The 121,896-nt window shown below is 38.8% G+C and overlaps 9 protein-coding genes across 11 annotated transcripts in view; 4 read left to right on the forward strand and 5 right to left on the reverse strand.

Moving 5' to 3' along the window:
- Positions 1 to 440, reverse strand: part of zyx (zyxin) — an 18,063-nt gene extending 17,623 nt beyond the window's left edge. The window contains exon 1 of one of the 2 annotated variants that reach the window (XM_079241442.1): positions 342 to 440. The gene's annotated coding sequence lies outside the window, so the exon portion shown is untranslated. Of the gene's footprint in view, positions 29 to 341 lie in introns of those variants that run through there. The other variant, XM_079241444.1, reaches the window with a different exon arrangement.
- A 7,712-nt stretch (positions 441 to 8,152) lies between these two features.
- fam131bb (family with sequence similarity 131 member Bb) lies at positions 8,153 to 25,316 on the forward strand (the record flags this gene model as incomplete). Its single annotated transcript, XM_079240779.1, has 8 exons — positions 8,153 to 8,180; positions 16,576 to 16,613; positions 20,423 to 20,458; positions 20,865 to 20,967; positions 22,488 to 22,712; positions 22,864 to 23,004; positions 24,295 to 24,614; positions 25,047 to 25,316. The coding sequence occupies 8 exons, from the start codon at positions 8,153 to 8,155 to the stop codon at positions 25,314 to 25,316; spliced, it is 1,161 nt and encodes a 386-aa protein (XP_079096905.1).
- A 6,690-nt stretch (positions 25,317 to 32,006) lies between these two features.
- Positions 32,007 to 63,360, reverse strand: clcn1b (chloride channel, voltage-sensitive 1b). The gene is made up of 23 exons (XM_079240643.1): positions 62,945 to 63,360; positions 50,975 to 51,191; positions 50,274 to 50,405; positions 49,968 to 50,096; positions 49,643 to 49,776; positions 49,225 to 49,302; positions 46,262 to 46,340; positions 44,313 to 44,438; positions 42,808 to 42,892; positions 42,589 to 42,690; positions 42,028 to 42,112; positions 41,317 to 41,472; positions 41,134 to 41,203; positions 40,933 to 41,043; positions 39,173 to 39,386; positions 38,948 to 39,081; positions 38,528 to 38,706; positions 38,359 to 38,443; positions 38,185 to 38,267; positions 37,842 to 37,886; positions 37,610 to 37,714; positions 34,798 to 34,884; positions 32,007 to 34,492 (listed from the first exon to the last, which is right to left on the reverse strand). Exons 1-23 carry the CDS (start codon positions 63,080 to 63,082, stop codon positions 34,028 to 34,030), a joined length of 3,039 nt encoding a protein of 1,012 aa, XP_079096769.1. The 5' UTR covers positions 63,083 to 63,360; the 3' UTR covers positions 32,007 to 34,027.
- Positions 63,361 to 65,945: 2,585 nt separating this feature from the next.
- Positions 65,946 to 74,626, reverse strand: casp2 (caspase 2, apoptosis-related cysteine peptidase; the record flags this gene model as incomplete). The annotated part of the gene is made up of 12 exons (XM_079240647.1): positions 74,494 to 74,626; positions 73,801 to 73,964; positions 72,355 to 72,525; positions 72,192 to 72,260; positions 71,536 to 71,605; positions 70,996 to 71,087; positions 70,598 to 70,780; positions 69,592 to 69,720; positions 69,397 to 69,487; positions 68,031 to 68,219; positions 66,180 to 66,289; positions 65,946 to 66,080 (listed from the first exon to the last, which is right to left on the reverse strand). Exons 2-12 carry the CDS (start codon positions 73,948 to 73,950, stop codon positions 65,946 to 65,948), a joined length of 1,389 nt encoding a protein of 462 aa, XP_079096773.1. The 5' UTR covers positions 73,951 to 73,964; positions 74,494 to 74,626.
- Positions 74,627 to 75,774: 1,148 nt separating this feature from the next.
- rap1gapl (RAP1 GTPase activating protein-like) lies at positions 75,775 to 83,806 on the forward strand (the record flags this gene model as incomplete). Its single annotated transcript, XM_079240651.1, has 19 exons — positions 75,775 to 75,854; positions 76,021 to 76,053; positions 76,172 to 76,262; positions 76,460 to 76,495; positions 76,589 to 76,636; positions 76,805 to 77,002; positions 77,086 to 77,183; positions 77,905 to 77,983; positions 78,760 to 78,813; positions 79,281 to 79,364; positions 79,437 to 79,537; positions 79,915 to 80,044; positions 80,161 to 80,325; positions 82,447 to 82,518; positions 83,034 to 83,120; positions 83,224 to 83,379; positions 83,469 to 83,552; positions 83,630 to 83,649; positions 83,725 to 83,806. The coding sequence occupies exons 1-19, from the start codon at positions 75,784 to 75,786 to the stop codon at positions 83,804 to 83,806; spliced, it is 1,689 nt and encodes a 562-aa protein (XP_079096777.1). The 5' UTR covers positions 75,775 to 75,783.
- A 1,571-nt stretch (positions 83,807 to 85,377) lies between these two features.
- Positions 85,378 to 89,829, forward strand: LOC306756033 (glutathione S-transferase kappa 1-like). The gene is made up of 7 exons (XM_079240653.1): positions 85,378 to 85,795; positions 85,897 to 85,978; positions 86,074 to 86,202; positions 88,511 to 88,656; positions 88,739 to 88,855; positions 88,959 to 89,052; positions 89,289 to 89,829. Exons 1-7 carry the CDS (start codon positions 85,727 to 85,729, stop codon positions 89,336 to 89,338), a joined length of 687 nt encoding a protein of 228 aa, XP_079096779.1. The 5' UTR covers positions 85,378 to 85,726; the 3' UTR covers positions 89,339 to 89,829.
- A 7,649-nt stretch (positions 89,830 to 97,478) lies between these two features.
- Positions 97,479 to 101,246, forward strand: styk1b (serine/threonine/tyrosine kinase 1b; the record flags this gene model as incomplete). Its single annotated transcript, XM_079240648.1, has 9 exons — positions 97,479 to 97,533; positions 97,618 to 97,788; positions 98,736 to 99,068; positions 99,149 to 99,330; positions 99,455 to 99,529; positions 99,823 to 100,031; positions 100,174 to 100,214; positions 100,871 to 100,967; positions 101,054 to 101,246. The coding sequence occupies 9 exons, from the start codon at positions 97,479 to 97,481 to the stop codon at positions 101,244 to 101,246; spliced, it is 1,356 nt and encodes a 451-aa protein (XP_079096774.1).
- Positions 101,247 to 101,943: 697 nt separating this feature from the next.
- Positions 101,944 to 110,004, reverse strand: phc1 (polyhomeotic homolog 1). Of its 2 annotated transcripts, none has more exons than XM_079240645.1 (14): positions 109,912 to 110,004; positions 108,966 to 109,087; positions 108,760 to 108,870; positions 108,583 to 108,648; positions 108,345 to 108,488; positions 107,858 to 108,025; positions 106,825 to 107,580; positions 106,579 to 106,711; positions 106,318 to 106,490; positions 106,135 to 106,198; positions 105,962 to 106,049; positions 104,573 to 104,744; positions 102,933 to 103,170; positions 101,944 to 102,845 (listed from the first exon to the last, which is right to left on the reverse strand). In XM_079240645.1, the coding sequence occupies exons 2-14, from the start codon at positions 109,080 to 109,082 to the stop codon at positions 102,694 to 102,696; spliced, it is 2,382 nt and encodes a 793-aa protein (XP_079096771.1). In that variant the 5' UTR covers positions 109,083 to 109,087; positions 109,912 to 110,004; the 3' UTR covers positions 101,944 to 102,693. The 2 variants fall into 2 exon arrangements, with proteins under 2 accessions (XP_079096771.1, XP_079096772.1); XM_079240646.1 differs by lacking the exon at positions 109,912 to 110,004 and adding an exon at positions 109,181 to 109,192.
- Positions 110,005 to 111,563: 1,559 nt separating this feature from the next.
- On the reverse strand, positions 111,564 to 115,956 carry m6pr (mannose-6-phosphate receptor (cation dependent)). Its single transcript, XM_079240649.1, has 7 exons — positions 115,666 to 115,956; positions 113,767 to 113,939; positions 113,376 to 113,545; positions 113,071 to 113,180; positions 112,635 to 112,765; positions 112,416 to 112,542; positions 111,564 to 112,334 (listed from the first exon to the last, which is right to left on the reverse strand). Exons 1-7 carry the CDS (start codon positions 115,669 to 115,671, stop codon positions 112,212 to 112,214), a joined length of 840 nt encoding a protein of 279 aa, XP_079096775.1. The 5' UTR covers positions 115,672 to 115,956; the 3' UTR covers positions 111,564 to 112,211.
- Positions 115,957 to 121,896: the final 5,940 nt, after the last annotated feature.

Below are 121,896 nucleotides of genomic sequence, written 5' to 3' on the forward strand. Positions count from 1 at the left end.
CTAGCCACCTAGCTTAGTCAACTTTTTAGTTGGACTTCCTGTCGGTGCTTCCGCGTAGCTGAGGACACATTCTCGTGGACACCACCCACTATGAACCAGTCGTCATATTTTAAATGCTTGTTTGTGATAGCCACACAGATTGTCAGGTCATAAAATAACATTCCTTTAAATGTCCACAGTAGTAAAAAAAAAAAAAAAAAAAAAAAAAAAGAAATCTGGACAATCATGATAACAGACAAAATATTAACTTACTATGTCATCTATGCTGGTTTGCTCCCAGTAGAAATGCCAGTTATTCAACTGATCTGATTTGCAGCATGAAAAACAAACACTTTACATACCTTGTCAGGAGCAGAATGTGCCTCCTTTTACTTCCCTCTGCTCTTCTTGTTCTTCTTGGCTTCTAGGTATGAACTATCTGTACAGCAAACTTCTCTTTCTCTCTTCCTCTCTGCAGATATTAAACCCTCCCCCTATCCTTTTCAGTCTGGAAAAGGAGTGACACCATCCTTCCAAACAAGTTCTTTCTCGTTTGACTTTGGTTCTGGACTTGTGTATTACTATGTAAACAGCAACTCACTCTCTCTCTCTCTCTCTCTCTCTCTCTCTCTCTTTCTCTCGGTTTCTGTATATTTGCTCATAAACTGCCCAAACCCCCCTCCTCCTCCTCCTCCTCCTCCTCCTCCTCCTGCTCTCTTTTCTCTCTGGATTCTTGCAGCATTCTTCATTCAATGACATCAACCCTGATGCCTCTCCATGTAAGGTCAGACTGGGGGAATGAGGGAGCCAGAGGGAGGGAGAGATAATGGGGCTGGAGGCTTGATTAGATGCAGACTCAGAAAGTGGTCTGGGGTTTAAACAAAAGGAGGTACATTGACTAAAGAAAGTATGCTCCACCATGGTTGGACTGTTGGAAAGTGTGCTTTTTATTTACTTTGAGCTTTTACTTTATAAAATGGCTCGACAGATGAGGAACAGATTCCGAAGAGATTTTTTTTCTCTGTTGCCAAGTGGGTGGCCTTGTGATTATTTGTTGTTTGCTAAGGAAGTAAACTTGCACAGAGTATTTGTCACTGAGCAAAGAGAAGAGATGGTTACAAATAGTTACTATGTTAAACCTCACCCACGCTCATCCTGATATAAAGGAAGTGGTCACCTTCTTGTTAATGTGGCACCTCCCATCCTGTCACTGGCAATCTGATATGACATTATTTTATGTCTTTCACACACACACACACACACACACACACACACACACACACACACACACACACACACAGATTGGGCTCACTCTAAAAAAGCAATAATCCTATCTATCTATCTATCTATCTATCTATCTATCTATCTATTACTGTAACAGCCAATCAACAAAGATAATGAAGAGTGACAAGAACTCTGGCTTTAGTAGCTGTATCAATCTCATTCTGAACATTTATCTTTTTTTTTTTTTTTTAAAGTGATGATGCGAGTGTTATCAATGGCGCTGCCAGACCAAACAAGCCATTTCAGAGTACAACTTAGGACATTATTCCTTATTGTTTTGTTTGTCATAGACCTAAATTTAGTTTATTGGTTGATTTCTTCACAGCCACTAACTAAATAATTAGAATATATTTGAGGCCCTGCTTGTGTTGTTTTGTGATATAAACAAAGTAAAATGTTGTGGAAACATTTACAGTTATCTGACTCTGAAAGAAAGAAATATATTTTTTTAAGGTTTTTCTTTGTTTAAAGATGGAAATGAGCTAAATAACTTATTTAAGGAAATAAGCCTCGAGCTGAGACCATTTCAGCGTTATAGTCTACCCTTTGACTCATACTTTTCTTATGAGTGCAGCAAACTATCAGATCATCATATGACAGTCATGTTGAGACACAGCAGAGTTGCACTTCTGTCAGGTTGTGAAACCATAGATTAATAAACCGTGTGTCGAGTTCTGACACATGCAAACCTCTGCAGCAGCTGTTGTGTAACCTGCCAGGGTCATGCCTAAAGGGAGTGGTCATTGGGGTCTTTGATAGCCCATTGTCCTAACAGGAGGAATGTTTCCAGTCTCTCCCCGTTTCCAGTGGTACAAAAATGTGTTGAATTTCCACTCTGAGGTTTCCACAGCAGTTCTGGGAAAAGAATAGGCACCCCTATCTTGGCTGCAATCTCTCAAGCCATTGACACAGACATTAAAATAGGTTTGTGTTTGTTTGTTTTTCTAAATTTCTTCCACTCCAAAAGCATGTTTTCTGCTTGACAGGGGGGGGAAGAAAGCACACATGTGCATCAGACTTCTGTTCCTTGTTTATCCAGCTGCAAATCTTGCGCAATTTTTTTTGGTGCCAGGATGACGGATGTTTGATCAGGCAAGGAGGAGGCAGTGCTAGTATTTAGTGAAGGTAAAGCAGAAAAAAAGAAAGAAAAAGAATTAGATCCAGACTGCCTGGAATGCAGCCAGAGCTTGGAATGAACACGCCCCCCCCCCAACACAAACCTCACTAGTGAGCCAGACTTCTCTCTCTGTAATGCTGCTTTTTCATCACTTCTTTCCATTGAATTCTTACTCTGTCTTGTGCTGCATTTTTACTCACCATCCTGTTTTCTGCTCCTCCTTCACTGTGCCTCTTCAGTTTCTTGTTTTTGTTTTTACCTCGATATGTTAATTTTCTCAGTTTTCTGAATGCAAGGCAGATGTTTTTAAATGCTCACATCAAACGCACGCATGCATTTTCACCACAAAAATCAGCATTTTTATTTCTGTTAATTCTGTTTGCGTTGTAAAATAAATGTTTTTTCCAGGCCCTTGTCACCTCAGCTTCCAGACAAACTCATCAAGTAAAGACTGAGAAACAGTTTCTTCATGAAACAACATATAAACATAAAGGAACAGAGATTCAGATCCCCATACAGTTACATTTCTTCATATTCATTTCATCCATGCTATTTATTTAACTTTAAACACTGAAATATGATTTACTTATTATTAACTGATGCAATTTTTTAAAACTTTGTGCAGCTTTATATGAAATAGTAAAAGTGTCCCATCATTACCAGCTGGAAAATTATTCAGATGTAGTAATTAATGCACTAGCACTGACAGTATGATCCAATGACACGGTGTGCACAACTGCCTGCTTTTTAACCACATCTGAAGCTGTGACCATCCCGAAAATCTGGGTGACATTTAATTTTCATGCAAAGGATTACAATGAAAAACTGCATTGTCATTTTTGCTTAATTTTATACCCCTGTTAGTTTTAGCCAAATGTTGTTAGTTATGTTATCAGTGCTGTTGTTAGCACGGTCAAATTACCTACTTCTAGTTATTGGGTTTGTCTGTCTCATTTGGCTTGAAACCAAAAATATGCCCACAGCATTGTTATGTTTTTGACTTTCTAATACAGATGTTTTAAGATTGATCAATGAAATGAAACTAGATGAATATTAGACATTACCACAGCAAGGTAAATAAAGGATTGCCAAGTGTTTTTGTACTGTTTGTTATCATTATACCATTTTAATATTATCTTTAAATAGCAGTAAGCTTTTTGATATTTCATTCTACTGGTTTTATAAAGTGAATGGAAATGGTTCTTGCAATGAATTAAAATGTGTGTAGCCAACATAGATAATTGCTATTAGGTGATTTTCTAGTAGTTGAGTCAATCTACCTTAACATGAGACGGTTTTTATTGTTTATTTTGTTCTTCCTGTTTGTATCTATAAGGAGAGATTAACCAGAATTTATGTAGCTTTTGTGGCATAAAACAAAGTTCATAAAGAATTTTGAAGCATTTCTCACAGATATAAATATTCACTGTGGCCTACAGTGGGGAGGCTAAACTGGCTACACACATGAATCTGCAAATAAGAAATTTCCGGTAAACCTTATGTTAGACACAAAACAGCGCATTTGTGAATCCAGAGGCTAAATTTCTTTGGGCCAAACTGGGTTTTACTAAAAGCCTTGCATTGGACTGCAGTTTCCTGGGCCCTCCTGCAGATGTCAGGCCAGTACACATTACAGATCTGCACACAACCAAACTAAAATGCCTTGAGGGTGTAAGATTCCCCCACGTTTTCTGACAGCAAGCAAATCAGCATCAGCTAGAGATGTGATAAAAGACAACAGGGGTTGAAATCAAACCCATTGATTCTGACATGACTAAAACAGACTGAAAGGTTTCTTGAGGAAAATGGACACATGAGGAACAGTGTGGGCGCAGATGCACCTCTGAAGGTAAATACTGCTGTATTGGCTGTGGTGGTCTAGACAAGGGCTGGAATGTGAGAGAATGTAGGGTAATTGAGGGAGAGGAGGAAAGAGAATTGTAAATAATAGACGACAGTTGGGAACTCCTCATATGCCAGGCTTTGCCTTGTGTGACTGTAGTGCATAAACACACACAGACATGTCATGACAGACACCGCATGCCATTTATACACTAATATAAAACATCCATGAAATATGTATGCTGCGCAATATAATCTGGAAACTGTAGGAAAGTCCATTAACAAATAATTCATATAAATTGTGTCTCCCTCTGGCGAAAAAGAAAAAAGCTAATCGCATAAACTCTGCCATTAGAGAGAGCTTTATCAGAGACGGCTTCTTTTCATAACAAAATTTATATCTCTCCTTTGTTTCCACCCACCTCTTAGACCTCTTCCATTCTCAAAAACAAACCTTGGAAGTAATTCCCTCCCATCTTTTGCCTCCCCGTCCATCATTTTCTCCTTTTTTTTCCTCCCTCTTCTATACAGCCTCTTCGCTTCCTTCATATCCTAAGTTCTTCTTCATAGGTGAAACCCAGTTGTTGGCCTTTTTTTCTTTCTTTACTCAAGAAACACACACTTTAACCTTCAAACTAATGCGACAGCTCCTTGAGGGCACACACGGTTCCAGTTAGTGCATATAATAACACACTCAAGCAGTGGTTAGGTTCAGAGCACAGAATGAAGGCAAAGAGGTATGAGAAGTGGTAAACATAATGCAAAACAGAATAAATAGCCGTTTTTAGAGCAGTCTGATCAGCCCGAGTAAGGTTTGTTTTTTTATATTACTCATCAAAACTTTTCATCCTTTTATCGCCCTGAATACCTTCTAACTGCCAGCAAGACAGTCTTAAAGATGTTATTCATTATCCTTAAGGTGCAGCCTCCATAGCAGCCAGCCAGGAGCTGATACACAGATAGTGACAGGTACATGAAAGACACTGATTACAAGAATTATATGTGTGGAGCCCTAGGATAATATGAAGCAGGAGTGGCTGCATCTTAATATGGTGCAGCTTCACCACTCTAGATAAGAAAACAAGAGACATACTGACAGGAACATGATAGAAGTCATCTGTACCATGTGTTGCAAGGCACTTTCATGTCACTGAACTTGCTTTATTAACATGTGTAAGAGTGTGTGAGTGTTTGAAAGAAAAGTAAAGATTACAAAGCTCTTTCTGAATGGCAAACATATCACGAGTGAGATCAGTTTAAGAGTTTATTTCTTTCTGCAGCTGACCTTGTCTTGCATTGACAGCTGACATCACAGATTGACATGTTGTTACATATGGATTATTTTTTATGTATAACTGTGTGTGACAAGACTCCAACTTCATTATAGCTCCACCAAGGATGAGAGCCTCTGTGAGTGTATATTTCTAGATTGTTTGGTCAATCACTGTGTTTTTGGCAGCAAAATTATGCAGAGACTACCAGGCTGAATTTCAATACATTGCAGAGATGGAGTAGGTTTAAATCAGAAAAAGTGTATTGCAGTCAGCTACACCTCCTAGACAGCAGAAAGTAACGAGTTGTTACTGCTCATGTGTTTGTTTTTTTGGTTCCTAAACAGAAATTATACAGTAAGGAGAACCTGAACAGTTTTTTGTTGGTTAAAATAGTCCTTTTCTAATGTACAAATATAGAAATCACATTAATTTTCTAAAAAAAATGAAAGCAACCTCATTAAAAATTCTTATTTATTTTATACAAAAATATACAATAAAATTTAAAAAAGCCCAGCATTTTAAAGACTCAAACTTTTAAAATGCTGTACTTCTTAACATTTTATTGCATGCTACAGTGTTTGTCCCTAATTGAAAACATGCCGTCAATGCTGAAGAAAAGGGAAACTTTCACTTTCTTTACCATAAAGGGGCGGGTTAAGTGGGATAAATACATTTAGATTAACTGGGAATGTCAGTTAAAAGCATTTAGTGTTACTCTTTGATGAAAAGAGTATGACTTCCTGATAGATCTGACAGATCTCTAGACTCTGACTAATTCAATATGATGGGCAGATGGAATGTAAACAGAGAGCCAGTGAAGGAGCCAGAGTTGAAAGCATGAGTCAGTCTGTTAGCAGGGATAACGCATACTGGTATGTTTTCTAAACTGGGACATGTGAGTAAAGCTGGACCCTATAGCAGCCATCTCCTCGGGCCCAGTGGAAAACCAACAGGGTGAACTATAACACATCTATATTTAAACCCAAAGTGCATGGACAGGCTAGATTATGTATGATTTGTCATGTCTGACAAGTCACACATCTACTTTAATCCCCTTATGGAAACATAAAATTGATGCCCCTTTATCTAATTTTCATATCTATCTCCCCTAAATGACTCACATTTGTCTCTCAGTTGTCTCCATCCATTCTGGAGTGCTAATTTGTGTCACACAGGCTTGTCTCCACACCTCTCCTGCACATGATTCCACTGTTCTCTGCTTTCCTTCCCATCAGTCACCCCATCTGCCCATTTTTGTCTTTGTTCTTCCACCCATCTGTCCTGCTCTTTTCCTCCCAGTCATCTTTGCCCAATGTAAAGTCAACAAAACATGACTGACCACACACGTACCCCCGCCCCCCTCTCAGCTGTCGTCTGCACACACAGCCTCCCAGTGTCCAGACTGTGCCTGCATCTTTTGGGCAAAAGCTCCCATCAATTTGTAAGAGTGAGGTTGACCAGGTAGAGACAGGATGGGAGTCGGAAGCAAAACAGGGAGGTGGGGAGAAAAAGCAAGTTTTGATATGTAAATGAAGTCAGAAAGGTTGATTGAGAAAGAGGGTGGGGGAATTTAGGTGGGAGTGGGTTGGAGATACATACACAGGTCAAATGAGTAAGAGTGTGCTGTGGATAAAATATTGGGGAAGGAGGCAATAGAAGAATAAGAAGCAGTGGAAGAAAGATAATGGATTCAGAGAGAACAGAACGAGAGAAATAGGTGCAGAGATGACTTGGGGCAGATCAGTTCAGGGAGATGACAGGGAGAGAGGTGGAAACCCAGTAGCAGCATGACTGAAGGAAAACCCTGGTTTTTTTTTTTCTTCTTCTTCTTCTTCTTCTCAGGACTCTTCAGTGCTGGTTGATATGCTTGCAAATGTTGAGCGATCATAAGGGGGAGGTGGAAGGGATGGAGGGAGGGAGGAGGCAGAGGGTGATTGAGGAGAGGGGGGTGGATTGGGGAAGAGAAAACTGCTGCAGCACATTGTCAGGCTGAGCGCACACAGGAGAGGGAGACAGAGAAAGAATCCCCCATTTTAGCTCAACAATATTACAGCAGTGCAGAGATATCTACAAGAATGGCATTCTGGCACTCGCCACTGTGCTATTGATCTACGTGATGGAAACCCAATACACACATCAGTCAGTCTAATTGTTTTAAACCCTGTTTAGGTTATTTCTTGTAGTTATTTTGATCTTTCTGATGTATGTATTATCTGATCAGATTGTTGCTGCAAGGCTTTATGGCTCACATTGTTTGGATAGTGGAAAAATGGTAGGAATATAAACAGAATGCTGCCCAGTTATTGTTCCAAGTAGCCCATCTGATGTCTGCATCTTTTATGCAACATGTATTTTGAATATTTTAACAATGCTTTACATCTTTGTTTAGTCCTAATCTATTCCCCTCAGGCATACTGACTTACTAACCGGATCTCTTCTAAGACACCGCACTGGAGAGGGAGAGTAGGAGTGAGGGAGGGTGAGGGAGCGAGTGATCGAGCAAGCGCAGGAGAGAGAGGGAAAAAAAGAGAGAGCACGGCAAGGGAAGAAAAAAAAAGAAGCAGAGAGAAAGAGAGAGTCGCAGGAGGAAGAAGGAGAATGCACGGTGTCTCGGTAACACTTCCACGCTTGTGTCCAGGGCCTTTGTGAATACACCATGGGATGCATCGGCTCCAGAAGACTGAGTAAGCACGGCTCCTCTTCCTTCTCTTACTGCGGGATAGAAGCTGGGAGGAGGTGGGGTGACAGGGAGGTGGAGTGGGGGAGAGGATGAGGGTCCTGCAGGAGCAACCAAAGGTTCTGTGTGGAGACTGGAAGCGGTCTTTTTATGTGTTGATGTGCGAGAGCTGTGTGTGTTGGCAAGCCGTGTGCATGTATGGTCACAGAAGCGGCGTACAGGCAAGATGTCAGTGACGATATGTGTTAAAATGTGCTACTGTGTGTGGTTGCATCCCCCACTTCACTTCCCTTCCCCCCCCCCCCCCCTTCCTCTATCCTCCCATCCCTTGATTTATGATGCTGTTTGGCAGTATGTATATGTGTGTGAGTAGGAGGCAGAGGGATGGAGAGCAGAGAAAGGCAAGAGAGGGAAACAGTGTGTGTGTGAGTGCTTATTTATAGAGAAGCATGGCTTGGAGGAAGAGAGGAAAAAGACAAACAGGATAATGCCATTGTCAGGGGCGTTCACACAGTTTGTTATTATTTGTATGAATAATAGGGAAGGGGTGGATAAAGAAAAAGAGCAGGAGAGGAAGAATTTCAGTGCAGGCGGGCGGGCAGAGAGGAGGGGAGACAGGCGGATCGCGATGGAGAGAGCAGGAGAGGGAGGGGCAAATACATGCAGGGGAGGGTGTGTAGCGTTGATGGGAGTTTTCAGGTGAGGACAGCCCTGGACAAACCCATAGTTGTCATGTTAAGTACTGTAAGACAACCCTGACTCTGCTGGGAGGAGTTGTAATAGTTTAGCTAAGTAATCAGTTGTTAGCGTGAATGTCATAAGCAGATGTTGCAGTGCACAATCAGGTCCTTCGAATGAATCACTCAAAGGTAAAAATAAACATCGACCTTCTTAGCTGTTAAATATTAATGTGCCACCTAGCACACGGAGCTGTCCAACCTATTTATGCCAAAATAACACTTTTGTAGAGTCCAGCGTTTGCACGGTTGTCAAGGCCAGCACAAAGATATTGTGCTCTTGGGTTGTTTTTTTTTTGTTTTTTTTTTTTGAACATGAGGTTAAAACAAAAAAAAAGTCAGAATAGGCAATTTTACAAAAGAAAAAAAAAAACACGCTACATGACACAGTTAGGAAGCCAGGTGTGAACTGAATACAGCAGAAACAGCATTACAGTGGCACGGGCCATCCAGATAACATTATGTGACTCACTGCACAGCAGGGGAAGAAACCGGGATCCTCTGTCAACACTTAGGTCAAGATGCAAAAAGCCATACACTCAGTGATTCCAGCTGCTGGAAATAATGTGATTGAAGGAGACAGAAAGCTTTGGACAGGTGCCACATTTATTTGATTGTGTGCCACCTGAATACTGATGCTCATTTCTATATCAGCGATCTCAGAGGCTTAAAAATTCAATAAGGGGGCTCTAGGAATGGGTAGTGATTAGGTGTTGTGATAAAGGAGAATGTGCATGACAGCACTGTGAACTGTCGGTCCCATGTAGTGGAGATAATGTATCCACTAAAGAGGATATTTCCCTTCAATTTGCAGTTGTTATTTAGGAGCACTGTCATCCTCTGCAATTTAAGACGAACATAAACAAATAGTATTTGAGAGAAGGGCAACCAGCCGTTTTCAAGCTGCTTTACATTGTGATTCTCTTGTAAGCAGAGAAAGCAGCAGCAGCTTTGTCAGTCTAGAGGCGTGGTTGTGTTTATCCTGAGTGAGAATGGCTTTAGTGTGTGCTATTGATCGGCCTTCTCAACTGCAGTCCAGGCTGCCAAGCAAAGATCAACAGGAGGAGCAGCAGGCAGCAGGACCACGTCTGTTTCCATGTGGGAGTAGCCCTGATGTATCTGTCCGTCCTCTGCTATCTCCCTGAGCTCCATCATATCGCTGAGTGGACTTTATGATTAGGGTCTGATATCAAATAAGAACTATGATAGTTCCCAGGAGTAGTTTTGATCAATCTTTAAGTTATTTATAATATGCAGTCTGAATGTTTTTAAATAGAAAACGCTGCAAAAAAAAAGCACAAAAAATTCTCCATGAAAGCAGCAAACGATAAACTGGTATAAACAGGGAATAACAGTATAAAAACATGTTATTAAGTAAAAACCTGTGTTTTTTTATGTAGAATTAAACAGCTCTTTATTTGTCAGCATTAGGTTCTGCTAACGCATAAAGATGATACAAGTTTGTTGTAAGAAACCTGATAGAGAATGTGGAACATAAGATTATACAAGTCTAAGTTATAAGAAACTTGATAAAAAAGAAAAGAGAAAGTGGAACATGGGACACTTTTCAGTGTGGTTTCAGATCCATGTCACTTAAAATTAGCAAGATAGGGCTTAGACCTTGGCAGAGGATGTACTCACCAGGTCCCTTTCTGTTATTGGGGAATTTTTTTACAAACTTTAGTGCACATTAATAGGTAGTACATGTAATGTTGGTGGCAATAAAAAATGTGCAGACTTCCTGATTTATCATCACCGTTACTAGGTCAGGAAAAAAGTAGTCAGTGGGGTACAGTGCAGGAATGCCTGCATCCATCCGTTCATCACCCCCCTTCAAAGAAGTGAAAGCGTTGAGATAGAAGATTGAATGTTTACATTATTCCTAACCCCATAAAATCAACCAAATGATTAATTACAATGTTTTTTCTTCATGAGTCAGCAAGTGTGCACTTCTTAAATGATACTTGGGTGTGTAAAATCCTCCAGGCAAACACCATCTCAGTATAATTCTGTTTTGGTTCCATTATGATGATCACATTTCTGATGTGTTGTTATTAATTCTCTTAGTGATCACTATACTAAAAGCTGCGCATCAGAGGCTTTTCCTGTAGCCACTTACCAGGCTGCGCTCCGCCCGTGACTCTTGAAACATTAATCACAGTTTAATTTAGGGCATTGTGAGCAGTGTGACTGTAACTCATGGTTCAAGCTGCAGCGATGAAATTATGGGTGGGAATGTGGGACAACATCACAGCCCTCACCCGTTCAAAGGGCCATCTAAATGGAGTCATTTTGTTCTTATTTGCTGTTGCAAAAACCCACCTAAGACACAAAATTTACAGGTTTAAAAGGCACCACAAGCCACTTCTGTTCAGTATGTGTGGATATTTCTAAACATATTTGTTGACATTACATTTTTCAAGCGCTATCATATTCATGTTCTCTTATTAGACATGAATGTTAACGAAGGGATTTAATTTAGTTTTCACAACCCTGCTTGAAATGAGAAAATATCTTATTTCTGTTCCTTTGTGTTCAGCTTCAAAGACATTCAGATACTCTCTTCTTAAAGCTGATAATACTCAACCTGAGTGTTTGGTGTTCATGTGTGCTCATGTTTATTATGTGCACATATGTATTCATGTGTGAACCTGTGAATAACCTTAGCACACATCCCTCATAGAACAGTCCACTTGCTCAAACATATTCATGTTACATGTGGGTGTGAATGTGGCAAAAGCATCACCGTTACATAAACAGTTACTGTGTCCTTCTGTTTTTACAGCTGCCCTAAAGAAAGGGATTCCCTACCATAAAATTAAAAAATCAAACCTTTACATTATGCCATTACACACCCTCAACAACTGATCACATTTCCCACATTTACCGTTTTCTTGTATGCCTCTCAAGTGGAAAATATGGAATGGCAAAGGGATGATTTATTGGCTCTTTTCCAGGTTGGAAAAGCCTTGTGTACAGCAGCATATTCAAGGTGAAGGACTCAGTGACGTAGTATCTCAGACACACAGTTGGACCTGATGACCCTTACCTTTAAGAGTATGTTGGCATATGTGCACGTGTCCTTACAGTCTCAAGGACTCCATTGTTGTACAAATGACAGAGTGTTAAGTCTTTCCCTGCAGAGTCATGTGCCTTTTTGTCATTCCTTTGATGCATACTGTCATTTCTTTTCTTTTTAGCAGATCATATGTGGGAGGAATGATCAAATTGTTTAATGCACATGTATATAGCGTGCGCACCTTTGCACGCATTATTTAGTGTATGTGACAGATCAAAAATTAAAGGCCGGTGTGTGGGCGCATGATGGCAAGCACTCTGTAAACACTGTGACTCAGCCTGAGAGTGAGCTACGAAACTGAAACATAATGCTGTGAAGAAGAAATTTCATCTCCACTATCTGTAGTAGAGTGGTTTGTGCGTGCACGTATATGCATTTCCTGATGCGTGCAGGCATTAGTGTGCGACCAGTAATGATTGTTTCAGCGTCGTCTGCTGCTACTTACTACTTCAGCACAGATAAATAAAAAACAAGGGCCATGTTCTCAGAGATGGAAGTCTTTCCTGGATGTCAAAGAGCAAAGAAATAAAGATTCCCTGCATCAAATGTATGTGGCACTTAAGCGTTGATTTTCCTTTTGCAAACATTCATCCTTTGTTGGAACTGATTTGGATGATAACATCTATTTTTCCCCTTATTTCAGGTCTCAATTATATATTTCACATTGCTGTAAGATGTTTATGGGAATCATGATGCTGGGCACATTTTTGGCTGTAGTTTTTCCATTATTACAGTCAACAGTCTGAGTGTATTGTGTCTGGAGACACTCTTAGCTTACTTTCCTCTTCCAAACTCTCCTAACCATCTGGGTTCTGGATCTCAGCTGTGTTTTCATTGAACTCTGGCTCACTAAGCCAGCATCTGCACATAGAGCACTGCAAGAGGGCTGATAGCCAAGTCGGTACCCCATCGCGGCAACCAGCCTTACCGCAGCTGTCACGGTAAACAAGCACCAAACTCCCTGGTTCCTTGCTGTTATTGCTGCAGGGTGCTTGGAGTAAAAAATACAGATGAAGCTCAATGCTTCCCACTTCAGTGAGGAGCTGTCAAGCCACTACAGCCACAGTCAGAGCTGACAGTACAGCCGCCACAAATCTTTGGCTGTTCGTTGCACACGGTCGCTTTGCTCCCTCATTTTCCCCCCCTTCAGTCGCTCAGTCCTCCCTCCCACAATGCCCCTCGTTCCCTCTCCTTGCCCGAGCTAAGCCCGGCTCCCCTATGACCGCAGGGGATATCCAGTGCTGCACTGCTGTGTGTGCGTGGGAGGAAGGATAGTGCCAGGGGAAGAGAAGCTGGCTCAGAGCTGTGCTCGTGCTCTGTTGTTTCCTAAAGAAGGAATCCTGCCTGCCTTCTCAGCAGCAGAATAACACATTCACTCACTGAGCTGCTGAGAGTCCAACAGCATCACCTATCCAAGGACAGGAATAAAAAGGATGATAGCTCAAGAAACAGTTTGAATACTGTGTAATTGCTACTGGCCCATCAACTTGAAAATATTCTGAGAAATATATGTAACTTTAGAGAACTGCTCAATATGGTCACACAAACCACTTTGCCTCACTTCACAAATATACTTTAATGTGATCCTATATGAGGAAGAATCTGATGCAGGTTCATATATTTAGGGTAACACACTGGGCTTAATGTTTCAGTTGCACTGCTGTGTAACCGCTGCAGGGCTTCTCAGTGGGAGTTGTCACTGCTGCAGTCCAGCAAACTCTTGAGCCATGTTGTGATTCATGTTTGGAGAGAGTGACTGCTAATCTGCTAATTGGCTGAATGAGGCTGAAGGATGGGGAAGAGAGGGGCAGGGAAAACTGGAAAGTAGAAAAGGGGAAGCAGTGTGAGTCTCTGTGCATTCCACTACATGTTGCCAGCAGCCAAATGCATGTGGACATGCATGTTCATGTATAGTTTGTGTTTGCAGGGCAGATTTTTAACCCAGATGAGAAAGAAATCTGGGACACTCGTCCCCTCCCCAGCAGAATATGATATATCTTTCTGTCTAACCGATTACAGCCAATAAGTAACCACCTCACACCGCAAGCCACAGAGCCAACATGCAAGCATGCCCGGCTTATTCTTTTGAGGTTGTATAAAGTTCATTCTTGAATGTGAAAGTAGAGCTTGAATATAAATGTAAAAAGGGAAGGTACTGATGCAAAGGCATGTCTTTATTTAGAGATTTTCACAGTTTTATTTTCAGGAACACAGATTTCTCATATTTACAGAAAAGGAAGCGCATTTGCAGCACTGAAGAGACAACTTGTGGATTTTAGCAACAGCATTTTCATCCTATATAATCTGAGAATTATCTTGACATTAAAGTGCATGAAGCAGTCAGAAAAAAAGGACTACATTTCATCAGATATGCAAATTGCAATCAGATTTGCTTGCTTCCTTACATCAACATGAAAAAACTAAAGTTTCTCTAAAAAAAGTCTTCATGGATATGACACATCAACACAAAATAAAATCACTTGGATTTCAAGTGGAGAGAAGTTTAATTAACAACCTGTTTATATCAACATAGAAATATTTTTAGAAAATATTTTGACATTAAAGTGATAATCCAGCTGTTTAAGCCTGTGAGCTGTGCTGCACACCCTGTGACTTTGACTCATAAGCTCACATTTTTTCAGGCAGAGTACAACCAAACAACTATTTTTACATGCAGTCCGGCTTCTGTGAAGATGCCCAGAACACAAATGCAGAACTGACAAAGTGGGTTGGAAAAACTGGGCTGAAAAAAAAAAGACAGAAGATGAATGAAGAAAAAAAGACAGCGGAAAATGATATACTCGCCTATAACTTCAGATCCATTAAGGAAGACGCTCTGCTGCTGTTAATATGCATGCAGTCTGCATACTCCAAAGGATTTCTGAAATGGGAAGATTCAGAGGTGAAGACTGTAATAGATATACAAATGAAACAAAGTGGTCTTATTTGTAGATGTAGTAGCAAAGGCAGGCATATTTCTGAAATAAAGCCTGTCACTTGTCTCCTGCCCTTGTAGAGATCTGATGTGACTGAGCAGGGTTCAGAGGGACGGGCAATATCTGAGTGCTTGATACAGACAGAGTGGAGTTGATGTTTCTGAATCACTGGGTCAGTGGGTCACAGACATCACTGGACATCCAGAGAGCAAATGACTGTCTGTGCTTCTCCCAGCTTCAGATGAGTCGCTTGTGGTTTTCAAATGCAGCTGTGTGAAATGAAACAAGGCTTGCTCAGCAACACACATGGAAACACAGATGCATGCACAGACCCAAACAGTGCTGATGGATGTGTGAACCCTCTGAGAGTTGCACACAAAGAGCGCAGACCCTCTGATACCGTGGAGCACCTGGAGACCAAGGCCATGTTTAAACTCTATTAGGAGCACAGACTCTCTAATTAAACCAATGTTTTAATTAGGATTTGGACAGCTAGGAGTGAGGGGGGATAATAATGTTCATTTAACCAACACTGTGCATGTATCTCATACGGGTTTCATTTAATATATACTGGATGAGCAGCCTTGTGTATGATCACCATTTAGTCACCTCACTTATTTGTAAGTAAAATGCAGCAATGGAAATCCATTTTGCAAATAAGGGTCTCAGGTTTTCTTAGTTCTTCGGTGCATTTGAAGTAAAATGATTGTTACAGTAGATGCAACCTGCAGGTGGCTGGTAGGAACTCTGCTGAATCTACTTGACTGTCCTGGGAGTAATGGTGATAAGTGGGAGGAGGTGGGCTGCACAACAGTAACTCTGAAACACAGGAAAATGGAATTTAAATGGCAGCTAAAAGGAGCGGGGGCAGAAAAATTCAATAATAACTAGTTTCTCATATTTATGCCAGTTTGAGTTTATGTAGATTCATTTACCATCAACAATTTAACAAAACAGAGTTAGGAGACCTTGATTTATACATTGACCAGTGTTGGAAAAGAGAATATATTACCAGTAAAAGTGAGTCATTTCAATGGGTTTGATTTGCTGAAGAGAAGATTTTTGATTTGTTTTATTTCTAGCATGTTGTGGAAACTGTGACTTTCAGGTTTAAATTTTTTTTTTGTTTTGTTTTGTTTATTTTAAAGGCAGTGGATGCTTCTATATATTTTAAATTGTATGTATAATAATATATTTACAAACCTGAGCAAGTAAGTTAGTGGGACTCTTATTTTGTGTCATTGCTTAAATGCATTTGATATTTTTTTTCTCCAGTAAGTATGTTTACTGCTCTTTTTTAATCATTATTATAGTCCAGATGGCCTTTGAAATGAGCTGGATTTCAGTTATTCTTAAAAGAAGCAATACTTCATTTTATGTACAAATGCCTGTTTGTTTGCCTCTCTTTTCTCTATTACCATTTGCTGAATAAAGAGAAAAATAATTGTGTTTGTAGGGACTTTGATAGCGCCAGAGATGACAGGAGTTGGGAAAAAACATTAGGATGTAGGAAAAGAGGCAGAACATTTTCCAGAGCTTTGTGAAGGGGAAATAAATTGTGTTAACCATTATTAGAAGTTATTTTACTGCAGAAAATTAATGCATTTTTCTCTTTTCTTCTTTTCTCCCTTTCCTTAATTCCCCCCCCAGCGGCAGATGGCGTGCCAGTCCAAAAGGATGGGGAGCAGGTAAGTCTAGCAGTCTCTCTTGCTGGCCTGCCTTGTTGACTTCCTCAGACAGCGGACTCCTGCCTTTCCCACCTGAGGAACCAACATGGCTGCTGACTTAAAGCAGATTCACAGGAAGCTACAGGATGGGCTCCAGCAGTTCACCTCCCTAGCTTTCTGTTAAGCCACCGTGCCAGTGCTTACGCCAGTAGGCTAGCAGAGTAGATCACTTTATGTTGCTCTACTTCCACTACATCATCCTGTCCACGATGGGCTGGTGTAGGTGAAGACTTAACGACTGCTGGCTTGGTTGGCTTTTTGCTGCAGTTAGGATATTTGTTGCTTGTTATCCATCCGACATAGTCGCTATGCAAAGCTGGTTCAAAGCAGAACTGCAGACACATTTTCTCTTTCTTTTTACACTTCATTTTATTATTGTGGACCTTTGTCTCTTCTCCTCCTCTCTCCTCTCCTCCAACACTGATTCTTTGCTCTCAAACCGATCCCTCTGAGATAAGTAAAGTGGAGAGACCTCTTCTCTACCACCAAATGCACCGTGGACTGATTGCATCATTTATTTATGCACCGTGTCCCAGAATGCCCTTCAGAAAGAAAAAGCAGCCACACACACATTCCATATATATATCAGCCATGTTGCATGGGGCGTGAGGGGTGGAGGGGTAAGGCTACTTTAAGGGGCCCAGCTAGACAACTCAAGTGTGTTAAATCTCTCATCTTATCCACTCATGCTGAGGGAGGGGAACAGAGAAAATCAGGGAGGGAGGCAGTCAGAAGAAAGAATAGAATTACAAGAAAGACAAGAAGTGTCTAATATTGATTAACAAGAACTACCTGGAGACATGTTTCATGTAGTTGATGGAGAGAAAAAACACTTCCCTGATAATTGCCCTCTTCGTCTTGTTATTGTCACTTGGCACCAGATTACCCATCTTTACATTTTAGTTTGTGCGGTTCATGGTGACGATTAATAAAGTACATTTACTTCTGTTGTAGCTCTCTTTTGGTTTAAAACATGACATGCACAAAAATCCACTTAAATCACCTTACAGTCTTACATAAAAAACCTACAAGAACTGTAAAAAAATATACTTATTTTTAAATTAAATCAATAAAGCGATACATTGTATTAAAAAGCTGCTTCTACATTATGACCACAAATAATCTAAGATAAATAATAATATAATATAATATAAAATTCTTGTTAATTCTCATACTAACTGAATTTAAATGAGATTTTCTGAAATGAAGGAAGGCTTTGCAAATTTTAAAAGTTTGGCTTTTTTGGTGAAGTTGTTGTCAATCTTATGTTTGTTAAATATAATGCAAAATACTCTAGCTAGTTAATTTGGTTAATCAGCTAATCAGATAGTTAATTTAAAATAACTAGCCTGATGCTGTTCAAACATAGTGAAATCCCTCACCTCTAAAATATACTAGCAATTTATTTAACCTTTAAAAAAAATGTTTTAAAGCTAAATACAGAAATATAGAGGAACAGAGTGTATCTATACCCATAAATTTTATATGCCCCAAAAAATTTTACATTCATTTTTCATTTTGACCTTGTCAGTAGGGGATCGGGGGGAAGACATGGTGCAGTACAACTTATTTATGTTAGCAGTCCATCACTTCCACCTGTAGTCAGTTACAAATCCATATTTAATGTAATGCTCTCTTAATAATGTTGCAAATGTTGGGACAACATACAAACTCCAGACAGAAACATTGCTGCTGATTTGAGCTCTTTCATATGAGGTTACAGTGCCAACCCTTAACACACATCTAAACTCCTGTAAACCGAACCACAGCGAGCAAACACCGTGTTGTGTCTGAAGTTTTTCAATTTTCTACTGTTTACATCTCAGAATAATATCATCTTGGGAACAAAGGATTTAGTCTGGTTAGGTCTCTGTGCTGGATTGTTGACTGCTGCAGAAACTTGCTGCAGTCTGTTTTTGGATGTACATCCTCTCCTCCATTGCCTTAATGTAGCCTCGGGTTGCTTGCAGTAGAAATGTAAGTTGTCTAGGAATAGATCCCCCCAAAGTCCCTAACCCAAGTTTAAAGAATTTTAAACTGTTTCTTACGTGCCATTAGGTCTGTCCAGTGATCACCTGAAATCTGAGTTTGATGTCAAGCTCTGCACAAGTCTGCTTGTTATGTCTGATTTATGCCACGTATGTTGCAGCAGGGAAGCTCCTAACACCTGCTGTACCTGCAGAGTGGCCCACCACTCTTCTAGGCACAGTTATGCTGAGCTCACCTGCATTTTTTGTCTTCAGCTGTCTCCTGAAAGAATCAGAAAAATATATGATTGTGAGCAGCTTTACTTGGAATTTGGCTGTATTATTGTCTGTTACTCCTTGGTGTTAGTAACCTCTTTTTCTGCGTCTGTGCACTGAATGGGAACTGTGGAGCAGATACAGACAACATAGGACAGTTGATCATACATGCACATATAATTAGACTCCAAATCACAGTTTCTGGAGTTAATCCAACGTTAAAGTTAAAAATGTAGGACTTCCCTCTGACTCACCTGTGTACACATTTTACAAGTTTTTTTCTTGCTGTGTAAACATGCTGAACAATTCCTACCTCTTTATTTATTAATCCTTTAGAAAATAGAGTAGCAATATGCAGCAATGCAATGTTTTATTCATTTTAAGAAGAAAACTTAAGCATGCAACATAAAATGATTTAAAAAAACAAAACAAAATGTAAAAAAAGTGTAATCTCAGTCAATTTACAGTCTTGCATAAGTGTATCGGCATCTTCCCATTAAAGAAAATGCTAAATTTACAATAGTCACTCAAACAACTAGAAACTGAAAAAGTAATAATAAAGTAAATAATAAAGTTTGAAGTTAAAAAGAGGCACTGCTTTTGCACACTAGTTGAAACCAAGTGTTGGCACCAAAGTAGCTACAAACTGGCCTCTTCCTGTCGCTTCAGATCAACTGTTGAGACAGCTGATCCGAAGTGACAGGCATTGATCTGAGAACAGCTGCAGTTCACATCTCACACATATCTATATAAAAAAAACGGAGGCTTGAGAATGACTATAATTAAACAAATAAACTCTGCACAAGAAACAACATTCTGATAGGAAATGTTCTTGTTATTTCTACCCAGCCCACGTTGTCTGTCTGTGCACATCAGCAGGAAGGTGAAAACATTTCAGCACAGCCACTTGTGCCCCCAGCCTAGTTAGTGTCATAGTGTCAGTGATAGAGGGAAATGGTGTAGCAGAAGCTTCTGCTTATCTACTTTGTCCTCATCATCTGACTACAGACACACACATACACACATAAACACACTCTCTTCCCCTCCTCCTGTTAGCCTCAGTCCCCTGTCTGTCTGCAGCATCAGATACAGTTCAACACAGCTTTGACATCTCTCTCAAACGCACACACACACACACAAACACACACATTTTCTCCGCTGGATTTCAGTGTTCTTGGCAGCACATGTAACCGAAGAGGAAACTCATTTAACCGTAGCGCATTCACTCTGCTAAACATAACTAAGCAAATATGAACTGATCCCTGTTTAATCCCCTCCCTCCTCCCTGTCATTCTGGTCCTTTACTCTTTGTTCCTGGAAATTCCTGTGTATCCGTCTCTCTTTTTTCACGCTTCCTTCTCTTAATTTCCTCCTCTTCATCTGCATGTGTGATGTGCAATCAACCCTATGCCCCCCCCACCCTTCCCTCCCCCATTGCATGACAATGTTCTGTCTTTCCTGTCTCTCTCTTACTCTTTCTTGCTCCTTCTTTCCCCATCCCTCCCTCCTCCTATTTCTCTTCCTCAGCATGGACGTTCAGAATTTTCATGGGAAGGAATCAATGTAAGTGTTGTAGCATCATTCCTCCATCTACTAAGTTTCTCTCCCTACCTGTTCTGATTTAAATCACCCTGTAGCTATCAGCTCTTCCTTTGTCACACCGCCCCCCACCCCCCACCCCTTCAGCTTTACAATCTATTTGCGGTTTATCGTACTGGTGCACGGTAGAAAGCACAGTCAGATTTCTTTTTTTTTAAAAAGCACAAAGTTACTTGGATTTTGGGTAATACAGCGTTTGTCTTTTGTATTAACCCAACATCTCCATCATTTCTTCTCTCCACTCACCCCTCTCTTTAACACACACTGTGTCGATGTCTTTGTGTGCCCCTGTCACACCATCCATGCTGTTCTTTTTTTCCACACTCCCCTTGCCCTCTCCTCCATTCCTTTCTCTTGTCCCCCCCCCCAGCTGTCTATGGAAGACACCACATCAATTCTTCCTCGGCTCAAGAGGAACTCAAACGCCTACGGCATCGGAGCTTTGGCTAAGTCTTCTCTGTCAGGTGTGTCAGGTGTGTGTCTGTACTGATTCTGGTAAAACGACCCCATGTGGGCTCCGTCCTCAGCGGGCGCTGGAGTCTACATGGTACCCTTAATGGGTTCCCCTGCATCACTTCCTCTCCACACTGAGACATCAGTTGTCAATGGCTCCTCGCGAGCCATTGATGGAATGAATTCAGCTTGAAAAACACAACAATCACACACACTGTACACGGTCATACAGCTTGTTGCTCTGAGGAAAGGTGAGTGGCGAGTGGGAAGTGGAGTTTCTTTATGTTAAGTGGTTGTGAAAGTGTGGTGTTCTAATTAAGTATGGATGTTTTAACTGTGTGAAGTGCTGTGTAAAAACACTTGAGTGCAGTGTAGTGAAGTGCTTTCTTTTAGTACAGTGTTTTTTTTTTTGGTTTTTTTTTTGTTTTTCTCCAGCTGTTTTGCAGTTTATGTGGATATTGCAGTACAGTGTAGTGAAGTGCAGCTGCTATACTGTGTGGTGTGGTACTAATTTGTCCAATAATTTATTCATAAATCTCATCCCCATGTGCCACCATCAGAGAGAATCAAACTAGGGAGGATTTAGACTCTGTATCATCATATGTTGCTGACATGAAATATGGAGCAAAGCAGATATGAGCTGGTGTGTTAGCATGACAGCAGGAAATTAATTTCTTTAAAAAAAAAAAAAAAGTATGTTCAGCAGCATTAGGTCGAGTTCTCAGACAAACACAGAGAAAGAGCCGTTTTCTGCTTAGCCAGCGCAGCGTAGCAGAGGTGTGAAAAAGCTATCATGTCAACAAGCCAACCGCTCATTACTCACAACACACAGCCGCCTCACCCCAATTAACCTGTTCCATCCCATGATGCACTGGTGTCAGACAAGACACATCCACTGCCTCCTGTCATCCATGTAGTGTGACCAGGTGATGACTCATTAAACACATAGATGTCACCCCCACGGCTTCCATCATTTAGCTAGTCTTATAATCCATGCTCATCGCCATACATTTGATTAGCAGGATTTGACTGGTAAGGTTTATGAAAACTGGTGGATATATATTTTTAATGCCCAAAAATTCCTAAATTTGTTGGACTATTTGTCATACTATCCTAGTTTTGAGCTCAGTGTTATCAATATATTAAACAAGAAAAACACAGCAGCATTATAGGATATCTGTTCTGTTTAATTACAGTCCATCAGTTGCAAACCATGCTATCAGTCCAACCTTGCTAGTGTCATATTTACATCGAGCATCACAGCTCCCATGATTCCACAGCAGTATACACACAATAATGACATATCTACTGTATGTCTGCTCTTCTCTCTGTCCATCTGCTCCTTCCACCTTTTGACCTCCATACCTGCTGCTTCTCCCTCGTCTCCTTCTGCTTCTCTCATGTCACATAATCCTCCCTTTATCAACCTCCAATCATCGACCTGTCCCTCTGCCATAATCTACCTCCCATCTTCTTTCATTTTACTGCCCTCCCTCCCTCTGCATCCTTCTCTTTCCCTGCATTTTTCCACTTCGCCCAGGAGTCACTCGCACGATGAAGGAAAGGGTGACAAAGCCAACAGCCATGGCCCAGGGACGCGTTGCACACATGATTGAATGGCAAAACTGGGGGATGCAGACAGTGGGTGCTGGAGGCATACCCCAGTCCCGCACCACCACCCAGGAACGGGAAAAAGAGCGGCGGCTGGAGAATGATGCCTACAGTGACCTCAGTGATGGAGAGAAGGAGGCTCGTTTCACTGCAGGTGAGCGTAAGAATGCCACATAGCCTGTTAACCATTCAGCAAAATGACTTTGCTTATTACCTCAAATTTTTTGTGATTTATTTAAAACATTCAGCCGATTCAACCGGATGTAGGTCTCAGCAGTGAGCAGGAGTTGTCCTTCTGATTTCAGGTATCCTGCAGCAATTTGCAATCTCAGAGGCAACTTTGCTGGCATGGTCATCGATGGACGGTGAGAGTCCGCGGTCAGGATCGAACCAGGGCAGCGTGGCTCACCTGAGCGAGGTTAACCAGGAGAGCATCACCAGTCGAGGTAAAGATCTGGAGATTCAAAAGACAGCAGCTTTTGCAAGAGCAATTATTACATAGAAGCAAGTGGAGAAGCCAATAAACCCAAGAATAGCTTTTGTTATATGTCCTCTCTTTGGATTACAAGGTTAGTTCAGGCACTTGATCTGTATAAAAACACTTTCTCCATGCAAACATTTCTCCTGAAGAAGTTTGAGACACCGAAAATTACAAGTGCTTTGCTGATTTAAGATAAACCTTATTAAGTGCTTCATTAACCTCATCTTCCACAGAGCGTTCTGCATTGGGTCTAGCTTTATTTGTTGTACAACAAAAGCAAATTTAGTCTTTTGTCAAACCTTTCCAAGCATGGCACATTTGCTGAAGAGGCTGTCTAACACCATAAAGACCAACATGAAAACAGCTTTTGTGGGTTAATTAATGTAACTTGTCATAAACTTGGGCAGAATCAATAACATCACTAATGCTGTCTTGTTATTATAGGCATTTCATTTAGTCTCTAATTTACAAATAAAAACTAAAGAATTTTCTGGAGTTCTTCAAATCTCACTCTATTGTGCTGATAAAGACAAGGAGTCCTCACTGTTTTGCAGACTTCTCCCGAGAGTCTATAGAGCTTAAATTCTTTTAAAAAGTTGACCCCACAGCCGCTGATGAGCTTGAGAATGAATCTGAATTTGAGATAAAGGGAGTCGGGAGGTGGACTGAAAGCTTAAGGGATTAATGCATTTGCCTCAGATCATCCAATCATTTATATGTAAAACAAACTTTTGGTGCAGGTTGAAAGTGTTAAGCGGTGTCAACCATTGGGCCTAATTTATACCCTTCAACTGATGAGGAAAGAGAAACTGCAAGAAATCAAGGCTGTGGTTGCTTTTATACTATAACAAGAGTGATGACTCAACAGTATAAGGTGTGCCAGTTTTCAGACTCCATTCACTGCATACTGAAGAGCTCCTGTTACAACACTTATTTAATCAGCAAGAAGACATTTCAGTCACTATTTTTTACCCAGTTCGTTATTAACTATAACCTCTACTTTGAGCACCAGTAGTAGCTAAAACAGTTGGTTTGAAAACATTTATATATACTTTAATAAATAATTCAGCTGATATAAATTACAGATGTATCACCAAACTAAAAAAAAATGGGGATCTGAAGCATGACATAGTGATTTCCCTCTAATAGTGATTTGGTTTGTTGTGCTTTTTGCATCAAAATCTCAACATGCAGCATTTCTGCCTCCATCTGTTCTCCTGTTCTGAAGAGCTGCTGCATCCCTCTTTCTTTTCAGATCAGATATTGCACCACTCTTCGGCAGAGGTGTGGCCACACACGTACGTCTCCCAGGGCCACTACTGCCTCTCATCTTCAGATGCCTGGGAGCCAACCAACAACGATCCCTCTGGCGTGGCATCTCCCCCTGGTGGCTCTTACCTTATGGGGACGGACGGCTACGACGGGCAGGCGGCAGCTCACTTCCTGTCTCAGCAGCAGCAGCAGCAGCAGCAGCAGTTCAACCTCCAGCAGCAGAGTCAACTACAGCAGCTGCAGCAGATCCAACAGATCCAGCACTACCAGCAGCAGCAGCTCCTGCAGTATCAGCAACAACAGGTGATAGATGGGATCCAGGTGGAATCTCCGTTTGTGCCTGTATCTTATAAATAAACCACAGGATGCAAGAAGAGCAAGCTCAGATTCTTTACATCTGATCTCAAAAGGGAAAGTAAAATCTATCAGTAACTACACTCAGCTAACAATGTAGCTCCAACTTATTTGACATATACCAAAAACAGCAGTTACCACCTTAAAATGATCTTTGTAAGTCAGAGAGCTACTTATCCCCTCCTGCACACGGATCAATAGCAGACATTGTAAGAGCTATCATGTTTACTGTGTACTGGATTGTTGATGGCAGCTTGCCATGGCAGATGCATTTAAAGTTGGCAGGCAGATTAAAAGTGAGTGGCATCTCAGTTGCCTCATCACTTCCCTGCTCACTCTTCCTGTTTTCTGACCAAAGTCTCATCTTTGTGCTTTTTTCAGGTTCTGGAGCACAGATTGCACAGTGCTAACCACTCTTTGCAAGCAACACCCAACAGCACCATCCACAGTCTAGTTCATCCTGTTCACCCTCCATTGGTTGATCTGTGGAACACGGGGCAGATGGAGGCCTATCAAGCAGAAGCTGGGGGCTACATGGGTGTGGCGGCGGTGGTGGAGCCAAGCTTGTGTGTTCCCCCTGGAGATGAGATGGTGGGAAATGAACACTCCCCGCTACTGGAGCAGCAGGAGGACGAGGTCAAGGTGAGGTGAACATGTGGTTATATTCCATAAATGATCTTTTCAGTGATAATTTATTATATCTGTATCTGGTATTTGAATCTGTCAGAGCAATCGTTGTGAGAGAGCATTTTATTTTATTCAATTAACTCCAACTTGTGTATTATTTATATTGATTGCACTGAAGAATAGATTAAAGATTTATTTCTAATTATATGCTGTTTTGTATGCAAGATTGCTCCATTTCAGCAGTAATTTTCAGGCTTTTTCCTTATTCAAATTTTATAGGATGAGATACTTTTAATCTTTTGTTTTTAACCTTTGTTATTGACCTGTTCACATGTCAATTTCATGTTGTGAAATCATCCAGGTAATTTCCTTTAGAGATTAAATTTTGTATGTGTATATATATATATATATATATATATATATATATATATATATATATATATATATATATATATATATATATATATATATATATATATATATGTAAATATGGTTGGGATTGAGATTGTTATTTTGAATTTTTTTTTAATCTGTTAATTTATATATTTTTTAAATCCTTTCTGACCTGGAGGTATTGGGAATGGCAGGTGTCAATAGCTTAAAAAAAAAAGAAAAAGAAAAGAAAAAAATCTTCAAATTTTTGTGACCTTAGAGTTATTTTAGACAACAACAGTCATGAGTTTTTGATTTAAGTGAATCCTAGATTATTTTCATCTTGAACATCTAACAATAAAAGTACAGGTGGATATTTGAAAGTACAGTAGATGGGATAAAACACATATTAGCTGCGTTTGTACAAAAATTTATTATCAAACAGCTTTTAATTTATAATCTTAGTGGCCTGATTCTTGTTTGTTTTGCTGACCTGATCAGGAAGAAGAGGTAACACTGTGCGTGGAACCAGAGTCGGCCACACTGACTCCACCTACGCAACAAGGGGATGCCTCTGGTGGCAGTAGTCCAGGGCAACCGCCAACAGAGCCAATCCCAGAGCGGAAGGCCTCCGATGTCAGTCCTGGCCTCATTCAGACACTTGAGGAAAATGAAGAGGAGGAGGAAGAAAGGCCTCCAGCCACCATGGCAACCAATTGAGTTCCTAACTGTTAAGTGACTCCTGATTATAAACTGACAAGGAAGTCAGAAAGGAATGAGCATAATAAGAAAATATATATCCATTAATCGGTTCTGTTTCAGGTATCAAAAACTCCCTGGTTGCAAGATGAATTCCACTAAGTGGTGAGCAACACATTTCGGGTGGACTCGCACTCGTGCAGCAAAGGACACCTGTTTCTTTGTAAGCCTTACATCCCAAAGGTATAAAAAGAGGAGTGAGAATGGCAAAGAGGAGGATAAAGACAAAGCATATTTCCATGGGGGAAATGAAACTACACTGACAAGAAGAGGAAGGGAATGGAAACATGCATGCTTTTTTTTGAAGACAACTCGACCCAGTCATCGTCTTATAATGATAATTAAAATCCAAAATAATTCAACATAATAAGAACATTTTTGTAATAAAACAAAAAATGAAAAAAAAAAAAAAGAACAAGAATCTATGTATAAGTGTGTGATAAGATACCAGCTTTCCTATGGGAGCGCTGCTCTGTTTACAGCTGTTACTCAACTCATTAGTGTTTAATCAAATTAATTTCCCTGTTGCATCAAATACGTACTGTTTACTCTAATAAAGGCAACCCAAGCAATTTCACAGATGATTAGAGTATTCCCAGAAAATTTCAGCATTTCAGTGAAATGCAGTTCAACCCCTTGTAAAATCAATTCTTCTATGATGTGGCACCAGGATGCCCAAGGCACAACCCAGGGATGGGCTTGCTCTGCTGACTGCACACACTAAACACTGCACAGATAAGGATTGTACTGTAAGATAGTGTGCTTCCTACTCTGTCTCTCTGTATGCATGTCTTTCAGAGTACTATGGAGTATCTGTACTATACAGCACTGTATAGACTTTGCACTGAACCCTAGTTTCCCAGGTGTGGCCACTGTGGGCCTGCAGTGGGCATAAAAGCAGTGGGTTTCAAGAAAGAGCTGCATTTTTTTTGTTTTTTTTTTTGCACTGATGCAATCCAACAGATCAGAGACTGCCTTTGGACTGTTGATAGTACCCAATTCCTACTCTGAAAGCTTTCAGCACCATCGACAACCAAAACCGAGCCACTTAACAACATGAACCCTCAGCTGCTTTTCTCCATGGGTGTAGGGTGGGTAGTATTGATGAGGATGATGACCACTACTTTGAATGTACTGGGAAACGGAGAGCAGTGCATGAGCGCTGCTTTTGATGTGTCCTCGTGGTCCACGTGAACAAATACTGGCATTTTTCAGATGTGCTGAAAATGGATTCTCTGCTGGCTCACTTTGACCGCAACACACATACATTCACATACACACAGAGAAATATCTAAATTGTAACCAGCAATAGCCAGGCAAACATTGGCCTCCCGACAGGCCGGTGTTCGCTCTGTCGCATTGATGTAAATAGGGGAAGAAGAAAATTGCCTCTCACTCACAGTCACAGCTGTTCTATTGCAGTATGATTTCTTTATTTTTGTACACCTCTTGGGTCCAACTTTATTTTTGGGATTGTGCTCAAGCTTACAATTTAGCCTGATTATTTTTGTGTTCCACCAAACAGAGACAAATAAAACAGAAGAGCCTTTGTGTCAGAAATAGAGCAATCGCTTAAATTGGGGGGTGTTTAAACCCGGCGAGTCCATCAGTTGGGGAAACAAAAAGTACAAAAGCAGCAGGCTGAGTGTGCCGCTCAATCAGCCAATCAGGGAACAGGACTGAAGCCTGGGACTGAACACTGAGGATAGATTGGTGTCTTCCTGCTCATCGTTATTACTGTGAAGCAGCTGCTTGGAGCGTGATAGGGCGTATAATGATGTTTGAGAAGCATGTTTTCATTTGGTTTTTCTTTCACCTGAGGAAGAGTCCATGTTTCCCAGCGAGGAGGGGCGTCAAGCAGCAGCAGTGAACTTTCTGTGCATGACTCACTGACCAACTTCACGACAACATCCAAGCACTGTTTGCATCTTTTCTCTCTTGGGGAGCACCTTCTCTCACTTTGATGATTGTGTGAGAAACTTTGAGGACGAACAATATGGTTTCTTGACTTGAATGAATTTATTTATCGATTGCTAATTTATGCAACATTGGGGACGATGTTTATTTTTCTACTGACATGTTGAATCCCTTCCAGTATAAGTGCGAATAAGCATCATGGTTGCAAGGCAGTCTTGTTTTGGTCTGGTTTTGAGCACTTCAGACACTGATAGTTTGGCAGCTCTCAATTTAGAAAAAAAATCAATTTTCTAATTATTTCACTTCAAAAATTCCCATAGTGACTGTGACAGGTGATAAATGCAACTTAAAAGGACTCAAAACCACAAGCAGACTGTCTTCACAGTGATGCATATTGATTTATTTATTGAACAATTACTTGGTGGGGAGAAATAATGTGACATCTTGTACAGTCTATAATTTTATGAAGGTTCCAGCCTTTTTGGGGAGCAGTATCTTTTTCTTTATTGCATTTGTTGATGCTAAAATATTACAGCTCATTCGGGCTTGACTGTTTGCTAGAAGGAGATAAATGCACAGAAAAAACACTGCTTCAGTCTTTTTTTCCCTTTTCTTTGGTTACATAAATCTTAATGAATGAATAAACAAATAACATGAAGCCAAATATATTTCCATGGATTTTAAGGTTTACTTATTATGTCTTTGTCAAACTGATCAGTTTGCAGTTGAGTTCTTCTTTTGCGCGCGCGCGTGTGTGTGTGTAATTCTACTGCCATCTTCTAAGAGTTTCCGTAACTAATCTGCAGGCATGATGCTCACTATCTGCCTTCAATCCATTGCCTTTCTCCTCTTCCTCCCCTTCTGTATGTTCTCTGTACTTGTGTCTGTCTGTTTGTCTGTCTCTGTACAGTGACTTGTTAACTTTCCTTCTGGAAGAATCACTGCCTAGAAAAAAAAAAACAAAAAAAAAAAACTTTTCACCAGTCAAAATGGGATTTGAAGCATTCACACATGTGAGATAAGTAGAATTTGGTAGAAGAAACGTAACTGCTGTATAAAACACTGTATAAAATAAGACGGCTTGTATACAGGTTTATAAAACTGGGTTTGTTTTAAAATGAGGCAGTGTGACTGACAACACTCACCTATGCATGCTTGTTGGACAGCTATCACAGGTCAGTCCTTCCACATGGTTTCCTTCCTCTCTTTTGTCAACAGGTTTCTGTTTCTTTCTCTTTCTTTCCCCTGTTTTTCCTGCACGACAGAGCCTCCTCTGCCCTTTCCACCTCCTTTACCTGTCTCCTCTTCTTTTTCTCTGGTGGAGAAAGAGGAAATAAACAAACCAACAAATGCTGTTTCTTGTGAATGTGTTGATCTCTTTCACAAGTTGTAAATAATTAGGTTCCAACATGTTCCCCTTTTGTTCTCTGGGGCCTTAATATATGTGATGCGTCCTTTTCTTTTGTGTGTTTGCTGGGAGCTGGTGGCTCTGGCCAGCTTATTTGCGCTTCACTGAAAAGAAAGAGGAATAAAAAAAATGGTGTCAATAAGGAACTGACAACAGTGAAAACCAGCCTGTTGTGTTTTTCCAAAAACCTTCCCCTATGGTCCTTATCTGGGACTTTATGCCAGGAGGATGTTACTGGTAAATGCTCACAGACAGGCATCCTCCATTGGGACTGGATGCTTATTTGTTTAAACTCACAGAGGAAGCTAAATCTGAGACACATTGCTGACCTTCACTACACAAAGATGTTTATATGTTTAAAGGAATTCTCATTTTCAAGCATGAATGCTGAAACCGACATGGTGGTCCTAGACTCGCATAGCAGCTTTTCTTTTTCTATGTTCTGATGAATTATTACTGAATTTTATATTAACCTGGCTGGTCAACAGCTTTAGCTGCACCATATAGTTCTTCCTGCTGCACCACAACATGGTAAATGCGCTGTCCGGCTGTGTCTCAACAAATAACAAACAGACATGGCTGATTGGCTTTATGCAAGACTCCAGTACATTTTCACCTCAAAGTTTAAAGAATAACTTTCCAGATGTTCATTTCATTTTCCCAAAATTTAAGATGATTTATTTCATAAACTGAGCACAAAAAGTAAGCAAATTTGAGTTGAATGAATCACTTTTTTCTCTTTTTAATTCCAGTGTGTGATTTATAATACATTGTTGGGAAGCCCGATAAGCTACTTTTACAATGAGATATAACTTGTAAGAATTGTGCTTTTTGTGGAAAGAGCAGTACAACTAAACATGTGGCCGGTGCCCCCTGAAAATGCGACAAAATCCCCTGGATTTTTCTCCTGTTTTAAGTTGCCTGGTGGATTGGGAGGTTGCACTCTCCCACAGTAATAAGGAAAAACAACATGTTAGCCACTTTCTACTCGTTGGGTCGTGTAGAAGATTCATATGCAGCCTCAACAGCTTGGGACCTCCTACTCATGCTGGTCACCAGTCTGGTCACATTTAGTTGTGTGGATGGATCCCATTCCACAACCAGGAGTTTTTAAAAATCCACCAACACTCTGATGTAGTTTTGTTGGTCACTCAGCAGCAGCTCAAGCTGATCCCACAAGTGTTCATTTAGGCAAAGGTCTGGACTCACCACAATCGTTTTTTTTCTCTCTCCACTCTCAAATTCTGGAGATACTGTGTGATGACCTTTGCTCCTTGCTCTGTGGGAGAGAGTGCTGTCATCCTGGTGGTTGGAGTCAGGTCCCACATTCTGGAGATTTAGGATCACCTCTGGCTCCAAAAAGTCATTTCAACATTACGTCTCTGTTAAATGTCAATCTGGTGTCACAAATCTGCAACTGGGACACTGGTAGCACTTCAGCTTCAAAACAAGAGTGAAGAACAGCAAGACAACATTGCAGGAGATTTTGGGGCATTTTTTTCTTTGACACTCATGTCATTTCACGGAAGCAATGATCCTTACAGGTTATGTCTCGTTGTACAGGTGACTGTTCAGGTACTGGTTTTCCAAACCACACACCATTGGATTTTTTTCTTCTAAAGTGGAGAAATACTTGCAAATAAATGCAGCTTTCTATATTTTTTTGTGTTAAGTTCATTTGTCTGATTTGAAGCCTCAGAATTACAAAGTTGCTGGGAAACTTGTATATTTTACATTTCATTGAAATCAAAAGAAATTAATCAAAAGGAGCCCAGTTAAATAAGACAAATGTGATATTTGCTTATGTATAAACTGAGTGAATCCCTCACCTGGCCACAGAATTGTTTTTTATCTAGAAATGAAATCAGATTATTTTTTTCAACACATTAAAGAGATTTACTCTTTTTTTTTTTTTTTAACCCATCTTTTACTTAAACAACATTACATTTTTTCCACTCAGCCTTTTTCCAGTCATGTTGATCACTGCTTTACACTACAAGACACATTCACACCAATTGGCAAATGAGGGGGCGACTTGGAGTTTAGTGTCTTGCCCAAGGACAATTTGACATGTAGTTAGGGGGAAGCCTGGTACCAGTCTCCAAACCTACTGGTTAAAAGATGACGCCTCTTTCTTTGGAGCTACAGGATTCTTGAGATGCTCAGCACATTCGAGGGTCATACACCTTCTTGACCTTCATACATGTGATAATGGACCATTATCCTTTGTAAATAAATGATTGAGTACAATTTCCATATTATTTGTCTAAATTGATCTCTTTATTTGTTTTTATTTGAAAATATGCTAAAAGCAGAAACAGAGAAAAAAAAATTAAAAGGCTTAGAAAAGTAAAGCTCCTCTAAATGATCTTGTTATCTTTATTACAACAGTGGAACAAGTATTAAAAGTACCAATAACCCTGTATAAAAATATTCAATGCCAAGCTACCATTAGACAAACATAATTAAAAGAAAACTTAATTAATAATGCAAAGTAGCACTTTCCTGACATAAAAAGCTGATTTTTATCATATAAACTGAGCACAAAGAGTAAGGACATTTTAATTTGATCAATTTCTTCTCTTCTTTAAAAATACCTATTAGTGTTAAATTATACATTGGAAAGCCTGATAAGTCCCCTTTCCATTGAGGTACAACTTGTAAGAACTGTGCTTCTCTGGAAAGATCAACACAGCTAAATGTGTTGGTAAAACCTCCGTGACAGTGCCATAACAACCCTGCTTTTTTTATTGTCCCCCGATATTTTTTTCCTCATGATGAGACTCAAGTGCTGCCAGGTATGTAGCACTCATAGGTTGTTAGTGGCAGCTGATTGACACCTAATTGATATTTTCAGATGGAATTTTGGATCCAGTGGTGATCCCATATTTCCAGCTTCCATCACCTGACTCCGTCTTCCAGGAGAACAATGTTCTCCCCCACAGCACCAGGATAACCACAGAGTTCCTCCTGATGTTGTGAGTGGACGTCAGCCTGGAAGAGAACTTTGGACTTGCTACTGAGCCCCCAACAGTGTAAAACCAATGAAGTGTAAAATGGGCAATGTTTGTTGTTGTTTTCCTTATTTCTGTGAGTGTGCAATCCTCCAATCCACCAAGCAACTCCAAACAAGAATGCTTGTTGACGAGAAAACACTGCAGGAGATTACAGCATATTTACGGGAGCACTACCCTCACATTCGTCCGTGTTGCTCATTTCACATAAGCACAATTTTTACAAGCTATACCTCGTTGAAAAGGTGAATAATTTGACTTTTCAGTAATATAAAATACCACACCTGTTGAAACTATCAAAATAGAGGAATAATAGAGCAAGCACAGTTTTCATACACGCTGTTTGAATTATGTTAACAAACACATTACATTAACTCTGTTTAAACTGTTGAGGTGACTAATTTGGACAGTTTTACATTCGGATGAGTGGTTTGTTCTGCATCAATACTTATTTTTAATATTACAGTTTATTTTATGGGAAAAAAATATTTGAAATGTACAGACAACTCCTTTAACATAAGAGAGAAAAGTGCAAGATTTGGCATTAAGAAGCATTGCTGTATAGTACGCAGTTCTTTCCAGCTGTAATAAAATACAGCACCCAAGAAAATAAGACTAAATTCTCAAAAAGGATAACGTGAGAATATTTGAAAGCTAATAAATTAAGATCGAAACTTTAAATAATTCAAGTACATGAGTAGACAATTTTAATTTTATTACGTTTAAAAATGACAAACTGCTGATAATGATGGCAAATTTTCCATACAGGAAATATGCATAAAATCTTATTTAAATTCAGCCTCAATCAGTAAACTTTAAATGAGTGATCTCTCTGACCTTCAGGCCAAATTAATTAAGGATAGTATTTAATTATGATACACTTCATTGCTGTCAGTTGACAATAACCCACATGTACTTAATAAAATGAATAAATATTGATACATACAGCGATCAGTGACATTCAACATTTCAAGATGGAGGTGGAACATCAGTCACATGTGGGACTGAATCTGGACAGTTCACAAAACACAGGAAGGCACCTGACATTTCAAAGAGTGAAAAAGTGAGACTGTTGTGAGAGTAGAAAAATCATCCTGTACTACAAGTTTCAAAAGCATCGTATGCACCGGCTTGTCCTGCTCGCTGAGAGCTGAATGTCCGAAGGCTGCAGGAGGCCCGGCTACTTCACTCACACTGAAGCTTCGTCTCTGGACAAAAGGAAATCAAGACCAGGTAAAAGTCTTTTTACTTCAGACCCAGTCCTCCTATATGGGCTCATCTGACGCCTCGCTCTCCCTGTCTTCCTGCAGGGAAGACAGCGTAAGGACAGGACTGGTGTGAGACACAGGGGAGGCAGGAAGTGAAGCAGATACAGGAGAAGAGGTGGAGGGGGAAGCTGCCTCCTGAGCTGCACCGTCAGTTCCGCTTGCTGTGGCGGAGCAGCTGGTGGTGCTCCTTATACTACTCGGGGAGGAGGGAGCTGTATCAGACCCAGCAACTCCTCTGAAAGATGGCATCTTCCCTCGGGAATCCTCCCTGGACTCCTTCCTTACCAGCTCCCCCTCCCTGCTGCTCCCCTCCCCCCACAGGTCCCTATCCCGTGTGGGCGAGGAAGCAGCGGATGATGGGGGCTGGTGCTTCTTTGTTTTCCTGCTGGCATCTCTGAAGCTTGCCAGGGGTGGACGAAGCCTCACCCCACTGCGAGTCGAGCCCTCTATAGCTTTCTGTAGCTGTTAGAGGAACAAAAACAAGCAAACAAACAAACAAAAAAAACAATATGGAAATGATTACAGAGGCCACTCAGGAAGAAAACAAATATGTAATATGTGATCAGAAAAGTGAACATCAAGGGAGATGAGTTGTGAGGGTGGTTGATGGGATGGCTGCATGAATCAGAGCGTAAAACATGAGGCACTATAACTGCCCACAAAAGTGAGATCATCACAGCTTGCTGACATACCGCATTACCAGATCAGAACCGAGAAAAAATGATAAAAATCATGCGTACAGAGACGACATGAGGAATGATTTTTACCTCTTTCAGTGCCACAACACCCACCAGCTTTCCAATGCTGGTGACATAGGCGTGACTGAGACCCAGCAGGGAGAACAGAGTGTGGGTCTGAGTAATGAGAGGGAGAAGGACATGATCCAGTCAGTGTTAAATGTGATGTACTGTGACAGCATTCTGCTTGCATGGCTGCACTGGTAAACAATTCTTCTGCAAATATGAGTGAAAACATACAGTATGACAGAGCTGCAGAGCTGCGGCATTAAAATGTGGGATTTAGTCTTTCTGATTGAACAGACAGAGAACAAACCGCAGTAAACTGTATCATGAAATTCTGAGCTGCCAGTCTTCAGTGACTGCCATTACTTTTCAAATAAATAAATAATGAAAGATATTTCTCTCCAAAAAGTTGGATAATAATGCATAATAACATAATGGAAAGATTTGTAAATCTTCTGAACCCATATTTCATTACCAATAAAACACAGACAACTTATCAGATATTAAAACTACGATTTCAGAGAAAATATTAACTCATTTTGAATTCAATTGTAGCAACACATCTCTAAGGGCTAGAAATTTGGCTGGAAAAGTAATTGGCACAAATCATAAACAGGAGGAAAATATGATGATCAGTTAGGCTAACTGGCAACTGATCGGTTATATGATTGCATATAAAAGGAGCATTTCTGAGAGGAAGGGCCTCTCAGATGTAAAAATGGAAAATGGTATATAATGCACAGCATGTGTCTGACAATTATTGAACAAATTAAGAAAAATATTCTTCAATGTAAAATTGTTAAGTCTTTGAAGATTCAACCATAAACAGTGCCCTCAATCAGAGAATATGGAGGAATCTCTGTGCGCATGGGACAAAGGACAAAGGACTAAACTAGATACTTGTGATCTTCAAGCCATCAGAATGGACTTTATTAAAACAGGCAAGATTCTGTGCTGGAAGTCACTGCATGGTCCCAGAAACACTTCCAGAAATTACTGTCAGTGAGTACTTCAGCATGCAATCCACAAATGCATGTTAAAGCTCTATCATGCAAAAGAGAAGCCAAATGTAAACACAATCCAGAAACACTGCCATCTGCTTAAGGCCAAAGCTCATTTAAAATGGTCTGAGGCTAAATGGAAAACTGTTCTTGGGTCAGATGAATCTGACGAAACAGATGAAAATATTTTCAGAGACCATAGATAAGGGATGGAACCATCCAGTTTCTGATAGTATGGGGTCGCATTGACATTTTGATTTCTTTTCTTTTATATTCCTTTCTTTTCTTTAAAGGCTGCACTATGAAAACGCAGCAAGAGAAACACGTTTAACATTTTTTAGTCTGAAAAAGGCTACTGGCAGGTCAGTAAGTTCAGCAGCTGTGACGTTATACACACACACTGACTCCAAATGTACGTTTCAACTGATGCTTTCCAGTTACATGTTAACTCCTCATTGCAGGAAAAGACCCTATTTGCCAAACAGAACATCTAACAAGGCAGTCAAAAGTGCAGATTGTTAACAATAGTGAGCTACATGATGTCACTCAAGCTTGCAGAACTGAGCAAGTTTTTTTTGGTGACAGTGAATATTTAATATCATAACATAGCTTGCTTACATAAGCCCATTTTTCAGTTCCATTGTGCAATGTGTGACCGTCTGGAAAACATGCCGCATATCCCTTATCTGGGTAGTCACAAAATAGAAGAAAATAAGAAGACTGCTCTTTTCTTGCTCTTTCCATCATTCAGACTGTTTCTGAGCAAGTCGTTTAGATTCCTGTTGTTACATCAAAAGGGGAAAAGCACTGCCCCCAGCAGGCGAACAGATCAGTTGTGAAGCACAGATTGAGTTTAGATCAAGATGCTATTTATCAAATTCAGAATGTGCAGCTGCCTCGTGAGACCCAATTCGTATTTCATCTCTGGAGCTGCTTCTTAGGACAAACACTAAATGTTTCTCTTCTTCAACCAAAACATCCTGAATAGGGCAGTTAATGACTCTCTAATCAAGAACATAGAGGATTCACTGAGAAAATGTTCCTGCTGAAAAGAATGTTAAAACTCTGCACAGACTGTTGTTTCTACAAATGACCTGCCCTCCATTTTGAGAGACATCCATCAATAACATGAAGTTTTTGGCTTCCTTTTATAGACTTTTCTAAGTAAAGAGGCTAAATAATCTGTCGAATTCATCCAAAATCCTATGACCAGCACATCAAAGCTCAAATAATAAAGTATATTCTGTTGTAACAGCCGATGACGTGGTGTGACATTTCCTGGTCAGGATCAGTCAAGCTTCTCTACCATCACTGCAAGATGGTTTTTACACAAGTCAGGTTAGTTGTATATACATATAAAAGCAGGTTTCTGCTTTCTCTAACCAACAGAAAAGAAAATCAACAACACTTATTATATTTAACCTTCAAAAAGCATGGTGTACTATATCTATATCTATCTATCTATCTATCTATATAAATATATATATATGTGTATATATATGTATATATATATATATATATATATATATATATATATATATATATATATATATATATATATATATATATATATATATATATATATATATATATATATACATATATATATATTTATATAGATAGATAGATAGATAGATAGATAGATAGATAGATAGATATAGTACACCATGCTTTTTGAAGGTTAAATATAATATGTGTTGTTGATTTTCTTTTCTGTTGGTTAGAGAAAGCAGAAACCTGCTCCTTGAAAATGAGAACTGTGACTGCACATAAATCAGGCTGGGTGTCCAGGATTTGCATGTGATGACACGTCACCCATGTGATGCGGCAGTCACCTTGTGCAGAGATGTTCTTTCAACCAGCTGAAATGGGGAGGGATCTATGCGTATCTGCTCCATATCGACTGGTTTCTCCAGCTCTGCCTCTTCCCAGGCTTTGATCTGTGTAAGCCAATCACAAGGCAGAAGGATGGACTCAGATTAGACAGATTTATAATTATTGATTAGAGGAATGATTTGTTCGAGTTTTTGTTGGCTGCGTGGATAGTGAATCAGTGTTGTACAGTACCTCCTCTGGGGACATGGTGTCAGTCAGTGGAGGTGTTGTGGCTTCCTGAAAGGGGGGAAAAAACAGTCAAGACGAATCAATTAGCAGAGGGTCAACATTAGCCTCCATATGCATAATAAGACACCCCCTAGTGGTTTCCAAGGCATCACCTTAAGGTGTCACCTCAATTACATGCATCATGTTATGCTCCTCCCATCACATTAGTGAGGTTGGCTCATGCTGCCATGTTGGACTGATGCCCCGTCTGAGCCGTCACTGCCAACTTGAAAGCAGATCACTGACACGCTGCTCCTTTGAGTGTTCAGCCTCAAAGTGATTTGTGTGTGAGGTTGAGCTTGAGTACCTGAGTTTCAGTCTGGCCTGTCGAAGATGTGGAGGAGAAGAGTCTCTGAAGAGTCCTCCTGACAGATGGCAACTTCCGTTTGTCTGAAAGGATGGTACGGTGATGCATGTCAGAGGCGACAGACGGACGTCTGATGGGTCAACCAGACGCAATGAGCAGTGAAAATACTGTTACCTGAGCTTGTGTGGTTGGTGGAGGGCTCCTCAGGCTTGGGGGATGGGATGGGCCCATTACATTCCTCTTGCACAGGAGCTGCAGTCTGAGGGGTGCAACGTGGTCGGTGAATGCATGGTAAATTTTAGAGGCAGAGGATCTACAATTACCTCTAATTTATTTCTTCCACCTTGTCTGTGCCCTCTTCTCCCTCCTCATCTACAAAGGTGAAAGACTCCCAGCTGACTTTGGAGACCTGGCCTGGTGAACTCTGACCCCTTTCAAAGACTCGCCTTTCTGGTGAGAGCCACCAGTCTAAGACAGCCTGGAGCTCTGTCCTCTCAATGGAGCCAAGGAGAATCATTGATTCTGCAGAAAACCAAAAGTATAGTTTAACATTTGGATCCACTTTTCCCCTCTTGGCTGTAATAAGGGAGGTAGTTTAGCTGAGCACAAAGCCTGGAAAGTGACTCAGGGTGAATTAGGCTGAGCTTTATTGGAGAAAGACACATTAAGGCTGTTCATAACCTGATCTAATCCTTTAACATTAAGCTTTTAAAAGGCCATGTAAAGGTATTAAGAACCAGTTTGGTGATATAAGTCATTCTACCTTTAGAGTCGACTAGTGGGATGGTTTTGAGGGTTGTCGTCTCTAGCAGGTGGTTTAATTCCCGAAAGGTGGATTGAGAAGACAAGAATTTCACTTTGCGCACCATGATGTCCTCCACAAAGATGTTATACTTACTGTGGAAGCAGGGACACTACAATAAAGGTCGTGTTTATCTCAGTAATTGTACGGCAATGCAGAAAAGCAAAGAAAGAGTTTTGCTTTTACCTGATGTGCCCGAGGGCCAGCTCAGGCAGGTAGGGCAACTTCTTCACCTGGATGATAGAGTCATACAGAGAAGGCTGCAGACCCTGGGCCACCATGTTGGCTAGAATGACCGCCACCATCATGGGTAAGATGTGGGAGATCTGACCGGTCAGTTCAAAGCAGATTACTGCGGTGGAAACTGTATGTGTGACAGCGCCTGTCATTGCTGCTGCACCTGGCAGGAAACAGACCATAAACAGAGCATATGTTGAGAAAAGAAGTATGGTTCCTCTGTATCATTATTCATCCAACAGAGTATTGTTTACATAACAAGAAACTTATTTGCCCTCAAAGATCTGGGTCTTTTCTGAAAATAAATCATCTTTAAAGCTCCTTATTAGAAATGTTTTAAAGTATGTAAAACATTACTGAGATGGTTTGGTAACCAGTCTGCTGATTATCATACTGGGAGTCCTGGTAAATGTTGGTTATTTCAGCTGCAGTTGGGTTTCAGCAGAAACGCATGCATGAAACAGCACATCTCTTTCTGAGTCGTGAGCTCTTGTTAGGCTCACATAAAGCTTTACATTTTATTCTCCCTGATGAGAAACTGAAAAAAACTATCTTTAAAGAACTGAAAACCCCCTTTGGGTCTTGCCACTGGCTTTACCCACTTGCAGTCTTCACCATATCTGTTCTTTTTTTAAAAAAATTTTTTTTTAGGAATTTTGGGTTGTAGTGGCTTTTATTTGACAATAGTTGTACAGGAAAAGGGTCAGAGAGACTAAAGAAAAACACACAGCAACTTAGGACCTGATGGCATATTTGAATCTTCCCTGCTGGAAAAGCAGCAAACCATATGATGAGAGACATCCTGACTTGTTCACAGGCATTGGACATAGGTAGGTTTATTGTTTTAAAAGTATCAGTTGTGGTTTTAAATAGGAAAATAGTGACCATCAAAATTCATGGCATCATCTCACTTTCTGTGAGGAGGAACAAACAATGACTCTACTGTTGTGCACATAGTAAGAATGTAAAAACACCTCTCCAGTGATGAATATTACACAGATATGAGTCAGTGCAGTCAAGTCCAGAAATTATAGAGGCATAAAAACAAGTTCAAATAATTTTAATTGGGAACATCGTTGACTAAGTTCACTGTGTGCTTTTTTTTCTTTTTGGCAAATCAGTTAGATCCCAAATAAGATGCAGATGTAGATTAACTGTACATAACCATAGCTGTAAAAGTGTAAAAACAACAACATTTAATGGATAATAGACCAAAAGAGCAAATATTATAAATGATCATAAATGCCAAAATCAGAAATACACCAAAACATGTTCAAGTAAATCTTTAACCAAAGACCAGTTTTTAAACTCGGTTAGAGTACTCAGCATAAACGAAGAAATACCAAAAATTTTTAAAAAAAGGTGGTGGGGGGGTTATATATATTATAATAAAAATATATGTAAAGTAACTTTAGTTAATAAATAAATGAAGACAGAAAAGAATAAAAACAATCATTTTCAACTTTCAAATTCTTCTTCTTCTTCTTCTCAATATTATTATTAATATCATTAGACTGAGGTCAAAATAGGGAAACTTTTTGAGGGTCAAAGCTTTATCACAGAATTATTATTATTTTTTTTTTAAAAGTGTGTAAGAATGTTTCATTCACTGAAAATGATTTTGTCCAGTCCAGACCATATCATGGACACCAATCATCATGTTATAGATTTTAAAACTTATAAGGACATTTCATGTTTAGGATACTGACCAATGACAGCGTAACCTCCCGGGAGTATGCGGTATACTATCCCATCAAACAGTATTCCATTGGGGAAAAGAGTGGCCATGATCTCCCCAACAAGGCGACCGAAAGCGGCTCCTTGAGGACAGAGATAAGGCATGCTGGTGAAGACAAATTGAACTGGAGCTCAGCAGGAGATACTGCTCTCGCATTACAAAATCCTCTTACCTAATATGAACACTGGCATAAAAGCACCCGAGGGGATGGGCATCGTGGTGGAAACTGCTGACATCCAGAACTGCAACACAAAAACAGGATCAAGGTAGCATCGAGCCCAGTCCCAGCAGGTTTTTTACGCTATATTTCACAAGGCAACACCCACTGTGCACAGGAAGAGGTAGTGGGAGATACCTTCATGATGAAGAAGAGGAGGAGGATGACAAAGACGCTGACATGAGGATGAAGCCACGCAGAGGACCGCCCAAGGCCAGGAGGAGCAGTGGACCCTGAGATTTTTGTCCAGGTGAAATTATCGAAAAGGGAGTTGATACACTCTCTGGGCATCAGCTGCCAGACGGAGCAGACACACACCGAAACTGGGTTTGAACATTTACACAACACCTTACATGACTGGATTCAGCAGAAAGACCATGGATTAAGTTCCCCAAACCTCTCTGAACCAAAACAACTGTGTGTGTGTGTGTGTCATCCTTACCAAACAGTGACAAACAGGCTGAGTGTTGGTGTAGAAAAAAAGTCAATCAAGTTAAAAACTGCCTGTTTCCAATAATCAGCCAATCACTCAGCACATCCCAACGGACAAAGTCAGAGACAGAAAAATGATCCTGCTCTTCTTGACTGCTGTTTATTTATTTATTTCTGTTGTTTTTCTACCATATTTGGTGAAACTGAGCTACCTCTGTAGACTTACAGATAAAGCTGGTTGCTGCTAGTCCCGAGCATGCCATTCATGCTACATTTTAAAATATCACACAGCTCCATTTTAAACCAAAAAAACACCTTCACTCTTTTTTCTCAACCTGTTTAAGACTAATAAAATTAACTAAATGTTTTCAAAACTACACAACATCAGAAAGAAATCGGTGTGAGATTGAGTCTCACCTCTCCAGCCATAAACTGCCCAAACCCAGGAGGAAATGTGAAGGTGGCGATGATCAGTGTCACTGCACCTGGATAGATCAAACGACTGGGAGTGCACACAAACACAGACACAAACACAAACACAGTCATTAACAGGAACAGTGTTTCCTAAGAAACCTACAACATTACCTGCCATATAAATAAGTGTCTGAGTGTGTAGCAGCTCTGATACTACGGCTCTCATGGTACCACAGCTCTTCTCTTTCTAATGGTAAAGACTAATGTTCCCTGACTGTTGAGTCTCAGAGGATAAGTGAATCTCTCCATACAGCAAATAAACTGGCTGAAAGGTTATTAAGGCTTTTCTGCTGTCCTGGCCACTATTGTGAGACTGATGAGTTTAGAAAGTGGAGTTGAAATACATTAAGAGGAACTGGATTTAAATGCACAAATGGTTTCGGTTTCAGGGAACAGCGTCTGCTACCAGAATCGCTGCAGTTTTAAGAAAGAACGCCACATTAATCCACAGCAGCAGGAAGGGCACTGCAGCATTTCTAATGTGCATGTGTTTTGGGATCTTACTGCTTGGTAAGAAAGCGTGTGAGAGCCGTTGGTCTTCTCATGAAGAGGACCACCTGTCTGTTCAGGTAAACAAAGAAAGCTCCAAGGAAGCCACATGAGATCCTAAAAGAAGGAGCGAAACTAGATGTTGAAACCTTACATATGAGGTAACCAAGAACAAATCTCAATTCATGAGGAAAATGAGCCAACAAGCACTCATGTATTCACAAATATCCTCACCCTATTATTGCAAACGCCGGTAGCTCCTGCAGGTCGAAAGGGAAATCCATCCGGAAGTTAGTTTTGAATAGAGCTGTGATTGTGACTGTGGGACAAAGAGATAAAGAATATTGCAAAGAAAAACATGCACATTCAATATATTGCTCTCAGTTTTTTCATTTTCTGTCCAATATCAGATTAAGATGTATTAATTTGCACAAGAAAAAAAAAGTTGATTCCTTAGATGTGTTAGTAAAAGCTTTATTACAAATCAGAACAATGAAAGCTCCTCACTGGTGACGTTTTCATGACCACCTGATGAATATATATTAAGTTTTTACTCTATTTTATTTTTAAACTTTCCTTTCTGAGAGAAAAATTGTTGTCTGATTTAGTTTTGTGAGCGTAAAATGCACAGTGAGTGCCTCAAAGTTCTGTTAAAACAGCAGTGTGATGTGTCTGACAGCAACATCATGTAAACAGTGATGCACTAACGCACATCCTAACAGACTTCTGAACTGCGTGCTGATAACAAGTCCAGCCTTAGTCTATGAGTTTTCCACTTTGACTCACTCCATTTTAAATGAGTTTAATCCCAGAAGAGGCTACACTGTTTCTGGATCATGTTCATATTTGTTCCTTTCTGAAATATTGCCCGAAAGCCTAAAACTCACAGACTTTCAACGCTAATATTCAGTTATGTCTTCACATTCACTATTTTGAATATTTTGAGATTATGTGCTTTAGATGATATAATATGTCTTCATAATTTTTACAATTTACAGCATTATTATAACATTTTAAACAACGTGTAAACACACATGGTTAAAGCCCTGCTCATCTAAGAGACTCTGCTTCTGTAAAACAGTGGTTGTCAAACTAGGGATTGTGACGCCCATGGGGGTTGCAGGATGATTTCAGTTGGTTGCCAGATAATTATAAAAAATATATAGCCTACGTGTATCAATAAAATGTGGGTTGTTAAATTCAGGGCTGTTAACATTCAAGCATTGTTGAAGATATTATTCTTTTAAATTAGCACCTTAATTTATTTTAAACTCATTAACCCATCAACAACTAAATTAGTGTATATGTATTTGGGATCCACCCCAAACCACTTCAGCCTCCTCCATGTAAGGGGTGGGCAACTCCAGTCCTTCATTGCATTTTCTTTTTATCCACAACATGCTAGCTGTTTTTAATCAGACATCAACATATGTGAAAATGGCAATGGAAAGAAATGTAGAATATTCTGTCTTCACTAAAACATACAGTTTTGTTATAACATTGATATCAAATGTGATGTTGGGATTTTTTTCAACAAAGGAAAAAGAGGATCATAAGGATGTTTCACTACAGCTGCTGAACTGCATTTAAACTGTAAGTGATGACTTGAAACATTTCTGGTTTATCTTAAGAGGCAAATATTACTTAGCAGTCATATTCAGCATTTTTTTAAAAAAAATAAAATGCAAGCTCAGCTGTCTTCTTGGGCGGCTCGAGCGTATGCTAAAAGGGCTTCTCACCAGCATCCTTGTTCCAGACAGAGAGCACCCTGAATATGAAAGCGCTGAATGTGGCTGCAAAGTATCCCCGCCAGTAATTCCTCACAGCAAAGTAGGTAGACGTGACCTCAATACTGAACAGCACCCCTGGTGATGGCGGAAAGAGAGAGGAGAGGAAAGACAGAAGGAGAGGAGGAATTACAGAGAAGAGGAAAAATGAGGATGGATAGAGAATGAAATGAGAGGTGAAAGAAAGAAAGAAAGGAAGGAAGGTGAGAGAAGACAGAGATTAGTTCAAAATACCGAATGAGTTCAAAAACCCTTGAAGCTGTGGGTGTAATTATACATAACAGGAGAACACCAGGGAGTAAACACACTCAAACACAAGTAAATAATGTTGTCCATCGTTCAAGCAAACACAAACACACAGACAGCAGAGTAATCAGAATATGAAGCAGTAAAATATTAAAATATTCTGAAATAACTCAAACAAGAGTATTGGAAGACTTCAGTATAAAACCATTTACATTACATCTGCCAGGTTTTTAGTATTTTGTGACTAAGATTTTGAATCCACCCTTTAAAGAGTTGTGTGATCAGTTTAACATTAATGCTGCAGTTTCACCAGCATCACGCTGCCACAGGACCCAATCTTCAGGAAGGGGAATGAGTCCTGCAACGGACCTCTGTACAGCATTTATTCATTAAAGATGTCTCTGTCTACCTTTGCACAAGATTACTTCTGGGAAGGAGTGAAACTAATGATTATTTGCATTACTTATTCAGCAACCTGCTTTTCTCTTGATTAACTCAGAGACTGCTGCTTTGTGAAGTATTGAGAAGTTTTCAGCACTTTGCCTCTTAAACGTTTTTGTTTAGTGTCCCACACAGCCTGAATATAAACATGTTTGTGAGTCAGAAAACCACATAATCTCAGCAAAATCTCATATTTAACCCTTTAAAGCTCAATCCATGAAAAATAGTGCGAAAAGTCACATTTTTTTAGTATTTGGCCCTAAAATGGACAAAATACATTGACAATTTTTGGATGGGGGTATGTCAAAATTCTGATAGTGTAATTTTATGCTTCCAGCAATCCATTAGGGGCCAGAAGGCAAGTATCAGATTGTGCTGAACAAGATTTTGATCAAAGTTTTTACCATGTAGTGATGCAAAAGGTCTCTGAAACGGTATGTATCAAATACGATACGTTTGGCTTTTACAGGGTTAAGTGAAGAGAACTAAACATCTATTAAATGACTAAAATCATTTAATCTGATGTAATTCTTCCACTTCTACCACAAAAGCTTGTTTGTTCTAGTTAGTCATAACCTAGCTGTTTCTGAAGCTGTGCAACATTTCCCATACGTGTGTGTAATAATCAGTGATATCAAGTTTACCATTTTGAGGCGTTAGCACTTAAATTTAGGGCTGATGGAGATGAAGAAGAGTCGCAGAGCAGGACTGTGATAAATAATTAAAAACTTAAGTTAGTAAGGCATGTTGGCACTGAGACTGTGAAGTCTTTAATGTGAAAGGGATTGCTGGTCATTTAAGTTTCCTTTTTCCAGTGCTGATACATTGGATCAATTTTCCATCTACATCCAAATCTGCAGCAATAGTGGAACACTTTTATTCTGGAGACATGTGTTCGAGTTCCTTGTAAGCAAAGTGCAGCTTTTAAACACTGAAAGGGGTTGAATATGAAATAAGTACTAAATCAATGGCTTCCTAAAGTAAAAAAAAAAAAAAAAAAAAACCCAACAAAATCACTTTGTACAAAAGATCTGGATCTAATCCCCAAATTTAGCAAAATTTTTAAAGAAAGTGCATGAACACAGTTTGCAGATTTCCTCTGCTGGTAACTTTGAAATTTTTCAGGTGGAACTTAAAGAGTGCAACTTAATTATAATATTGATCCACTACTGGAGGGTGTCTGGAAAACAAGCAGCATGCAAGTTGTACAGTACCTCCTAGAGGAGTGCCGAAACAGCATCCCACCCCCACGGCACAGCCAACAGTCAGTATATCTGTGTAACCATAAGGGTTCTACTGACACAGACAACAGAGAGGAAAAAGAAGAAAAAAAACAAGAGGGAGGTGGAGGGGTGAGAGAGAAGTTGAAAAGGAGAAAAGAGATGGTGATAGAGGGAAATGACACAGAATGGGACCATTGACAGTGAGACAAGAAAGTGAGTTGGAGAAAGAGGGAATAAAGATGAAGGTGTAAAGGGCAAGATGGGGAATTACGGGGGGAAATTGACAGTGAGGAAACAAAATAGAATAAAGTGAATAAATAGTGATAAAAAAACACTTCTTTATAACAGGATATAAAGATGAAGATGCCCATGCAAATAAATAAGACTATTAGGTCTCCAGAAAATGCAAACAAGCAACGAGGAAACAAACCGAGTGGTCACATCGTCCGTGGAGGCAGATCCCTGCAACGGACAGCAGACCACAAACTGAAGGTAGCAAACATCAAATGCTTCAGTTGATCAATACTGACCTTGAATTACATGATTTAACGGGAGCTTTGAAGCCAAGTTACAAAGTAACTAAAATGATGTGTTTTCTAATCTTTGACTTATTTCAAAGAAGCTGGAAGGCTTTAAAAAAAAAAAGAAAAAGAAAAAAGACATGAAAGTCATCTTTTAAGCAGAGGAAAAAAATTACTTTCTTTTATTGGTGGCTGCACAGCAAAGGGACTCCAAGATCATTGTGTTGTAACTCTTTTCCTATTCTGTTAGAGCCAATTCATCTATTTTGGGGCTCCGTGTCATTAAGGATCCATTATTTGTCAGTTGCTCATACACTATATATATATATATATATATATACATATATATATATATACATATATATATATATACATACATATATATATATATATATACATACATATATATATATATATATATATATATATATATATATATATATATATATATATATATATATATATATATATATATATATATATATATATATATATATATATATATATATACACACACACATATATATATATATATATATATATATATATATATATATATATATATATATATATATATATATATATATATATATAATTTCAATTATCTATATGTGTATATCATCAAATATATATATTTATATATATACACATATATATATATATACACACATATATATATATATATATATATATATATATATATATATATATATATATATATATAAAATTTCAATTATCTATATGTGTATATCATCAAATATAGCTGCACCATCTTAGTTTTAAATAATTTAAAATGATTAACTAATAATAATTGAGGCAAACCTGAGGCAAAGTTGGTCATTATAATGTATGTTTACTGTCGGTTTATATAAAAGTATTTACTCTTCAGTGGGTGGCACTGTGTTGGATAATTCACTAATGTCCACTGAAGTGGCTAATTTGCAAATATAGCACCCTCACTCATGCATATACTTGAAAGCAGTTTTTAATAGGTATGTGCTGTAATGATCCCAATGCATGAAAAGACAAGTGAGCACTTGGGGTTAGGCTCTAAGCCTTACTCTAGTGATAAAAGCACATGTTTTCTGTTTATATCTAAAATTTTAAGTCACCTCAGACACATGAAAATGGAAACCACAAAGTTGCTTTAACACATCTGCAGTAATTAGGTTTCAACAGAGAGAACATACAACCTAAAAGTACTTCTTAACTGACTCATTTAATAATCTTATAATTCAAGGTGCAGTCTTGTTATGAATTAGTAATGCCATAATACTTATCATGCTGCACACTAGTCTCAGGTCAGATTTAACCTCCACATTTGCATGACGGATCATATTTGAGGAGGGCAAAGCTGACCAGAGACATACGTCCGTTCCAGCAGAGCGAGACTTGCCTCCTATAGGGGCAGCAAAACAGGTGGCCACTCCCACGGCACACGCACACACCAACAGGTCCTGGTTATGGGTGTCATTCTGGAGTAAAGTGTAAAAGTTGGAAACAGATAGGGGAACACTCACAAGCAGGGATAAAGGGGTGTGGGGGGTGGGTCATGGAGGAGGGGCAGGGAAGGAGGGAGACAGGGACATGGGAGGTCAATGTTAATACACATGCCAGACATAATGACCACACCATTAACACAATGATATAAACACAGATGACGTATGATGGGATGATGAAAGCAGACAAGCTGGAGAAATAGGGAGGGAAGACTTTAAAAGCCAAGCAGGAAAAAGACAGACAGCGAGACGTCACAGGGTTCCCACTTCTCAATTCCTTCTCAATTAACATGAACGACATTTCTGTAAATCTCTGCCACCAAAAGCGTCTCATGAAAAATCTGCACTGCAGAAGTTTTTGTTTCTACTTTGACAAGTAAAAAGTACCCAACTATTTGTGTTATCTCAGTGTGAAGATGCAATTCCAGTGTTAATATTTACATTTAAGCTTAACTTTTAAGATCTATTTCCACCTTTATTTCAACCAGCTAAAATGACTATCTGACATAAACTATCTCTTCTGACCAAGTTGAAGATTTTTTCAGCTAGGGAAAATACATTAGGTGAGGAAACCATGATTGTGAAATAAGTACTGAAGCAGGATTTACATGTAAGCCTGCTAACAATTAAATTATGGGCATTGCTTCATTTTGTTAGCAGCACTACTGTAGGTGTTGCTAACAAAAGTTGAGAAAAAAAAATACAGGCAAGCACCAGTCGGTTAAATCGCATGACCAGTAGCCAGTCTGATTTTTGGACTGGATCAGGTGTGCCCACATCATGTATTTTAGCCACACTGAAAAATGAAGACTTTCAAAGCTAGTAGGAACACTGGAACCAAAACAAAGACAACAAGAAAGCATGTTTTATTAGAAAAGCTACATTCATGTCCAACTGCATTTCACAGTGCTCAGTGGTCAGGGCTTCGGCTTACCTCATAGACTCCAGAGAAGATGGACATGAACCGACTCAGCACTGCAGCACAGATGCTGGCAATGTGAACAAATGGACCCTGGAGGTGATGGGACGACATTAATGACACAGGTGAGCAGCATCTTATGCACACAGAACAGTGTCTGCAAAACTAAGAGTCTAAACTGGGCTATGTTGTATCAGAACAGATAAATCACAGAGTAATCACTAGACGGGACAGTTGACCTGCCACTGTAATATGGAAAATTAATGTCATCTTTTGCTGGACTTGAATAATTTTCCTCAGTCCCAGGTGAGGGAAAACATGACATGAGATGATTTATTACACCCCATGATTATATAAAAGAGCAGATAGAAAGCTAGTGGTGATGCGGGGTAGCAAGACAGTTAGCAGAGACATGAAATGTAGGTCTGCTTACCTCTTTGCCTACTGGCATCCCACTGCCCAGGCCAGCAGTCAGACCAATGACTTTCGCTATGAAGGCTTTGAGGGTCAGATACTCCTTTAGGACGACACCTCTCAGGATGGTTTTCAGCTCTGGGATACCAGAACCTGTCGCAGATACATAAACAAAACGGAGGAGAAGATGAGATATTGGAGGAAAAAAGCTGGTTGTGTTCAGTGAAAACAAGTTATAGAGCTGCTATTTCACATGTGAAAAAAACAGAATGCTGTAAAAGAACAGGAACAAGAACAAGAATAATGAGAGATGATAATATAGCTGACAAGCAATGAGAACTTACCAATGGCTTGTGGAGAAACTAGGTGACAGAAGAGTGATGCAAAGACCACAAGGATTATGGGATATGTTACCCAGGCCAGGTATTGGAGTGGTACATTGCCTTTAAGCTCCCCATGTATCCATTTGTAAGCTGAAATACAGGAAAACAGCAGAAACAGAGAAGAAGATATACCACCACTAATAATTTTATAGTTTACTTCCCAACTGCAATCATTAATCACATTAATATAATTAAATTATTATTACATTTGAGGAAAAAAACAACTTGTGTTATCAAAAATATTTTCAGATTAGATCAGTGTGTTACCTTGCAAACTCTTGGCGCTGGCATAGTCCATACTCCAGCTGACTAGCGCCATAGTCAGCCCCAGAAGAACTAAAAAGATCCAGTCCTCCCCCATCTTTGTCACAATGTACCGTCTCACACGAGCCAAACAATCTTTATCAGAAAGATGAAAACAAAATAATTTTGAGTCTATTTATTACCATATATTAATATTTATTACGTATACATACATACATACATACATATATATATATATGTATATATATATATATATATATATATATATATATATATATATATATATATATATATATATATATATATATATATATATATATATATATATAAACATATATATATATATATACATACATATATGTGTGTACACACTTCATGAATGATATGCACACACATGTATGATATGCACACACTTCATGAAGGTACTCTTGATCCTGGTGGTAATAAAACATTGTATCGTATTTTACGAGCTCATCATGTTGCAATGTAAAATCATAATGTGAGAGGTAACCAGAAACTCAAGACGTCATATAAATTGATCTGTCTGTGCAGAGTTGTCTAATACAACAATATAACAATGTTTAGCAAAGAAACGCTGATGTTGACATGCAGGTTACGCATAAAATCAGTGAATAACAGAATATTTTGTGTGAATTTCAGTATGAGACTGCAGATGTTCAGATGCTCATAATGACATTGTTCACCTTGGCATTTGGAGTAGGGAAGAGGCTTTCTTGTGGAAGAGACATGGCTTTGATGTGACTCCAGGGTCACAGGATGATGATGAAGATGCCGGCGGCTGTGGCCTCTGCGGCCTGGACTGCTTTCCCCTGCTCGTCTTTTCCATTGTCTTTCTGTCAGCAGACGGGCAGCCTCCCGTCGGGCAAAGTTTCCCAGTTGCTCTCTGTATTCTCCGTACAGCTGTAACCCAGAGGAAACACTGATAGTTACTAAATGACAAAGAGAAAAGTCAAGAAATCATGTTTCATGATCTGCAGTGAATCAAAACAACATGACAAATTGAAGAGGAGGGACAGATGGGAAGACAGATAGAGAAGACAGGGAGAAATAGTTTTGATAATCAAGATTGAGATCCAATGCGGACAGTCTTGGGCTAGAAAAAAAGAGATGAGTATGTACAGCATGTGTGTAAGGGATACACACCAAGCTGAATACCCTGACAGACAGAAATAGACAAAACGGGCATAGAGAACGGAAAAACCCCTCCCTACGTGGAGGAAGAGGTTGGAGAAGAGCCAGAGGAGGAGATCCTGGAGGAGAGGACATTCCACATCTTGCTCCTTCCGCCTACATGTGCGCTTTGCACCTACAACCACAGAAACACGCGCACACGCCGCCAAACACACAAATACTCGGTCAGCAAACACGACACCTCGTGATCAGTTTGCAGCACACTCTTTAAAAGCATAGAAGCTGTAAAACACTGCAGATCCCAGTGCAGCTACGAGGTGCAACTGAACCCTGCAGATCGCATGCATCCCAGCATACAAACTAAATCATAAGGAGAGCTGGCTGCCCTGCATTTCTGTCTCATGTTCACACAGGAAAGGAGAGCAGGCACATCCAAGCAGGAGGCCCTGCAGGATGAAAGATCAGCTACCAGCACATAATTATCCTCTGAACTCATGAAATAAAGGTGCAGCAACAATCTGCAACCTCATCTACTAATGAATGCTTCGATATTTGGATGCCGAGAGGGGAGGATGAGCCAGAGTCAATTATATTTCCAAAAGATATTCTTCAGTTTAACTGCACAAAAACAAGCTGTCTGCTGTTATACATGACTCAATATAACCACATGATAAAGTGACTAATATAGAAGTTTATAATTAATACATGAATGCACCACATAGCAGGTGGCAATGCAGTTACTGCTGGAGGCTTTTGAAAACCTTTAATGCCTCTAAATCATCTAGTGTGTTATTTTAAATCTTACGAAACACTACGAACCACAAACTGTTAATGAGTACAATGCCGCACTGCTGGCAGCTTATTGCACTTATACTCACCAACTTCAATTCAGTTCAGCTTTATTTGTATAGCACCACTTCACTTCAATGTCATCTCAGGGCACTTTACAGACACATCAACTTGATCCGATTCATAATAAATAGCCTAGCAAAGGGAAACCAACAGATGGCAGCGAATTTTGACTTTAATTCTCACATCCTGAGAATGCATGAGGCGACAGTGGAAAGGAAAACACCATTTTAACAGGAAGGCAGAACCTGGCTCAGGGAGGGCAGCCATCTGCCTCGACTGGTTGGGGGGAGAGGACAGGAAGGAATCCTAACACAAAAATATGACTTATATAAAGAAATGCAAACAGCTGTTCTGAGGTTTTTTTCATTTTCTTCCTCGTATTATCCTAAAAAAAAAATTTTGTTTTAATTTAGTTAGTAAATTGTAGATTTTTTTTTTTTTTTTGTAGAGAATTCATTTTGAGTTATCCATATCTTGACACTTTCTTGCAAGTTAAAGTTCAGTAAATAATTTGCACAATGTTTGACAGACGTTAGTTGTATTGTCTTGTTTTTTCATGTGCATATGTACGTAGAACAGCTGGGGCAGCATACAGTCAGTCACAGTGAAGGTTGTTTTTTCCAAGTTAATGTTTATTTCACATCAGCTTCCAGACATTTAGTTTACGTCCGAGTTTAAATGGTTTGCAGAAAAGATTACAAAAATTATATTAAAAAAAAGAAGTGCAGCATATTGCTTCAGGTCAAGCAGGTAAATCAAAAGTAAGACCGAAATCAACACTTTGGAGTTTTTCCACAAAAAAATAAACCCCTTGATTTCTTTTGGTCCAAAAGACACCTCCAAATGAACACTGTGACCTTTTCAAGCAAAGACAATAAGATTTCTAATCATGTTATGGAACAATAATCTTATTAATCTTCCTCCATCTTCATCTAACCCACTGAGAAGGAAATTCATTGTTTGTTCTGGAATACCAAAATAACAAACATACAAAGTCAGTTTAAAAACAAAACAAAACAAAACACTCAGATTTTGCTACTTTTATGGTCAACAAAGGTGACCCTATGTCATCGTTTTATTCCCTACTTACTGTAACTACCTCTTGTACATAAATAAGTCACCATGGAGAGCCAAAATTCAAAGTTCATGCATAGAAAAAAAACATTGGAATAACGTCTGAATACTGGAGAAGAAAAGACAGAGGAGGAAGTGGTTAAATCGTATTCAGAATATATTAGAATAGAAAATAAATAAATAATTTGCCATCTGACCAGAAGGAGCCTGTGGTCCTTATGTTTTTACCTGTTCTTCATCAGTTGTCTTTAGCATGATATGCCAGCAGCTCTGTCTCTGTTCTGTCTCCTGTCCTGCACTCCAGACAACTTTGCCGCCACCAACACCGCTGCAGTACACATTAACACGAAAGCACCAATCCATCAACATCATCAAACAGCCATTGGCACCAGGCGCCATAAAACCAGGGACAGATGCAACAAGAACTGTTCCCAGACAAGTAAATGTTATCTTAATATATTGTTTCCCATCTTTTCTCAGATAAGAGAAATCCAGATGATTCGGTCAAATAAAAATTTTTCAGTCACCCTCTGTGACTTATTTGTTTGGTGGATTACTTGTTCTTTTGTCTTTATAATACTTCACTTTCTCCTGCAGTGACAAACACCTCTGTGTGAACCTGCTCAAGAACAGGAGAATGATGCTTCATGATCCACCGTAACCCCTTCAGTCCAAACACATGAACTTTAACCACTGTTTTATAATAGTGTGTGCCTTGTTATCCGTGTCTTGGGTCTCTTTTTCACCAATTCAATGATGGGAACCTAATCTGGTACCGAAAGACGAGCTCCACACCATTTCAGGTCCAACACTGAAACCACTGACGTCAATACCAAATGATGGGATTCCTAAAAGGCATCATAGCAGATCAGCCTCTACACTGCTGATATCTTCATAAGAAGAGGCGCCATAATTTTAGCCTCAGGCAAGACTGAAAGATGCTTTAGAATGTTTAAAATATTTTATCTAGTGTCAACTAACTAAACCCCTGTCCAAGTGACCCTTCCAGGCATTAAGAGTGAAAAGATAATGGATCAATGGTTTCTTTTTAAATTACCTCGGTTGACCAGCTAGCTAGAAGAGGACCTGACTATTCTTTTAAATGGGAGTATGACCATGAGCCATTACAAAAGTGTGAATTCAATTTAGTATATACTATAAGAAGACAGAGGCCTTATGATGTTCTCTGTTTCTTATCAGGTGAAGCAGCTGTGCTGTTTTTTTCTGTTTGAGGTTGTTTTCTATCTGTTGCGTCTCCTCTTTACACTTTTTCCTTTCCTTTCTTTCATTCCCCCTCTCATGTCCAACACTGATACGTAAATGGAAAAAAAAAAATAAATAAATATATATATATATATATATATATATATATATATATATATATATATATATATATATATATATATATATATATATATATATATATATTTTAAAAATTACATAAGCCTCAACAGGGTCCGCAGATCTACGAAGCTTCTCATGGCAAAGCAAATTTGTTCGTCACAAGACGTCAGTCAGACAAAAATTTTCCTGTTATGATGCTGGACATAAGTTACAAAAAACATAAATATGGTATTTAATGATTAAACATGTCCTTCTTCTCAAAATCTTTGTCAGACATGATCAAAATGTAACTGGACCACCAAATACTGTATGATGGAGCAGGTAATGTAGCTTTTATAAATGTTTATGCATGCAGAACTTATCAATTCATTCTATCATTCTGTATGAATTTACATCTTGAAAATGACAGTGCAAAGAAAAAACCTTGATTCTTGAATTATTGACAGGTTGACGGTAATGTGGACTTGTTGCATTTGTGTGATAACTTAAACAAGCTGAAACTGCATCTTTAAATAAGCTCAGTGTGTGTTACAACACAGCAGAAAGGGGCCGACAGCGTGAGAAGGCCACTGCTGCTGCAATTTATTTGTGTCAGGTGAATTTGCTTCTTTCATCTGTCAACCTTGTGTATACATTGTGTCATCATGCAACCCTGCATATCCGCACACACTCAGATGTACAAGAATCTACACTGACAAGCATTTCCTCAACTTTCTCACACTCTTCAACATAGTTGCTGTTGTTTGGTTCCCTGAATCCAGAATGACCTTCACACTCTCCGACCACAACAAAAATATCTAAAAAGCTCTTGTCTCACTCCTCTTCCTCCCCTTCTCGCACTCCTTTACCTCCAGTCTGATTCCCCCTTGCTCTCCTCATGGCTCCTATTACTTCCTTGCACTTTTTTTCCTCTTTCTCTAATCTCTCCATGGGCACATGAAAGTAGCCAGGCGTTACCGCGCGGCTCAGACACTTGCACCTCTCATTAATAGCATCTACAGAGAACTCGTGTAAGAGCGCAAGCTGCTTTAGTTGTGCTTATTGCGAGTCTCACAGGAGGAGGAAAAATGGAAAATTGCAAACCATTCCTCCCTTGGCTTTGTTAGAAATAAAAAGCCTGTGGTTAAATTATGCTGGTGAGCATTTAGGAGCTGTGAACACATATGCAGATCTGACCTTTTCTGAGCCAGATTTAACAAGCTGATATGTACAACGAAACACAAGAAATTCAAGCAAACGCACAAATAAACAAGTTCAGAAACAGGTTCACAGAGTGAAAGAAACGGCAGAGCTTCAGCCACAACGAACACTGCTAATAGATGCAGAGGTTTAAGGGCAGGATGACATTGAGAGTTAATTAAAAAAATAATAGCGCATTCCTGAATCCCTCATGAGGGGAGAGCTGCATATTCATAGATGGATGAGTGTGCTTGTGTGGGTTGTTCAGCAGGCAAAGTTTGTGTTTATGTTTTCATGTGTGTGCTGAATGAAATGTGTGTGCAGTGGAGCTTTACAACAATATAGCCCTGTCCTGTAGCACAAGGGTTACTCACTGATGGACAGATCAGGAGATTAACCCCCCCCCCACTGCACCACCACCACCACTACCCCCCTTACACACACATAGATATTCCATCCTCACACACAAATACCACAAGAGCATGTCTCCATATGCATACACTAATTAACAGGCACAATAACTGTTCCATGCCTCATCTAAACATTGCTCAAGCTGTCACGTTCTAATTAAGGCAAGACGACACGGCTAAAAGAGGAAAACAAACAAAATCCTGTTTTACTTAAGTCTGCAGTTCAACGTTCTGCCAAGTTTTCAGGAACATTTAAACTGTGCTGGGTGTCTTCTGTCCTCCAAAGATGGTTTACATGTTATAAACAAAAGTGCAAATCAAGAACATAAAACACCATCAGTACAGTACAATACAGATTAGCTCTTCCAGCTTCACTTAGCTTAGCTCTTTACTATTTTTTAAGAGAAAAATAGTAAACGTACAACCAAACTCAAGACTGGATGATTTTGTCTGCTCATGAAAGCCGTAGGCGTGCAAGCACAAACATGCCAGTATAAAAATAAAAAAAAAATTTAAAAAAAGGTTTTCAGGTGATACATAGTAAGTATGACCAAGAAATAAAACAAATCAACTTTTATTCTTCCTTCTATAACAAAAAAGAAAAAAAAAGTTAAAGAAAATAAATAAATAGAATAACAAAGTAAAGAGAAAAATGTAGATTTGGTCTAACTTAGAAAATGTTTTTTCTACATTGTCTTTTCTTTGTTTTGTTGTTTTTTCCCACTTCCACACATGAGCACAACACATGGTAAAACTTTTACAGTATAACATTACAATATATCACATAGTGACACTTACCAGAAACTGATCTATATTCAGAACTGTCTCGAAAGTGTTGATGCGCTCCCTCATCTTTTCAGCTGTGCCTCCTGTGAGTCTCTGTTCACTTTCTTGCCTGACTCCAGCATGCAGTAATTTGCTTTCTGGATACCTGTGTCTTACATCTGTCCTTTCCTGTCATGTCAGTGTGACAGACACAGACCCTACCTGCTTCCATACAGTACAGACTCCAGTAACTGACAGGTATGGTCAAAGCTGTGCACACTAACACACACACACACACACACACACACACAAAGGGAAAAGCAGCAGAGGTTAATACAGGCACTTGAGGGTTGACAATAAATTGTCAGCAGCTCTTAATTCAGTCAGGCGGTCGATCCAGCAGAATCCGGCAGTGGGATCATAAACGATACGAGACAGGCAGGACACAAGCTTCAGGTATGGAAATAATACCTGCTGACTAAAAGGGGACCATAACCATATTAACACTGCATGGGACGGGCTGGACAGTACTGTTTTGTAGTTTAAGAGCTTTCAACATTGGCAGCATGCTTTGCTAAATCCTGACTGGGCTCTGATACAGTTCATCTGATATTACTCTCTGGGATCATCTGTTTTAGTCCACACGCTTTTTATTTTGTTTGTTTCAATATGCACAAAATACTAAACAAGGCAGAGGAATCCCTGAGAGCGTTATAATACATCCCACAAACACAAGAGAAGAAAAAAAACTTCTAAACATAATGATGTTGAGTAAATACATCAGGAAACATTAAGTAAAACCACGCTGTTCACAATCAGATTGATTGATCGAGGTCTTCCACTCAGAAAGGTGCTTACCCCTTGTAAACAGATTTTACAAATTTTCCGGCAGGTTATGTAGAAATTTTGTAAAAAAAAAAACAAAACAAAAAAAAACCTTTAGAAAGAATCCAAGTTTTTCTTTCAAACCTGATTCTTAAAATGTATTTAAAACCACGTATCACAGAATACCCAGAGATAATGTGTTTATTTTCATTGTATAAATCACTGTAGTGTAGGATAAGCTGATTATTCCAGCTCGCTGTTGGATCACTTGGGCTCTTTACTTTGCTCTTATTTAGTTAATCAGCTGCCCAACTGTGGGATTGAAAATGGATCGCTATATGTTGCAAGGGGTTTTAAGTGGTCTTTTGGGAATGAGAGAGATACTGATTTGCAATTTCCATCAAAATGTTGCTAAGCATGTTTTTAAAAGATCTTGTTCAAACCAACAAGTCTCAGTCAGTTTGCTGGACAGAAGCATTTTACCTGACTTTGAGTGTGTTGGCAATGGATACTTTATTTTGCAGTGACTACTGCTGGGACTGAATTATGGAGCGATATTGTCAACATGTCATCAATATTCATAAGGAGCATTTTGGTGCCTTTCACTTCATGCATGCTGGGGAAAAGATGCAGACCCCCCTCTATGTATGGACAGATGGAAGCAGCTCTGGGCTTCTAACACATTAAATCTTAGAAAGCTCATTTTTAAAACATTTCTCCTTCCTGCAGACTGCCTCACTGTATGATATGACCTTCTTATACCCTGTCTGCATGTACCTTTAAGTGTTCAATATTGCATGTCCATTATATGCCTTTATTAAAGGGGAAATTATATAGGAGAATGGTGAGTGACATGCAACAAAGGTCCTCATTCTGGCTTGAAGTAGTGCGTTGTATTCTCTTACATCATTAAACCTTTTCAATTAAACAGAATTATTTACATGTCCTACAATTTAGTCAAATGATTCGTTTTTATAAAATTCAGCTTTTGGAAATGACAGTTTACAGATACACTCACTCACTCACACTTTTTTATATTAAAAATGTCCCTAAAGTTATAGTTTTCTTCTAACTTTAAATCAACTCTAGAGCAGTTTTTATGATACCCTTTGGCTATAAACTTGCCTAAAAATTAGAATATCGTATAATACATGATTTATTAAATAATATAATACATCATATGATTTATCCCAAAGTAACATAGTTTTTTCCCCAACACATAGTTTCTTGGGCTTTCTTTTGGAGCTGTTTCACCTGCATCTGAACTCTCCTGGCAGTCTTTCACCTATCTCCCTTACTCAAACTTTCCCTCTCACCACCCCTTGTCCCCATCCATCCAACTATCCCCCCCCCCACCCAACCCATGAGGTGAAACCTTACTCGTTGATAATTTTAGCAACAGTGTGACCCAATGTTCACTGACACATTTCTCTGAGCTTCTCCCTCTCTCACACAGTTTGTACCTTTTTCAGCCCGTTTCTCCCAGGAGGTTCGCCGTACAGATGGAGCATTTTAACCTTTTGCACCAAAACAATGACAAGTTATTGGCACCATTTTACAAGGTGGCCTTTCATCTGGAAGCTATTGCTGTAATGGCTGATGGATTATGATGTTATAACTACGCCTATAATTGAAAAACACAGCCAGCGTTGGTGATATCATATGAAGTTTAATGGCTTGATCGTCTACATCCTTGTCATTCCAGAACACGAGACATTTGGCAGGTGAACGTTATCCCCTTTAGTAGCCTGTAATATTAGAGACTTATGAGATCTCTTTCACTGCTCATCTCCTCACACAACCTTGTTTTTAACTGCATCCCTCATATAAACTATGAAACACAACCAGCCCTATCAAAACAGGTACAAACATACAGTGTGTGTGAGTGTGTCTCGAGCCCATACACACACACACACACGAGCAGCCTTCTTTTCTCACCACGCTGCTGGAGTGTATCTGTCAGTGTCACATGAGTCCACAGAGGGAGCTTCCTCTTTGTTAAGGTTAAGGGTCAACAACAGCTGTGCCACTCGGAGGATAACACAACTGTACAAGCTCAGCACGTATTAATTTGGTGATTTGCAGGTCAAAGGGCATCTAAACGGACCTGAAACCGGCTGAAAAGGGACTTTTTTTAGTGTTTAAATTAGTATGATGCTCAGTTTCACAAGTCAGTCATTTTAGGGATAAATTCCTGCTCTTTTATTAAATAATCTGAGAAAAAAAACAGGAATACCAAATAAAACTTTCACACACTGTCAACAAATCTACAAAAAAAAACCAAGAAATCTGTTATATTTGTCTGCCAGCTAAATCTGCTATAATCTGTTCAAGAGATTTACGTCAAATGAGTCAAATACAAATTTATTCTAAAGTTATTCTATAATAAACCATTTATGGACTGCAGCCCAGCTTTAGCAAACCATAATTTAAAACTTGAAAAAAAATAAAAATAAAATAAAATAAAATATATACATATATATATATATATATATATATATATATATATATATATATATATATATATATATATATATATATATATGTGTGTGTGTGTGTGTGTGTGTGTGTGTGTGTGTGTGTGTGTGTGTTAAATATTAAATTTATAAAAACCTGTCTTGAAAATGATCTAAATATTTAATATCAATTATTTGAAAAATAATTTAAAAAACAAAAATAGTTACACATCATTATTGGTTGGATAACCTTCATAGCTAAATCTGTTATAATCTGTTCAAGAGATTTACATCAAATGAGTCAAATACAAATTTATTCTAAAGTTATTCTATAATAAACCATTTATGGACTGCAGCCCAGCTTTAGCAAACCATAATTTCAAACTTGGAAAAAATAAAAAAAAAATAAAAAAATACATATATATATGTATATATATATACATATATGTATATATATATACATATATGTATATATATATATATATATATATATATATATATATATATATATATATATATATATATATATATATATATATATATGTATATATATATATATATATATACATACATATGTGTGTGTGTTAAATATTAAATTTATAAAAACCTGTCTTGAAAATGATCTAAATATTTAATATCAATTATTTAAAAAATAATTAAAAAAACAAAAATAGTTACACGTCATTATTGGTTGGATAACCTTCATTGCTGACTGTGACATACATTTATTGTGGCATTCTTTCAATAAGCTTATCCAACGTCATAATACACATTTCTGTCCACAGTTGCATTTATATTCCACCAAAATTTTAAAATGATCCTCAGCGTCTGTGGTGCAGTCTGTTCTCCAACACATCCCAGAAATTCTCAGTAGGGTTCAGATCTGGACTCTGTTGTGGCCAATCCATGTGTGAAAACGATGCCTCATGCTCCATGAACCACTCTTTCACAATTTCAAACCGATAAAGCCTGACATTGTCACGTTGGAAAATGCCTGTGCCATCAGGGAGAAAAAAAATCGATTCATTCAAAAAACTTTTTATAGTATAGTCATTCAGCCAGCTGACCTCATGTTTTGGGGACAAGATGTTGCTACCCCCTCAGCCGAGGCAAGATAGGATCATTTCTTGTCCAGACAATATAGAACGCGATCTAAATAAGTAAAGTAAAGAAGTATTACCAGTTATTTCTTGTTAAATTCTCAGATCCAAATGCATCAATGTGCAGCAGCTCTTTCCAAAAGATTAAATATAGCTGAAGAGTCTGTAAACAGTCTCTAAAGCATTTTTAAAAATGTAATTCAGCCAAGTTTTGACAACCTACTGGGAGCTTTGAAAGCAGATGTTTACCATCCGCTTGCAGCAGTGTGAAGCTGTGAGCCAACTTGAAAACACACACGGCCACATTATCAATACATGATATTAGGGCAACAGACCTATTAACAGCTCTATAGATAAACTCCTGAAATCCTCAGAGGCTCTTATTTCCTGTTTCACAAGCAGACGCCAGCTTTCACACCTGAGAAATGTGTGACTTGACAGAGACATTAAGCCTGTAAACAGTTTGATTAATTGAGATTTTGTATTTATATCTGACATGTGGAGCCTCAAGAGACTTTTGAGGAGGGGCAGCGTTAGGAATAAGGGATTTGTTTTGGGCATCGGTCCAATCTTCTCAAAGTAGAGGATAGAAAAGGAGGAGAGAGTACTGACAAGCTGCCGTTGCACTGCCTTGCTTTGTAATTTATAATTATTTACATCCCCTGAGCTACTCTCGCTCTGATTTCTCATTGTCTCATTTTTATAACACACAACCAACTCTGCAGAGGGCAGTTTGATGCTCCCAGTAAAATCTTTCATTTTAATAGAACCAGACGTGTCAAGACACTTCTGGGAATCTTTTTCTTGATGAGCATTTTAGCAGATGACATAGTGACATGACTTAATCTCAGCATGTACATCTAACCTGTCTGCTCAGGTTTCCTGTATTTAAGTATTTATAACCACCAACACATGAAAAAAAAAAAGGCTTTACAAGGTTGCAGCTTGAGTAGGCGTAAAGCAGCCACAAAGAAGAAACATACCTCCAAATATAATTCAGCCAACACAGTCAGAGGATAAGCAATTAAGACAGGCCTTGATGTTTATAAGGCGAATAGTGTGATTTCTGGTTGTCGCAGAGGGAACTTTTCCTTTCACTCAACATTTTGTGATGCGGGCGAAAGACTGTGCTGACTGAAAGTGTGTTTAAGGGCTGAACTTGACATTAAGTTGCAGTAATCTTTCTCAAGAGGGAAAAGCAGAGGAGGAGGAGGAGCAGGAAGAGAATCGAGATGAAGAATATTGATTTGAAGGCTGGCGATGAGAAGCAGATGATGTGATGTGAGGGTGAAACACTAACAACAAAGAGAAAGGATGTGGTGGGCAAAAACCAAACAAACTGAAACTAACCAGAGAGATAAAAGCCAAAGCGACAGTGGAAGGATGAGAACAGTGAAAAACTCTGTGGTAGCCAAGCAGGAAGGATGAAGAAGCACAAGGTGGAGCTGCTGAACATGAGAACCAAGTGAAGAAAAGAAGCAGGTGGGCAGGTAAAGGTGGGTTAGGGAAAGACTTACCAGGGTCTGCTGATATCTCAGAGCCTTCCTTTGCGACGCATCTGCAGCCATTGACACGCTGTCACTGATCCAAAAATAACCTTGCTGGACACCCCAGCATTTCCAATGTTGTTGGCAACTCCACACACACACACACATACACACACAATCTGTCTTATAAATGTCAATTTCACTCTTTATATTGGCTCAAATAAACATGCAAACATCTTGTAAAGTTCCACCAGCCTCCTGGAAACTTAATCTCAAACACACTGGTTGAAAAGAGAAAAATCAGAAAAAGCCCAGATGAGATCTTTCCAGATCTGGTTCTTCTTCAGATGATCCAGAGGCTGCGACACATCCAGCTCCACCGCACGACTGGCAGACACACAGACAGAAATCAGACAGGCAGACAAAGCAGAGCAAAGCCATCTGATGAGGCAGAGAAGGACACAGCGCTTTCCTTTATTAGAACTGCAGACACCTAATAACGCACACACACACACACAAACAGAACTTGTTGCTCTTGCAGCGCCCTCCCTGCCAGCCAGCCGTCAGATGTGTGTATATATGTGTGTGTGTGTGTTTTTGGATGGCCTGTTCTTGTTTGTACAGTGGTGGTGGGGGGTGGGGGTTGGAAGGGCACCCCTCATAGGGCTGCCCCTGCAACGTGAGCAGGAAGGTGCACACGACACCCCTATGACAGCTCACACCTTATCAGCCAATGCAGCAAGGCAATCCCCATAACACTCACATGCTGTGGCACTTCTCTCATCCCCAAATGTGCCCTCCCACAGAAAAACACACACCCCAAAATGCCCCAACAGTAAAGCGATCTCCATATTGCTCGAACCTACAGCAGATTCAGATATCCAGAGGAGGGAGTTCAGAGAATCTCTGCTGTTGAGGCTGAAAAGCTCATCGGCTGTTGGTGTGCTCTCCACAAGAAAACCAACATCCCTCACACACACACACGCGAGTTAATCTAAGTGTTTGTAGCTCATTCACAGGTTTCTCCTCTCCTTCCTTTCAGCCCAATGAGTTGGGCAGCCATTATAACCACCACAAACACACACACAGATCCCCTTTAACCCCACCCGGCTTTGTGGCCCACACGCTAGCACATAACATCCTAATCTCAGAGCTCCATCTGAGGCCAGCGAGAAATGTGTTACTCTGACCGCTGGCGTGTGTTTATGTGTGTGTGTGTCAAGGGAGAATGACTATGGACAGCTGGCTGGGGCTCTATCTGATACACTAAGAACATTATCAGTGGGTGTCGGCAGGCAGTGTGAGAGATACATACATCCCGGTCGCAGCATGGAGAGACCTGAGCACAGCGCAATAGTGGGGAGCCAGTTATACTATACCTGAGAACGGAGGGGACAAGCTGTACGCCGGCAACAACACACACAAACACAGCAACAAGGAGGATCAAATACAGTGAAGCACGCACAGGAGCAGCAGCAGCAGCGTACATTCATCCAAAGGCTCCACATTCAAGAGGCAGGATGCAGCTTCGACACAGCATCGCAGGAAAACACAACTGTATTAAAGAAAGAAAAAACAAACAACAAAGTCATCTTTCTTTATTTAAAGTCATAGTGTTTTTATTGTATGGAATAATTGGCAGTCATTGGTGGCAGAACAGAATGTCTTTAGCATCCTCCACAAACAACTAAGCAGAGTTTGGCAACAAAGAACCTTTAAAACTTTTCATCCTGTGGGAAAGCCGAGCTTTCACAACACTCCAGCATTTCCCTCCTTAAATGATGCTGTTTTACCAGAAAAAATTAACCATAAAAGGACAGAGCGCTTCACAGAAGAAGAAATGTAACCACCTCATGCACAGCATCTTTAAGAGTCTTTTTGTTTTACAGATGGTTAACAGCCAATACTGAATCAACTGCTTTCCCCCAAAACAACAGTTTTAACTGAACACACAGCCTTCAGAAATATATATGTTTATATGAAAGCACTGCCGTGGTCATAAATGTATCTAATGAGTCATCCTCACATGGCACAGGCTGCTGTAGAAAACTGCATATTGTTTGTGGAAGACATCTTCTATCTTTACTATATCAGATACAGTAGAGTACAACAAGGACACTGAATATGCAAATCCCAAACAGGGAAAAAATACAGAAATAAAAATCAGTTTATCATGTAGGTAATGACCCCAAAAGTAGCACCACATTCCAGCCCACCACCGTAACATGGACAGAATTTACAATCAGTGGGTTTAGCCATGAAATTTATACTCTGAAGTGTTTTTCCAGTTGAACTGCAAAAAGACTGGAGGACTTCCTTCTGAAGCTGCCATGTAATTGTTCCTTCTCATAAGGCAATTTGAAGGGAAACAAACGTTTCATGTAGTGTTTTCAACCCTGTTCCATAATAAACACACCTGCCTGTAACAAATGCCATAGCTGTCTGCAATCATGACAATATGGATGATTTTTGATTAGATGAGCAATATAAATGATGGAGAGATGATGAAATGCACTTCTCTATGTTGCTGCCCCCTGCCTGTCGCTATACTAAAAACAATGATCACAATTACAACCGTGTACAAACAAGAGCATGGGTTAAAAACTCTTATAAAAACAATTTCATACAAAAATCAAGCCACAAAAATAGATCTGTGTAAAAAATAAAAATTTCAAAAAGAGAGATTTGTGAAACCTCTAAGTAGCTGTGCAGTTTGACTGAAAAGGATTAACATACAAATCCTCGAACTGGCATGGACACAGACACACAGATACACGAGTTTGTTGTATGCAAATATATTAGCCATTTCCAAATACATGCAGATTAACATAAGCTGGTTTCTTCCTCCTTTTCAAGATTTATCTGAGTGTGTTCTCATGTGCATATCTGTGGTTTAAATGGGGAAAAAAAGTTGTAACAGGGAGGGAATGTGTGAGTCTGTGGTAGTAAATGTGCAACGAGCAGTTGTCTGAGAAAGGCTTCAATGCAAGGAATGATCTGTGTGTGCTGCTTTAAAGTGCACTTTTACATGTCAATACTGGGGCTGGTACTTGGGGAAAAGGTAGAGGTCTTTGCAGAGTGAGCTGGTGAACTCTGACATCTCTTTGCAACGATGGTGGGCGGTGCCTGGAGCATAACCTTCCCTCTCCTTGATACGTCTGTTTACCTGGAGTCAGAGAGACACACAACAGGAAGATTAGAAATGCTTTTGAAAACAAGTTGAATCCTGATTGGAGTGCTTGAAAGTGGGAGATGGAGCGTGCACCTGCACCAGGATGTCTGCAAGGTGTGTATCCCTGGCATTAAGGCGGAGTGCTGTGTTAAGTTCCTGGATGAACCAGGACCCCCTTTTGGTATTTCGCATGGCTGCTGTGCCTTAACAAGGAAGAGACAGAAAACAAATACTTAACATATCATGTAAAATTGGACATAAAATTAATCAGTTGTAACCATGCAATAGTTATTAAATGCTCAATAAACGCTTTGCCCTGGTTTTTGGCAAAGCGTTTTATTGTTCTGGCTCTCTCACACCAAGGAGTCGCATACAACAAGCTAAAAGTCGGCCATTAGATGTCTGGAATGTGGATATGACTTTTTCTCTTTTGTATTTCTGGTGTGCACACCTTCTCACCATTGTTATTGCACTGTCAGTGTAATTTTTCAGGTGGCAGAATCTGTGTTGTGACCTTTAGTGTTTACACTGACTGGCTGCTCAACACAGTGAATGAGTACACAAGAAGGTAGCTGCTAATGTCGACCGGAAGCTAACAGCTAATTTAGCCTGCCACACACAATCTTTTATTATAGGCCATTTTTATTTGTCCAAATCAACAACAGAGGCAAGTGTAGTTAGAAAGTAAAAAGCAACTACTGAAGTTTTCATGATCATGGTCATCTCTGCAGACTCTGCCCCTTCTGAATCAGAAAACAATGTTTTCTTGTGGTAGCGTGAATGGTGTCCTGGCCAGTAGCTGGAAGTCATCTTTGCTGTCCAGTCATATTCCACTGACCTTGTTCAGATGCTGGCAATGCAGGGACAACCAGCAGGGGGCCTCTCATGTCCAGTAGTTTACTAAATTAACCCTTTGATGTATCATGTCCACTACAGCGGACACCCACTTCCAGGCTGTCTTCTAGTATGTTCATAAGTGAAGATGGAATATTTGCAATTTTACCACTTCAGTGGATGTCTGGAGGGACACCTAACACACTACCGCTCACTGACTCACTATATATATATATATATATATATATATATATATATATATATATATATATATATATATACATATATACATATATATATATATATATATATATATATATATATATACATATACATATATACATATATATACATATATGTATACATACATATATATATATATATATACACATACATATTATATACATATATATATATATACATACATATATATATATATATACATATACATATATACATATACATATACACACATATATATACATATACATATATACATATACATATACACACACACACATATACATATACACACACACACACACACACATATACACACACACACACACATATATATATATACATATATATATATATATATATATATATATATATATATATATATATATATATACATATATATATATATATATATATATGTATATATATAGTCCATTTTTATAGAATATTTCATTACATAAATAAGACAATATATTATTTTTTTTAATATTTCCACAGAATATTTCAAATAAATAAATTAAATAGGTTCTGCTTAGTTCATGAGTCGAGAACAAGCCGAGAGAACTCCAAACTAAGGAGTACAAAAGGACATTCTTTTCAAAACATATTTATATGACACTTTTCATACTAAAAAAAACACTCACTAAAAACTCTCACACAGAATGTGTCTGTGGAGTATGCAACAGGCTTCAGCCAGATCAAGCTGCTGTTAGCTGAAATAATGGACTCCAATAGTGTCCATTTCTTTTTCCTTATTTTAATGACCTCGTATGACTTTAGACATTTTATATCACGATTGATAAAACTGGCTTCACATTTCATTGACTCAACCCAGAATAACAAATGAGAGAAACTTACAGATTTTCTGACCTTTGAGAGATGCGAAGCCGCAGATCATGTCTGATCGCTGCGGCAGTTTAATCCTTGGCCTTTCCGTGTCCACTCTCTGTCTGGAGTCTACATCCCCCTGGCCTTCTCTCCCAGCATCCCTCTGTTCACAGCTCGGTGAGAGAGTCCTTACTGGGCCGTCTATCTGCTCCACTCCACAGTCCATCTCATCTAACAGAAAAAGAAGTGAAAATTTGGCTTCCCACATCAAAACCTCATTTTTAACATTTGAAGCAAAACAAAACTTGAAGTTCCTCTGTAAATATATTTATATGGCCAGAATTAATACAACATAAAGCAGTTCAGTTATCATCAAAGTTTGGTTTTACTGCGATCAAAGTTCTTTTTTAAAGACACTTTTGCTAAATAAATCAACATCCAGTAAATGTTTGAATTATATCTAGTTTCTACAGTTAATAAAATCAACTAAAGTGATAAACTTCCAAAAATTCTGACACACAACTTTGCACTGCACCTGAACACCTGTTGCAATGACAAAGATGGAGCACTGAAGCTACAGCTCGAGTGACTCACCGCTCTCACTTTGCTGACTTAGTATTCCTTGACCAAGTTAAGCTGAAGTCTAATCTGTCTTAAACTCACCTTATACCTGGAAGTTTAGACCCATCTCAGACCTAAATTTTGCAGCCTTGACTTAAAATACCATATCTCTTGTTAATAAAAAAAAAAAAAGTTCTGTAACATTTTTTGAATACATATCAGATGGCAAAAGTTGGAATTGTAAAAACACAAAAACTGGCATTTCAGCCTGGAGATTTTTTTTTGTATTTTTTAAAGTAGATTTAACCAGGAAACCCTGTATACTGAAACTTATTACTAGTATATTATATGTGTATATGAGAGGTAGTAGCTAAAAAAAAGTCAAATGGTCTTCAGCGGCAACCTGGGACTGTGTGAAGTAATTATATTTGCTCCAGAGGGGTCTGAGGAGCATCATCAGGTGTGTAATCAGGCCTTTACCTCAATCACAAACAATAATTTACTGGGAACCTATTAAGTGACCGATTTATTGCAGGGTTATTGTAGTGCTTTTTCATTATGTTTTCTCCAAGCTTGCAGAACTTGGATGTGTGACAAACTTCCATAGTCTATATATCCGAAACAGTGTAGCAGATAGATGGCTGATTAAATGCCTCCCTCAATGACTTATGCATCAGCCTGGAAAGTAGCAGCAGACCTCATTGGGGGTTGTGGGGATGTAAAGTATTGCATCTGTCAGGTCTCTGGCTCTTGAGTTGTTCCAGAATGAGTCAAAAATCCAAGAGATTTAAACAAGCTCAGAGTTGTGCCATCATTAAAATATGTTTTCTGTGTCATCATGTCTTACCTCCTCTGCAGGCCTGAATGAAAAACATCTTCGGCTTGTTTTGAAGCAGTGGACAGTGAGCGTTGTCGAAAGCCTCAAACACCCAGTCGAGCTAAAAGCGATCAAGTCATGTATGTTAGAACAAAACATACAAGGACTCTACCTTTCTCCTATAATAACACAAGATAAATCAATACAAGTATCAGACAAGGTCACCTGCAGGAGCTGTCCATCTGTGCCATAAACTGCTCCTTCCACTCCGTGGGAGAGCAGACACACCACACAGCTGTCCACTGTTCGGTGTTCCGGCCGTCTGCAGAAGTTCTCAATGCAAGACCTCATGCCCTACACAAAATAAAGAGACATGTAATTTACACACATGTGCAACAAGGCAAGGCAAGTTTATTTGTAAAGCATAATGATTCAAAGTCCTTTAAGGACACTGAAATACCAGAACATAAGAAGCGTACTTTAAAACTAAAAGCAAAACAGAAAAAAAAAAAAAAACATTTAAAAACATGATCAAGTTTAAAAATTCAAACTTAAAATAATGAATTAGGTTCAGACTTTTAAATCAAAACTATTGAAATGCAGCTGAGAACTGCATTTCAATAGTTCTGTAACTAGATCTGTAACCTGGATTTAAATAAACTGTGTTTCAGCTGATCTGAGGCTTTCTGGGAGTTTGTTCCGGACATGTGGAACATAAAAGATGAACGCAGCTTCAGCATGTCTGGTTCGAGTTTTGGGAATGTATAAAAGACCAGATCCAAATGACTTGAGGGCTCCGATAGGTTCATACTGGGTCAAGAGGTCACTGTTGTATTTTGGTCTGAAACCATTCAGAGCCTTATAGACCAGCAACAGAACTTTAAAGTCTATCCTCTGACAGAGTGGCTGCCAGCGTAAAGACCTCAGAGCCAGACTGATGTGGTCTGCCTTTGTGGTCTTAGAAAGGACTCAAGCAGCAGAGTTCTGAATAAGATGCGGTTGCCTCATTTCATTATTAGGTAGAAATGTAAAGACATTGTTACAGTAATCACCCAAACTAAAGATGGAAGCATAGACTAGTTTTCCATACTTTCATTAAGTGGCTTTCACAAATCTATTTCAGGTTAAAAGGTTACTGTTACTACATAATTAACTATGTCTAACCCCCTTCTAAGTTTATTATCTAAAATGGATTCATATAAAACATAGTCAGGCAGTGACTGAGTCTTACCTGAGCAGTGAGGTCTCTGTGGACACTGACAAGATAGTCTAGCTCTGTGAAGACTTTTCTCATGACTTCGTCATCCACCTCGCCGCCCTTCCTTGGATCAAGATCGGGAGCAGAACAGGAGTCAAAGCTCACATTACTGATCACTAAGGCATAGCCACGAGGAGATGAATTCATGCTGTAAGACTGGAATGGAAAACATATTAGAAAAACGTTAATAGGCAAGTGAAAATGAAGAGTTGAAAATATTTTACACTATTTTTTTTTCACTTTTACAGACTTGTGCACTTATCAAATAATATACTTTATTAATTCCATATTTTAGTTTCCAAAGCTAAACCAAAACCAAGTTAAGCTGCTGGAGGCCTGCTGTGCTGGCCTGTTAAAAAGAAGTCATGTACCTGCGGGCAGTGAGAGCGGTAAAACTCTGGAGTGCACGGGAGAACGGGAGTGTTGATGGGGCTGTCGGCGTCAAGACTGAACTCCATAGACTCTGAAGTAGACACAGACGGACGTGTGATAAAATAAAAGCGATCTCTTCTCGTTAGAAGTTGAATTACTTATTGAAAGCTCTGATATCAACTAATGTTGCTGGATGGACCTGAAAAGCAACAACCTTTATATGACACTGTTATTAATAGGTCACTGTTTGGGTGTGGAGTCTGCAGGTCATTGTTTAAGAAATAAACAAAACTAACTTTCTGACAATGATAAGGTTAAAAGGCTAATAAACAAATAAATGTATCAATAGGCTGCTGGCCTATAAACATTTCAGTGTTAACATGTTAAATCATCTGTCTTTAAACCAGAAAAACTGATCCTCCCCTTTGTCCAGACAACACCTTGTGTCTCTATGGAAACATACAGTCAACAACATCGAACAACAGAGAAAAACCCATTTTAACTTGAGTGCAGACAGGTTTCAACACATTAACACTCACCATGTGTTCTTGCTCTCTTGGCAGCAAACTCCTCCTGAGTTGGAAGTGGAAGAGAAGACCTCACTATTGTCTGAAATTCAAAATCATGCACCAGTGATTAAAGACACTATATCAGACTGCACCAGAAAGATAAAGAGGGATCTGGCTATTTATTGTGGCAGCAACAACAGCAGTTGTTTGGTGTGGGAAAATGACCTCTGTAATCCTAAACCAATTACTGGGGAATCTCCTGTTGGCTGTTCGACTAACTCAGCAGGCCCTCTGGATGAGTAATAGAAGATGCATCTGTTTTGTATTTCTCACATCTGTCTGCTTATCGCTTCCTCTTGCCTTTGTCCTTCGTCCCTCCGTGTTCCTGTCCTCCTCACTGAATGATGACTCTGAGTAGCAGCATCTATCTGAGGCCTGGACTGGGACTGATGAGGTGCTGCTCACCTCACTCTTTTCCTCTCGGTCTAATAAGGATGTCTGTAAAAGACCATGTTACTGAATCCTAACATCATCTAACTTTTTCTTTGAGCTGTAAATCAATGCAATCGACCGGACAAACATTCATGACATTCAGTGACCCTAAGTTCTTCTGACAAGGTTTCGTCAAACAAAAAGCAACACTGTCTGCTGTCATCATGAATGAGGATTTTAAGCACTCAGCTTACCTCTCTCTTCTTTTTTGCTTCCTCTCGTCGCCCTGCCTGTCCTTCTGGCTCTTTGTCAGTGTAAATACTCTGTGAGCAGAAAACAGTCTGAGGAATCTATCAAGGCATGACAATAGTCAGTTCTGTGGTGTGTGTGGTGATGTGCAGTCGGGTACACACTCACATCTACACACGTCTCTCTGCCATCTTGTACTGGTGATTGTGTGAGCAGGTCACACAGGTGCTGCTGCTCAGTTTCTTGAAGTGCTGAGCAGAAACTTCTGAAGGCTTTGGGCCCTCGCTTTGGTAGGAGAAGTAACAAGCGCCAGCTGCGTTTCTGAGATGTCTGCTCGGCCTGGAAGGTGGGAGATAAAATGAAAACATAATAGAACATTGGGGTAGTGTATTTGATTAACTTTTTACTATTATGACAATGAGGTAAAGTAGTAATCCCACCATTTTGCCAGGGAACAGCTTTGGACATTTACATGGACTTGTTTAGAAGAGAGGCTCTGTTTTAAGCAAATTTTTTTCGTCTAGCTTTTTCAGAAGCTTTCCCTCTGTGTCAATTTTAAAGCCAGCTCAAGTCAAAATCGAGCCTTCACAGATGTGAGATACCCACTCCACGGGAACTAAAGCAACCCATCAGAGATGTACGCTTCTGGCAAGTCCACTGATAACAAGCTAGACAATAAAATGATCCTCCTGTTGTTTCTAGTTTGTGTAAATTACTTTTCCAGTCTGATCTCGCCCCTGTTCCAGTTCTTTTGAGATGCATTTCTGCCATCAAATTCAAGTTGAGTGAATAATTTCCATAAAATGGTAAAATGTCAGTTTCCACATCTCCATCAGCATGCAGTGGGTTCAGCTGAGCTGATGCTGGAGAAATGTGCTATTGCACTCGAGCATAAGGATATGGTGTTGTGTTGCTGTTTCTCTTCTGCAGTTACCACACAAATTCAGCCAGAAACGCCAGAAGTCCCAAATCGCATAATCATAAATTGACCAATCCCAAGGGAGTATTTCCCCATCACCATGCTGCAAGCAGGGATGCACGTGAGGTCTGGGAGATGTGAGCGTCAAGGCTGTGCTGGCCTATTAGAAACATACGGAATCTTGCACAGACATCGTGCTAGTATAAATCCAGCTTGACATGTTATTTACGCCCTCTTGGGAATACAAAATGGGTTTATAAGATTTGCAAACCTCTGCATTCTGTTTTTAGTTATATTTTAAAAGGAGCCCTGACTTTTTGAAATTGGGGTTTTGCATGTACATATATCAAACTTGTCATAACATAGAACTCTGCAATTTCTATTGTGTTTACATGTTTCTGTTCACAAAAAGTGCAACAACCTTTCCGCCTACATTGTGCTTGAATAAACAGAATGCTGTTAACAAATTGCTTACCATCTTCACTTATTATTTTAGTTGTGTCACATTAACTAACTATCAGCTGAAATCCCACAGTGTAACAACCCCGAGTCATTGCAATATTGACACTGTAACATTGATCAAAAATATGGATCTGGAGCCACATACTTCACACAAGAAGCTACTGGCAATGTTGTTAATTGTTTGTTAGTTATGTTTGTTTATTGGAAGTTGCATAAAGTCTGTATTCACATACCATGATGCTCTCTGCCATGCTCTCAGTCAAGATGTCATCCGCCTGCATTAACTGAATGAGAAGCTCATCGACGACCAGTTGTTTGCAGAGGACAGCAGATTGCCTCCGAATAGCCAGTCGGTCCCGCTCCAGCATGCCACACTCCAACATATTGCAGCAACAAACTGTTTATATGACAGGTACAAATATAAATAAACATACACAGGACTAAAATAACAAGAAATAACAACAGACATATCCAGACTGCGACCTATACATGTCCTACAAACTCAACGTATTGAAGACAGTGACATAATCTTTTGTTAAGCTCCGACACTGGAGATCATGTTAAGTTATTGCATTGATTGTTTTGGCGATACATTACGCTTTTAATCGCTTTTCTCCGACACGTGAAAAGCGCTATGGTATCATATATATCTTGACTATTATAGAACCACACACAACCACAAGTGCACAAAGCAAATGTTAAGTTACACAATGCGATAAATAACAAATGAGGTTGTGAAGAAAACAAATCAGTTTATAATACAAGGTTGAACCAAAACAGCAGGACCTGTATTACAAGACGCTGCTTATAGTTAACACTTATCACAATGTTGGTGGCTAAGCACCGATGCTAGCTAACTAGCTAACTTTGACTTTTTCTTGAATTTAAGTGCCTGAAATGGGATTGCCCCAAAATGAAAAGCTTACCTTTGTTTCTGCTCCTGCAAAAACAGTATCAAAGCGTTGGGAAAATACTGTATTAATATCACGCTTTTAACACCACTTCATGTAAATTAACCACGCAAATTAACATCTCTTCACACCACAAATCAACTTCCGCGGGGTCCCTACTGCTGCAACGACGGAAGGAGGAGCTACAAAAGTCACTTATGAATTTTGTCCAATGAGAGCTAAATAAAAATTGAGTGACGTTCCTTGTCGCCAATCAACATACTTTATTTAAACACATGCCTCAGTACACACTGTACACACTGAGAAAAAAATGAGGATAAGGGCATTTTGAATTTGAATCGTAAACAAGTGGCCAATTGATAAGGGGACCTTTTAAGACAGACACAAGCATGTGTCTAATAGAGAGCCACTGAATGAAAAGAGGATGGACTATTACTGAAAAGGTGTGGATTCAAAATAAAATATCATTTACATAAATGATTTCAGGCATTCATGACTCTAAATCACCCAAAAGGTCCAATTAAGGTATTCACTTCACAGTTAGTGAAATGGGAAGAATTATCAGACTTTAAAGTCAACATTTTGTCAGACTTGTCTACTTTATTACATTGTTACAGATAAAAGAGCCAATAGTATAAAGTAAAATTGGTGAAATCCTACTTTCAGTTAATGTATCATAGAATATAGGCAGCATGTGAACTTTTTCCAACATATTTAATTTGACAGGTATAAACAAGTAATTGCTTTTTATTCATTTGCATAAGTTGACACTAGTAAGACACACACCTTCCATATCTGTGCCTCTTTACCTTCAGCTTTTCCCTTTCTTACTTCATTTTCTCCCCTTCTCCTGCTCTCTCCACTCCCCCCTGCTGACTACCTCCTCACCCTCACTGTGTGTGCTGTCAATAATTGATGATAGTCACTGACTCAAAGGGTAACAGGTCCGGGAGAAAATGTCTCACTGATTTCTTTATTTATTTACAAGTCTATCTTTAAGCTGGGCCCGTCTGTAATAAAAGCCACAATAATGTTTATTTGGGATCGATGGCAGCATGAGGGAGCCTACCCGTGTTCATTTAGTAGTTTATGTGGGCTGCACCTGACCATGAGCGGGTTAATGCTGCCTGTCTGGTTGACAACAGGACACAGGGAAGGGAAGGAAGGTTTAAATGAGTGAGTGGCAGGGGGCAGAGAGGAGGAGGAGTGACAGAATGATAGAGTGAATTAATTCAACCTTAACCAGCCCTGATTGACTCCGATACCAAACTGGCATGTGGAAGCATTCGCAGTGACACCAAAGCCATGGAGAGAGAAAAGAGGAATGACATATCCTTCTCTAGAAAAAGAAGTTTCACTTTTGGGGCATATGGCGGGTAAGTAAAGCCACTGTTAGTATCAAATTAGAACTTGACATTCTCACCAAAACTTAACAGAGTAGCTGTAACTTATGAATAAATACAAAAGTGCTTTTAGATTAAGGTAATCCTGCCCTTTTAAGAACAGTAGTTCCCTGAGTAGTTCTCACTTCCTTGTTTACAGTGTGGACAGATTCACATGTGGGGATGACATGAGGTGAAGCTTTATTTTTCTTTTTATTGCAGATTTGAGTCAGCATTGAGAACAAACAAACTAACAGAAAGGGTGTCTAATTGTGCCATTTTGTTTTATGTAAATCAACCTCGTGCTGCAGACCTGAAGCTGCAGAAGACAAAATACTGGATATCCTGGATTCTCCAACCAGTGACAGCAAGCCTTTCCTTTCTTCCAGCAGCAACCAAAGAGTAATGCCATAAAATCCAGCATGTACCCTGTGCCTTTAATTCAAAATAAATGTAACATTTAGCTTGCATGCATTTATGAGAATTTGTGTTTTCTTTTGAAGCATTTGTCATGTTCCTCTTCCTCTCTGTGTTTGTTCTTCCCTTTCTCTTTAATCGCATGCCTGTCTGACGCCTGCTGCCCGTCTTTTCTACGTCAGGACACAGAGCTGTTTGAAATCATTGAGAAGCTGCAGGTGAGTTTCAGTGAGATCGATCTTGGGAAGTGTGTGTATCCGTTGATGTCTGAGCAGTAGAGCTTTGTTATCGCCAATGCTCTTGTCCATCAGGGCAGCAGGATCGATGAGCAGCGGTGTGAATTCCCACTGCCTCTGAAGGTTAGTCTTCAATATAAAAGAAAATCATAAAAACATAATCTGACTCCTCATACAGGTCCTACATATGAGCCTGTGTGTTGATACTGACCTTTTCATAACTATCATCATGTGTTTCCCAAAACATTCATCATCCATCTTATCAGATGTTGCATTGTGTGTGTTTTATAGTCTCCACTTTTGACTGTAAGTTCAGATCTGCCTCTCATCCTGCCCTCAAAATTGGGGGGGTACTGGATTGACCCCCCTTTGGAAAGGCTTGTAGATGTGAGCCCCACCTCTTCCCACCATGGCCTTGATCCAGAGAGCTATGATATTATGGAGAGAGATGGCGAAGCCAAAATCTACAGCGAGTTTTTCCGATCACGAGTAAGTAAGCCTAATCTGAACACTGAAGGAATGCGTGTCAGCCTTCATGGGATGATATTCCTGTTTTATCTTTTTCTTTCTAGTATCACCACTCATTCACTGCAATGGATCCATCATTAGGACCACTGGTTCTCTCTGTGTGTTTGGAGGAAGAAGAGAATAAGATGCGGGTCATACTCAGGTGGAGTTAACTTATTATTCTATTCTATGAAATGTACACATACATACATTATATAATCTCTCTCTCTCTCTCTCTCTCTCTCTCTCTCTCTCTCTCTCTCTCTCTCTCTCTCTCTCTCTCTCTCTCTCTCTCTCTCTCTCTCTCTCTCTCTCTCTCTCTCTCTCTCTCTCTCTCTCTCTCTATATATATATATATATATATATATATATATATATATATATATATATATATATATATATATATATATATATGTATACATATATGTGTGTGTGTGTGTGTGTATCCTAAGCTGATGTAGCCTAAACAATGTGAAAGATTAAGGGGTTTTTCCTTAAAGCACCGCTCTAGGGTTTTGCTAGTGTTGGATGTGTATGCAGTTGTCTTGTTTATCTGTGGAAAATGGAAAGTTTTCTTATACGTTACGACTATATTTAAAGCAAGTGAACAACATTACATGAAAGAGTCAGATGTGGCATAAAATGCACTTTTGCAAAAAGCATTCTTAGGGAAACTGAATCCTCCAGCGGGTTTTATCGACAATGACTTGTTTATCATTACAGCTTTTAAATGAAAATCTTTAACATACCAGTGGATAATCTTAAAGGGATCTTGATATTCTTTTGACATTTTCTTGACATATCTCAGTATAAACTATTAAATATAAACAATATCAGGGAAAAATTTGACCATATAACTACTTTTGTATTTTTTCATTCCACAGGATGAAGGAGTGCTCTCTGCATGGAGTTTTCTCTGTGTCACTTTTTTCAAACATCCCCTCTGCTGTAGAATTAGCAAAGGTATCATGCAACCAATCTATTCAAACAGAGACATTTATTTCTAAATGATGGCAACTTTATTTCAGTTTATGTACACTCGGTTACAACTAAGTCAGGGATATCAAACTTTTGTCTTTAAAAGTCACTGTCCTGCGGGTTTTTAGATATTTTCCAGCTTCAACATCCCTGCATCAATTCATGGCTGGTGCAGACCTTAAAAACAAGCTGTCATAGATAATTTAAAACAGGTGTGTTGCAGCAAGGAAACATCTAAAATTCACAGGACAGTGGCCTTATTGGACCAGAGTTTAAGTTTACTGATCTCACAAAAGCTATATCTTCAGATAGTGTTACAAGCTTAAGATGCTTTATCATTGTAGTCATTTTATTTATGTATTTGCAAATATGTAAAAGTGCCTTTGCATGACTGTACAACTGGAGTTGTACAAAAGAAGTTGAATTGGTTTCAACCGATTTGAATGTGGACCAAAAAAAAGCATATTATATACTGCTGCAATGCAAAATGTTAATCAAAGCTTTAGAAGTGAACATTATAAAGTGAATTTCCTCCCCTGACAAGGCAGTGGGATTGAAATTTCAAACCGTTCAAAGAAAAAAAAAAAAAAAAAAAAAATAAAAAATATATATATATATATATATATATATATATATATATATATATATATATATATATATATATATATATATATATATATATAAACCATCCTTAAATGCATGTAAATCTTGTATTGGAAAAGTAAGTGAGATCTATTCATGATGTCATTCATTTTTTCCAGATGCTTTGTGACAAAGTGACGATCTCAAAGTTTGATGTGGTCAGCTACCTGAAGGTAATATCCTCAAGTACTGGCTTGTATTTTGTCACACAGTTGATTCACAGGAACAGCAAATAACAATAATAATAACTAGTAAAGCACTCGGAGAGCACAAACCTCCACCAAGACCTTTAAAAAGTTTCTGGATCCAAACAGTAATATGGATCACCACCAAAATTAAATCAGTTCTTCATTTTCACATTTCCAACAGTTCCTGAAAAGTTCATGAAAACCTGTCTTTTTTGAGTTATCTCAAACACAAACAGACAAAAACGGTTAATGCCGGATAAAACATAATCTCTTTGGCAAAAGTAATAATTAAATAAAATAAAACAAACCAACATGCTCAACACGCCCTGAAATTTATGCATGAAAACAAAATTCAGAAGTTTTTCATTTTGGATATTTCCTGGTTTTGCATAACAACATACTTGTTTGTGAAAAAAGACTTTTTTCACTTTGAACTCTCCTTCGTCCCTCAGGCTCCAGAACATATAACAACATTTGATGAACACAGAGTTTCTCCTAATTTCAAGTTTGGTGTATTGTACCAGAAGGCTGGCCAGGTGAGACTACATGTTTTTAACAGCTTAAATGTCTGACTCCCTCCCTCTGAGGCATCATCTGTCTCTCTGTAGTTCACTGAAGAGGAAATACTGAGCAATAACATGGAAAGTGAAGAGTTTAAAGAGTTCCTGTCGATTTTGGGAGACACGATTCAGCTGCAAGGGTTCACAGGGTAACGATGCTTACAAAATTCTGTCAACAAAATAACACAGCAAGCCCAAAAACTTCAGTAAATACATGTGTTTAGTGGTGTAAACAGTTTTTTTTTTTTATTTATTGACTTAATTAAATTTCTCACTTTTAGTTGATCTCAGTAATGCTGGGTATGTTCGATCCAGTGTGTGTGTGTAAAGTTGAAAAGTTGTTTGTGTAAAGTTGTTCTCCTCAGCAAAAAATATAGCTTGTGGAATTATTGCCACTTTGTAGCACTGGTGCCCATCATGAACCAGTTACAGAGAATCATAGATATTTAATTCATAACAAGAAAAGTGACTCCATGGATATTTTTGTACATACTATTGCTTTGTTTTTTGTTTTTACTTTTCTTAGCTTCAGAGGGGGACTGGATGTGTGTCATGGTCAGACAGGAAGTGAAGCCATCTTTACTTCCTTTCATGGAAGACAAATAATGTTCCATGTCGCAACTAAACTGCCTTACACAGAAAGCGATCCGCAGCAGGTTAGTTAACTGTATTACTGTCAGCCTGACTCACTCTGATGAAACTTTACATGACAGTGTGGTTGAATTGCGGCTTTAGATGGCTCATGAGAATATCTCTCTCTTTCTCTCACCAGTTACAAAGAAAAAGACATATTGGTAATGACATTGTAGCTCTGGTTTACCAGGAGGGCCAAACCCCTTTTCTATGTGATATTATAAAGTCACACTTCCTGCACTGTTTTCTGGTGGTGAGGAGGGTTCAGAGAGAGGAAGAAGAGGCAGGTGGAGCTGCCTACCAGGTGAGAGAAAGCTGTCCCAGTTCTTCAACCCCATTAATAATTATAATCACTAGATTTGTGGGGCTGTTAATGCAAACAATTCCCATCCAAATGTAGATTAAATGATTAAGTGTTTCAACTGCTGAACAAAGAAAACCTGACACTGAATTCAGTTCTCTTTTTTGGTGCATACAGGCTGTAAATAGACAATCTTCTTTGAATATCCAACGTTTACTGAAATATGAGAAGAGAGGAGGCAAATTAAGTCAATTTTAGGCAAAGGAGAAGTGGTGATGAACACACACATGTGCTACAAATCATGATGTCACTGGCTGTATGTGCAAATAGCATGACATTCAGACTTATTGTGTGTCATCTGCTCTCATTTTAATTTAGCACGTCATCTAATACCATAATACAATAACAATAAAAATAGCATCATGTAATGTGTCACATAAATGTTCATATTAATGGTAATGATGTAAGACTTTGTTATATCAGCTGTCTTTTTCACTAATTTTCATCAATTATTTTAGTTCAGGTTGATATTTTCAATAATGATTTTTCTTTCTTTATTGATTGGCTATCTGAGTGTTATTTGTTTTTCTCATATTAATTTGCATCCTGTTCATCAGAAGCTAGGAGCTACAAGCACCCTCCAGAAAAACCTGATCTGCTCTGATTGTTCATCCCAGCTCAAAATTTTGACATTTCACTGCAGAAAAAATTACCATATGCCTAAAGTGAAAATGCAATCAGTATTGAATTACAGTTTTTCCAGAAAAGGCTGACTAAATCATTAAAAACACTAACAAAATAATATTGTCTTACTCAAAGACTGAAACTAATGAATAACTTATGTAAACTAGGAGACATATGACACCTAAACATTCAGTTCATGAGAACTTTAGTTTATATAGAAAATAATTTAAGTTAAATTCTGTTTGGCTGCAAAAATATCAATGGCTGACCTTAGAAAAGTCCCTCAACATCTGCAAGTCAGAAATCTATTTTCTGGTTGAGATGTCAAATAAATCTTGTCTGTAGCTGTCTGAAGTAAGACTACTGCTCCCACCGCTTGATTCCCCACAATGCTTGTCATGGCTTATGTTGTATGTGGCTCCAGAGAAAGTAGAGTAAGGACTGTTCTTATGTTAAACTGGCTCTGTGTTATCACTATACACGGTCCACCTGCAAATGATAGAAAATGTGCTGCAGGTAATAAAGAAAAGTCCACTTGAAATCCAGTTGTTTTAGAGTTACAGAGCTCAGGTTTTACAGAAAAAACAACATTATGATGCCTCATTATAAGACATAACATACAATTTGGTCCCGTCTTTCAGAAAATCTCTAAACAGACATAAAACATAAATCATTACCTCTTTTCTGATGGGCATGAATAATTCTTTGTGAATGAAACCCAGCACAGCTGTCAAAGCATCCTGTTTCAGGTTTTCTTCGATGGGCACTATGGGCATTATGTGTATTTTAATGAGAAGCTGGATTAGTAACCTTTTTATAAAGTAACCATCATATATGTAGACATTATGTAAGTCTGTTTTCAAAGCAGAACAGGATATTTTACTTAACCTGAACAGCTATCTTTTAATATATTCACCAAACCTCTTTGTAGGACTCACCAGTCCAACCAAACAGAACAAAAAAGAGAAATACAGTTTGAAACAAATCTGAGCAGAGATTCTCGGTTTGACATAAACTCAGTGCTTCTGTCCAGCTCTTGGGGCTTCATTTAGACATAAATCTGTAAATACCAACAATGGCTTTTACTGGCAAATACACAAAACACTGAGGTTGTATTTTTGTAAAATGCTACTGTGTCATATTTAACAATACGTTCCGGCTGAATAAAAGCCAAACATTCGCTCTGTTCTTTTCGCATTGTTATGTTTTGATCTCAAATTCAAAAGCCCTGCAGCTGATGTATGAACCTGTCAGTGCACTCTGGTGGACGGAAAATACAATGGCGGCTTTGTTTCTGAATGACCTCAAACACACCTTGGGAATTATGTGCTGCAATTTTGTGTTCCTCATAATGCAAACATCTGCATGAAAACATCATATCAGCAACTACATCAGCCAAGCTCTAATATTTTCTGTTTATTTTTTCTCTCCACTTCACAGGTGTCTGTCACAGCCAGAGAGGATGTTCCTCCCTTTGGTCCAGTCCTCCCAGATCCTCCCATCTTCACAGATGTTAGAAACAATGGGTTTTCACTCATTTTTATTACGTATATATCTTTAACAGCTGCAGTCATCTTTACAATCTTTTCTCTGTCTTTTAGTCAGTATAGAAAATTTAACAGCTTCTTTGCCAGCATTTTGCACACTGAGACTTCATTTTTTTAGCCTCGTTCATAAGAATTATCCATTGTGATGCATACCAGAAAAAGCCCTGGGAGAAATGGAGCAGTTAGATATGCGTGAGTTGCACTTTGCTGCACTCTGCCATGACTTAATGGCATATTTCAACAGATCTCATGTTTCTTGTTACACCTGAGTTTTTCTAATAAAGACCAGTAAAACCGCTGTGAGAAAGCTTTCTGTATAATATGGCTGACAGTGTATTCTTGTCACATGGCCCTGTCCTTGCTCTTGTGGCTGCCTCTACGGTTAAAACAACCTGCTCTGATAAATGACACAGTAAATCCTTTTTCTTGCTCTACATGCATTTGAATCCCCACAAATAAAATGTTTTGCTCTTTTTTTAGCGTTTACAGCTGAGAGAATTCCTTCTGACTAAGCTCATCAATGCAGAAATTTCCTGCTATAAGGCCGAGCAGTTCAGCAGACTGGAGGTAGAGGAAGGAACGCTTTAATCACATTATATTATAGAAGACCCAAATCTTTAATTTATTCCCCTCTGAATTTTTATTTTGCTTCCACTTTTTCCTTGTGAAGCTGCGCACTCGCTCATCTCTCCTGGAGAGTTTGCAGACTGAACTCTTTACCCGTTCCCAGTGCATGATGGGAGATCCATCACTGGCTGCTGTGCCCACATCAGAGGGTGGGCGGGGAGCATCTGAGGGAAGCGGGGGTTTTATTGAAAATTTTAAGGTGAATTTTGCCTGAGCTCATGCAATCCATCTTATGTTTGACTGGAGTATTTCCACCTTGTAATTTTTCTACTGAATCTCTGACAACAGAGAGCCATCCGAGTGAGAAGCCATTCATTTGAGACACTGGGGGTACCCAGGAAGAACGCTGGCAGTACATCACAGAAGCCCAAGGTAAAAATATGCAGGACATAAAACTCTTAACTGGATTATTGTTCACTGAAGTGAGTTTTTTTTTTCTTCCTTTACAGATAGAGAAAGATGGAGACAGGTGAGTCTCATAAAAACAGCTAAAAATTATAATAAAAACAGATAAAAACTGATTTCTTTTCTTCTTATTTTTCAGTGACAAATTGTCAGGATTTCTGTCCGACAGTTTGGGGGCGTCAGAACTTAAGGATCAAGCAAGTCCTCAAGAAGAGACTTAGAGGAAAATGGAAACTTAGATTTTAGACATACAAACAATAATAGACATTACCACTCTACATTTCTATCTGTATTATCCTGGTGGATAACTTATATGTAAATAGAGTTTAATTTTTTCAGAATATAACTATTTCAAAAATTTATTATAGAGAAACTGTAAGATTCGTAAAATTGTGTTTGAATGACAACTTTGACATAAAAACTGACGGAAAATGTTAGAATATTTCAAGAGTTTTACTTAGTTTTTCTGCAGTGGGAGATTAGATTGAGTTCATTGGGGTCAGCTAATTAAATTCAAATGAGTTTATTATGTAAAAAAAGAAGAATTTTGAATGTTTTAGAGATGATTAAAAATTAACACAGATCAGTAACCTGGGAAATCAGTTCTTGCATTTGAGATGCCTACAATATAAAACCTATTTTAAAACCTATTTTAAAAACACCCACATTTGACACTCAGTTGCAAAATAAGAACATTTATATTATAAACAAATGAAAAAAAGTAACTACAAATCTGTTTGTATTTGAACAAATGAATATGAAATAGAAATATGAAATGTCGTTGCATGTTAAGGATTTGGCTGCACGGTGGCGTAGTTGTTAGCACTGTGGCCTGTGTATTTGCATGTTCTGCCTGTGTATGTGTGGGTTCTTGCTGGGTACTCCGGCTTCATCCCATCATCTATAGACATGCATGTTAGGTTGATTGGTTACTATAAATTTGTCCCTCGGAGTGAGTGTGGATGGTTGTCTCTCTGTGTGGCCCTATGATAGACTGGTGACCTGTCCATGGTGTACCTTGCCTCTTACCCACTGATTGTTGGGATTGGCTCCAGCTTCATGTGACCCTTAATTTGAACACGCTATTAGGACAATAGATAGTTTAAGCATTCCTCAAATTATGGCAACATACATAAAGATACATAAATCAAAAACCTGTAGGCATTGTTGCCATTATGTTCCTTTAAGAGTAATTTGATTTGGCAGAAATAAATATGCGCTGAAAATGTTAAAAGTGAGTCCCCCTTATTATTTTTGTTTGTTAATTGCCTATATCTGATTTAATTTACTAATAGTAACCATCTGATACCTTTGGTTTGAGAACAGCAAACCTACCACACGGAAAAGTAGCATATAATAAAAACAGAACAATGTTGAAGGTTTTTTTTTTCTCTCCTGCATAGTTTAAAACTTTTTGCAGGCTGTTTAACTAAAAAAAAGTGTGTTTATTTCATAGTGTTGGTTTTACATTTTCTAAAATGTGATTTTTCTTGCTGGCACATATGCATTTTATATAGTTTCTCTTTTTATGGATCCCATGTCTTCTAAAATTTTGAGGTATTTTAGGTTTTTCACATAGGGACTATAAAAATAAATAAAATACAACAACACAATTTCCTTTCCACTCGTCAACATTATGTAGGCTGCTTCTGAAAGCCTTATGTAGGCTACTTCTGAAATCATCTTCATGAGTGAAATTATAGTTATGCCCACTAAAATCCAGTAGGTGGCAGTAATGCACTACACGCTATAGTGTCAGCCGCCAAAAATAACAGAAGAAGAAGGAGTTAGAAAGGTGGCTGCAGGTTTTCGATGGAAAAGCGTACATGCAGCTGCACATTGACTTGATATTTGTTGCTTGTACCTGGTGTTAATTGGACCTACCAATTAACTCAACTGGTTAACACAACTGTGACAAAAGCTCTAGCTAAATGGGTCGTACGTCACTTTAAAAAAAAAAAATTAAAAAATCGTATTTTACGCATTTGTCTGCGAACAAAGCGTAAGGTCGCTCTGCGTCAGAAAAGTTCAACTTTGACCCACTAACAAGTCCACAGGGGTCTCTTGAGGAAAAAGACTACACTTGCTCTGAATTGCACTTCAGTCGTTTTAAGTGAACCTGAACGTGCAGCGGACACAAGATGACGTCCAGGAAAATGGTCGAGTTGTTCTACGACGTGGTGTCACCATACTCCTGGCTCGCCTTTGAGGTCTGTGTTTTTTTTTGTTTGTTTTTTTTTGTCCCTGACAGTCTCAGCAGCAGAAGATGCACTTGGTTGAGCAGCTTCCCAACTATGACTTGTGTTTACAGATCATGTGTCGCTACAGAAACGTGTGGAACATAGACCTCAAACTGCGACCTGCATTTCTGGGTGGCGTCATGCAAGCAGCGGGTCAGTCCACGCCAGAAACATGCCAACCCTTCGCAGGGTTTCCTCCATGCATGGGAAATAACACTTCACGCTCTCATATTTATCTTTCATGACAGGTAACAAGCCTCCTGGTTTGGTTCCCAACAAATTTATGTACATGACCAATGACCTCCATCGTTTGGGAGACTATTTTGATGTCCCCTTGAAGCCACCAGCTGATCCATTTGAAGCAATGTTTGAAAAAGGTAAATGCACATACTAGGTGAGCTAAGAAAAGGAGGACATATTGATGACTAAATTACAAGCAATCCTATACCGCAGGCCAGATCCTGGGGGCTAAAAGATCCAATAATAGGGAACCAGCCCTCTTTTCATTTCTCACTTAGCAAATAATGCCTTTAAAAACTGCAGTTACCAACTATTGTTTGATATGTTCAGCATTGACTTTAAATTAATAAGAAATCGCAATAATGAACACATCAAAGCCGCAACCTCAACCTCTAACCACTAATTCAAAATGTTCAATGCCAAACTCTCATATAGAAGCAGAAGATGCACTTGGTTACAAGTGGTATACATAGAAGCATTTTACTTATAAATAGTTGGGCTAACAAACTGTTTCTTTTTCATAATTACATATTACACTTTATTCATTGCCCTCAGTAATGCCAGATTTAAGATAAAGTCATTCTGAAGTGGTGTTTATTATTATCAGTTTCTGATTGACTCAAGCTTTTGGGAGGACGGGAACACACTTTGTACAGTATCTGAACTTCTCAACCGCATCACAACATTTGAAATATTATGTTGATAACTACTCATATTCCCTTTCTTCCACTCACTGACTGAGCTGCATCAAGTCCCATCTTTTCTTGACTATATTGCTTTATTTCGGTACTGGGTTTATTTGATTAAACACAAATGTGTTAAGAAATATCGGCTTGCATAATAATTGTCAATATGTGTAAATATTGACAATTTGGCACTGGGATTAAATAGCCTGTCCATTAGGAGAAAATGAGCTAGTTGCCATAGTGACCTCCCCAGGTTGTATCCTCACTCCTGATAGTAAGCTGAATATATTTCAACCTTTAACAACCTTCAGTGGTGCCCAATTCCAGTCCTTGAGAGGTACTATCCTGTAACTTTTTTTTTAAAAAAATTTTTAATTTTTAGATTAGTCCCTTTTGCAACACACCTGAATCAAATGACTGAATTCCCTCTTTTCCATGTCCTTCAGCTGTGCAAAGGTCTGGTAAGAAGCCACTCATTTGATTCAGGTGTGTTGGAAAAAGGTTGCATCTAAAAACTGCATGATAGTAGAAGTTAGAGGACCTGACTCAGGCATCCATATCCTACAGTGTTTGCAAAGCTAATGGATGGATGAGGTATTGCAGGTTGAATAAGACATTACAGTGGGCAGAAGTGGGCATCAACGGGTCGGTGTTAGAAGTTTCTATGGTGAGCAGCAGCTGTAGTCACAGCAGGATAGAAATTTGTGAACTGAAGATTTGAGAATAGATGGATAAAGACTGAAGAAAGTGTTGCAATTTTTATGGGTCCATAAAAGCCTAACTTTTTATGACACCTGGAAATTCCTGATTCATTCTGATGACTGTTTAGGGTTAACATGAGGAAAAAGTCAGATTTTCTCTTGGAACTTAAACTTTCTTTGCTCCAACTTCTGCATTTATGGTTATTCATCACTGAATCAAAATAATAAGAAATTATAATAACATATCATTCAGGGAAACAATCCAGAGTGTCTTTTGTTATTTATTGGTTTAATTATTAAATAACAAACTTCATTTATCTGTTTGTTTTTTTTTAATTTATAAAATGAACTGCATGTCTGACATGTTTGTTTTTTGTAGACAAAGCTTTTCACACAAAAGTGGAAATGAGTGTAATTTTGACTTTTAATATTTCAGGAGATACAGTGAAAGTAGCTTCAGTTGCCATACTTGTAATTTCTTGTTACAGCAGCTTCACTTATCATATTCTACTGTGCTTCATTGTCTAACTTTGCCAAAAGCTGTCAATGTTTTATAGCTGTAGTTTTTATCAAGTGTTTTTTTTGTGTTTTTTTTCTGAATGCACCTCATTTTTACTCTGGGGGGCAATGATAGAAACTCTTCATGAGGGATTTAAGATAAGAGCAACTTTATTGAACCCCAAAGGGGAAATTGATATGTATGGATGTTATGGATAAATATTATGGATATAAATCATTCCAAAAATTAACACCAGTTGATGCTAATTAATGAAACAGATGCTCAATCAGATGCAACATTGTGTTTTTGTTTCTTCATGTTATTATAAACAAAATTGTTGTCAAGTCATGAAATTTAGTGCAGCTTTGTATCTTGAAAGACTTCAAAGCGTCCTTTGAATTACATCTCATATATTACATATTATTTAAGCTACACATGTGACTGCAAGGCTGTTAAGATGTTATTACTGAATATTGTAATATTCTCAAGCTCAGCTGGTAATGCTGTGGCTTCTTTATGTGACTAAATCTTATTAGACATCATTTCCTTCCTTTCCCAGGCTCCCTGACAGCAATGAGATTTGTGACAGCAGTGCAAGAGAGGGAGAAAGGTGGAGACGGGCAGGTGGAGAAGGTTTCCCGTGAGCTGTGGAGACGCATCTGGAGTGAAGACAAAGACATCACACTGCCTGCATCACTGTCTGAGGTAGCTGCACTTTTTTTGGGTGAATTTGAAAAGATTTTAAGTCAACTTTTATCCTCCTCACATTTCTTTATTTATTTTGCAGGCAGCAATGAAAGCAGGAATTTCTGCCAGCGACATCGAGGAAGCGATGAAGCTGTCCACCTCAAAGGAAATCAAAGACAAGCTTAAAAACTCAACACAGGATGCAATTGATTACGGGGTTTGTTCTCCAGCTCTCCTTGCATATTTACTGACAGAGCAAAAAAGATTTTGCAATAAAGTTAACAAAATCTGCCTCTCACTGCTCTTCCTTGCTGTTTCAGGCATTTGGCTTCCCCATGGTGGTGTGTCATGTTCACGGAAAGCCACTCATGTTTTTCGGATCTGACAGGTTTGAAGTCATGGCTCACTGCATCGGTGAGAAATGAATATTGACTCATTTTAGTTTCTAACAAAGAAAAACTTACTTTTATTCTGTTTTCTCTCATAGCTTTGTTTTAATTTCATTGAAAGATTCTTTGCTGAACACATCTAATCAGTTAAAGCTTTTTCTGTCAGAATAAACAGCACTGAGAGTTTTTCTCTCTGTGATTTGCACGTCATATCATGAGAGGAGATTATTATTCAGATTGATTTTTATTCTCTCTTTTCAGGGGAGAAGTGGCTGGGGCCAAAACCTGATAATGCAGCTGCCAAGCTGTGAGATGAGAGCTGCCTTCATGCTCCGTTGATTTGCTCGGAGACAGGAATGCTCTTATTGATTTTCTGTAACACTTAAAAATCCATATTTTTCTAAGCTGTGCCTTCTTGAAAACAAGCTTTTCATTTTCAATCCGCTCACAAGAACTAATAGCTGGAGCGAATAATGTAACAACTGTACTGCCATGACAATTTGCAAGGAAGGAAAAAAGAAAAAATCAGTTTTTTTTCTTTCTGTGTAACACACAGGGTGTGATGGTTTTTAAACTACTGTATATGTTCTGTACACAAAATTAAAAGGTGCATTATGTTAATCCAATATTTGCAGTCTTATGATATTCCTCAATAATCTGTGAAACCATCAATGAAATATATATGTCCAGGCAGATGATATTCATGGTTTCAAGATGGTCGTATTGTTTTTATACTGACTGGAAAACTAAGAAGTACAAGGAAATCCTGATTAAACATATAATGGGACAAACTTAGACTTTTTCCATGACCTGCTGTGGAGAGTGCATCTGACATTACAAATCTCAGATTAGCTGTTGCTATTGAGATGAAAGTGAGGTGTTTTTAATCAGCGGGAAGGCGGTAAAGCAGGGCTGTTTATTGGCTATTTAATTTGAGTCAGGTGTGTTATTGAAAACCTGTGGGACCAAGTTGAGGCATTTATTGGTTTGTTTTCTATGAAGAGCAGAGCTTTATGAAAGTCTGAGCTTCAAAGTCCTTGTTCTGTAATGATCAGAGAACCTTGGATTAAAATAACCCAAAATATTTTTTGACAATGGTGAGCAGTTATTACTGATATAAATTATGCACTTACCCAGAGCTGCAGTCGAAGAGGATGAGGTGTGCCTGACGCGGTAAACAAGTGGTTTGATGGTTTAAAGGTGTGGTCACTAACTGGTCTTACATCTACCATCCTGCAGGTTTTAGTGTTTTCCTGGTACATCACATCTGATTCATACAAAAAGGTTCTCCAACAACTTTTCAGTTCTGCATCAGCCAGTTAATGAGCCACTGGTTTGAGTCAGGTGTGTTGCAGCAGGGAAGCACTAAACTGTCAGATCCTGACAGTTTCCTCATCAATTGTGCAATCATGAATTTTGAACAATTCATTTTCTGTATGACTGATTTCAAGCCCCATTCCTACAGATGGCAAAGAATGGAAGTGTTCAGTAGACTTTTGGGGCTGAACGCAGACACGTGTAGCCAACAGGAAATGGTTCATTGATAACTTCAGTATGTTTTGGAACCATAAGGAACGTTTCAGACCTGGTGGGGTGCATCCATCCAAATCTAATCTGCACGCTTGCATCATTCTATTCTATTCTATTCTACAGTCATTTAGCACAGTGTTTCCTAATCCCGGTCCTCAGGGACCTAGACTGTGCGCATGTGATAGGTAACCCTACTTTAACACACCTGACTTAAATCAACAGCTCATTTTCAGGTTTTCATTGAACTTGGCAAGCAGGTAAATTAATCTGCATCAGGTGTGCAGGAGTTGGTAGGAACTAAGACATGCAGGGCAGGGGGTCCCAAAGACCAGGATTAAGAAACACTGATTTAGCAGATGCTTTTATCCAAAGTGACTTACATATGAGAGGGAGAACAACACAAGCAAGCAACACATGCTGGATCGTTTACAGAATTCCCAGACAGTGTGCAAGTTTTGTTGAATTTCTGAGTTATTGTCAGTTTTCACTACTGATTTTAACTATTTTATATTAACTGGGGATTTTAACATTTACATAGATTGTATGGCAGATGGTAATGCAAAGAAATTTTCTTCTATATTGGTTATAACCGACCGACATTTGAGGTCACATTGTAGATTTGGTTCATTCTGAAGGTTTATATATTTCCTCTTGCAGTGTCTGACTCATCCTTGTCGGACCATTTTTCTATCTTGTTTGATATTCTGATTACTCATAATGTCCTAACATCCCTGTCTCGGTTAGGGAAATTTACATTAATGCAAAAACAGGTGCAGAGTTTATCAAGGCCATAGCTATGTTACCAACAGCGACTGCAGTCCGTTGAAGGACTCCTGTACCAGTCTGAAAATCTGTAATGTAATGGATGCTGTTGCACCACAAGAATCAAGAGCACCTTAAATAAACACAAAACACCTTGGCGAAATACCAATCTGGTCACAGGCCTAAAGAAAGAATGGAAGAAAGCTGAATGTAAGTGGAGAGGGAGAAAGAGCTTTATTGTTATTTTTTGTGGAAAACTGAAAAAGTCAAAGGATGAAGAAGTTGGATTGAAGTGAAAAAGATTAAAGTTTAATAAAAAATAGAATAAACAGAAGTATTACAAATTGCAATTTGGAGAAACTGTTCAGAAGTATGATCAGGAGGGGTTCTTATCTGAGAGCAGACTAGAACCTCTTTCAAACCTTAGGAAGAGAAACGTCAGATGGTCATCATAAATCTGTTTCCATGACAATAGATCCAGGATAGATGATTTCATCCAAGGCTGACCTGGCACCTCTCATTTTACAGATGGCCCTCTTCAGATGATTAAGAGATTAGACTCCTCCTCCATAAACAATCTCTTCGCTATAGTTTACGGCTAGTTACTCATAATCTGAAGACAACTATACATGCTTTACGTCTGGGAGGAGGATCACACAGATCATTCGTAGATAACTGCTAGAAAGCACTGAGGTCCACCTGACCTCATGCTTAGGAGTATACCATGACAGAGGCCTTCTAACATGAGCAATAGAATTATGTATAAGGTTTGGTACCACCATATAAAGTAAAACATGAGAGTAACGAATAGCATGAAATACCATATTAAGTAAGGTATGATATGAAATTTCTACTACACACTCTAGCAGAGCAACAAGACTGAAGGTGCAACTCCACTTGGCGTGCAAAAATAAAAGTGCAACAATAACATAATGATTGACAACACTAAGTGCAGGAAATTATTAACACGAATTAAAATATGAATCTAGAAAAAAAATTCAAAAGAGTGCTGAGTATAGGTAAAACAAAAAAACATATATAAGCCTATGCTTTAGCTGTATAAAAGAGCTGGTGTCTTATCATGTAGGCTATGTGCAGGAGCTGATATTGTGTGTGGTGGATGTATAAGTATTAGGTTTGAGTATGTGTGTATGTGAGTATGTATGAAATTCAATATGCTGATAGCCTGAGGGAAGAAACTGTCTCTGAGTCTGGAAGTGCAATCCTTGACAGACCTGTAGCGCCTGCCAGAGGCCAGCAGTTGAAATATGTGTTGGGTGGGGTATGAGGAGTCCTTGATGATTTTCCTGCCTTTGCAGGTGTGGCGAGAGGTGGCAATGCACTCCAAGTAGGGTAGAGGGCTGCTTCTGGTCTCTGCAGAGCTTTCTTATCAGTTGCCGAGCAGCCAGCATACCATACAGGGATGTTGTAGGTCAAGATGCTCTCAATGGCTGCCCGGTAAAAGGCCATGAGCAGCTTTCTCTCTAGGTTATTTCTCCTGAGTCCCCTCAGGAAGCAGAGTCTCTTTTATTGTCGCTGATGTGTTGGCGCTCTGACAGGAAAATAATACTTCAAATTTACCATAAGCTGCACAAACAAAGCCTGAGAAACGATAACAATGAGCTGTACAAAGCGAGAGAGGGGGTTTAATCTCAGATGTCTGGCAAGAATGTCAACAATTCTCGCACTCTGTTTGCAATAATTGAAAAACTTACAAATCCTCCCAAACAGTTCAGTCCAGCGCTGAACTGTTTTCACTGAGAAATGTAATAAACTTGCCTATGTTTTTTTTGTGGATAAGTTAAAACTATTGGACAAAATATTAATGCCACACACTCAAACAAGAAAACTAATCAATGTCCAAAACTTAGAAATAGCTTTAATATTCCGTCTTAAATCAATATGGTTGATATAAAAATGCTATAAGAAACAGTTTGGCATGCGAAATCAACAACATGCACTCTGGACAAGATACTGACTTTATAAAATCAATTTTTACTCCAGTAGAAAGTGATCTCCTGCTTATAGTTAACAGCTCACTGGCATGAGGTATTTTTTCCCATCATGCCACTCATAAAGACACTATGCCTGACGAACTTCTCTTTTATAGCCAAGATTATTGAGTAAGTTGTGTTTAACCCTGTTATGCATGAATGAATTTAAAAAAAAAAAAACCAATACAATATTTTTCTAAATACAATATTTTACCTGTACAGACATATGCAATTATACTTCTTTTTGTTTATTAGTGATATTTAATATTTATAATGACTTATGATTTATTTTAAAGTATTCTATAAAATATTTATTAAGTAATATATAATCATAATTATATTGTTTAAGTCTTATTTAAAATATAGCTTTATTATTTTCTAATCCTATTTATCACAAAGGCAAACTTGTGTAATTACATTATATTTATTATGACATATATTTATTTATTCTCCAGTGAGAGAAAACATATTTGATACCTCGCTAACATCCACTGAAGTGGTTTATTTACAAAAATGCCATCGTCATTCATGAATATGCAAGAAAAAAGCTTTTAAAATGTGTCCACAAGAGGGCCACTATGCATGAAAGGGTTAACCAGCTTAATAACTTATTAAATAAAAGTGGACATATTGATATATTTTAGTCAGACTTCCAACTTTATCACAGCAGCAGCTCTGGTCAAAGTAAAAAAATGACATAAAGATGATAGACAATAAAGGTTATACACAACTTTATGTGTTTGCCACCAGATGACTGCACTCTAAAAGACTTACTGTGTCAGTGTTGGAGCAAATGAACGCCTGAATGAGAGAGAGTCTTCTGCAACTAAATGAGGGCAAAACCAAGATTTCTCTGTTTGGTAGTTAAGGAAAAAGTCAGTATTGAAAAAAACCTGGAGACTCTGGCTTTTAAAACTACTGAGTTTGTAACCTTGGAGTTTTTATAGATTCAGATGATCTGACTCTCAGCAGCCACATAAAAGCTATAATAAGGCAGATTTTTACCTACTCAGAAACATAAACAGCATTAATTGTTTAATTTCCCAGAAAGACCCAGAGAAACTCATGTGTTCATCTCCAGTAGACTGGATTAATGTTATATTCATTAAATCTGCACAGTAACTTTTAACATATCTTGGTTTAATTTCAATTTTAACTTTAACTTAATTTTTTGCGATGTTTGCTGTTAATTGCTGCTTTTCATGTTTTCTTTCCACCATCTGTAACACTTTTAATATTTTATGTGAAGAACATTGAATACAAATATAAAGATAAACTTGCCTTCCAAATCAGGGTTGCAGAAAAGTTGTGGCCTATCAGTGAGGGAGGGTACACCCTGCTGACCATCCCAGAGCCAATACACAGAAAACCAGTCACTCCTATGGAGAATTGAGAGTGACCCAACATACATGACTTTGCACACTGGAAGGAATCAAGAGAGAACACATATACTTCCATTGGGAGAACATGCTAATACTACAAAGAAAGGCCACTATTTGAAGCTCGCCCCAGCCGAGGCTTGAAGCAGGGACTTTATTGCTGTGAGACCACAGTGCTAACCACCACACACCTGTGCAGACCAAATTTTGGATTATTGCAGGAAAATATCATGAAATGTGACCATACAGACCTACATGTTACAAAAATATTTTATGAAGAAAGGTGATGTTGAGCTAACTTAACCAGATCTCTTCCATTTGACTCCCAGCTCTGCTCTCAAACTCCTAAAACAAACAGGAATGACAACATTATTTGCAGAGTTTTAAAAAAGGTTTATTGTAGATTAGTAGATCATGACAAACTATTTGCTCAACAGCAAACTACATTTAACATTATGCTACAGCAAGTTTGATATCTTTCCATATATATGAATCTTTATTCAGACTCTAGGTCCATTAAAAAAACACTTCTATTTAAAACTTTTATTTAAAAGTATGTTATATATAGATTATAATGTATATTATATACATGCAGTATATGTATATTATATATACATTATATATGCATTATATGTATATTATATATACAGTATACATGCATTATATATGTATTATATGTATATTATATAAACTTTATCAATAAAGTAATATGAAAATGAAGTTGAACATGTTTCTTCTACTGAGGCCAGTTTCCAACACTCCATGTATTTGGTTTAGCCGGTTGTGGCATTATGCAGACATGAGGGAGAATTATTTTGAGCTACTTTAATGATCCTGTACACAACTCTAAGGAGTGGTAAGAAGTCTTGTCAACTCAGTGGAGGAGTGAGCGCTGCTCTTTTTGTATCAATGCATTACTTTTGTTGTGGATGTTAAAGCCTAAGGATATGTGGGTGTGGGTGTTCTTTTAGTGTTTATAGATTGACAATTTGTTGAATATGTAAATCTAATTTTTCCCATCATGAGCTGGCTTCAGCTCAGCGTCATGCAGTGCCAAACAGGATATGCCAATGAATGATAATGGTTGCATACCAATTTCAGTGTCACAAGTATTTTAGCAAGTGAACAATAAATAACTCAGCTGCTAAAATTTCCCATAATTTGTCCATTTTGGACAAAGTCACATGCATCTCAATGGCATGCAGTGACTACTGACTTATATTCAACTTGAATAACCCCATTACTATATTCTCTTAATTATTGGAAATCTTTTTATGTCACAGTGGAGGCAGATATTATGGTAAAAGTGTGAAGGAAAATCTGTGACCATTTTCATTTGATAATGTAATGGTTTAGGCGGTTAAGTTTAAAAAGAAGACGTCAACATTACACAATGCTTATGATAAACTTTTCATGACTCATGCATCATGTATTTTCAAGCTTGTAATGTAATTATCTGTGTTTAATGTGAAGAGATAGCAGAGCCTGTCATACGAGTTCCAGGTGGAATGGCCAAAACACTCTCAACAAAAGACTGGAAACTGTAAAATGACGAGGGGCAGCAGGACCAGTTTTTCCGGACAAAGAGAGAAGTAGTCAGGCAAGCCATTCCTGACAGACATAAGTTTCCATTGAGAGACAACATACAGAATGTGGCAGGGCAAAGCCTTGAGAAGGACTCTGGATGCCACACACCAGGTATATGTCTGAGGTATTAACTAGTGAGACAGACAGGAGGTAAGAGGAGCGTGTAAATAGGTGAAAAGAAGGATGTGGTGCAGGTGAAGAGGGTGGAGTTAAGAAAGCAGAGAGGGTGGAAAATAGACAAACAGAGCAGCAAATTGATCCCCTGAGCCTGACGGATCACCTGAGAGAAACAACACAATGAGGATATGAACAGAAAAGCTCAACCCAGGATCAACGCTTAGCTGAGAGCATGTATGGAAAATGCCCAGTAGTGTGAAGCAGGGAAACATGAGCTTGTGATTAAAGGATCCAAATACTCATTTAATTTTCCTTTAAGTAGAGGACTTGGAAGAACTTGAGGTAAGACTTTCTTCTTTGCATCCAACTTCTATTACACCTTTCAGCTGTAAGAAAAAAACACCAGGAAGGGGCTACCAGTTGATTTATGCACTTTATGTTTATTTTATATCTCACAGTTGCTGCATTTTAATTATATTTTCTATCTGATTTTGTGCTGTTCATGTTTGACGATTGGGTGTGTAGAGCAACACAAGCATTAATGAGACAAAAAATGCAGATGAACAGGTTTAGGGATCTTGTATCTGATGCAAAAGGACAATCATGTCGGTAAAGAGTTTCTGTGTGTGGCTTCTTATGTAATATAATTAAAGCTGTGGTAAATGCACAGAATATGGATTTTACAGTTGTTCTATTTCAATTTTGTCTTAGAAACTTGTCCTCCACGACTAAAAGATCTTGTGTATTTTGTCACAAAAAGATAAGAATCAGCATAAACTAGTTATGTGAAGCAGTCGGAGAAATGTTGACCAAGAATGGCATGACAGAAGTTCCTGGTCTCAGTTACACATTTGTGCAAACACCTCCGTAACTGGTTACCTGTCAGAGTCATGTTACCATTAACAGATCCCTATCTCGGGTCATCATGGCAAACCATGATCACTTTATGTTTCTTGTAATCATGTTTATATGTTTCTGTTTATCCATCATATCCACTTCTGGGTTGTGGCTGTACCGGCATGAGATATGTTCATAAGCAACATTCCTTTAAATCTCTTATTCTCCCTTCATCTTTTGACAGAATGTCTAGCTTGTCGAACGCAGACTACCGCTGCAAACATGGGGACACCATCTGTGGTAAACTACATCAGCATAAACACAGCTTTAATTTTCTAGAGTTACAGTAAGACTGATGTTTCCTTATGTTTGTTCCTCCTACAGAGATTCGCGTGTATGAACAGGAGGTGATTGTCGTGCCTGTCTTCCTGCTTGCCAGCTTCTTGGTCACATTGGTTTTTATCCTCCTGCTGCGATACTGCCCGGACAGGGTCGATCAGATCCGACCACATGCATCAAAGTCCACTTCCAGGAGAACGCTGCAGGGCATTGATGGTGAGTGGCTGAAGCAGATAAAAACAAAAATTACAATGATGTGTTGTTTTCCAATCTAGCTCTTGATCTTCTAGTTTTCAAATGATTTGATATTTCTACGAGAATAATTAGGATTGAATTACAACAACAACAAAAAAAACCATGCACATTTTTAACATTAATGCAAAAAAAAAAAAAAAGTTTCTTTTTACAGAAGTTGAAACTGGATTAAATTTTATTGTACTAGTAATAAACTGATTTATGTGTTCTAAAGGTGTTATTTTGCCTCAACAAATTCCCTATTCTTTACAGAGAAGTAGAGCAGCACCAAGAAATTCCATGATTTATAAATCCTTTAAACCATGCAGTTCAATGAAAGAAACACAAATACAACATGTCAAATATCAAAGCAGAGAAATGCTTCACAAAAACGGGATCCTTCATTTTACAGAAACTGAGATAAAGAGGAAAATGAAACAATTGTGTGGTTAGGAAAATAATTTAACATTTCTTTTGGATATCATGGATGTTCCTCCATGGACGTAGGAGCAGAATCATCTGGTTAGTTTTCAAAGCTCAGTATTTGGGATGGTTTTTGGGTTTTGGCAGTGCATGTGACACAGGTAAAGATGCCAGTTTCAGCCAGTTTCAACCTTTGACTTTGCAAAGAATCGGCTGTCGACTCAAGCAGCTAACAATATAAAACGTCAGAAGTTTTGACATCTGTAAGGGCATAAAACTACAGTTATTTTTCTGTTTTTTCAGGACAGACTTTAACATGACTCTCTTGTCAAAGTGTTTGGGGAGATTTCTTTTAGCATCTCAGCTATTTGGGAAATTAGGACACCCTTCTGCTACACATCATCTTGAAATATCTTTACTTAATAACCGTACATATCAACCCATCTTGATTTCAAGAAGAAAAACTAAGTTATCACTGATGATAATTATTCTCTTCCTGTCTGTAGCTCCTCCAGGTATCAATGTTTTAGAACATGAGAGCATCGCCTTGGATGTGCCCAGTTCCTACTCCACTTTCCAGCCCCCAAACCCTTACATTACCAAAAAGCTCTCTATATCTGTTAGCACACCTGCTCTTCCAGCCAGCCCCCCACCACAGCCCTACACACCCAGTTTCATTCCCATCGCCCAGCCCAGAGAGTTGCCCCGCCAGAGGCTGCCAGAGTCCTTCAACCTGGTCACCCCTCTGCCTGCTGCCTTCTCCCTGCGCTCCGACTCCGCTGTGTCCCTCTACAGAGCTCGTATGGAAAATAGGAATGTGGTACTGCGAGTGCTTAATGGTGAGACTTTCAACAGATCTATGAGCAAGTCTATTGCTCAAGATGAGTTATTTTATCATTTCTGTTTTATCCTTCCACAGACTCAGCCGATGCCGCAGAGAGACACAGCTTCCTGGGCTTCGCATCGTTCCTGGCCCAGCTGGGACCACATCCGTTCCTGCCAGAACTCCTTGGTGTGGTCTCACTTCGAGCTCCTCTGGTCACAGTAGTGGAAGAGCTGGAAAACAGAGATCTGCTCAGCTTTTTGTGGCGATGCAGACAGGTAGGGGGCATGGGAACATGCTGACAAAGCTCTTACTTATGTTACAGCGAGGAAAATGGTTAAACAAGTAGAAAATATGTCACAATCCAAATGTAAATCACCAGAGATGCTTTGTTTTTTCCAGGATAATGTGGATTCTCCAAGTGAAATGACTGAAAGACGGATATTTACCATGGCCAAACAAGTGGCCTCTGCACTGGTTAGTATGTTAGCTACATGTTATCTCCACCTCGTCTTGACTTTCAAGTGAAAAAAGTGGAGTTTCTCTCTTTCGTTTCATCATTGCACCTATTGTACCCGATTATCTCAAAAACTATATGTTTACGTTTTTACCTTATAATTAAATTAATTTATGTTTTGTAAAGAAAAAAATTCTAAATAACATTTAAAAGGCTTTTCTTTTTATTTTCTCATCGTTCCTTTACAACCCACTTTTCAACACTTTAAGCAGATACGTACATAGAAGTCTGTAAAATTCATGTCTTTCTGCAGGAGTTCCTTCACAGCAAAGATCTCCTCCATGGAAACATCCGGGCCCGCAGTGTGCTGGTCAGTAATCAGCTCACAGCCAAGCTCTGGGGTCTGCATGGAGTCTACGCACGGAAGAACAAGGGATCAACTCAGAAGGATGATCCCAGCATGAAGAAGTGGCAGGCACCTGAGCTGTTAGTCAGGAGGCCTGCGAGCCAGAGCAGCGACATGTGAGCTCTCTGCTTCTTCCCTTTTTATTCCATTTCCATTATATCCTTGTTGACAGGATATAAATCCAGAGACAATATTTCTGTAGAGCGATTATCAAACTGAATCCATGACTAACATGAATATCTGCATGTCCCCCTATAGCTGGTCATTTGGCATATTATTGTATGAAATGGCAACTTTGGGTAAGTTTAACTATATTTTTTTCTCAACATAAATCCTTACAAATGTCATTTTTGAACATTTTACAGTTGTTCAATTTAAGATTATAAGAAATTTTTTGAAACTATTAGTGAAAAGGCCCCAGGCCTTTATTTTTTTTTTTTACCTTGACATTTTTTAAAACTCAGTAAATAGTTGAACTCATTCAATTATCCTGAAAGATGCTGGAAGGTTCTTGATTGGTTTTTACAAAAAATAACTTCCTGGTTATTACATGCTATTTCTTGAAAAGCTTGCAAAATGCTCGAGTTCCTCTCCTCCAGTTTCCATGTTTATATTTTGTTTCCTTTGCAATTCTTTAAGCCTCTTCAAATTGTTTTGAATTTTACTTTGACCGTCCAATTACAATTACAAGCTTAATGGTTTCAGAAACAGAATGAGATTTAAAATAGGAAAATGTTTTTTTTTTTTTTATCTAAGCAAAGCATTATATATTCAAAGTAGATAAAACAATGATCTCCACAAGTTTCTTGAAATGTTAGACTAGTTTTGGTCTAGAATATTGTAGTAATATCATCATATTAAATGGTTTATTCTAAGGATTTGTCTGCATCACTCACCACATGCGTCCTTCTTTCCACATGGTACAAAAACATTACCTTCTCTTTTTGACCTCCAGGTGATGCTCCGTTTGCAGAGATCTCAGTTAATGAGCTTCTGCAGTTTCATCAAAGAGGAAAAAATCTGAAAAAACCCACCAATTGCTCCAACACACTGTGTGTATCCACTGCATGCTCCAAATAATGCAACACCAACCTTATAGCAATTCAGTGCTTTTCAACATTTCTTCTCTTTGTCTTAGATATGCTCTCATGAAAAGCTGCTGCCAGTGGAAAGAACAAGACCGACCTTCCCTGGCTGAAGTGAGCCGAAAGCTCGTTTTAGGAGAGAAAAGTGCCTCTGATAAAGTTATCAAGGCAGCTGAGACAGTAAACATTGAACAGTACCTGCAGGAGGCCGGATACGGAGAAACCAACAGCTACACAGTTTTCTGATCACGTCCAGTACCCCCCCCCCCCAAGGGGGAAAACATAATTGCACTACAGTCTGAAACCCAAATAGTGCACTTTTATAAGCAGTGCAAGTGTTCCAAACTCTGGACACTTCTATTGTTGAAAAGGTGACTTGCATTATTCTCCATAATATGTATTAATGGTTAAGTTGGAAAACAATCTGTTTCCATGTAATTTAGTAACAACAGTAACATTCATGTCAGTCAGAACACCAAATCCGTCTTGATGTGTGTAGGCAATGCCTAACTTCCCATGGTTTAATTGGGGAAGTAGAACATGTCATATTGTTATTATATAGTTAGAAATTATAAACCTGACCAGTGTATAGTTGCTACATCCTGAACTTGAGGTGGATCCTGTCCATTCATGATGGTTTGCAAATCGTTCTAAAAAAAAGCCAATCTAATAACAGGTGTAATTATGTATTTATGTATTACAATAACATTATAGTAAAATGCCAAAGTATGACATTATGATGGTGACAGAAGTGGGTATGATTAAAGCTGTTATTGTATTTACACATTGTGTTTACTCAGGAAGGTCAGTGCTATATGTATAAAAAGCATTTGCTTAAACTGTTTATATAAACTAGTAAGTGTATGTACGTCCAAATGAGGGTGACTTTTCTTTATTTTTTAGTTGAAATCATTTTGCGGAATAAAATCCCACAACAACACAATCCAGCAACAGGTACTGTTTATTGATAGTACTGCATGCATGTACAGAAAGCGCTTTCATTCAGCCCTTGAGAGAGCAGACCATGAGGAATACCTGCTTCCAGGTAGTTAAGTTGGTTAAAGCTATTAAAACTACACTGTTTTCATGAAAAAATAATTCTGATTGTACTATAAAATGGAGAAAATACAAAACTAAATTTTTAGTAACTACTAAAATAAACTAAACAAAATACAAGGCTTTTTTTTTTTTGTGTCTTTTTTTTTTCTATGCGACTAGAGCCTGGGGTGCACATCTGTAAGAAAAACACAAACACAATACAAAAACGGACTAAAAACATGTTTACAACACCTCAGAAATGGTCATTAAAGTTAAAGCACCTTTCGTAGTACATCTACACGGTAACATTCCTTGTTTTTGTCCCCAAAAGGCAAACATGTAACCTTGGAAACCGATTGGAGGCACATTTTCAGCTAAAAATATACGTACAAAACATACAGGAAAAAAAAAGATAAACAGTACTGACATGGTACTTCAAACCATGGCATCGCATAATAGTATACATACTATTTTGCACATTCAGCGTCTGGAGAGTAAACGTTCCATCTCCATGTATCCACATGATTGATGGGGCACCATTGTTTTGAGAGAAAAAAAAAAAAAGAAGGCATCCATACGGTGTCTAAGAGTCTCAGTTTTACTTTTAAAAGTCAGTGTTGATTCCAGCGAGACATCAGAGATGAGAAAGCAACCCTTACTCGCGCAGACTGTTGATGGAGGCACAGATCTTTAGAGCCGGACCGAGTTTAATATTCATGGTGGAGATCAGATGGTCCTCTCGTAAAAGCAGCAGAGCCTGCCCGTCTATTTCCTGCGACAGAAACTGGGAAGCCAACTCCTCACACCCTAAGTAGAACAGCAAGAGTAGGATGCCATATGTAAGCAACATCAGGAAATCTGAAGCCGAGCGTCTTCTAATAGCTGAATGCCTACCTTGCAGTGAGGAGATAAACCTACAGACTTCTTCCACGCTCCACTGGGAAGGAGTGGCAGAGAGAAATTTAGCTCCCTCTAGTGGGAGGTTTCCAGGCGCTGAGCTGTCAGACTGAGGAGCGCTGTGGGCAGCTCTGGAGCAGGAGTGTGAAGAGCTCGGGGACAGCGAAGGAGAATCATCCTCCTCTTCGTCCCCATCGCTGGATGCATCTTCGGAGCGGCTGGACTCAGAGTGGCACTGAATTCAAGACAGTACAGCGTAAAGTCACAATATAACCTCTCACTGTTATATTCACTAGCTGATATAATTTAATTTAACAACATAAAACATAAAAAAATTTTTTCTTTCAATAAACTCCATGTGAATCCCAAAACCAAGCAGCCTTGCTCACTTATGACTCGTCAACTGTCTGCGGATGCAATTCTTTTTAACTGGGTCACAAAGATGAATATTCATTCATCAAAAAGGTTCAACCATTTCCTTAAACCACCAGTTTACTCTGTAAGGCAGCTGGAATCTTAACCCTCTGGGGACCAAGGGTATTTTAGAGAAATAAACTTGACTTTTTTTTAGTTTAAATGCTAGTACACACCACCTTTCAATGCCCCATTATGTCCTATACCTTGTTTTTTTTAATTTTTTTCATTTTGAATTGAAATATCATAAACTGCTTTGTAAATGAGGCTCCTTTGCTTGAAATAAAGAGTATTATAATTTCGAAGCATGACTAAAGGTACTGAAGGGGACTGAAGCACCGCAGCTTTCTGAAATCACTGTCAGCTGCACACACTGTATCTGTTACCAAGTTATACATCTGTTACGACGCCGTCGTGTCGTTTATGTTGAAATAAACTACTGCAAATGTTTGTTTGAGCAATTACGCATGGTATGCGTGTGTAAAAGCTGTTGTTTTCATAATTTATCAGCCTTGTAAATACAGAAGGCAGTGATCCGACTGCTAATGACACCGATGCACAGTGATTGACACTGTTTGGAGGCGTTTCCTGAGGCATCATCGGCTCTGATTGGACAAAAACACGTGTCATGCGCCAAAGACAAAGGCTCTGATTGGAACACCTATTTTGACACAACACTGTATCACTTATGAATGGGCTACAGTGATGCCGGAATTACCGTATGAAAACCTGGAGTCTCCCGATTAAGAGGGGGGAAAAAGTAAGTTTCTATCTTTTATGGTTCGACAGCTATGCTCGATTAAACACAACATGGTCCCTGGCATCGCTGACGATGCCGGCATCCCCAGAGTGTTAAAGACACTCACAAGATCACAACTTCAGTAAGGTCTATTTTTGCCAGGCTGAAACACAGAAATTCAACCCTTTTCAAAACTGTTTCTACAAAAGACTCTGGACCTTTTACGAGATCACACTAAAACAGGACAGGATCAGTGTTGCGAACTCCTCCGTAGAGGAATACGCATGCGGTACTGCAGTGTCTACAGCTCACACAGCAGGAAATTAGATCAATGCAACATACAAAATTTCAATGTACTGAACTAAACTTTATCAACATGGAGGAAATCATATTGTTTTGGAATATGCAGTTGTGAATCAGAAGTGAAAACCTGCACCGTGACTTAAACTACACAGAATATTGTATCTAAAACAGGAGGTCTCACCTTGACAGAAAGATGCTTGTTTGATATTTTAGTGTAGGTGCTGTTAGAGCTGCTCCTACGAGATGGGCCCCTGCGCCTTGCAGAGCTCTCTGTGGGTGCTGGAGGTGCCGTCTGCCCTGTGGTACTTCTCCCTCTGCTGCTCTTGAAGTGCTGACTACAGCTTACATTATATCTGCAAGTTGACAAACACAGTCTGAAGCTGCTCATTCTCACTTAAAAAACAACAAAAAAAAAAAAAAAACCAGGAAAAAAATCCAGTTGAGAGAAAAGTAAATCTTTTACAAGAGTCCCCTTCCCAGATAGCCAGCAACAAATACAAAAAGTTACACAAGTTAGCCAGTTTAAATGCACAAAAAACAAAAAGAGAAAATTACATTTACATGTGAATTATGAAAAACAAGTGCATGTTGGGGAGTCCACCTCAACAATTCTCAGTTCGGATTTAAATGTGCTCCAGTTTCTAGTCTTTCAGCAACATAATCCCAGCAGAAGGTGAAGTTAAAAATCCAATTCAGGCCGAGCACATGGAAAAGAAAACAACAACTGATCATATGACTGGAGAGAGAAAGAATCACCTCTTCTTTCACAACTCTCAGCATATAAAAATGTAGAATTAAAGTATCATTAAACTTCACAGGCCTCAAAAATAGTAAGACTTCAGCAAAATGGTACAGGCCTCACTGTGGAGCAGATGCTCCAACACACGGCACGGACCTCACCGTGGTCCAGCCACAAAATGGGCCTCAGCTGATAGAGAGGCCAAAGACCTCAAAGCTGCTTAAAAACAGCTGTATGAAACTGCCACAGTTAGAAAACATTGCCATGTACTAAAATAAACTAACAAACTACAGAAAGACCATTTTAAGAGTAAAAGAAAAAGAAGTGAAATCCTCCAAAAAGTTTAAAGACAGACAAAGAGAGCAGACAGAAGGACAAGCCGTGTGGAAGAACTATGACTGAACAAGTGGAAAGCAACGTGCATAAGCACTACTTCCAATCTCTCTAAAAGTTTCCTCAAATGCATTCAATACCCTTTAACCCCCGCTTAAGTTCTGTATTTACTCTGTCAACATCTTTGAGCAAGAAAAAAAATATTGCATTTTACTAATCATAACCAAAACAAAACCAAAAAAAAACCCATCTTAAATAAAATAAATACATAACTCAAACCTTCTCTCTCAAATCCTCAACTCTTAAAATCGTGAGGATTTCTAATCCCATCCAAGTCTAAAGTGCACTAATCTATGGCATCTACTGGTACAGCCTTTAGCTGCAAGTCTATGGTACTTTTACAAATACATGCATGGGTTTACAGGTGAATGAGGCACAATCAAGTAGACAATCTTTAAAAAAAAAAGTAAAGGTTTACTGAGAAAAAAGAAAGGGTACCTCTTTGCACACGTATTGGAACAGAACCTCTTGGATCCCCTGAACTGACTGGCCGGGGCGAGGCATCCACAGTACTCACATTTTAACACTGTGGGTGAGACGACAGACTACGCATTCAGCATATTGACCAAACAGCTTAGGAGTATCATACTTAATGAAAAGAAATTGCGTACTTGGGGGTCCATTCTCTGTGCGGCCAACAAGAGCAAAATCTCTGTCTTTAAGGAGTCCAGCGACCTGAAATATCAAACACAAACATGAAGGTACGATACTTTTCCAGATGAAGAAAAGAATGTCTGCTGTCATTTAGGGAAATATCTGAGATGTTGTGTCATAACATGACAGGAGGCTCTTACAGGGAAAGGCTCTGCTCCCTCCTGAATCACAAAGCCCTCAATGAGGTGAGTGAGGACTTGAGGTTTGACCACTGCCTGAGGAACAGGAGCTTTGTCTCCGTGCCCAACTCTTGATAAGGGCAAAGGAAAGGACAGGGTTGGAGGAGATGAGAATGCAGCTTCAATTGGAGGAACTGATGAGGGGAAAAAAAAAAAGAAAAAATGACAACCTAAACAAATACAAAAAACTGTGTTTGATTTGCAGCTGGGAAACTCTCTCACCCGGGTCTTTAGTTGGAGCAGGGGATAAAGGAGGAGCAGAATCCTTCATGGGCATCGAGTCTAAGGACTCTGCCATCTCATTTGGTGCATCGCAGTCCGATTTTCTCTTCAGGGAACCAACGGCAGGCTTCGACTAACAGTATGTGGAAATGAAAATGAACAAATGCAAGTGTTTAAAATCCTTGATCGGTGGTGTTAATCCTAACACTTAGTTGGAGCAGCACATTTTATACTGGATGATCTTACCATAGCAGTGTTGCTGGAGACTGTGCTCACATTCCCAGCAGATGGACTTTCCTGGGCTGTGCTGCTTCGTGCCTGGGCCAGGGCCACAGCTTGTGCATTTCCTGCTAAGCTCTGCCTGGCTCCCACTAGCTGGACAGGGATGTGGGGGGGATTGTGACCCCCTGTAGAGGCCTGACTGTTATTAGGTGGAGCTGGGAGAATGGGCGTTGGGTGTCGAGGGGGTAGCTGCACAGGGAGGCGATGTCCCTGAGCAGTCTTGGGCTGAATTGGAATAGGACCTTTGTCGACATTAGAGCTGGCCTGCTGCAAAGGCTGCACCACCAGAGTCTGTGCATTAATGTTAGCCTTTGGTGCCACTGAGCCAATCGGGTAGCCCTGGCTGGAGGTAGTAACATTCGAAGTAGGCACCAGGATTACAGGGGCAGCGGAGGGGGACAAGAGGAGTTGGGAGAGAGGAAGTGCAGGAGAAGAAGAGGATGAAGAGGAAGGCGCGACAGAGGCAGAAGGAGTGACAGCCATGGCAGTCTGGGTTCCAGACTTTACAGTCACTGGGTTGATGGCAGCCTGCTGATTAAAGCTGGTTTTGGCTAGTTGTTGTTGCTGTTGTGGTTGCACTTGCTGCTGAGCTGTCTGGGGAAAAGTCTGTTGCTGCTGCTGAGTGACAGAAAAACTGGCAGCATCTTTCCTCTCTGGAAGCTCAGACTTGACAGCAGCAGCTTTGGGAGTGGTAGCACAGTGTAGAGCCAGATTCTGCACCTGGGAGACATAGTCATTATTAACTATTACTTATATATACATATTCCATTTTTTTTTCCCCACTTAAAATTGTACCTTATTTTTTAAAATTGTAATGGTTTTGACAAAACTGCAAATCAACAGTAATGGCAATAAAGTTTATTGCATTGAAATATAAATATAAAGATATCTGCACTGAAACGGAGTCCGAACATCTTTCCTGAGAAACAGTATTTAAAAATTAAACATTTAAACAGTACTGATTTCACATTTTTTGTTGAGGCAGTAGAAGTCAAACCTGATCATTGTCAGACTGAGCACTTGACGTGGTGGAAGCAGCTCCATGCTGTTGCTGCTGCTGTTGGGGCTGTTGCTGGGTCTGGGCAACGGTTGCAACAGCGGCAGTTGTACCACCAGGCATGAAGATGAGCTGAGAGGCAAGTGGAGCCCTAAGAGATCGGTTGACCTGTGTACGGGGCAGCAGAGGTGGCCATAATGCATATTTCTGTTGAAGACTTGAAGATTTTTCCTATTACCATGTTACTACCATGCTACTATACCATGTACACCAAAACATCAATCACTGGCTCAGCAAACAACAAACACAGAAAACGGCTGCACGTGCTCACAGACTCATAGATTACATAGTCTACTTATCAATAACAGGAGTAAACCAACCTAAATATCAGACAAAAACAAATGCTACACAGACGAGCACAATGGGACTCCACCTAAGTTATTATTTCTTTAAATGTGAACACAATGGCTATTGATAGCGGACCCACCCTAAGATACATCTGTCCCTGTCCTGCAGAGTTCCCACCCAGCAGCACTGATTGATTGAGGGCCGTTGGTGCTGCAGAGGTAGCTGGGCCATATGGACGGGGGCTTGTCATGGTCACTCCTGCAGATGTTGTGCTGGGATTGACCTGCATGGAACAGAAAATAACATATTCATAGTAAAACCTATTATCTACTTAAAACACAGCTTTTTTATGTGAAATACTACACATAAAAACTTACAGTAGTGGGCGTCTGGGACGTGCTGTTGCTTGGAGTATTGGACTGGCGACTAGCTGCAAGTGTGGCCTAGTTTTAAAAGTAAAATGGAACATTATGGGTTGTGATGATGGGCTTGCTGTTTTAGTATTTTTTTTTTTTTTTTTTAAAACTATATGTTGCTTTTGTAAGTTTGGTTACCTGTTGCACAGCAGCCAAGTTCTGGAGTTGAGCATTACTGATCTGTTGCTGTAGCATGAGCTGTTGGAAGTACTGAGCTGCATTAGGCTGTCTTTGCAGAGCTTGGAGAGCCTGAAAACACATACAAATCATGCATCAAATTAAAAGTACTTTATTTGAATGATATCAGTAGTTTGAGAAGTTTGTATATGATCACAACCACCTACCTGTACAGCTTGTCTCTCATATAAAGACATGTGGGCTATCTGAGGTGCTCGGGAGTTCCCATTTGTCTGAGGGTTTCCACTGGTATTGCTTGTGTTTTGGTCTTCGCCTGCATCCATATTTGCTGCGCCAAATAAAAAGACCACTTTTCAGGTGGTGTCAAGTAATGCTTGAGCTCAAACTACAAAAAATTACTTTTTATTTATTGCATAATTACCAATAGTATCAATCTTCACATAATTCGTATTGAACATTTGGTAGCCTACCCCTCACTGTGACTACACCTGTCATGATCACTATATGAAGCACTTTGTATTGCTTCATGTTTATATCATGAGAAACCTATGTTATTAATATGTTATAGTGCAGAAAATTGCATGCCATTTAAATATTAGTATTCCTGAAGTTGCAACTTTCATTTCAGATGTGCAACAGGTTATTCCTTATTTGCAGCGTAACGTAGAACTACAGTGCAAGTGTGTCAACGGGCTCAGCAAGTGTCGTCGCAACCACAACTTGACCAGGATCGCAGAAACAAACGAGAACACTTGGGTATCCTCATTAAAATATCGATCGTCAACATGATAGATGGCTTTGAGGGAAAGAACAAAATGGATGAAAAGTTAAACACAGCAAAAGAAGCTAGCTATCGATAGCTGGCTAACTCCAATGTTTTTATCCCACTTAGCAACAACTATACAACAGTCTGACATGGACCAAATTTAAAATGTGCAAATTGCGGTAGTCATTTAGTTTTTGTTTTTTGTTTTTTTTCTGTGCAAATAATAAAACGGACTGCCAAGACATGAAAAGGTGTCGCATAGTGTTTCAGCTAAACACAGGCTACCCTTCTAGCAATGTTAGCTGTTTTCTGCAGCAAGAAAGCTAGCATCAATCACTTTTGCAACCCGTCAGCAGAAAATATTTGTCATGTACATATGTGCTTACCTTTTTTACGCCCGTCGCAGTAAAATGCACCAAATTTTCTACTTGGATGTTGGTTTTCACTGCAAACAACGACAGTCCCTTTCAGGATTTTTTTCCCCCCCTTTTCTCTCTCTCCCCCGCCCCCCCTCTTTTTTATTTTATTTTATTTTTTTTTTAACCCTAACCCATTGAAGCCCCGCCCTCTTCTTGCTCGTGGTTTTTCTTGGGTGTCAGCGCGCAAAGATTTGGCACACAATCGCCACAAACTGGACAGGAGTGCGTACTAAGGTGGCGAAATGTTCACACTGAAACAATAAAAAATAAAATAATAATAATAAAAACGTAAATATCCGCTTCAATCTTACAGACATCTCTTTTTTCTTTGTGCACTCTAAGACCATATATCTATCTATCTATCTTTCTATATCTGTATGTATGTATATATCTATCTATCTTTCTATATCTGTCTGTATGTATGTGTATATATATATATATATATATATATATATATATATATATATATATATATATATATATATATATATATATATATATATATATGTGTGTGTGTGTGTATACACACATAGACCCCACAGTTTACTTTGGGAACTTATATCAAATCATTTTTATTTTGATACAGCAACAGATCAGTAATGCTCATTTTCAGATTTTGGATTGCTTAACATATAAAAGGTACAAACAAAATTTTATTTGATTTGATATAAATTCCAAAATTAAGCACATCTACAGATGTAACTGCTTCCAAATCATTCAGCATTTTCAGATGTGATCTTGTGTTAACGTTTCCAGTTTTTGATTTTTTAAAAATGTAATCAAAATCCCTAAGGCATGAACATGTAGGTAAGTGTGGTAAATTAACCACTACATATAGATCACATTGAACAATTTTCCAACTTTTATTGAATACAATAAAAAAATCAATAAAACAAAACAAAAAACAAACAAGTATTAAGGTCCATGACTTAATCAATTTTAAGCCAAACGAACAACCACAGTAATCCAACCTGGATGCTTTTCTAACCACTTTAACCACAAGTGCAACAATTTCCCCCAGATAATCCAGAAGTTGACTCACTGAGCTAAGCAAAGAAAGGTTAACACAAAAATGACATCAAACAAAAACAAATATAGGTGCTTACACTGACCAATGCAGAGCAACTTAATTCAGAGACACTCATAATTTACTTTTTCATCAAATTCAGCCTGGTTTAGAACTCAGCAACATTAATATCAGATGTAGGTAAAATGTTACAAATCGCATGGATGATCCTTAAAACTAACATTTTTACAATAATATCAACACAGGAGGGAACAGAAAGTGCTGTCATTGCCACTCTGTGTTTCACAATGAAAGAACTAAAGCAGCTTGAATATGTGGTCAAACGTGAATCAACAGTAAACAAAGTCAGTACATGCAGCACTAATTCTGCTGTTTGGGTAAGTATAAACTGTAAGCAGGTCAGCATGTGTACATGCTGCTTTTCGTTATTCAACATTACTGGCATTATTACAACCAGTATACTGTAGCGGATGTGTGTGCGCGTGTGTGTATGCACGTACATTATATATATATATATATATATATATATATATATATATATATATATATATATATATATATATAAAATTTATATTTGAACTGAAGTGGGTGCTTTGCTTCCGAAATAAATTTGCCAGTTTAATGGCTTTGCCCACCAAATATAATAAACATATAACATTTAATGGCCAATCTGGAGATACTTATCTTATATGCGGATTAGCAGTGTTGTATAAACCTTTGGGGAAAAAAATTGCCAACAAAAATCTAATTCACTGAAGCTTTGGTACAAGTACAGTCGCTGAACAGAGTCAACATTTACATTCACATATCTGTCAAAACAAAAAAGTTATTAAAGCCAAATTACAAAAGCAAAACCACTTTTATGTTATGTAAATTGCAGCAAGCATTACCCCAAGATGAACAGGTTGCTGAATCCTATACAAGTATTTAGACAGAAAAACATCAACCGTGTTAGAGTCAAATTCATAATTCCTCCCTTTATCTGCCAGATTTCCATGGACAAGTTCTTGTTATGACTTTGCAATCTTGCGTGACTAACTTGTTTTTATTATGAAATAGGTAACATAAGATAAATCTGACCTAAAGGTGTTATAGCCTTCTACTTCTGATATGGAAGTGTCAGCAGGGGTTGATTTAAACCGGCCAAAGAAAGCAGACCTCTGAAAACCTCTGTTTAATTCTGAAAAAAACGTAACCTGTCACACAGTGAAAATGTTTGTCCCGTTTTGACATGCTATGGTCACATAGGTAATAGGTGGTCATCTCTTTCTTCTGGCTCTTCCTCTAAGGCATCAGTGGTCACTCCCCTGTAAGCTGGAGCTTCCTCTCGATTCCGGGATCGGCAGACAAAGTCACAACCGTCCTATAAGAAGAGAGAAAAGTTCATCCTTTAATTCCAAGAACAATCTTTCACTTCAGTTATTGTCGAAGAAATAAGCCTTACTGATGTCAAATTCCCCACTTCCACCCAAAATGCATAATTGGGGAACTGTTCCATTCCCTTGGCTCCAACAATAAGTCGTTGGTAGAGGAACCCACCAATTAGGTAAACGGCCAGAATGCAGAAACCACTAAAAGAGAGAAATTATGACCACTGATCATTCATTCTATCTCATGACCTAACATTAACAGCTTTGCACCAAAACACACTGCTTTTACATACATAATTAGTATTATGGAGCCAGTGCTAAGGTGGGACTCAGTGGGTGGACACACACTGCTGGAATCCAACTCAAACAGGTAAAAACATTCACGGGTCCTATTCCTGTCCTCCAGAACCACCACCAGCTTATCCTAGAAAAGACAGACAGAACAGGTAAATTCATGCTGACATCCACCAGGAAAAGCTGACTGTTTTATCTGGAGCTAAGCAGCATAAAGGAAAAGTGCCAGAAAACTTGTGCTGGCTATGTTGAAAACTGCTTTGTTTTAAGTTAGAAGCATTAAAACACACCTCAACCCACATTAGCGTTTTTGTGTGTGTGCTCTATCATACTTCTTATTTTGATGAAGGATTTGCCAGAAGTAAGACAGGTTGTATGTGTGTGAATAAATGTATATAAAAGTTTAAATATAGTGCTGAAAGGCATTTCTTTTACCGTGTTTGTGTCCTTGTTGCAAGAGATCATGATTATAGCTTTCCTTTTTTCATTGGAACAGTGGCTATCATAAGGTTCACCATCATTGTAGATCAACATCACCCAGTCATCTGGAAGGACAAAAATAAAAATCAGAACAAAACAACATTGATCTTAATATTAAGATTTATTATGACAATAATATGTTTTTAAGCTTTGTGCAGTTCTGCAACCAAAAAAAATAGTTGGATGTAAAATAAACACTCAATCACAATAAAGTATAGGTACATAAAGGAGAATTTTTTTTTCATATTTCACACTCTTACTTCCTCCAATAGCCTCTGTAGAAGTATACTGGCCAATCACTTTTGGTTTCTTTATCTTGTCTTTGTTGTCCTTTTGAATAACTCCAGCTCCTGTAACACCTCCTGCATCCCCACACAACTTGAACACATATGTGTAACTTTCTTTTTCATCTGTAATATCTGCTGAAAATCTGTCAAAAATAATAATATTGAAAAAAATCCAATTAACATTAAAACCACACAGGATTGAAGCAAGAAAAAATCAGTATGTCACTGATTTGATGACATTTATCTCTCAAGATCTGACTGCATATGAACAGATTATTTGTCTATAATGGTTAATCTAAAAAGCATGTAACATCATACCAGTGGAAATGGACAGTTTATGGTGCACAACTAAGTAATTTCTTACTCTTTTTGGGCAAGTGGCTCTAATCGACTGAGGACTTTCCTCTCCGAGTCAGACTCGGAAAACAGTTTGCATGCCTTGGTACCGTTAGTGGCGAACACAACACTCCAACACAAGACCAGTTGCATCACAAAGGTCCACACCAAGACAGACCCTCGTCTGGGAACTGTAAACACCTGAAATAAAGGTGAAGTAGTTGATCACAAAATAACACTATAAAAACATCATTGTTGGTTGTCCTAAAGAGTCATCACATATTTTATATCTAACACTGTTACAACATGATCAGTACTTTGCTAATAACTATGTTGAAATTACCTTGTTGATGGAAAACAGTTTGTCTTTTTGTCTGTCAGACTATTTTATGTTGAGTGATTCAGAAGTCTCGTGAATCATGAATCTATTCACTGAATGTACTCCTTTTCTTTTAGCTGTTTCACTTAGTCAATTTATTTAATAAGATTTATTTATTGCGTGAGGGTTTTATGGCGTGTTTGAGGAATCGGTGTCACAAACTTCTTTCTGGATTAAAACAGTTTCATCCTAATAAATCATTCAGTAGCTAAACAAAAAAAATAAAACATTGCTGCAAAAGAGTTCAGACACAAGGAGGTTGAAAAGATGAGAAAAAGCTGCAAATTCCTAAATATAAACTTACAGATCCTGAGAAGCTATTGCTCAAGACCACTTTAATCAAGATTACGCAAATGTCTGTCTTGCAAGGAATTACCCTTTAAACTATTGTGGTGATAAGTTTGTATGTTTTAGACAAAATGGGCTGAAATGAGTAAATAGTTATTAGATTAAAAAAATGTTAACTGGTTGCAAATTCGGTCCTTTCGAAATCTTCCCTCTGACCTGTTTTATAAACCATTGTGGTAAATATCATTATTACCTCCACTAAGGAGATTATGTTTTGATGACATTTATCTGTTGTTTTATCCATTTGTTTGTTTACTTACAACTTTACACAAAAACTACTTTTTCATATTTTATTCTTTTATCATTTATTCTTTTCTGAAGAGGGGACTTGATAGAACTTAAATCCCATCAATATTTTGGGAGTGATCCGGCTCACCATCTGGATCCAGGAATTTTTTGAAGGATCATTTATCATCGCAAGATAGGGCCATTCAGAGTATATGAGAATTAAACTTAAAAATAAATAGTCAGTGTGCTTCCCAACAGGTTTTACAAGGTCTCAAAAACAGATCTGTGTCCCAGCAAAATTATGAACACTATGATTCAGAAAAGAAAAAATAGGAGATCTTGAGGAATTTTGATCATTGCAAGAACACAAATTAAGATATACATACAACAAACACCAAAATACAGACAAGAAAAATGTGAATTCATTCTCAAAGAAAAGAGGAATCTAATGGTCTTTACACAGAAAATTAAATGAAAAATGAAAGTGGAAATCACACTATGGGTGGAAATTAGCTGTTTTGCGGAGGTCTGCACTCTCCAAATGCTTTCTAGTTACTATCCGCCATATTCTTGCGTGCATAAATATACATTTCATAACATATCCCATAAGAATTATGTATAGCAGAGGAGAACATTTTGTTCACGTGACTACTTCCACATTAAAGAGGCTACTAACATGTGACTAAACTTTGACTTGCTTTAAATAGTAATGTAGTTGTTTCATATTTTTTTTCCTTGTGTACGTTTGACAATATCTTAGGATATGAAGGGGGAAATTTTTATCAGTATAAACTTATCGTGTGATTGGACATTTAGTTAGCAAACTAAACATGCGTACTACATACAGCACGAGGCATAAAATGTGTACATGTAAAATGTCTGCTTCTCTCCACATGAGGAAACAAGTTTCTAGGGAAGACTGATACAAAGCAGCCGATTATAAAAAAGCTTTTTCCAGGCTTGTTCACCTACCTTCATGGCTTCTTGTACTGTAAAAGCGTCTTTGAGAGTTAAACACCAGCAGACTGTCTGAACTGTACCCAGTTAAGTTGTAATGAGCTTCCTCACGCTAACGTCGCTTCCTGGTACATTTAAATAACACTAAAACAGCTATCTTTTTTCCTTTTTTTAAATATAGACTACTTAAAGTTAATAAATGTGCAGATCGTGTAATTAAGCTGACAATCTTTAGGTTCTGTACAATTTACGGGTTGTCTGAAAATGTATGAAGTGCCATTAAAGAGGCTAGCAGGCTAGCGACACAAGCGGAGTGCGGAAGTGAAACTAAACACAGGAACACGCGCATGTGACCAACAGTGAAGTAGGAGCTCAACCAATCAGGCGACAGAATTCTCTTACACCCGCATCATGTGACCAGGGACAGCAACAGGTGAAGAAGAGTTTAAGTCAAAGAAATAAACAAATAAACGCGATGATTATCATTTCAATATTATTATGAGTGGCAGTATCATATATTTTTCACCGTTCATGTTTGTGCTTTCAGCTGCTCTGCATTTGTTTAATATGGATTTTGTTAGATATAACCTGGTTGAAGAGTTTTGCTTTTCAATCATTTCTATTTAGATAAGTCCCTGGTCCAATTATAGACTCGTCAAGCAAGAGAAAGTATAACATAGCACCCTCACAGAACTTACCACTTCTTTCCATTAAAGGCTTGAACCAACAATCAACTTACTTAGAGGCCACAGTGCTATCCACTAGGCCAGCGATTCTCAACCTTTATGCAACACAACACCCCTTGTGAAATATTGTTTCAGCCAAGTACACCCCCCCACTTTGTCATTTGTGTTTGATTTATTAAATTTTTGTGTGCAATGTCGTAGGCGACAGTGACTGACGGATATGATTTGGCTCATAACAGGTGGGGGTTAATTCAAGTCGGTATGTAGGATTTTAACAGGAATGAAATGGTGTAAATCTAAATGTAAATTCAGTTTATAAATGTAAACTTACATTTACTGAAAAAATATTAAATATGTATATAATAGTATATAAATATTATTTTATTAGAGGAAATTATAAAGTTAAATAAAAAAAATATGTTTCCAAATAAATCCAAGTACTCCCTGGAATGCCTTGATGTACCCCCAGGGGTACAGGTACCCCCATTTGAGAAACAGTGCACTACGCCACTGGCACACAAAAGGCATATTCTCTAATTCCATGCAAACTGGATTTTTTTTTTTTTTTTTTTTGGTTTGGCATACTGCTCCACTCACTCAGACTATACGTATCTGTTTATCTAATTTTGATGTTACTATATAACAATAACTGGCTGAACCTTTAAAACGATTTTAACCCTAACAACAATGGAAACATTGTGACTTGTAGTTTGCACTCAGATCCCAATCTTGGAATGATAACATTTAGGAAAATTGTTGACTTTGTTTCTTTATTTCAGACACAGACAAAAACAAATTACATGACTGTCTTGAATGTTTTCACTTCTGGATAACTGTTCTCTCTGTAGAAAGATGGGTTCCAAATGTTGGAAAATGATCTCATAGTCCTTTCTCAGAATATTTGTCAGCAATAATTGTTTCTTAATGGCTGATGTCTTCTTGCTCATGGTGTTAACACACATCTGAATGTTGTAGATGAGCAAAGTACCAACTTTCCTTTTATAATGGTGATCAGCCATGATCAATTAATAAGATCATGCTATCAGCAGCATCTGGATGCTACTTAGGCTGTATTCGCTTTAACTCGAAGTTTGGAAGTAGGAACTGGGAATGACGGCATAACCGAGTTGAGTGTTTACATTGACAAAATCAGAAAACCTAGAAAAACAAGATTAGTGACAGTTCCTAATGTTGGCAGACTACATTCAATGTTTCTACTTAGCATTTTGGACATGCATGCATTTTGTAAACTTAATCTCAGCATTAAAGTTACAAAGCGCTTCCTTTAACTCTAATTCATGTACAGTTACAAAAGTACATTTAAACATCAATGCACGCTTGCTCTTGGTTTCAGTCACTGTAGATTTGTTGGGCAGCCATCTTTATTAGGTACTGGGTTGGTACTTACTAGGTACTTTCCAAGTCAGATTTCTGACTTCAGGGGGAGTTTACATTGCATTTTCAACTAGGAACTCCATCTTCCACGTACAAATCAAAAGCTGCATTACTCTTTTAATTACCATTGTAGCAATAAATGTGAACCGAGTTTTTACACTCTGAATTTGCATATTTATCTGTTTTTGTCTCCTGAAAATGAAAAATGGCAAAGTGTACTTACTTTGTGTTCTTGTACCTAAGTTTGGGTTTATTAAAGACAGGGTGATTTTAATAATCCCTGATATGGAAAAATTTGGACTGATAGGGGATGTACATCTGTTTTTCTTTTTTTTTTTTTTAAAACACTGACTGTATGTGTGGCTTAGCTCTAAACATTTATAGCAAGGGCTGATAAATGCTGACTCACAGCAATGACTAAACAGACCGGGAGCTCAAGGCTACTTTAAAAGGATATTTTCTGTGTTTTTGGACCATGACTTTACTGAATGCAATATTTCTTGTGAAACAGAAGAGCGATAAAACATCATGGAAACTTTAGTTTTTGCATCTTTACAACAGGTCAGTAGATTGTCGTTCTGTGTGACCCAGGCTGGATTATATGAGTGTGTGTCTCAGACTGATTCTGATTGCCCAAACCCACTTAATCTGTATCCTTAATGCATCTTCATATTGGCTTCATACCTGTATTTCTCTCTGCCCTCTTGAGATTTGATTAGCTAGGACACATTAGCACCAGGTGTGAACAGTACCTAAAGGCCTTGTTAAGCAAATAGTAGTGTAGTAGTTCCAAATGTATCAACATTTTTCAAGTGTGTCAGCAAGACAGAAGTTTTCTTTTTTCTTTCTTCTAGACGTTGGTCTGCTCCTCATGCCTCTAGCTTATCAACATGAATCTAAATACAAACCATTAGCCTGTTTTTATTTTAATCAGGCTGATGGGCCTGAAACAATGCCCCATTCTTTTATTTATGAGCTACTATTAGATTGTCTGATTGCTTGATGTCAAATTATCTATGTACAAGTGGTCTCAATAAATTACACATAATTTAAATATATCTGAGTTTTGCTTTTAATAATGCACATAATATAGTGGTCATTTAGTCAACCACATAGCTTGCAAAGCCCTAAAAGGGCTAAATGATCACCGCTTCTTGATTCCTCTTATAAAAGGGAGACTTCACCTCTGCAAAAAAGAAGAGTAAGGTCAAGGATAGGAATTGAAACTAAGTGAAATTATTAATTCAAAAGAGTTAACTTTAAGTGTATTTCCTAATTCACTGCACTACGGATCAGTTATCAGATGTTGATGATGATCAATCTAATGGTAAGTAAGTCACTAATATTAATAGGGTTGATAGAAATGAAGGAACAGTTTGTAGTAAAATATTGTAAAATATGAATAGCACCATGAAGTGGTTCTCATATGGTTGTAAACTTATTATTCCAACCATAGTGAATGCTAAAAAGCTGACACACTCAGCCCAATCTGAGCTGTACATAATTTAGTCACAATGACATCAAAATGTAGTGGAAATAAATTAAACAGAGACACATGAAAATATGAAATGATCTTATGGACACTGTTGTTTTTATTCTACAACATTTATGTGCTTTAGTATTGACACTTCAAATGTTTCTACTCAAGCATTCCCTGTACCTAATCAACCTAGTTAAGTAGTCATTGTTGAACAACTATTTACTCAGTACTCCCCCTTGCTGTTGTCCACTTGATTGCTTCATCTTGGGTTTTTAAATCATAAGAAACAGTGCATGCCTTTCTTGCCCTCCTCTTGCGCTACCTCTCATGGGAATGTAGGGAAGTTTTTATAGGCCTCTGTGAGCTTTCCTTTAGAGTGTGTATTCCCTCAGTCTTCACTTTCTTTCCCCCCCTCCCCCATCCCTTCTTGTGTTATCACAACCCTTACCTTGACTGTGTGTGTTGTGCAGACACACCCGAGCAGTGCATATCAGCCAATCACTGAGACACACCAAGGAGGTGTACTTCCTGTGTTTCGTGAGAGAAGAATGGGAAAGGAGAGTGGAGAGATTTGTGTACTTGTTTTTGCCAGAGGGGGTCTACACAGGCAGTCACGTGAACGGTGAAGGGGACAGAAGCGGTGGACATGCTTGCAAGACTTTGGTTGGACTAAATAGATATCTCCCCCTGTTCAGCAGCAGCGATAGTGAAGACGAGACTGAGGGAAAGAGGTGGGGAAAGATAAGTGTCAATCTGTTCAGACTTGTTTGGGAATTTGAAGAAGGAAGGGAGGTGGGGAGAGACAGAAAGAAGCAGCCAGAGAGAAAAGCAAGGAGAACTCAGGCATAAACATGAACTTTTCACAAGAATTGAAGGATTAAAAGGAAAAAAAGGCATTTGAGATTGATTTGGAAACCAGTTAGGATATTTGTTTTGTCACTCACTGCCAAAACAAGGAATGAATTATTTTTCAGTATTTTGGAACCCAATGCTTTTGAGCTGAACTGGGCAAAGGGGGGGTTACTATTTCTCCCCAGGATACATCTTCAGGTGAGTTTTTGTACTATTCCCAACTTCTGTAAGTTTCCTCTAATTCTAACACAGATTTAGAGCTTGGTCAGCTGTACATGCGACATGTCTTGCCTATGTGTCACAAGCCTCTGCTTTCTGTTTTGAAAGGCTTCTTTTGGTATGCTGCCTTTTGCAGGTCTGTGCTGAATTCTTAAAAGACTTGTAAGAGGGTGTCACCTCTTCACTGGGCCTATTTCTTTTTGATTATTAATTCTTTCCCTAATATTTTTGCTTTTGAGTAATATGGCAGCAATGAAAAAATTGGAAATGCAGACAAACGGATTGTTTAGTCAGTGGTCACAGTACAGCTGCCTTACATAATGACTGAAATTCCTCTAACACTAATTAACCTTCTATTTGTTTGTTTGTATGTTTATAGTAAATATTCTTCCTGACCTAGTTCAATTTGATCTGCACACTTAAATGGCATTCCTCTAAACTAACATGTGTTACCCTCTTCCAGGTTCTCCAAATTATGGTACTATGGGAACCAAAAAGCTCAACTATACCCTCTCTGACACATTATCAAAGGCAAACTCAGGTGATTCCAAGCAGCAGCCAGGTGGAAAAATCTCCCAAAATCCAACTTCCTGGTCAAGAATGACAGCTTCGTCCATGCAAGAGAGAGACAACAAACGAGAGGAAGACTGGATGAGGGAGATGGAACCTGAGAAAATGAGAGACAAGGCAAGAAGGAAAGAAATGGATAGAGATCATTGTCTTGTTCCCCGGTTTAGAGAGGGAGAAAGAGAAAGAAGGGAGAAAGAAACCAGGCAAGAAGGTGACAGAGAGAAAAACCGGAGATCACTTCTAAATATCGAGAAGGATACTGATCAAGAGATAAAAGCAGGGAAAAATAAAGGGGACACATTTCCCAGAGCAAGGAAAGACAAAACCAACAATGTTGTTGAGATGGTTGCAGAAGAAAGGGATAGGAGGCAAAGAGATCAGCCCAGAGGAGAAAAGAAGGATGCCTGGGAGAGAGAAAAACATAGGTATAGAGATAGTGAAAGGGATGAGGTCTGGAGCAGAGCAAAGGACCCTAGAGAAAGATCTGGAAATAATGAGAGATCACGACAGAGGGACAGATACAAGGTGTCTGATGTTGACTTCCAAGACAGGACAAAAGTAATACGGGAGTCACGTGGCAAGAAAGAAGGAGATGGAGCTAGAAAGATGGAAATGTCCAGGCCTGACACAGAGGAGAGGAAAGGTCCCTTTTACAGGACAGCAGACAGAGAAACCTACACGATGAAGAGGGAAGAAAGACGTGAGGGAAGGGGGGATCGTAGGAGTTTAGGAGACAGTAATGGGAGAGAGCAGAAAAGAGAGAGAAAGAGGGACAGAGAGAAGGAGGAATCTACACATCAACTCAGCAGAAGTGCGGAGGACAACTGGGGCAAAACAGACTGGGAGAGGGGTCGAGACAGACCGAGATACAGAGAGAGGGACAGCAGACGTGCAGAGGACGACAGAGGCATGACATATTGGGAGAGAGATCGAGATAGACCAAGGTACAGAGAAAGGGACAGCAGGAGTGCAGAGGACGACAGAGGCAAAATGGACCGGGAGAGGGATCGAGACAGGCCGAAATACAGAGAGAGGGACAGCAGA

The sequence above is a fragment of the Telmatherina bonti genome (assembly GCF_933228915.1).
Source record: "Telmatherina bonti genome assembly, chromosome: 5".
Lineage (NCBI taxonomy): Eukaryota > Metazoa > Chordata > Actinopteri > Atheriniformes > Telmatherinidae > Telmatherina > Telmatherina bonti.

Coding starts and splice junctions, on each gene's coding strand:
- clcn1b (XM_079240643.1), bottom strand. CDS start 63,082: ATGTGTGTGTGTGTGTGGAGTTGCCAACAACATTGGAAATGCTGGGGT. Junction 44,439..46,261: donor TTTCGGCACTCCTCTAGGAG/GTACTGTACAAC, acceptor CGCCATCACCAG/GGGTGCTGTTCAGTATTGAG. Junction 42,691..42,807: donor CCGGCGTTTGCAATAATAGG/GTGAGGATATTT, acceptor TCCTTCTTTTAG/GATCTCATGTGGCTTCCTTG.
- m6pr (XM_079240649.1), bottom strand. Junction 112,766..113,070: donor GCAACAAGGACACAAACACG/GTAAAAGAAATG, acceptor TGTCTTTTCTAG/GATAAGCTGGTGGTGGTTCT. Junction 112,335..112,415: donor AAGTGGGGAATTTGACATCA/GTAAGGCTTATT, acceptor CTCTTCTTATAG/GACGGTTGTGACTTTGTCTG.
- LOC306756033 (XM_079240653.1), top strand. CDS start 85,727: ATGACGTCCAGGAAAATGGTCGAGTTGTTCTACGACGTGGTGTCACCA. Junction 85,979..86,073: donor TGGCGTCATGCAAGCAGCGG/GTCAGTCCACGC, acceptor CTTTCATGACAG/GTAACAAGCCTCCTGGTTTG. Junction 88,657..88,738: donor TGCCTGCATCACTGTCTGAG/GTAGCTGCACTT, acceptor TTTATTTTGCAG/GCAGCAATGAAAGCAGGAAT.
- phc1 (XM_079240645.1), bottom strand. CDS start 109,082: ATGGATGCAGGCGAAGACCAAAACACAAGCAATACCAGTGGAAACCCT. Junction 106,199..106,317: donor AGGGAGCAGAGCCTTTCCCT/GTAAGAGCCTCC, acceptor TTGATATTTCAG/GTCGCTGGACTCCTTAAAGA. Junction 102,846..102,932: donor GTTTATCTCCTCACTGCAAG/GTAGGCATTCAG, acceptor TGTTCTACTTAG/GGTGTGAGGAGTTGGCTTCC.